Source organism: Girardinichthys multiradiatus, chromosome 2, assembly GCF_021462225.1.
Source record: "Girardinichthys multiradiatus isolate DD_20200921_A chromosome 2, DD_fGirMul_XY1, whole genome shotgun sequence".
NCBI lineage: Eukaryota > Metazoa > Chordata > Actinopteri > Cyprinodontiformes > Goodeidae > Girardinichthys > Girardinichthys multiradiatus.
In genome coordinates this window covers 33,795,833-33,940,011 of record NC_061795.1, presented here as the reverse complement: position 1 = coordinate 33,940,011, position 144,179 = coordinate 33,795,833, and the positions used below count along the sequence as shown (strand labels likewise).

At 40.0% G+C, this 144,179-nt stretch overlaps 1 protein-coding gene and 2 long non-coding RNA genes across 4 annotated transcripts; 2 read left to right on the top strand and 1 right to left on the bottom strand.

Annotated features, from left to right (window-relative positions):
- Positions 1–37,712: 37,712 nt before the first annotated feature.
- On the top strand, positions 37,713–96,871 carry LOC124856479 (zinc finger protein 469). The gene is made up of 2 exons (XM_047346925.1): positions 37,713–37,891; positions 84,333–96,871. The coding sequence occupies exon 2, from the start codon at positions 84,522–84,524 to the stop codon at positions 95,835–95,837; it is 11,316 nt and encodes a 3,771-aa protein (XP_047202881.1). The 5' UTR covers positions 37,713–37,891; positions 84,333–84,521; the 3' UTR covers positions 95,838–96,871.
- LOC124856482 lies at positions 96,599–104,246 on the bottom strand. 2 transcript variants are annotated; one of them, XR_007035349.1, is made up of 3 exons: positions 104,113–104,246; positions 100,427–100,507; positions 96,599–97,383 (listed from the first exon to the last, which is right to left on the bottom strand). It is a non-coding gene; the product is annotated as an uncharacterized LOC124856482 (long non-coding RNA). The 2 variants fall into 2 exon arrangements; XR_007035350.1 differs by having other exon boundaries at positions 100,438–100,507.
- Positions 104,247–139,779: 35,533 nt separating this feature from the next.
- On the top strand, positions 139,780–140,476 carry LOC124879141. Its single transcript, XR_007040961.1, has 3 exons — positions 139,780–139,902; positions 139,987–140,224; positions 140,298–140,476. It is a non-coding gene; the product is annotated as an uncharacterized LOC124879141 (long non-coding RNA).
- Positions 140,477–144,179: the final 3,703 nt, after the last annotated feature.

Below are 144,179 nucleotides of genomic sequence, written 5' to 3'. Positions count from 1 at the left end.
ACTATTGTAATTCGTTACTATCAGGATGTCCACAAAATGCAGTTAAAAGCCTTCAGCTGATTCAAAATGCTGCCGCAAGAGTTCTGATGAAAATTAAAAAGAGAGATCATATTTCTCCTATTTTAGCTTCCCTTCATTGGCTCCCTGTTAAATCCAGAATACAATTTAAAATTCTCCTCCTCACATATAAAGTCCTTAATGATCTAGCTCCATCATACATCAGAGATCTGATTGTTCCATATGTTCCTAACAGAGCACTTCGTTCTCAGACTGCAGGTTTACTGGTGGTTCTTAGAGTTTCTAGAAGTAGAATGGGAGGCAGATCCTTTAGTTATCAGGCTCTTCTCCTGTAGAACCAGCTCCCAGTTTTAGTCCGTGAGGCAGACACCCTGTCTACTTTTAAGGCTAGGCTTAAAACTTTACTTTTTGATAAAGCTTATAGTGAGAGTGGCTTAGTTTATCCTGAGCTATCTTCCTTATTTTTTACCTCCGTCTTCTTCCCTCCCTGTTGGTTGGAGTAAGGGGGAGTCAGGTTTAGCCTAAATCGGCTCAGTTATGGTTGAGGTGCAAACACACCCTCCATTTCTGCTACCTGTATGACCCCTTCTCTTTTCCAGTGGTTATAATCAGTCTGACAGAGGGAGGTATCCCAATCCTTGTGGTTTTTAGTATAACAATGACCATCAGTGGGACCCTTTGTGGGGTTCCTTGAGGCGACATTGCTGTAAATAAGCGCCGTTTAACTAAATAATCTGAACTGAAACTATCTGTGTAGTTATGCTGTCATAGGCTTAGGCTGCTGGAGGACATAACGACCACTTTCACCCTCTTCGCTACATTCTCACACTACTCCCCAATTTTGCATTGTTTGCTGTTATTTCAGCTTTTAACCTTGTTCTCTCTATTCTCTTCCTAGAAGCTACACCTGGCCTGGCTCTGTGTCTGCCTGTGACACCTTTCTGGAGAGGGGAATTGTCCGAGCTTCTGCTGGCAACAACTTAATGCTCACCCTCTACCGATGATCCACATAGCCCTGTCTTTTAGTGTTTAACCCTTTCTCTCTCCTAGACATGGAAATTGACTGAGCTTTTAGTGTAACTAATTATATGTGCTCTCTTTCAGACTCTAACCTTGAAAACTGGCTCAGAGTTTATCTGTTCTTTCTTTCTAGGTGAAATGACTAAAGGAGCTACATCCATTAACATTTACTTTTCCTTCCCATAGAAAGTACTTCCGGATCAGTGCTTCTGTGTTCTTTTTGTGTCTGCTCTGTTCTCTCAAACCCCCAGTCAGTCGTGGCAGATGGCCGCTCACACTGAGCCTGGTTCTGCTGGAGGTTTCTTCCTGTTAAAAGGGAGTTTTTCCTCTCCACTGTCGCTACATGCATGCTCAGTATGAGGGATTGCTGCAAAGTCAATGCCAGTGACTGTCCACTGTTTCTACATGCTCATCCAGGAGGAGGGAATGCTGCAAGTCACTGACTGGATGCAATCTGCTGGGTTTCCTTAGATAGAAAAACTTTTTTTCCAATTTGAATAAAAAGCTAACTCTGACTGCACTGTTCAATTGTTAGGATTAATTGGAATGTATGTACCTGACTGTTGTGAAGTGCCTTGAGACAACATGTGTTGTGAATTGGTGCTATATAAATAAAACTGAATGTAATTTAATTGAATTGAAATTACCATTATAATTGCTGTGATACAGAAATAGGAGTCATATTTGAAAGTAAGTACGCAGGTCATTTCTGGATTTGCAGTGGATTTCATTGCCTATATCAGGGGTGCTCAGTTCCAGTCCTTTGGAGCTGCTACCCTGCAACTTTTAGATGCACCCATTCCCCAACACATCTGAATCAATGCAGTGTCTTGTTACCAGGCCTCTGCAGAGCTGAATGACAGCTGACAAGGAATTTTCAACCACTTTTACTCCTGTTATTCAGCACTGTTTCATCAAATACTGTAACACCCCCAATAAATAATACATCCCCTGCCCTCTGCTCAACTCACTTGCTGTCTGCCACTGCCCAAGTAGGGAGATTGAGCACCATGTATCTCGCAGATATTTCATCGCTGCATTCAATTGCAATTGGATGTCTGATATTTACTCATTTAAACTCTAGTTCACATGGCATATGGATTTACATTCCACAGTGCAATTACTGGGTAATGTTTTCTGTATTTTATTAATATAAATTACCTCATTAAATGAGCTAATTAATATTGACATTAAATTGCACCCATTTATTTATAATGTCAATTCTACTTGCATCAGATTTAATTTTGGAGTATCAGAGTAGAGGCGACTAAAAACAAATGCAAAATACATTTTCAGGTTTTTCTTTGTAAAATCCTCTGAAGAAAAGATTTTTTCCACTTTACAAGTATGTACTTTGTACTGGCCTGTTACATCAAATAGATAAAGTATGTTGAAGTTTTGGGTTGTTAAAGAACTGCTGAAGACTCTTAAATTTTGATAGTGTTTCTCCCCTCAGGCTAAGCTAGTCTGACTTACTCAAGGAACGTGACAAAGACCAATATGTTGATCCAATCTATGATTTCTTAACCGTTGCCCCACCACCATAGGACTGTTGGGCAGAATCTTCTGGCAAATGATAAAGAGCATTTCATGTTCTTTTCCGGACTCCCTAACATTCATTTTTAATTTTAGGGGAGTTTCACCTCGTAGACAAGTGGATTCATTGGGTGTAACTAAGAACTGTTAAACAGATGACATTGAAGTCATTTTTGACTGAGGACAGTCTTCCAATTTCAGGAATGTCCAACACTTGTCCCTTCAAGTATCACCAAATACATAGACTGACACATACATTCATAGAACAGCCCTAATAAAATAATATTTACAACAGAAGAAATCTTTCTTTTGAAAAACCAAAGCCGAGACTATTTTAAATAGACTAGCAGAAATGAAAGAAGACAGAGATTGCCATCCAGCAAATAAAGGAAGCTGTGTTAAATTCTCAGTGACTCATAGGTCAGGCCCCCATAGCTGTAAACAGGATTTTTCTCATCATTTTAGTGCTGAGTTACTTTCTGCTCTCATCAGCTTTACTTTGGTTGAAGTACTACTCCCTGGGAATATGGGGGAGAATGATACAAGGGATCGTATAGCAGTTATCCTCCTCTGAAGAGGAAAGTGCATGTGAACAAAGATAAGAACATAGAAGATGTGCCTGAATGTCATTATGGCAATATACCAAATGAGTTGATTATACTGGTGAAGATGATTGTCAAGTTGTTCTTGATGACCCAGAATTTATCTGGCCTGGGATATTTAATAAAACCTGATGTGAGTTAACATGATCGGTAAGATGTCAGCAGTGCTCTGGTTTATCTCTATATCAGGTTGTGAGATGATTAAACTGTTGGACTGGAAACTTGGTCTTGTTCCTGTCACATTTTTCTCCAAACCTTTCATTTAAATTGAATATTATAAAGTTGGGACAGGTTCTAGATCATATTTTCTGGACTTTAATGCACAATTTGAAACATAGATCTTTTTTTGTTTTTTTTGCTCAAGTTGCCTTCAATTCAATGGGGTTATGGCCGACTTGAAAACTCCCAATACGTTTGCTGTTAAACATACAGAATTTCCTCCCAACAAACAAGCTGAATTCCTGGCATTCTGGAAAGAAAGTGTCAAGGCTGTTAAATCGTAAAGGGTAAAGTGTAAGTATGTGCATGAGGTGTATGTGTGTGTGTAACTTAGTTATCCAATATTCATGCACTGCTGTGTCCATTTTTCTCTTTTTTGGGATAATAAGATTTAGTTGATGACAAGCTGAAATTAAGTTTAGGAACAGCCAGAGAAATTATAGACCGCAAAATGTAGGCAGAAGTATACGCCTATTACTGCTAAACTTTTTTTTACAATCACTTTTACACTCATCGGCCACTCTATTGGGTACAGATGTTCAGTTACATGCTCATACAAATAGCAAATCAGCCAATCACATGGGGAAGTGGAATGAAACTGAATCTGATTGTGGCATGGTTTTTGGTTTGGTGCCAGATGGGTTGGTCTGAGTATTTCAGAAACTGTTGAAGTCCTTGGATATCGCATCACTTGTATAATATAAAACATTTTGGATCTACCACAGACCCTTGTAGTACCCACATATGACTTACAGTAAAACACAGTCAACTATATCTATCTTAACATAATATATTTTATTATAGCAACTTTTTTTCCACGAAAGTTCTATTCCCTTGATACCATATGTCTAATGCTTTTTTCATCAGTAATCCATGATTTATCAAGTCGGTTATCATTCTGTCACAATCTGGTTTATTATACTTTTATGATTTCTATATCATGCATCACAATACGTTTATATTTGATTTGCCTTTAAGTAAATATGACAAATCGTCTTGCCCTATGATTTGTTGTTCATTTGATTATGTCATGCCATTTCCTTAAAACTGTCAGTTTCCTTTGAGCGTTCTTAAAAGCTAATCAAAAATTTTAATTTTGTGGTATCATCTAAAAAAATTTATTTATGGGATATTTGATACATTACCTTTATTATTTTATGCATAATGATTTGGACTAAGCACAGGCCCTTGTGGTACACCATATGTAATCTTTTGTAAATTACAGTTAGCACTGTTAAATCAAAAACCTTTCCAGAGTAAATTCCCCATAATCCTTTGCATTTTCTATTTTCAACTTATGACTGCCAAGGATATGGATCTGCTTGCTCTAAATCCATCCTGGCAGGCAGTCAATAAACTGTGATTTTCCATAAAATTACCAAGCCTTAGCAAACAAAGTTAAAATAAATGACAGGCTTCGTAGTGTTAGTTTACACGTTCTGTTTGCCAGACAACAGCTAAACAGTATGGATGGTTAACTCAAAAATATTTGCACCTACATGCATAGTTGTACACAAAGGTGGACCTCTTATTATACAGCTGCACACCAGATTGTGAGAGGAGTGATGTAAAGTCACATGGACAGAAAATCGCATAGAGTATGCCCCCCCCAATCAAAATTGCAGGAAAACAATGTAGACATAGTAAACATAAATTACAAAATAAAAAAGTCATTATCACATTGGTTCACTCATAAAATGGGCGTGATTGAATGTCACTCATATGGATGCAAATGGAAGAGTCAGATGACGTCAATGAAAAGACATGGGAAAATGGTGACTATTCAGTTATTTATTTACAAAATATTAATTTCACAAAGCTTCCGGGGTAGGAAAAAAGTGAAGAAAGGAGTTTGGACCAGACCAACCAAACTTAGCAGCAGGCAGGTGACCGTGGACCGGGACCCCCCAAAATGCATGTATGCGCAAAAGGACAGCCAGGGGGAGAAAGAGATAAGACTAAAGACTAAATTAACTCCTTATTTAAGACTAAATAAGACAAATTTAAAATCAAAACAAGAAAGACTGCAGAAGGAAGAGATTTGTTGGGTTGAAGAGGCAGAAAACCAGGCAGTCAGAAATTGTGGTTAAAGGATTGGCAGAACAACAGGAGGGCAAAATTGGTTTTAGGAAAACTTACTGGGACAAAAGAAGAGAAGAGAAATTAAATTAGTAAAAAAAAAAAGCAAGTGGAAACAGTGGAGAGATGAGAAAGTCAAACTTCAAGCAAAGCAAAGTGTTCTAATCTTTTCTCTCCTGAGGGCGTTTTTTTGGAAGCCTATATCATCAGTCTGGGCAGGACTCATTTGTCCTTCTTTCCCTCCCATCCCTCCTCCTTTCCCCCCTCTCTTAGTTCACTACACTCCACAGCTGAGTGCAACTAGTGCCACACTATAACTACAGGTTGAGAAGTGAGTGCGGGAAGGGAAGGCAGAGGAAGGAGAGGGCTGACTGCTGCACACCTGACGTACTGGAGTTTGAAGAAGTTACCGTGCAGCATAAAAGGGTGAGCTGAAGGTAAAATAACTTCTCAATTTCTGACAGATTTCTCTATGCTTGTATGTGCATGGGTATCTGTGAGGCCAGATGTGTGAATTTTCCTTGGATCTAACCTACTGAAGGCTGCTATTCATATTCGTGCAAACCATCCTTGCATCATTGATCCGAATGTTGAAGTGTGTTTGACAGCTTTGGTTTTCCGAGGTCACAATTTGGTGTCTGCATGAATCATCTTGTGAAGTCAGTGCATATGGATGGAGACAGTTATGCACATGAATTTGATTAATTTTAATTTCGCTCTGATTTCAACTTCTGAGAAAGCACCAGCTGTAGAAAATGTTCGGCCGTATTAGCAGTGGACACACTGAAGGACAGACAAACCACACAGAGTCAGGACATCATCTGGACACAATATGGGCTGCCTGCAGGTTTTGCTGTCACATCCAGATTGGTGGTTTCCACCTAGAAAAGATTTGTATTTGCAGGAGGAATTAGATGTTATGATGCAGACAAGAAGCAGAAATCAGTTGTAGGATATTGACATCTTTTTTCTGTCTTAGATGTTGTAAGCATGCTGACTTTAAAATCTGTGTCCAAATATGATAAGGTAGCTACAGCACTCATTCTGTTCATACCAGTTATGATGCTGTTAACACTTGGCTTCTACATGCACTTTGTTATGTTTTTTTCCCTTATATTTATCTGACAATTGCAGCTTTCAGCCCACTGCCGACACTTTACGCTTTATAGAGAAAAGCCCTTCCAGGGTGTGGCACATGACCATATGTCGGGGCTGAGGTAGAGCAGACAGGCAGGTTCACTGCTTCTGCAGAGAAAATGCCCCCCCACCCCCCTCAATTTCAATTCCCCATCAAGCAACCTGTCCTGCTCACATCTCCTCACCTCCCTCCTCAGAAACCGGAGCCTGCCCTGTCATGCCAGTCTGCCTTGTGCCACCCTAACTGCAGCACTCATTTAAAAGGTGGAAAATCATGCCTACTCCTGCCAGGTGTGACATTCCCCCTGCGTAAGAGCAGTGCTGTATTTTGCCAGGTGTGCCATCAGCTTGTCTGAGTGCAAGAGACAAGAATGCTGTGCTGTGTGTGTTGGTCCTGGCCTGCGGAGGGCTTTTTTACAATGATGCACAATATAAACTGAGTAGCTGCACGTGCTGATGTGATCTTTTTATTGGCATAACTTGCACACATCACAAACTGTTCTGCCAAATACTTGTAGTGTTCAATATAATTAGCTCAGATTACCACGTTTCACATCCAAGTGGAAAAGGAAGTCTGTGGGTTTGCTGTGAATCAGACTGAGCAGTAGTGAACTGAAAAAGACGATGGAACTACAATTGCATAATCGACAGTGGAGGAGTCAGCTATTAAATTCTTGTTTCCAGTACCAACAGACTAACTTGGTGTTCCTTTAAAATCTTTTATAAGCGAATTGATTGATTTATGAGATTGGATGCAACAGGACATCAGGGATGCCAATGTACAGATGCAGATCCACAGAGTCTGCCGAGAACAAGTAAAATATGCATGTGGATTTGACAGAAACTGAAAGCACTAGCTGTCTAAAACAGAAAAGCTAACGAGTGTCATTTACAGCCAACGGTATTGAAAGTTAGTCAAATAAGGGATGTGTCAGTGGTGCAAAGAAGTGAAAGAAATCCTTTGTCCTGGTTTCTGACAGCTATTTTGGCCTGGTGTCGTTCAGTCATCTTGTAGACACTGCAGCAATGAAAACCATATCAGCCCCACATTACTTCCCTCCTTTCCACTTCCCTCCTTTTATCCAATACATCTCTGCATTATGCCATTGATTGGGACTAACTGCTGGTGGAATGATTTCATTGGTCAATTAAGACTTTTAACTTTTTATTTTGGCCACATTTCTGAAGACAATGCTCTTTCCAGTTTTTATACTAAAGTAATTTTACTAAATGTGCTCAGTCTTTGAGTTAAGTTTTCCCTTTGCTTCACTTCATGATAGAAATCTATCATCAATGTCCCGATGTACTATGTGAAGACCATTTTCCTTGAATGTTTGAGGAGTCACTGGCAAACTACACATCTGAATGTGAGGTGTTTTTAACTTGAAAGGCAAGTTGTTTTTTGAAAAAACGTTGGCACGTACCCACTTTATGAATCTATGTGTTTATGCAGAGATGCACAGAGCCAGATACATTCTCATATTCTGAAAAAACGCGTGCAAGCCCTCACCTGCTCCTCAGTACATGTACAAGTACAGACATTAGGATATTCCAGTGAGTTGCTTTTAATTAAGGTTAAGGCAAAGTGGAAATATGTGGTTTTGTTTTTGTACTGCAAACAGATATCATTTACCTTCGGAGAAAAATATTTTGTAATGTCTGAAGCGTGTAAGGTGCCTGGTTGCAGGTAAGTATAAATTTATGAAAGGGATTTTGTTAAAACCTAACAGTCAAAATCAGTACTTTGGAACTTATGAATATAAATCTAATTTGCTGGAACAGGCAGGTTGCATCTTGAAAATTTGTATGTGGAAACAAATTTCCCCATGATGAATAAAGGAAATAAAATATGCTCACAAAATCACTGTAATCTTCAGCATACCTGTCGTAAATCTTTTACAAAAACATTTGCTAAAAGCACTCTCTGGTGCAGTAATAATAAAACAATAACGAAAATGACCACAATTCCTGGGGACACCCACCTGTTGAACATCATGAGAATGGCTGAGAGGAAGGGGTACTATAAGGTATTTTGTGGTCCTTTAAATAAAAAAATCACCTTCATGACAACATCATGGGGTGTCCTCCATTAGAGGACATCTCATGTTTGGTCCATAGGCCAAATATGTGTCAAATTTCGTCAGCAATAGTGGCACTTACAGTACAGACCAAAAGTTTGGACACACCTTCTCATTCAAAGAGTTTTCTTTATTTTCATGACTATGAATATTGTAGCTTCACACTGAAGGCATCACAACTATGAATTAACACATGTGGAATTATATACTGAACAAAAAAGGTGTGAAACAACGGAAAATATGTCTTATATTCTAGGTTCTTCAAAGTAGCCACCTTTTGCTTTGATTACTGCTACGCACACTCTTGGTATTCTGTTGCTGAGCTTCAAGAAGTAGTCACCTGAAATGGTTTTCCAACAGTCTTGAAGGAGTTCCCAGAGATGCTTAGCACTTGTTGGCCCTTTTGCCTTCACTCTGCGGTCCAGCTCACCCCAAACCATCTCGATTGGGTTCAGGTCCTGTGGAGGCCAGGTCATCTGGCGCAGCACCCATCACTCTCCTTCTTGGTCAAATAGCCAAGGAGGTCTTACACAGCCTGGAGGTGTGTTTGGGGTCATTGTCCTGTTGAAAAATAAATGATGGTCGAACTAAACCCAAACCGGATGGAATAGCATGCCGCTGCAAGATGCTGTGGTAGCCATGCTGGTTCAGTATGCCTTCAATTTTGAATAAATCCCCAACAGTGTCACCAGCAAAGCACCCCCACACCATCACACCTCCTCCTCCATGCTTCACGGTGGGAACCAGGCATGTAGAGTCCATCCGTTCACCTCTTCTGTGCCGCACAAAGACACGGTGGTTGGAACCAAAGATCTCAAACCTGGACTCATCAGACCAAAGCACAGATTTCCACTGGTCTAATGTCCATTCCTTGTGTTCTTTAGCCCAAACAAGTCTTTTCTGCTTGTTGCCTGTCCTTAGCAGTGGTTTCCTAGCAGCTATTTTACCATGAATGCCTGATTCACACAGTCTCCTCTTAACAGTTGTTCTAGAGATGTGTCTGCTGCTAGAACTCTGTGTGGCATTGACCTGTTCTCTAATCTGAGCTGTTGTTAACCTGCGATTTCTGAGGCTGGTGACTCGGATGAACTTATTGTCCGCAGCAGAGGTGACTCTTGGTCTTCCTTTCCTGGGGCGGTCCTCATGTGAGCCAGTTTCTTTGTAGCGCTTGATGGTTTTTATGACTGCACTTGGGGACACTTTCAAAGTTTTCCCAATTGTTTGGACTGACTGACCTTCATTTCTTAAAGTAATGATGGCCACTCGTTTTTCTTTACTTAGTTGCTTTTTTCTTGCCATAATACAAATTCTAACAGTCTATTCAGTAGGACTATCAGCTGTGTACTGTATCCACCTCCTGCACAACACAACTGTTGGTCCCAACCCAATTTATAAGGCTTGAAATCCCACTTATTAAACCTGACAGGGCACACCTGTGAAGTGAAAACCATTTCAGGTGACTACCTCTTGAAGCTCATCAACACAATGCCAAGAGTGTGCGGAGCAGTAATCAAAGCAAAAGGTGGCTACTTTGAAGAACCTAGAATATAAGACATATTTTCAGTTGTTTCACACCTTTTTTGTTCAGTATATAATTCCACATGTGTTAATTCATAGTTTTGATGCCTTCAGTGTGAAGCTACAATATTCATAGTCATGAAAATAAAGAAAACTCTTTGAATGAGAAGGTGTGTCCAAACTTTTGGTCTGTACTGTACATCACTGTCTCCATAATGCAACTGAAAAGAAATCAGTCCACAGATGCTCTATTTCTGTTTGAAAAAGTGCCTTAGCATTGTTATTTAGTTATGTTGAGTGAGACAATAGATTTGCCTCTTGCCCACATTGTACTCAGCTCCTTCGTTGCTCTTCAAGACTGAGCCTCTTCTTCACGATTAGCTTCTTTGCTGATGTTGCACAAGGCAGCGGAAAGGAACAACATTCTTGAACACGGGAGACACAGAACACATGCATCAGCAACAAGTGGAGCACGGTGGTAACAAAGCCAGGATTGCTAGAGTTGCACAGAAAGTTGGCTTACACCATTCTCCTCATTTGTGTTTAGAATGTTTGTGTTTAGTACCATTGTGTTGTGTACCTTTAAGATTTAGAATACGTCCTATTTAGATGTATTGTTATTTAGAAGCTACATGTTAAACTACTTTTTATTGTTCAGATTAATATGAACACTTAAAGAAAAATTGCAATAGAGGTAAGGCTGTATTTTTTTACCTTGTAAGAAGATATTTTAGATTTTTTGCTGTAAAGATCAGTTATTAATAATAATTCCCTTACCCATAGTTAAATGATTTCCAATCACATAGAGTTAGTAGAAAAGTGGGTGAAAGGCAGACAGATTGTCAGAATTGCCCCACATTTTAGTAATTTAAAACAGCTCAAACTTAAAAATTTAATGCACCTCTATGTTGGTGGATATTGTTTTTCTAAACTTTCGCAACAGACCATTGTTATGTTTTGGAATGTTTTCTCCGGAGAACAATGTTGTTGTTTGGTTTTTTTTTTGCCGGAGGTTACCAGCTGTATTAGTTCCCCCACCAGCTGATCAGTCCACTGGGATCAGTTTTGGCTGATTTAAAGCAAACTAATGAGTCACAGCTAATGAAGCAGATTGATTATGGCAGCAGTTTAGCCAACATTACTTTAGTGTAAGACAGACACTGTTCAGCTGAAAAAACAGCTACAAACCTAATGACAAAAGTGTAAACAGCTCGTATCAAATAATACAGGGCTGAACCACAGCTGGAAAAATTTGGCTTGCACTCTGCAGGTCAGAGGTCAGTTACTTAAAGCAAAGGGGTTCAAGTACATATTGCTAAGCCAAAGGACAAAGCTCTTGATTTATCAGCCCGTCTATGTTTCAACCTTGACAGCTAAGGTTGCTAGATATGAATCATTACTAAAAGAACGGGATCATAGATGCAAGTGGCTGCAATGAGCTTTGTCTGTAAAGTGGCTGGGTAAGCTTCAGAGATTGGATGACAAGCTCAGTCATCCAGGTTAAACTTTGCTCTTCTGTACTAAAAGGAGTCAGTTGAGGTGGATAAGGCATCTGATCAGTAGGCGTCCTGATTGACCTCTGTTGAAGGCTTTACCCTGGGTCAGCCCCGAAACACCCTTTCAAGTTTAGGAACACCTTGGAATGAGCTGCAGAGTGTTACCATCAGGAGGGAAGTCTGGGTTTCCTGCTGTACATGTCATCCCCACAACCAGAGAATATCCCAATAACTGGAGGTTCTTTTTTCTACTTTACTGAACCTCACGGTATTAGAGTTCAGCCAATTAAAGTGGTGTTCTAGTTAGTCATAGCAAACAAGCACCAAATGAGAGTACAAATGAGTGGTCATTGCTAAAGTTATTACTTGGCTTAATTAATGTTTACACAAATAGTGTCTAAACGTTTCCTTCCAGATAATTGCCTAAACTGCTCATCTAAAGCAAAGTATCTGAAGCTCTTCACTTCGGTCCATGCAACAAGGATTTCTAAACCCAGTCTGAGATGTCTGTTTTGGGTAAATTACACTAATAACTTTAAAGTATGCTGATGTTTTTCTTATTGGTCTCAATTATTTTTATATTGTCTCACAGGCCCTAACACACCTTGTCAAAAATTTCCCCGAACTAAATCTGGTTAAAGGTTGTTTAACAAATTTTTGCTTTGTTTCTGATGAAATGTCACCGGCAGTACTGTGGAAAGAGTGAAAGAGAAAAGGACTTTCCAATTTTAAAATTGGCTTTAAGTGTTCATCAAATATCAGTTTAATGCAAATCAGTTAGTAATCAGCTTTTCAATCATAACAATTTTCAGTAATATACATTTTTGGATAAGTAGGAATATTAAAAATATGCTGTGAATATAGCCAGTACCACACTGTATGTTACAAAACCCTTTTTATACAGTGTCTTGCAAACATTCTATGTCTGTTTGAATTTAATTTAGTTTAAACTCAGTCAGATAAGGTAGAATCTGTCTGTGAACGATATTTTGTCAGGTCTTGTCACAGATTCCTAATTGAACTTGGGTTCACTTGTAAGACCAATGAATTTGCTTTGATCTAAACCATTCCTTTGTATGTCTAACTCTGTCTTTAGGGTCATTGTCCTTGAGGCTCAACTCTGACCCGCTTTACTGTCCCTGCTGAAAATAAGGAATCCCATACCATCATGCTCTTACCACCATGTGTCACCTTAACGATGATGTTTTCAGGGTGCATTTGTGCCATAGTCTTTCTTTTTTGGATGAGGACCTAAAAGATGCTCTGTGAAATATTCAAATTTAATCTAACCCTGCACAAAGGTTCTTCAACATTATCCATTGACCAGTCTGGTGTGCTTCAGGGTCGACTAATCTTCTCTTACAAACCTCTGAAGCCTTCACAGAACCCCTGTATTTGTGCTGAGATTGGATTATACACAGGTAGGCTATACTTTTTTTAGGTGACTTCTACGGTAAAAGCTATACTGGAATTTGTTTGGGGGTATCAATTTGATTTGTATTTATAAAAATCTCCTTAAACTGTGCATCATTTTCGTACTTTATGTCGGTCTATCACATTAGGCTCTAAAAGTACATCGAAGTTTATAAGCTATAGTGTGAAATGTGGAAAAGATATGAATACTTTTGCAAGGGACTGTATGTATTCAGATATCTCAGCCTTTAATTTCAGGATACAAAACTATTCTAGCCTCAGAACACGTTACATGACTGTCTTGCAAACCTTAGAGGCATAGTTGTTGGAATAATAATCCATAGTACTGAGGAAAAAATCTTGCCAGGACCTTAAACCAATTCACCCCTACTGGACTGTACTTGCCATTGCATCAACAAACTTACCTTATTCAGATGCCGTTTAGATCATAAACACTTGCAATTGGGAGGTTATGCAGTGATGCCAAGAGGATGTTTAACTGGTGTGAATACACACAAAACTGACATAGCACGGATCAATAAACACATTTCTAAATCAAGAAAATATTTACTAGAAGACACAAACTTCTACAACTTAATTCAGCAGCAGCTGTGTCCTCAGATGTAGTAGGGACTTATTCTCACAGGGGGTTGGGCAGAAGATAAAACATAAACACAGTTTTTGATTTTATAAATTTAATATTTTGTTATGCATCAGAAATAGAAGTAGCTGCACCCCCAGTGAACTTGACAGATGTTTTGCGAAAACTTAGCAACATTTTTTCCTAGACAGATATGTCAGAGAGAATTTATGATATGGTATTTTTGCTTTAGGACACCCTGAATAGTGAACGGGAGCAGTATGAGCTCACACTTACAGTCTCCTGTTCCTCAAGAGTTACACCTGCACTATTAAAACTGGTTCAGATGACAAACACTGTCAGAACATCTGCCAAGCTTACTAAAATTGCACCTACTTCTATTTCTGATTCATTGCCAAGTACTAAATGTATAAAATCCAAAACTATGTTAATGCTTTTTTTTTGTTTTCTGGCAGAATGTTCTGTAACTGGAGTACTCTTCTCAAACTTTTTACCATTCCATTTGCCTTTTTCTATTAGTGGTGTTTATATGAATGAAAACAAAAAAAAAACGTTTTTGTGTATAAAGTGAGGTTAAAATTATTGCAAGCACTCTAGTCCAGCTGGAAATATGCTTATTAAGCAGAAACACAGGATGATAAATGAAAGGAAAACAGCATAATTTCATTCCCTTACCATATTCTGAGTGTCTCCTGATTAATTAAGTGAAAGAAGAAGAGCATGCAGTGATATGCCAACCCTATCTGCAGCAACAAATATCGCTTTTGTTTCAAGTTGTGTGTGAAATTGCACAGGGGTGCCTACATGTGTGGATTTGTGGTTGCACATGTGTGTCTGCACACATGCATTTTGTCACAGCATCTAGAGTCCTTAACTTCTTGTGGTCTGAGTCCTGTGGTCTTATTAACTTGGTGCATTCAGACATGGTTTACACGAGCACATACAACAACATACACACCCACACAAACAAAGATGAACCAGAGCACCTCAAGGTGATTCCCAAAGTTGCTGCCAAGGTGTGACACAAAACCACTCTGGTGTACATTCCCAGACTCTGAGAGTGGGATTTGATTTGCAAAGTGGAACACTTGCAAAAACTAGGCGAAAGGTAGAGAAGTTTTGTGCTTGTCTGATTGCATCTGTGTGTATATCAGTGTCTCCACACACATGCAATCCATGCACTTCATGCCATTTCAAGGTGTGTGGGAAGCAACATTCAGCTCTGACTGGGTTTTTATGAGATTGTGTGAATGTTCTCTTCTAAGCTCCTATGCATCAGCACTTGAAGCTGTTTAAATGACTTTGTGCCACATGCTAATTCTAATTCTGGCTGGTCTTAATGACTGGCTCTTCAGTCAAGGGTTAAAGGAGGATTTCCTTTAAACTTGGCAGCCAGCTAATAAGACTATGACTGGTCCACCATGGCTTTATGCACTACCCATTTAACTTTTTCATCTCAGAATCATGGTATATTTATAATCCAATGATGGTACCAGCACACAGCTTATACAGCTGGTGTTCAAATACAATGCCTGACTTGACAGAACGGGGAACAACTAAACAGAACTTTGTCAACTTGTGACGTTGAATTTAAATGACCGAGCGGTGGCAGTAGAGGGGTTGATGCTGGTGTTCGAGGAAACTCACAAACCCAGAGATGAACACTTGGTTTGAGAAGACTTCTCAAGCTGAGTCCTACAAAGTTTGGATGAGATGCAAGACTTTGGAGAAACCAAACAAATAACATTAGCACAAGCAACAACTTGTTGGTGTTGGACAAGCTTACAAGAATCATCTTCTGATCTCATGGTGACATGGAGTTTGGAATATATGAGATTCTCTCTAACTTCCTCAAGATCTTTGATCTTGTAAACCTGCCTTATTTTCCTAATGCGTAAATAAACAAGGAAACTGTTCAGTTACATTGGGATTATACTTCTCAGCTTTCTAGCATGACTTTCATTTTGGACAAATGACCCAGCTCTTAAATCTTGCAAAGATGGTTTTTTGGAAGCTTCCCAGGCACCTTTATCTGGATTCATGAACTCAGAGTGGCATATGATCCTGTTTCTCATGTTTTCTTGCAAAACCTGATTGTGAATTTTGAAGAATTAGTTCCTTTGAAATAAGATCAGTGAGACCGTTTCTGCATGATCCTCAGATGGTAAAGCTTATTCTTTACCATCGAGTTTTGTATTGAAAAGCATTATCATGCAAAAATGTGAATGTTAAAAATTGTTAGCGTTTGCTAAATTTATATCATTGATTGATTTAGGAGGATGGCCAAAAAACATTCCCATGTTTTTGTATTGGTATTATCATTGTGTGGTATTATGTTTTAATTTATATATCAATCTAGTTCCATTCATTATTTTAATAAAATACGTTTCAATTTACTTTAACTTTACTCAGTTCAGTTCAATTTAATTCACTGTAGTTGAATTCAGTTTAATCAAATAGTCCAGTTCCATATATCTTTAATCCAGTTCAGTTATTCAATTACAGTTCAGTCCAGTTCAGCTGAATTCAGTGCAGTTTATTTTAGTTCACTTCGGTCACACAACACAATCTTATTCAGTTTTACTTCACTAAATTCAGATGGACAGATTTTGATTAATCAGGTTCAATTCAGTTTAGTCTAATTCAATCCGTTTTTATGGATGGTTTATCGGTGCAGGTCTACCTGTCCGAGTCAGCCAGCCTGGACAAGTCAACAGTATGTCACAGGACAACACAGAGACAGCCAGGACAAACAGCCATAGATGCACACACTCATACCTAAACATACTAGTTTTTGTACTCTGGAAGGAAACCAAAGTAACTGCTGCTCATGCATAAGAACATGCAAACTCGAGGCAGAAACACAGGACCTTCTTACTACAAAGCTATGAGGCTAACAACCTGCCACTGTGCAGCTGTTAGTTCAGTTACGTTCAGTTCAGTTTCACTCTTTTTTGAGTAAATGGTGTTTTAAATCCTGACTAAAGCTCTTCAAACAAATCATTACAACTCTGATATCAATATTTATTTCCATGTCTCTGTTCCTCTTTATTTTAAAAACTGTATAAAATGTTGTTACCAGTTTTTGATAAAGCTCTCATTAAAACAATGTAATTTTGTAAGATTCAATATTGTACTCCTAAATAAAGGGAGATAAACTCCATGCACAGTTTGGAAATACAAAATCAAGCTAATCCTGTCTGCACATAGATTTTAACCGGACAGTACCTGTCAAAACAAAAATCAAATTCTTTAGCTTTTGTATTGAAACTTACAGGTAACAAACTGTCAATACGTGACAAAACATTTGATGAATTCATAACTGCAGAACCTAGATCTTAGGCCCTAGTGGGAGAATCTTGTGGTAAACCACATCTTCACACTCTCTGCATTCTCAAAACACATTTATGCAGAAATCTTCTATTTCTTTTTATACTGGCATATAAATCACGTAGGCATTCAACTGATTCTGTCATCTAGGTATGAGAATGGGTTTTATGTGTCAGAAATTATTTTAATAGGTATTCGCGACAGTGGGATGAATGGAAGTATTAACACTGATTTAGATAATGACCGTCCTGAAAAAATTTCAAGTGATGAAGCATTTAAAAACTCCCATTTATTTTATTGTGCTTCAAGTTTGAAGATCCTGCTGGGATTGGTGGGAGGACTGCGTAAGCATTTATGAGCTGATGCAGGAAAGACATGCAGGTTGTCGCCATCTGTTAGCCACATGCACACCCTACAGCACTAACATAAATCTGCACTGCACTCAGCAATGCAAAGCTACATTCCACTAGGCCAAACGTGCACTGGCTAGATACATCGACAAAAAATGTGCAACTCATGCCTCGTTCAGGCCCAGGTCACAGAAGCTTTAGGCTGGATCAAAGAGGGCAAAGATAAAACAGTGATATGCATTGACACAATATGCAATTTGCTATGAATAGGAAATTTTATTATGTGCAGTTATAAACTGTGACACTTTGAATATATTTAACAACTTGCCTGCATAATAATGCTTGATTTCGTGGAAGGGATTGCACATTATTTAAAGCTCTTTCACCGTAGATCAATGAATACCAGCTCCACAATACTGGCTGGAAATCTGTTGGAAAAAAACACTGCTCCTCCACAGTGTCGGATTTGAATGTTGTTTATAATAGAAGAACTCCTCTGTTCTTCTGGTGTGGTCTCTTTGGCCTTCCACTACATAAGGAGCAGTAGATATGCAAACACACAGAGCACACTCACACAAACACACACAGTTACAGGTCACCAGGGTTAATGGCAAGCTCAAGCATGGGAATGTGAAGATGGGTAGGGTGGTAACTTTGCTGTTTGAATGCGTTGAACACTTGCAAAGTTGATTCTTCCCACCGTCCTTGTAAGGCGACGGTTGCTATGCTGTCATTTTGAGAGGACTCTGCAACGTCTGCATGACATTAGGAAGACAAAAAGTAGTTGATTGCAGATGTTTCAAAAGTATTTCAAGTTGAAATGGAAAAAAAAGGAAACTAGAAGTTTAAAAGGTCAGGTTTTTCTTTTTGTGTGTTGCTGTGATAAATCTACATCTTTCCCTTTTCACTTCTTACTTCTGCAAGTCAGCACTGCAGATTTGTGGCCAAAATCACACCTCCAATGTGACTTGAAAAGATTCCCCATTCAAAAGTATTTGATTCCTCTCTACTGTAATAATAAAATTCAGATGTAAAACCACAATATTTCCACAATATTCTGCACTTTCTCAGTAACTATGACATTTCCTTGTCATGTCTCACATGGCACCTCATTATGACAGCTGATGTACAACACAAATTAGACTTGAGGAAAAAGCAGGTTTTCCATACAAAAAGGTTACTGACTTCAATGTTAAGTGATATGCTCTTGGCTTAATACCTTCTTTGTCTTTCTGTTGTGTTAGAAGAGCTACAGAATGTGAAAGAACATCTCTGTGGTCCTTGCACATTTTTGGGAACGTTTTTTTAGTATGATTTCATGGAATTTTAAATTGATTGAAATTGTTTCTGGTAAATAAATAATTTAATAGCATGGTGGGCAAAGATGAGTGACCACTAATATCATGTTTTCTTTAAAAGCCACTGTTCAGTGCTAATGTTCAGAAACTCTGGTTGATGAGAAGCTAGCCAATAAAATTGCCCAGTCCTGACATCATACACATACAAAGCAGCAGTTGGATGAGAAATGGGGAAAAGTTGCAGGAAAGGCAGATTTTGAAACAGTGTTGAAACAAACTAAGTTGAACTTTGATTTTATTGTAGACCAAGACATGCTCAGCAAAACTGATTTCAGCAAAGCATCCAGCCAAGAGGTCATGCTTATGAACCATAAACACAGTGTCACCTGACAATAAAACTAAACATTGTGTACATTATCAACACGCTTCTTCCATGATTCTATGAGGTCCTCAATGGATCTCATGTATAGTTCATGTAGCTTTTAGGGGAAAGATGAATGATCTCCTCTGAGTCTATTTACAAAATGGCCAATCGGTGAAATTATTCAACTCAAATTCAGTCAAATTAAATTCAGTATAAATTGAAATCAATTAATCTAACTTAAATTCAGTTCAGGGAAATCAGTGATATTCCCTTTAGTTCAGTTTAGTCATTTTCGTTCCAGTTAATTTCAGTTCAGTTCATTTTAGTTCCATTTAGTTCAGTTTAGAAGTTCATTTTAAACTTCTATTTATTCTTCTCCATTCAGTTAAGTTTCCTCGGATTCAGTTCAGTTCAGTTGACTTTATTTCAGTTCTGGTTGGTTTAATTTGGATTAACTGATTTCAGTTATGTTCAGTTCAATTCAGTTAGGTTCACTTAAGTTCAGTTCAACCCACAAATCTATTCAATTCGGTAAAACACAAATTCAGTTCAGTTCTATCAGGTTCAGTTCACTGGAATTCAAATAACCATTATTTCAGCTCCAATGTTTTTTGTAAAATTGAGGGCTTTAGATATTGAGTGAAACTCTTTGGACAGATAATTTTGGTACAAAAGTCATCAGAGTTTGCTTGTTTATTTGTTTTTCTATATTTTTAGAAATAGAGAAGGGAGTGCTTTGGTTACGCACAACTCTATAATTTCTGTAGAAACTGCTATTGCAGAAAAGGTATTATGTTTGATAAAGCTTTCTTGCAGTACTTTTAAAAAAACCGGCTTAACACAACCTATACACTGAGTAACTAATAAAGTGACCAAGCAACTCATATCTTTTCCACTCATCCAGATGATTCTGTACCAACACCAACAAACTGCTCAACTGCAAGTTAATCTGTGGGTTTAGCTTCCCACTGCCTTCTTAAACCATGTTTTATCTTTGTCAGAATAAGCTATCAAAACAGAGGCTGAACTGTCCTTCTTAACTCTATAAAGATTAATTGTGTTGGTTACGGTGATAGCAACAGTTTCCTGCATCACTATTTTTCTGAAAATCCCAAGCCAGATTATTAACATTACTGTCCCTCCAACACATCATCTCAGGGTATTATGGATATTCTCTTGCAATTATTAAAAGTTAAAAGCATGCAGTGAAAAGAAAACCAAAGACATAAAGTTTTACTGTTGCACAGGCAAATAGTAAAATTTTCCTAAAAGACATTTCAGTCTGCACGAGATTGAAAGAAAAAACATGAATTTGTTGAACATTTGGACTCCTCTGCATGTATAAAATGGCCTATCAACTACAGCTGCTTCTGAACAAATCTTAGAATAATATAAATAACCTGTTTGGAGCTCCTTTTGCTTCAATTACTGCACCAGTGCAGCATGACATGGAGCCAAAAAACCTATTGCACTGCTGCAGGGTCATGGAAGCCCTGGTTGCTTTAATAGTGGCTTTCAGCTCATCCACATTGTTGGTTCTGGTGTTCTCTTTCTTTTGATAATACCCCAAAGATTATTAGATTCTGTACCTCTCCACTCTTCAGTCTAGTTGTTTTTTCTCTTTAACCCAGGCAAGACACTTCTGATGTCTTTGGTTTAAGGGTGGCTAAACACAAGGAATGTGACAGTTGTTGCCCATGTCCTGGATACGTTTGTCTGTCGTGGCTCTTGAGTGGGCTTAATTTCACAATCCTCTCAAGGTTGCAGTTATCACTTTTACTTCTGCCATTTTGTTTAGCTAACTCTTTTCCTTTCACTAAACTTTTCAATAATATGCTTGAATGCAGCACTATATGTAGAGTCAACAATTTTAGCAAAGACCTTTGCCCTCCTTCTTGAGGACAAGTATGCAGTCATCTCCATGATGTAATATTTAAATTTTCTGAGGTGAATTTGGGGCTTTCTTTCGCTGTAAGCCATAATCATCATTAACAAAAAGGAACACTTGAAATATATCACTCTGTGTCTATGTAGTGTATGTTGTATGAGTTTCACTATCGACATTGAATTAGTGATATTTGATTTAATTTAGATGCATCTGTTTAATTAAATAAAAAGATGACCCCTAATACTTCTTATTTTCAACACAAATCAGGTGTAATCGATGAACTGTGTAGATTTACTGATCTATTATATAAAAACTTAAAATAGTAAATTTATTTTATAAATTGCATGAATACGTCTATTTTCTTACCTCAGTAGCAGTAAACGTGTTTCAGAAGGTGATCATAAAAAATACAAACAGAGACAGTGCCATACTGCAAATAGTTTTCCTCACTAAGCATAACACATTTTCTTTATCCCTTACTCTTTTTCTCTGTTCTACTTCTCTCTTTCATCCTCAGCCAGATGATTTGGATGTGTAAGATGTGAAAGAAGACAAAGAAGAAAGAAAGGATGGTTCTGAAGGAATATGGCTCATATTAATCTGGAAATATTACTTTAGATCATCTGAACTAAATTACTGGTTTGAACTCACTGTCCTCAGAGAGAAGGAAGAGCAACACCAGCACCCCAGATGGGCAAGGAGTGGTCGGCAGATCTGTCGCCATGACCACAGAAAGCACACGAACCCCTGGTCTGTCGAGCTCTGTAGCTGTCCTTTCATATAGTGGATCAAAAGTTCTTCTTTGTTTTTGTTGGGTCAGGATTTTATGTGCAGGGGACAGTGGAATAGAAGTTAGAATAGGCAGCTAGAATAGAAGTTTTAGGACTCTTTCTCTTTTTTGTGCTCTTTCCTTTAAAATTTGTGGATTGAATGCCTGCTTTTAAGAGACAGAAAGACTCTCAAAAAATAACCCAAAGGTAAAAAAGACAGGATATCATAAAACAATAGCAAAAAAAAAATTTTTTTAACAGTATTGAATGATTTTATGGATGATTAAAAGGTTGTGTAAAAGCCAACAACGCTGGAGGTCATGAAATCTATAGTTAGAGGAGGTTTTTGCTGAAGCTTGCCAAGACTTGTAGGAACAAGTGATCTGCAGCCTCTCGCTGCCATTGGAAAGAATTTAAAGGTGTGATTCCCATGTTATAAGGGAATACTATCCCGTTTACTCTTTTCCTCACTCACAAGGGGGACATAAATTTTTCATTACTCCCCAATGTAGGATTGATTGGACCCTGACAGATGTGAGCATTACAATTCACCTGCCAGCTACAAGGAATGAACCTGTGCATTTTTCTCATTACATCACCTGCTGTGCACGATGGCCAGCAGACGTTAATAGAGTTTTTTAATAGATATTTTTCTCTTTGTAACGTTGCTCTGCTGTCGTCATCCGTGTCCCAGTATTTGCCTGTTGAGATGCCAGAAGTCTTTAATTTTATGGAGTGCCTGCCTGACTGAAGAAGTCAACACAGGAAGACGTATGAGCTGTTTTTGTTCTTACATCAACTCGAGTTTTCACTTTTAAAGTATTTATAAGCCAGAGGAAAAAGTCTGATTCCTGTCCAGCTTAAAACATTCATGAAAGGGATCATAAATGATCTTCCAGTTGCATCTGACAAAAGTCCTTAAGAGAAACCATTAGGAGCATAGAATGCGAGCGACAACAGGTGAAAGCCTTTAAGCGCAGTGATGCTTCGGCATGCACTGACATGGGATGGAAGAAATAGATCTGTCTTTGTTGTGGACACAGTTAGTGCCAGTCACCTTTCATAGATCTACAGATGGGAAAATATGGACACAATTTGTAGTTGTATTTAATCCCATGATGAGGAAAATAATAATGAAAAGTATTTTACGATTCTTAGTAGTCTTTTTTGGCTATCCATTTGTCACTGTATATATTCAGAGCCTCACAAACAGATGTTGCCCTAAAGGTAAAACTATGATGATAAAGGTTATCTCAGTACACCGGTTACATTTAAGTAGTGGAATTGTACTGCTAAACTGCACATAATAATTGGTTTAAAACTAATTTACATAAAACCAAGTTTTAAAATTCAGCAAAAGTAACAATCCAAACCATAATGGCTTATTTGGTTAGGATTTTGGGGTGGCGATATGTTTTTGGGTTTAGCAAACATGATCAATTACAGTTTATTTTTTACACGATAAATCATAACTCCTAATAACTCATAATTATATTTTCCCAATAACCGTAAATGATAGGACACTTACCCATCCCTCATTGCTGGTGAAGATGAGAAAAAAGCCCTGAAAACAATACATTTTTATCAAAGCGCCATAATTTCACTGTGAAAAAAAGAACAAACTATAATTTTAACCATCTATTTATTTATAAGATGGGATTTTCACTGATGCGCGTCCTTTCAAAAAATATGCAAATGCATTGAAATCTTAAATCAAAAAATGTTGGGTACAGCACAAAGTACTAATCTTATATTCATATTTTTGTTTTAAATAAAATGGGACCACAAACATTCACTTTTGCTCGAAAGCAGACTTGGATTCACTCAACTGCCAACTAAAACTGTCTAGGCCAGAAAAATTGAAAATTAATAGGAAACAATTTGGGTATAAGATTGTTTTTTATGTTTGGGACCTACAATGACTTCTGTCAGTCAATCATTATCTACCACTTATTCCATAGTGGGTCACAGGGGAGCTGGTGCCTATCTCCAGCAATCTATGGGCAAAAGGCAGGGTACACCCTGGACAGGTTGCCAGTCCATCGCGGGGCAGCACACATACAACCATGCACACACTCAAGGGCAATTTAGAATTACCAATTAACCTAACAGGCATGTCTGTGGACTGTGGGAGGAAGCTGGAGTACCTGGTGAGAACCCACACATGCACAGGGAGAACATGCTAACTCCATGCAGAAAGACCCCTGGCTGGGAATTGAACCCATGACCTTCTTACTGCAAGGCAACAGTGCTACAAACCGCACCACTGTCCATTTTTTACATAAATCAAAGTGCTTTATCATAAAATGTTGCATGTTTAGTTTTATTGTGTTTTCAAACAAAAAAAAAAATGTGCTTTTATACAAACTTTTGTGTACTTTCAGGTTGCCATTTCTGGCTTAAGTGGCAAAATGTTTTAACACAGGACTCTAGATAAGGGGTACCCACCTCAAGTCCATGAAAGCTACTATCCTGCAACTGTTAGATGCATTTTGTTAGGATTATTAATCTGAAAATATTATTTAATATTAATATTTTAATATTTTATCAAATAACATTTCGGTCTGTTAAGGGTTGTCCTGTGAATACCAGCCCAGTAAGGCGATGGTATTCACAGGACAAAATAGAAAGGTGTGAGACGAGCTCTGACATTATTGAACAGCATAAACTCTGCACACATGGAATGAATTCACACAATTTCTTAAAATACAAGAATTTATTAACAAAAATAGGTCAACTCAAAGTCAAACATATTTCAATCAACAAACTCTTTACTATACTAAAACAATCCAACTAAACTACCAAGCAGAATTAAAGAATAGGGAAGACTAATTGGCTATGTACAATATAAACAAGTTGATTAAAGATGATTGGAAATCATGACCAAAAGAGTGATGCAACATTACCATGCAATGTTATTTGAGAACCAAGGATTATCTTGAAGAATCTGGAAATGAAGTTAAGTTAGTCTTGGAACCAACTTAGACAATAATCAGCAAATGTTTAGACAACCATTCACAATGCAAGATCAGATAAAATATTATTTTAATAAAATAATGTTTTAAATAATGATCTGCTGAATAAAACCAACCTTCTGGATGACCATTCCTCAACAGTGTCTAATTAGCTGCCTTTATTTATTAAAATAATATTTACAGAAATATTATTAAGGGAATATTTTGGAAAGAGCCAAATCTTTCTGGAGAAATGGGGCTTAATGGTGTTTACTTAGTTATCAAATTTACTAAAATGATGTTTTGGGACTATTATTCATTAGCTTGAAAACCAACAACCTTTCCGTTAAATACTCTGTAGTAGCAAGCACGTGTTCTGACCGTTTAGCAGTTGAGCTAACAAAAGAAGCTGATAGCTTAGCACCAGAATCAAACACATACCTTTAAAATACCAGGGTTAATAAAAATGTTAAAATGCATAAGCGCGGACGGCGCGTTATGATCAACCTTCTGTTTAAAATCACCCTTTAAATAAAGTTTGTCTTAACTTTAAATACACACAAACAAAGAACACAATCTGAACACGTGTGCTGCAGATATTCTGCTAGCACCAAGATAGCTGAGTTCAACACAAACAAAACCAAACTTCATAAAATGAAAAATGTTTAGATCATTTCAATCTAAACGTTTCTATTATTGTTCTGCCCAAACCTATCCTCTGACCATGCTGAGGAAAAGCTGTCCGGGGCGGCGAAGTTTGAAGAAAGCATCCTCAGTGAGCAATGGTTAGCTACAGCTAACCTCCTTAGCTGCGGAGGGGTTTGAAGGTGCGGCCGCTCTGTCGGGCCCACCACACTGCACATTGCCACGGTGATGCGGCCTCCGTTGTCCTTCCTTGGGAAACTGCTGCACTCGCCGTCATGCTGGGAACTCTCTGGAAACAGTTTGCTTCTGCAGATCTCAGTGAGAACACTCAAGCAATGCTTGTACCTTGATTACCCCGTTCATGAATGAAAATCACCGGATACGCAGACAGTGATTCATTTCTACTTATCTTGTGCATATGATCGCATGATCTTATGACACCCTTGGATCCAATTGAAGAGTTTATGTCTGTTTGCCAGCAAAGAGACATTAGCGCGCTGTTTCTCTCCGGCCAATCTCTCAGCGGAGTCCCGGGTGGTAGAGAGTGGACTATTGGAAAGGGGGTGCTTTTATACAGCCATTGGCATCATGGGAAATCTGCTGCTACTCCCCTTTCCTCAGTTGCTGGAAGTCAATTAAATGCAATTTATTTTGAAAGTTCCAGAAAAGTTTGTACCGGAGTTTTAATGTTGTTTCCATGGCTGTGGGTCCCAACATTTCTTTCTTCAAAACACCTGCAGAGCTAAATGACATGCTGATGAGGAAATGTAACCACATTATTCAGCTGGGTTGGAGAAGGAATGCATCTAAATGTTTCAGGGCAGTAGATCTAGAGCGCCCTGCTCTATCATCCAGAGTTCTGGGTCTGTTCTTGTATTTTATTGTCAGCTCACCTTACAAGTTTTCTGTAGGATTCAGCTGTGGAAACTGGGATAGCCATGGAAAGAGGTTGCCTGGATATCTGGCGAACCACTTTTATCCTTATGTGTCCCTATATTTTTAGATCATTAACCTAGTCAAATACATACAAACTAGAAATGTTCAGGTTACAGGTAAACTTCATTGAAGAACTCTTGATGCCATACACTATAACCAGATTGCTGAAGGCCTTTAAAAGAGAAACAGACCCATAGAATTACAGATCCTCCACCATACGTAACAGAAGACATGAGTTGCTTTTCTGTTTTTTTGCACATTAAACCCACATTGAGTGTTTGTTGCTTTAAACTTGATCATCTGACCAAACCACACGGTTCGAGTAGAGTTTAACATACTACACATGTTTATGTTTGTGATGGTAGGATTGAAATAGGTGTTCGATGAGGTTGAGGTCAGGCCTCTGTACAGGCCAATTGAGTTTCTCCACACCAAACTTTATACACCTACAGTCATGGAAGTGATTGGAACACCAGAATTCATTGATCTAGTTATGGTGACCTTGTGACGCCAAGATGCCACTCTTAGAGTTACAGTTCTCTGACAGGGAAGTTTTGATTTTTTTTTTTGTTTTTACCTCTTTTACCATCCTGCTCACTGTGTGCTGTAGAAAGATAAATATGGGTCCTCATCCAGCGTAGATGCCGGTCGCTAAGAGCAATGGGCCTTTGTTTCATGTCATGTTTATGCCATAGGGAAACAGACACATAGGTTACTGAAAATATGTTCCTAGAACCTCTGATCAACTTAAAAAGGTAGAGTAAAAGTATAAAAAAAAGCTTCACTTACATTAGTTTTAAAGAGATTGTTAGGGATGCCAACATTTCTACCACTGGTAATTAAAGTCTTGAATTGGGATTTCTATCCTTACTGATTTACTGTTCCCATGTTAAAGGTTGTTTTTCTCAGTATTTTAGTGTGAGGTTATGCTGCTGCAGTAAAGGATTAATTTATTTGGGCTTTTTATGGCAAATGTCAGCAAGTATAGAATGACATATTTCTGTCTATTGTCTGGTCTCTTTTACAGCTTGCCATTTAGCGTGTGTTAATGTCTCCTGCACTTCACCTTTCATGTAATTAACCTGTGACCCCAGGAAACATGTCCCCGTGGGAGCGAGAAATGTTGCTGTCAGAGGCACACTCGTGGGCGGTGGAGTGGTTTTATATGCAGACTGGCATTATCTACATCTCCTGCACCTCTCAAAAGGACAGGGCCACTAAATATACCCTGTGAGGCCTTCCCAGGCTCCTTCTGGGCTGAGGAGATGCGGCCGCTGCTTGGGCCGAAGGCCAATGACATGACTGGCGACCTCCACGGAAAGTATTTTTAAGGTCAATTACAGGGTTTAGTGCTTTTAGATGGCCGACTGGTTCAGAGGAGGCCTCATATTAAAAAGTTTATGCGGGGGAAGGACCAGAGATCTTTGCCCTAGCTCACCCCAGCTCCAATTGTTACCACAGATCCATTCAGGCTCTCTGTCCTGGAGGATTCCTGGAGTGATACAGTATTCACAGCATGTGTCTGTGTGAAAGAAAACAAAGTCCTTTCCTTTCCAAAGTCTTTCCTTCTAATATGTTTTTTTATTAGGTCACCAGGAATATTTACGTTCTCAGGAGAGTATTTTCATAAGAAAATATGGATTTATTTTACATTAAATACAACTTTAACATTGTATAAAGTGTACATTTCCTATATATAAGGGATATATTTACTTTATTTCAAATAGATCGTTTAATTGAACATTTTTGAGCAAACTTTAAAATACGCAATATCCTTAACTTCTCTACTAATCTCTCCTAAAAGTCATACTTTAACACAATTTTGTTTATAATTAGTTAAAATATAGATATATATATACAGTACAGTATTCCTTCAAAGGTGGCTGAGAAATGAAGATATGATGAATTCATCAACACAGACAGACAAATAACAAACACAGACAAAATAGCACACTTTGTCATAAATGGGCTTGTCTTAAACTTCTCAGACTCAGAAACACACACACACACACACACACACACAAGCACACCCTCACACACATACACACAAGCATCATTCTCTCTGCTTGGGCCACACAAGCAGACCCGCTCAGCTGACCCGCATTCATTATAAATGAACATCCTCCAGGATGATTTTGGTCCTTTTCATGATTCATTCCAACACACATCCAGCTGGTCATAAATACAGGTCTGTCAAGATGTGTTTTACCCCACAGAGAGGGGAGTGGCACAAGGTACAGTAGACACCATTCACTCCTCTGTGTGTTTGGAAATGGGCAAAGGGAACGTTGGAGTTGGTGGCTTTGGTCTCACTGAAGAGTGAGGTATTGATGGGACAAAAGTGAGGGGAAGGATTGAAAGGTCCATCTGTATGGATGAGGGCCGGACATCTCTGTGTTTACAGTGCTGTGGCTGTGCAGCAGGTGAATGTGAGCTCTATACACCCTCCCCTATTTTCATACAGACACTTCAGTTTGGCATTAGAAAGACAGCAGAACTCAAAATTCCACTGCAGATATGTATTTAAAAACTGAACCGAGCCTCAATCATGTCATTTTCGATAGTAATGATTTTATTTATCAGCAGCCCTAGGCATAGTTTATGCTGTCCGGCAGTTAGGGCACAAATTATACTGTGATTGTTGAACTTTTGTTTTGCAGAATGTCACAACCAGGCCATCCAATACATACATCTCTTAGAATACTTTTTGAGTTGATATACATACATGCATACATGTATGAATACATAGATGCATACATGCATACATACATACATACATACATACATACATACATACCCTTTCAACCTCTTGTTTTCATTGAAATGCAAAAAAACAGATAAATCTTTTTTTTCAATTTGACATGCTTTATATTGTTTCATTAGCATCAAAAAACAAAAAACAAACTTCTTGGTTCCATAAAAAACTTTTAAACATAAATCCCATGATGTTGGAAGTACAATATGTTGATCAATTATCAATATAAATATACATAAGGATGCTTAAATCCCATATGTTGTTCCATATCATTTTAGTTTCATAGTTAATGAAACCAATACTTGCATAGACCAGTCTACTCTTGAAAATATAAGAACTTATGACCCATGATCAAAACAAAATATTTATTCACAATTTCTTGCTGGTAGATCTTAATCATTAGATTCACGTCACTGCTTTTTGGAATTGTATGAGTTGAGTTTTAGTTGTCAAGGCAAGTACAGAAATACCTCAAAATCCGTACAAATTGAGGCATGGTTGGTACAGAACATCCCATGGCAGTCTGCTGCTGTTTGCACCTAAAAAACTTGAGTATGAAACAACCAAAGCTGCTGCAGTACCAAGTGGTGAGGGGAGAAAATAACAAGCACCCCTAGCAAGGTCAACAGGATGAAAATTGTATTTATGGTGATGACTTTAGAGGAATATCACAATCTATAGATGCCTATTCACCACTTAAATATGAATTACAGCCACCAAACAGTGTCTAAATGAATAATTGCCTGCCTGAAATGTCAACAGTTGTTCATGTGTGTCTCTCTTACTAAGAAATATTGGGCTTGAGTTCCACGTTGCCCCTGTATAGATTACTTAAACTTAAAACAGGTCTTTTCTCTCCTTTTTAGTTCTTTATTCACCCAAAATATCCCAATTACAAACTTATACACCCCAGACGTTGTCACCATGGGAACATTGTCGCTCCTGGTCAACATGACATGGCATGTACACATCGCCAAGCTGCTAAGTCTACACTGGCTGAGGTGTCCCCTGTTTGCCCTGGAGAAGGGGATGTTTTCTGGGTCAGAAATGGAACACCAGGGTGTGACAGTTTCTACCAATGTGGTAGACTGGTAACCAGGTTGGGGTCATGGAAGGTGTGAAATTCCCTGTGCTCAGGTAGTCCGCTGAGCCCGACAATTCCAGAACCCGGCAGCTGTGCAGACAGAGGAAAGAAATGGATGTGTTTGGTTTGCCACCATCACCTGTGTTTGGGTTAAAACCCACAGTCTCGTTTGCTTTTTCTTGTCCTGTCGCCCTCATTGAACTAGTCCTTGTGTGAGTAAAACATTGTCTATTCCTGCTGTCGAGTCTTAATGTAACTGTTTTTATTGGCCTTTTCAGGTGTTTAACAGTCAATGAGTCATGGCATAGAGTGACCACATATAGTCAGTGCCTTCACTCAGTGGTCTTAATTGACAGTTACAGGAGCGCTTGTGTTGGTTGTGATGGAGAAGCCTTTCATTGGGGTATTGGGTGTGTCACCAACTTGACCTGAAACAACCCTGGTACTCTGAAGGCACACCACAACTGTGGCAAAATTAGGTTGAAGATATCATTTTACAACTTGAAAGGAAGGCAGAGCTGAGACTATAATTTACTGAAAGGCTGCGTGCATGTCAGCCTGCAGTAACTGGGATAAAACACAAAGCAGAAACGTAATCTCTTTATTAGCAGCAGAGGCACTCAGTTATCCACCATTGTCTATGAAACACCTTAAGCTACAATTTTACTGTGTTGTCAAAGTGCACCATAGAAAGTGGTTTAAGATACTTGACTTGAATTTAATGTGTTGCCATGGTTGCTTGTTTTTTATAAAAGCACATGAATGTGACACTAAATATCTGAAATATCCTAAAGAAATATTCAGTAAGTCAGTAAATACCAGACTGTATATTCCTCCGAGAATGTCACAATTTAATTAGTTTATTTTTACCAGGTTATTGGTCCCTAAGGAAAGATTAGGAAACTCTAGAGCCAATAAAAGATTTTATGAATAATGCAATGATGTTTTAGTTCATTTTTTCAGCAAATTAGAGAGATAGAATGACAACCCTTGTCACTGTTAATGGGAGAAACCTACAAGCTGTACTTGCAATCTACATATTCTTCAAGTATGAATTTCAACAGTCAATTGTCAGCCTCACACTGATACCTCATAGAAGGCTTTTCTGTGTGCTGAACACTGAAAGTTTCCTTTATCCTTATCTAGATAGAATCAGTTTCCACGCTAGGAAATCAGGGAGGAAATTTATTTTACAAAATTCAAAACTCTTATTTTGAAATCAAATATATTTAAAACACCACCTATGTTCAATCTACATGACCCACTACATAGGTTCTCCATTGTGTTTTATTTGTACTCCATTGTCCAACAATTAGTTGATTTGGAAGTAAACTTGTCACAAATATTTAAGCAATTAACAAGATTGCATGATGCTGAATGTGATCCATTCTGGTTGTCTGTTTTTTTTTATTATCTCATCCTGTCAATCTTCTCTGTGCCAGCTCTCTCCATTTATGTTTTATTTTTGTTTTTCCTTTTTTGGGCTCCCTTCACATTGGATTAAGTATAGCCTAGCGTCCTTTGGACCCCCAAGACCATTTAAACAGAGATTACACAGTTGGATTGTGGCAAATATGGAAAACCTGAAGCATGATGCTACCACACTCCTGGTGCATACCAAATTGCCTGCTACTTTCTGGACAATCCTTCCAAAATGCTGTTGTCACAGGAATCATATCTGGACTAGTATGTTTCAAAAAAGCATACAGAATTTCCCTTTTATACAGTATAAATAAGGTGGTTCTGAACCTCCACTAATAGTTTCATCCTCACAGTAGAGAAAATACCCTCAGCAGCATGAAAGGATGCAGGTGAGCAGGTTTCCTGACTTTTGTCCTATGCAACACTGAGTGTGTTATCTGACACAATTATGATTCTTTCTATGTGTACTCATCAGTTAGATTTTCCAGGTTTCACACTTGAATATAGAACATAAATGCTCAATGAAGACAGAATTCAAACTGCAAGTCAGAGGTTCCTGTGCAGCCCAAATTTCAGTGTCCAATATGGCTGCCGCATATATATAATGTTGTTAATGTTGTAGATATAAACATTTATTTATTCTGAGGGTTTGTATCTCATTAAACAAGCAGAAGACATTTTGCTGTACAACATCTATGTAAGTTAGAAATTTGGTATTGTGTTGTATTTTAGGCAGTAGCTATCACCACTATCACCACTATGGTATGCTCTCTACTCAGGTTTGAAGTTCCAGATTCAAACTCTGACTTTCAAGACAAATTAAATAAAATTAAACACAGTGCTCCGCACCCATATTTCTGCGATTACAGTTACAAGGAATAATGCACACACAATCTGAAATCTGTTTTTGTTGATTACTGGGAGTCGTTCACTTGGAAGCCATGAGAACTGAAATTTTTTTTCATGAGAAACGCTGGAACTTCAAAAACAATTATTAGATTTTTTTTAGCCACTGTTTTCCTCCTAGCCCCTCTCCTCATTGCTTAATGTGATGCCAGAGATTATCTTCAACAGTGTTTCAAATACATTTTGCATTTGGACTGTAGCCTGAAAAATGCAAAACTTTGGTTGCTCTCCAAGCAACCAATCTATGCACAATTTTAAAATATGTGCAGTTTGCCCTATTTTACAGGTAACCCAACCCATCTTGATTTCTGTGAGCAAGGGGTCTGATTACAACACTGTATTTACTGACAGGGAGGATTTAGATTTTATTTATTTTTTTTCATTTCATAACTCTTTGGGTTAAAACCAGAAAAGCTATGGGACGCAATGCACACAGGACCCTCACTACCAACGTTTACATTAAATTACTTGAAGGAAATGTACTTTTACATGCTAGATACACATTATGCATAAGCTACTACTGCTGCTGTCAGGCTCCTTCATGCTCCACCAAATATGTGAGATATAATCCACCATCATCTCAGCATTGAAGTTATGTTTATGCTCAAGACAGTCAGGAAATTCTCATCCACCATCATACCAAATGAGAAAGATATTGTATTCGTGATGCATCTCAGAGAACTCTTTTCTTTTTATTTCTGTCATGCATGTTTTACATGTTTAATATGTTGCATTTTAAGTTGAGATAAATAAATCTAGGTTTTAGGTGAATTTTTCAAGAAAAAAGATAAAACTTACAAAGCCTACCTTTTGTTTCTGAAATAGTAATACTAAGCATGGCTGGATGATACCAAAGATTTCAAAATATTTAAAATTGGCACATTAAAGCAACTAGTTGTCAACTCAAACAGCTCAAATGGCTCCTTAGGTAGACCATAGAGGAGCGTATTACAGTGCTAAAGTTTCCCTCATTGGTGTTTGTAAATGCATTGTGTTTTATATTTTTCAGCCCCTAGTGGCTGGTTGTGATATTGACTCATTTCAGTAAACTCCACCATAGATCTAAACCCCCATTTAGATGCTGAAACGCCACCAATTTTTTTTTTTTGTAGCAAAGTGTGATTCGCAGTCTCTCATCATGTTTCTAATTGTCCTCATTAAATTCCAATTTCTGCTATTTTTATTAATTTACTATAGTTACAGCAATTAACATAATGGATTATGTTGTAAACTGTATAAAAAGAATAGCTCTCAGATGTTGGAATAATAGATGTTTCTCTGTCACTAAAATCCCTTGTAATAAAAGACACAAGACACCACATGAGGGCTGTGTGTGTTTTTGGAAAATTTGTGGTAATGTTAGCAGTAAAGCACACTAAAATTAGTTAATCTCTCCTTTCTCTATCATTCCTCCACTAAGCCCGGTCCAGCGGTCTGTCTCAAACCCCATCCCCAGCCTACAGAGAAGGCAGTCCATAACCTTAAGTACTATTTAGTGGACCTGTGTAAATTTGACACCATTATACCACAGAGAGGGTCTGTGTAGGTGTTAATGTTAGTGTGGGAGGCTGCCAGAGATCTGTATAATCCCTGCTTACTTCATTATGGGCTGCCCTGAAAAATGATGCTGTTTTATTACTTCATGCTAACATTCCTATCCCTGTGCTTTTCTGGAAATCTGGACTTTTTCCTAGCTTCTTTGTAAACATTTTAAATGTTTTTTCCCAACTACTATTCTGCTTGTTTCTATGAAGCAACCAAGAAACTACAACTGTGTCAGATTTGTGTTCTTCAGTTAGCAGTCGTGGTGGATTTAGTGATTTGGTGATGTCTCTTAATATGTCCTGTCAGGATCAAGGTTTAGCTTACATGCTGTAAACTGGGGTTTGATCTGCACCATATAACAGATTTTTGGGTAAAGTCCTACTTTCAACTTTATTGCCTGTTCGAGTCATTAAGCTGCAGTGCACTTTAAAACGATGACTGTAAATTACTGAAAACATCAGGGCTTTTATTTTTTAAGCATTATTTTTTTGTCAATATATTTTTAAAATTTGAATAAAAGTTGATTAAAAACTTTAAGCAATCCTGTCTTCCATTACATACAACTACCACTTTCTGGCAGAGATTGCCTGACTGTACCAGGCTCCTCATAATTACAGACAGTAAACAGCTAATGCTTTAAGGCCTATTTTTCCCCATCCAGTGGGGAGAGGGTTCAATTTTTATACTTTATAATGGGATAAAGGGTATATAATTTTGTGTTATATAGCACAGGGTATTTTACTTTTACTCAGACGTCAGTATGTACTTTTTTTTACTTTTAAGGATCGACCGACCATCTGGAGATGAAAGTTTACAACTCTAGAAGTTCTCTCAAGTTGTGAAATAATTGTTAGCTGGATTATTCAGAAAGTAGATTGGGCTGCTCTCAGTTGGAGTCACTCCAAGAATTTAGCATGTGGAGATACTGTGCCATGAAAAAACGTTTATTCTGTTTTTGCTTATTTGTCACACTTAAAAGTTCCAGATCCTCAAACTATTTTATCACCAAACTAATACAACTTGAGTAAATACAAAAGGGTTTTCAAATGATGATTTATTAAGGGATTAAAGCTATCCAAACTAAGCTTTTCCTATTTGAAAATGTATTGGACAGTGACATCACCCTCAACTCCATTAAAGTATGCATTAACTGTGACTACCAACTTTTTTGTTCAATTTTAATGGACACACCCAGGTCTGATTAGAGCCTGCCCTACATATTGAAGACATATCTTAAATAGAAACTATCTCACAGCATTGAATTTGCTAAAATATCTCAAAAACCAACACATCATGTCTTGATCGAAAAAATTAAAGAACAGTTTAAAGTAACTGCAATCTATCAGACTGGGACTCCAGTGAACCACAGTGGGAACCATCATCCGCACATGGATAAAATGTGGAATAGTGGTGAACCTTTCCAACAATGACAGGTATACCAAAATTACTTTAAGTGTACATTGACTTCTCCAGGAGATCACAAATAATCCAGAAAGCCCTATTAGCTCACTTGCAACAGTTAGGATCAGTGTTGTTGATTCAACTATAAGAAATAGACCTGTCAAAAAAGGCCTGAATCAATTCTGACCAAATGAACAAAAAACCCCATTTCAAATTTGAGAAAATTGATACAAAAGGCTTTTGTGAAAATATTTTGTGGACTGATGAGACTTAATAGAACTTTTTAAAAGGGTTGAAAGGGTCTAACACAGCATCTCAAAAGAAGATCATCAACAGTTAAATATGGTGGTGGTAGTATGATGTTTTGGGGCTGCTTTGCTGATTCAGGATTTGGACAACTTGCCGTAACTGATGGAACCACAAAATCTAATCTGTATCAAAATTTTATATTGTTTTTATTTTGTGACACTAGTGACCTTTATTTTGTAAGTTGGCCAACAGGAAATGGGGTGAAGAGAGAGAGGGGAAGACATGCAGCAAAGGTCTTGAACCTGTAACTGCAGCCTCTGTACATGGGTCGCGCTTTACCCCTGCGCCACTGCCACGCCGTACCAAGAGTCTACTTCTGAATGGCACAAAAATAAAAAAATAAAAAATGGTTTTAGTGTGGCCACACAAAGTCTGGAATTAAATCTGATCCAAATACTGTGCATTACCTTAAACAGGCAGATCATACTCAAAAAAACCTCCATTGGGCAAGGCACGTGGCTTAGTAGAAGAGTGCGCGACCCTTTTATATAGGCTTCAGTCCTCAACACAGCTGTCCCGGGTTCAAGTCCAAACCCCGGAGACCTGTGCTTTATGTGTCCCCCCTCTTTCCACCCATCCTTCTGTCTTTATACTTAAGAAAAATAACAAAAAGAAGTGCCACAAAAAAAATCTTTAAAATTCCCTCCATTGGAGCTGAATTCAAACAAAGAATGCTTCATTGCAGTTGTTGCCTACAGGTCAAGTTATTAGGGGCGATATAGCTTTTCACATAGGGCCAGGTTACTTTGGATAGTTTAAATCATCATTCAAAATCAAAAAATTTTTTATTCATACCTAAGCGGTTTAATCATTGTTTGCTGAATTAATCAGCAAGTGGGTAGGGCTGATGTCAGTTAGAGTCCATTCCTTATATGGAAGTAAGACAATCTTCATTGGTGCTGACAGAGAATCTGCACAGTGTCACATATTATTGAGTCAGTACTGCAACATAGGAGCAAATGTTATGTCAGTCCTGTCAATGTGTGATATATAAGGTGTCTCAGAGTTGTGCATGCTAGAGTATTCAATGTGTAAAGAGGCAATGTTGGAACGACTGGGCTGACTCTACCCAGACCATCATAATTACAGACAGTAAAAGGCTAATGTTTTTATTTCTATTTTCCCCATCTAATGTTGAGGGACTTCACTTGCATTGCGGATAAGGACAAGGAGGGGACAGAGAATGGACAATGATTCTGAAACTTTATTCTGGGTGTTGTCCATGGAAGCAGCTCACAAAGAGCTGATGTAAAGTTAGGTTTATAGATGCACAAGTGCATAGAGACAGACATTATCCCCACCCGTGAACCCAAAACAGACACAAGTACACTCATGTGTATCATTATTTTTATGTGATTTCACAGAAACTCTTAATTAGAATTTACAACCCAGGTTGTATTTGTTGGTTTTTCCCTTTATGCTCTGAAACTTCATAATTGATCTTATGTCTCAGTCTGAGTGTGACTGTGTTTCTCTTTCTGTCTGCCTATGTCATACGTCACTTTTTTCCTTAAAGTTGGTTACTTCTCTCCATTCTGTTTTTTTCTCTATCTTGCTTTATATTTTAATCTGCAGCTTCTCTTTCTTTCTTAAACCTGGTTCTACCAATTTCGTATTCACTAACAAAACGAAACCTGGGACTGTACAATTGATTTAAAACGTTAAAAATTATAATTTATAGATGCAGTGATAAATGCAACCTCTCTGTTTCTCCACCATCCTGATCCTTCTGTGTCCCTATCTGGCTTTTCGGCATTTCTCACTGGCAGGCTTTGGGATGGGAGGCTTTCTTTCTTTTTTGGCAGTCTGCTACCCCTCTATTTGGCTAGGGCATGCCCTTTAGCGTGCTACTGCCTGGGAGTGTGGAAGGGAAACCGGGAGGTAGTCGAGGAGGAGTAAAGGGATTGAAGGGGGAGGGTGGGTTGGGGTGGCTAGGGAGGAGGGAGACCAGAGGGGTGGAGGCGTGTCCTGTGTTGGTAATGAAGTCTTCTCTTTTCATCCTCAGACGGCAGAGTGAGAGCGGACAGGCCTGGGGTCTGCGCTGCTCCACAGCCCTCCCTGTCTGTGAAGTGCGCCGAAAGCGTCTCCACTCTGCAGCGTTTATGCGTCCCAGCTCCCGTCTGCCAAAGCTAAATGACACAAAGAGGCCGAGACTGAGATAAACCGCTACGATCATGAGCCCTTTGCTTCTGTCGGCTTTACAGAAACACCCTTGAGGTAAGACTTCCTTATTTGTTGCTCCTGCGATTCTTTATAACTTATGTTCTGCTAGGCTGTCTGTCCCGGCTGATTGTTGTGGTGAGGGGCATGGGCGGGGTGGGGGTATATTGTGGGCTGTACAGTAGAAGTCACTCCCACTTTTAATACACATGTGTCTGTGTGTATTTACTGTTTACATTCATCCGTGCATTCTCACGTGAACATGCACTTACGAACTTAGTTTAAGTTTGACAGTGATAGATTTAAGCTAATGATGATAAACTGTTTCTTTGAATAAAGGAAACTGTCACATTCTTGAAAAAGGATGTTAAGATGAGATAAGAAGCCCGAGAATTTTGGTACCGATTAAAGGTTGAGTAAGTCATTCCCCAGTACCAGACTTTATCTCATTTAGCAAATGCCTGCATATGATCCACTTGCTGTCTAGTCTAAGACTTTTTGTATCTTTTGTAGTAAATCAGGCTTCAACAATTTTCAACCAGCAAGATGTGGCACTTATTAATACTCTTGCCAAATAAATCCTTATTCTTTTCCAAGAGGAGACATTCACTGGATTCCTAAACACAGCTGCCTCATTGTTTTGTGGTGGATGAGGGACACCACAACTAAAAGAAGCAGTGTGAGTTTTAACTCCAACTGGACCTTTTCTCTCTGTGGTTATCCTGATCAGCGGTGACTACATGTGATGTTTCAATAGGGACATTTTGAAATTGGTTGTGACGCTAAATAAGGTTAGTGAGTTCACAGCAGACTGAAAGTAATATAACCAGAGAAAGATTTAGTGGACACAAACAAACTAACCTGTAACTCAAAGCAGATATACAAATTAAAATACATTAATTCAAGTGCATTATTTGCATGATCCAGAGTAGTATTTTTTTCAATCCTGTCAGTATTGTTGTTGTATGAAGAACTGAACTATAGGAAGCATACCTACTTCATGTACCGAATGCAGGGTAGTTAGAATTGACTAACTTTTAAACCCAACCTGAAGTGGTCATTTGAATAGTTACAGTTTTTGTCTCTTGGATTTAAATAAAAGAATTAGAACATAATTGCAACATCGTTGCAAATGTTGACAAATGTCACATTTGTAATGTTTTAGTTTGCCCCATATGATGGTACTTGTTAGTACAACTTTGTGGGAAGAGTTTGATTATTAGGCTACTATCACACAGTTGTCTATTGTGTCATGTATGCTGGCATATAGAAAAACAAGAATTATGTGGGTCTAAATCTTTAATGCATCTCAATTTAAATAGAGTATGTGTGTTATAATGAAGGGTGTCTCATTTACAGTTTAATTCTGTGTTAGGACTGAGTACACTACTTCTGCAGTAATGTTAAAAATTTTTTTTCACACTTACTGATCCATTGAATAGCTCTACATGGCAGTTCTATGCTGTATACACAATCTGAGTGTAACTATCAGCTGAATTAATCAGAAAATAGGTCAGGCTGCCATTAGCTGGAGCCACCTCAAGCCCTTTGAAGTGAGTGAATCTTCAGCAGTGCAGACTTAGTGTCTGTATATCATTGTCGAGTCATTGCTGTGAAATCATTGAGTTATTTTTGTCATGCTCCTGGAATTGTTCATATGTCCCAAAAAAAAAACTCTGTGACAGTTTGGCTTAGCTAGATATAAACCTTCTTGGACTGCAGTATAAGATGTGTTGGAAGCCAATGCTGGAATGTCTTTAACACTAGTGTATCTTCCTACACTATCAAAAAGCAAGGCAGATAGTGTAACAAGGGTATTGGTTAGCTAAAATTAAAAGCTAAAATCTCTTCAGGTTAAAATCCTGTCTTGGTCGTTGCTTGTCTTCTTTCTTTAATCAGGCTATGTTTATTATGTTGGTCACTATATATACGGATGCCCTGGTAAGATGCCTCCATAGAGTATGTGGCTGGAAGACCGAATTAAGGGCATGTTCGTTTAGGTCTTGTGTTCAAAAATCAGTTTTCTCCATGAGTAGCTCCACCTTCAGGCCATCATGAATATTGTCTGAGTTAATTTTGTTTAATGTAAAGTTAATAATGGTTGGTAAAAGTACCCATATCAAATACAACTACACTTTAAATTTGAATGAGCTGTTAAATTGTGTAAAGGGTGGTGATTTGTTTATGTGCACTACTGAAAGCTGCTAAAGACAGATAGATGAGACAGGCTACTGGTGCTCATCTCTGTAAATATAATTGACAAGAGGCATCTGCAACCCAGTGACACCAGGCTTTGAAGTGATTTCAGTGTATCTGTCCTCCTCCCAGCTGGGGAATCCAGATCCGGCCTGTGACTCACTTACTTTCATCCACATTCCCTGGGAAATCCATCCATATGCATTATCTCCCTCACCACTTTCCTGATCCCATTCACCCCACGGGTTGTTGCTCCCCAATGTCCTTTGGCGGGGCCCTTCATTTCTATCAACACCTCCTGTAAGGTTGTTGATGGTTTTCCTATGATTTTATTTTCTATCCTCTTTACTTTGACATGCTTCAAGGAAACGGGTCTTTCCAATACCTCTCCCAGAAAGAAAAACCTAAGTGACTTTCCACTGCTTTCTGCCGGACCCTGAGAATTATGGTTTCCCAAATGTACAGGAGCCGAGCTTAATTGAAAAAACACAAGCATGGTCTGCTATGAAGGACACAGTCCTTGTGTCATTCTGTTGAAATGAGTGAATGTACTTTCCAGGACTGGCGAGCGGAAGAGGAGGAGAAAAAAAAATACAAACAGAGCTTGAGATGGAGGACAGACAGAAAGCTAAGGCAAATAAAATTATGAAATGAAAGTGTGGAAAATCAAAAGGAATGCTTGAAAACAGTGTGGTACAAAGTGGATGTAGAGGCAAAGGAGATGAATCATCAGATTTCTTCCAATAGAATCACAGAGGAAAAGAAACAGTATGCAAGGACCTCCAGTTAAGCTTTGTGTGTTTTCTCAGGACAGTTAAAGTTTATAAAATAGGATTTAAGGGGGATATAATGGCTGAGAGGGGCCATCATGAGGCTGGTTGCCAGTCATAAAGGCCTAAAAAGAAACAATAGAGCCTACAGTAAAATCTGCCTGATTGCAGACTAGCTAACAAAAGCATCTCTCCCATGATTTTCACATCAGGGAGTCCTCATAACATTATCCCAAACTTAAGCAGTTTGTAGAGCTTATAGTGCAGACCCAACAGAGCAGCAGAAAGACCATAACCTACGTAGACAGTACTGAAAATGTCTTATCAGGTTTAGCCTTGTTATCTTTTACAGTGTCTGGTGCTCCTGCTGTGGCTCTCCCACACTCTCTGGTATGCTTGTGTGGCAACCCCATATGGTGATGATAGAGACTCTGTCATTGGTTCAAATGGCACGTTGGTCACACACATGCTTGCCAGCCGGCGCTGTTGCCAGGGCTTCATAGGAAAGCATCTTTTGTTGACTTCCTTGCTGGGTGGCTCATTTGTTTGTCATGGTACTGTGACCCCTGACCCCATCTCCACCTCTTACCTGTGACACTACTAGTAAATTTAACTGTAGACTTACTTCCCTTAAACACTTGTAAACAGTCATAATTTAACTTACCTGGAACAAACCAGGTTGTCATAATCTGTCAACCAGATTATAAAATCATGATGGTGCTTAGTTTAAAAAGAAGTTCTGTTTATGTACATTTGTGATGACACCTTTAAGGTGTGTTTATTGCCAGTTCAATAGGAGTTGTTCACATGGTGCTACATATCATTGTGGAGTTTATTCATCATTAAGTTCCCTTGCTTATTGCGTCAGGACTTCTGACTTCGCTCTGTTTCTGCTGTCTGAGCTGACTGTCATTAGAGTTTCCTAGCAAAAGGTGAACATCCATTGCAGTATCAGCAAATGAAAGTGTTTCATTCTGTCCATCAATATTATTTTTAAGAAATTATATAAATAATAAAGCATTACACCAGCTTTGTCTGAGGCTCGTCTGCAAAATCCACTGCTTGTTGGGGTTTTGTACAAACTGGAGGTAGGCAGGATTTATATTTAATTTTGCAGATCATTTCAAATTAGTCGTGGCAGGAGGACAACTTTTAAATGAATTATTCAACATGATTAGTTCGCATGATAAACATTTCCTTGTAAATGTTTTAATAGCCCTTTAATTTTTTTCACATTTTGTAATGTTATAACAACAAACTTTAATGTTTTTGCATTTGTATTCAGCCCCCTTTATTTTGATACCTTATCACAAAATTATTAAACTATCAGCATGTTTGTAACTGAATTTCATTAAAACTATAGCTGTTCTGTGAAAGCCTCAGAGGTTAGGCAAAAAAAATCCCGAAGACCAAAAAAACAGCAGGTCAGGGATAAAGTTGTGGGGAGGTTTGAAGCAAGGTAAGGTTGTAAAAAATATCCTATGTTTCCAGCATCTCATGTTGTTTAGTCTATCATCTGAAAATATAGTGTGGCACAACTGCAAACTTGCGAAGACATGGTTGTCCTCCAAGAGCTGCACAGATCAGGAGGAGCAATCTGTCATCAGATAAGGTGCTTTGTTCAGATTACCCAGATTACCAAAATTGGGCTGTCTGGTCTACATGCAAAACCTTGCCTGTGGAGGAAAACTAGCACTACCCTGCACATAACCCTGAACACGCTATGTACATGAAGAAATGTTGTGGTGGCAGCATCATGATTAGGGGATGCCTTTCCTCAGTAGAGACAGGGAATCTGGTCTGAATTAATGGTAAGATAGGGGGAGTTAAGTGCATGGCAATCATGGAAGAATGAAGGCTAGAGGCTAAAAAAGACTTGAGACTAAGACTTTGGTACACCTTTAAACATACATACATACAAACAAAGTTACAGTGGAATCTTTTAGATCAAAGCATAATCGTGTTTAAATTGCCCAGCCAAACTCCAAACCTAAACCTAGCTCAGAAATTGTGATATGTTTTGAAAACAGCTGTTAAAGGATAATCTTAATTTAATCTAAATGGACTTGAGCTATTTTGTGTGGAAGAATGGGCACATATTTCAGTCTCTCGTTGTGCAAAGCTGATAGAGACACACCCAAAAGACTTACTGCTGTAATTGCAGTCAAAGGTGGTTCTAAAAAGTATTGGCCCAGGAAGTTAAATACAAATACACACCAACAGCTTTCAAAAAAAGCTTTAAAACCGATTATCCTTTTACTTTTACTTCATAATAATGCACTAATGTGCTTGGATCTAAAACATGAATTCCAAATAAAATACATTGTAGTTTGTGGTTAGGGATAAAAAAGTGGAGACGGTTTAAGGTATATGTATGGTTTTGTGAAGCACTGTAATAAGATGCACATTTTATTTGTCTGCAGTAGTAACTGAAAGGAGCAAAGTATGAAAGATTTGGTTGCAAAAGCACATTGTTAACTGAATGCATGTACTCTGCAGCAGAATGGCCTAGCTAACCAACAGATTGGTTTGAACCATGGTAAAATTGCTTTATAGTTCATTTCCACCCACATGATGAGTAGAAATCCAGATCTGAAAACAGCAGAAATAGAAAAAAATGGATTGTACTGAGAGTCAGTTGGTATACTAAGCCTTTTCATTTCTCACTGTAGGGTTGGAGCACTCACCTTCTTTCTCAGTTTATTCACTGAAGCTAGAGCTCCATTGATTTTATATTTATTGATCAAAGCAGATATCTAAAACTCTTAACTTTTAAGAGAATTACGTTTAATTTATTAAACCGTTATGTTTTTGTTTTTTTTATCTGACTTTTCTTTTATGCCTTTCTTCTTTGGATTATTAGGCTCGCACAGAAACATGTTACCATTTTGAACTCACTGCTACTAGGCTAAAACTGATGGATTGCAACAAATGTATCAGAACACAGAGACTGGAGACTCTCTGGCCATCCTCTACAGTTGGTGTGTAGATGTTTAACTCATTTTCTATTTTCCAACATCATAAAGAGATCAAAGTCTTGTATGAGGATGTAAGATGGCACCATTGTTAGCACTGTTGACTTACAGCAAGAAGGTCTTTGGTGAAATGCCAGCAAGGGTTGGTGTGTGTGTGAAAGCTGTTTGCCCTGTGTGTCTCTGTGTTGCCCTTTGATAGACAGGTGGCCTGTGCCCACCTGCTCGTCATTGGAGATAGGTACCAGCTCCTTGCAAGGAGGTATAGACAATAGACAGATGGATGAATGATGTCTCAGTTTCTTAAGGTCTTATTAGAGCAGCCTCATTATAATTGTAGTAGAGTTTAATAATATTTGGAAAATATGACATTGCAATAGAATTGTAGAGAAATGTAATTAAGATTTTTGTAGTGGTTAATCAATATTTTCCCTCACTGCTGACTTTTTCTACCAACATCATGATGCCACTCTGTCTAAGCTTCAACATCTTGGTCACTAAGATCTAAATCCTGTAAATGTACATCCAATTGGTTAAATATAATATTGGCGAGTAGAGTTTGAATGCACAGCACATGAGACAGAATAGCCTTCCAAATATTGCATCCAGGCAGTTCTTTGCGATACAAAATATTGTGATGCTCTAAATTACAATAAGATCATGCTGACACATAGTAGAAGACTCAAAGTTCTCACATAAATCCTATAATCTTAATCTATGTACATTGATGCTGTCAGTGACTAAGACTTTGTGTTTCCTCAGAAGAAATTTGTAGATGTTTTCTTTCTTGGTTAAATATACATCACAGATTTGGCTTATTTTCAGTCTTACTATCAAATTATCCAATATATTTCTGTGACAACACTGCTGTAGCATGGAGTCCTTCCTCAAATCTTACTGACAACTGCCATAAAGCATTGCATGTAAATTTGGCACCACTATGATGAGAATATTCTGAATCATAAAATCTATGATGTGGCCTGTGGGAATAATTTCTCTCCATCCTCCTCTATCCACATTTTAATTAGGAAAAGACCAATTTAAACTCCTGCCTCCTAAATGTTAGTAGAAATGATATATACCAAAAACACAGCAACTACCAACTACAAAGGACTGTTGTGTTCTTACCTGGTTATACCTGTAGTGAATCATAAATTATTGGATTTAGATTTTAAATAACAGGCTGCTGGGATTTGCTCCTAGTCATTAAAACTTTGAGAACCTCCGAGTTTTTTTTTTCTTCAATCAACCCATTAGAAAGCCAAACCTCAATTTCAGAGCCCTTATAATTTTCTGCTAAATTTAAATACATAATTGAAGAGATCAAAATTCTGTGTTTGTCAACTAATTTATACTATAAGTATATTGGCCTGTGTTTTTATGTTATTTATAATATAAATACTACCTTTATATTTTTTAATACAGATCAGTAATAGTTAATCCTAGCTCTAAGTGCATAAATCAAGGCAGCTGGACTTCTTTTCTTGTTTTAACCATCATCCAAATTTTATCTTCAGTTCTGATGGGTCTGGAGTTTCAGGCTTATAACTCGTTAAGACAACCACAATAATAGGGAAATTAACTAAAAAGGTACGAAATAGCAGAGAGACAATTTAACCAATGCCTGAATATGATCAAAACGCCTCACAGGATGTACAGGAGGGACAGTGATTCATGTGGCCAAAATGGCACTACTAGTGCATTTTGTCCTTACAATGACTTATAAGCCTGGAGTCCCAATCTATGATGAAAACTGAAGAAGTTGTTTGGATGTTGGGGTGAAATGTCTGAAACAAGAAAAAAATACCATTGCCAGTAAAAGCATGAAGATATAAATTGAAGCCTGTCTCATAAAACACTGGCTGCTGTATCAGTCTAAGCAATTAATAGTATGGTCAATCCGTTTTGCTTGAGACTCTTAGGGTGTATTCACACTTGTCACTTTTGGTCCGCTTTAAACGGACCAGAGTTCGTTTCCCCCCTTGGTCCGGGCCTTCTGTACAGATGTGAATACACTCAAGCGAACCCTGGTCTGGACCAAACAACTGGACCGAGACCCACTTTTTGAGGTGGTTTTGTTCCGCTTCCAAACGGACTCTGGTGCGGTTCGCTTATGGTCTGAATACAAACCGGCCCCGATCCGAACCAACTACAAAAAGCGTACGTCTCTTTGGACCTAAAAAGCCACCGTAGCCGGTAGCAAAAGTGTGTGTTGTAAGGTAATCATACCTGATAAGCTGCATGTTGCTTAGCAACGCTACAGGCTTCTTGTGGGACAAGGCACGTAGAGAACGTCGGCATTCAGCACGCATTCTCCGACGGGGTTCCAACATTATAAATGGAACGTTTCAAAATCTGTGTTGAACGAGCTGCTTTTCACTCTCACAATAATATTGCAGCTTTAACAACAGCAGAAATATGCAGAACAGAGGTGCAGCACGTAGCACGTCTACAGCTGTTTTCCTAAATTTCCAGGTCTGTGCTCTGTCCGGCCCCCGTCATTTCTGTCCAATAGAAACAATGATGATCCCCTCCTTGAACCGCCACCTTAACGTGGTGGAGGGGTTTGAGTGCTCAAATGATCCTAGAGGCTATGTTGTCTGGGGCCTAAATGCCCCTGGTAGGGTCTCCCATGGCAAACAGGCTGTAGGTGATGGGTCAGACAAAGAGTGGTTCAAGAATCCCTCATGAAGAACAAAATATCGAGGCACGTGACGTCGCCCGGTACGGCGGAGCCGGGGTCCCACCCTGGAGCCAGGCCTGGGGTCGGGACTCGTCGGAGAGCGCCTGGTGGCCGGGTTGCTCCTCGCAGGACCGGGTTGGGGAGAGGTCTCTGACTATCATTTCAGCCTACGGGCCGAGTGGTAGTGCAGAGTACCCGGCCTTCTTGGCGTCCCTGTCGGGGGTGCTGGATAGTGCCCCTCCCGGGGACTCCATTATTCTGCTGGGGGACTTCAACGCCCACGTGGGGAACGACAGTGACACCTGGAGAGGCGTGATCGGGAGGAATGGCCTCCCCGATCTGAATCCGAGTGGTGTTTTGTTATTGGACTTCTGTGCTAGTCACGGATTGTCCATAATGAACACCATGTTCAAACATAAGGGTGTCCATCAGTGCACTTGGCACCCGGACACCCTAGGCAGGAGGTCGATGATCGACTTTGTTGTCGTATCATCAGACCTTCGGCCGCATGTTTTGGACAATCGGGTGAAGAAAGGGGCTGAGCTGTCCACTGATCACCACCTGGTGGTGAGTTGGATCCGCTGGAGGAGGAGAAAGCCGGACAGACTTGGCAGGCCCAAGCGCATAGTGAGGGTCTGCTGGGAACGCCTGGCGGAGCCCTCGGCCAGGGATGTATGCAACTCTCACCTCCGTGAGAGCTTCGACCAGATCCCGGGGGATGTTGGAGACATAGAGTCCGAGTGGACCATGTTCTCCGCATCTATTGTCGATGCTGCTGCCCGTAGCAGCGGCCGTAAGGTCTGCGGTGCCTGTCGCGGCGGCAATCCCAGAACCCGGTGGTGGACACCAGCAGTAAGGGATGCTGTCAAGCTGAAGAAGGAGTCCTATTGGCTGTGGTTGGCTTGTGGGACTCCTGAGGCGGCTGACGGGTACCGTGGGGCCAAGCGTGCTGCGGCCAGGGCTGTGGCAGAGGCAAAAACTCCGGCCTAGGAGGAGTTCGGTGAGGCCATGGAGAAGGACTACCGGTTGGCCTCAAAGCGATTCTGGCAAACCGTCCGGCGCCTCAGGAAGGGGAAGCAGTGCTTCGCCAACACTGTTTATAGTGGGGGCGGGAGACTGCTGACCTCGACTGAGGACATTATCGGGCGGTGGAAGGAGTACTTCGAGGATCTCCTCAATCCTGCCATCACGCATTCCCTGGTGGAAACAGAGGCTGGGGACTCGGGGTTGGACTCTTTCATCACCCAGGCTGAAGTCACCGAGGTGGTTAAAAAGTTCCGCGGTGGCAAGGCTTCGGGGGTGGATGAGATCCGCCCTGAGTACCTCAAGTCTCTGGATGTTGTAGGGCTGTCATGGTTGACACGCCTCTTCAACATTGCGTGGCGGTCGGGGACAGTGCCTCTGGACTGGCAGACTGGGGTGGTGGTCCGGAGGGTGTGTTCCAACTACAACTCCTGTGAAAACAAACTGCACCAAATGAAAAAAATAAAGTTTGCTTTTGGTCCGGACCAAACAAACGGACCAAAGGACTTTCCTGGTGTGAATACACCCTTATTTTGAAGTCAGAAAGGAAGTGAAGTTCTTGTCATATTAGAGTGACAGAGCTGACTAGTGATAAGGTCTTGCTGACACATAGTAAAAAATTCAAAGTTAGCTCAAATTGATCATTGTTTCAAATTTGAAAATTCTCACATTTCTTCTATTTGCATAAACACATAAAAGAGTAATTTAGGACCACAGGTTGAGATGAGCATGAATATGACATCTAGACTGATGTATCTATGCTGTTAAAAGATTATTTAAAACACAGTTTGTAATTCAGGAAATCTTTACACTCAATGTGAAAACAAAAGAATTCTCAGCATTTCCAATATTTTGAGTATATATCCCCAATATTCTGTATATTCTATTCTTGTGAACTAGATGCATTTTTACACACTATTTTTATTGTTTTCCTCTAAATGTGGTCTATGTACAGACAATTATTTCAGCTTACAGGAACAAAATGTGCAGTGACATTAAATGTTTGGTTTATTATTTCTTGTATTCCTGTCATTGTTGTGAAGAGCCTCACTTAGTGAATCTTCATTTCTGTATAAAAGCTAAAAGCACAGTTCATGTTTTATTGGATCTGCAGTCCTCTAACTGAACTGCTTCAACTAGCATCTCCTAATCTTTCTTAGCTCAGTAACTCTACTTTTCAGTTTGGTATTGCTCTTTAATTATCTTAACTGGCTCCAGTCTCAACACTTTTTATATTTAGGATGGAAATGTGCGCCATCTCCTACTTCATGTTTCTCTCCCTCTGCTGATACAGTCATGTTGGTTTTCTTTCAGCATCAAATCTTTCACTTTATGCTTAGGATCAGCCAGTAAATTGAATTTTGGGAATCTGACACTGAATCTGCTTCATTACAGTGCTTTTGTTAAAAATTACCTGTGTTGAGTCGCCCATCATTTCCTATCTTTCCCTACATCTGTATCCTTCTCCAATCCTTTCCTAACATCCTCATCTTAAATCTGAACACTACCTTGATATTTTCGATCCTACCATACAATTTGTTCAGCAGGTCACATTTTGACCCTCCAGTTCTCCCACATAAATCTTCTTGGAAACTAAAATATATATGGTACATGTATGCATGTGTGTGCATTAGATTGTATTTTCCTATTCAGTGTGTCCTCAACTGCAAGTTCAACTGTTGGGGTCAGACTGTGGGCGGTATACTATCAGATGTGTGTGTGTGTATTGAACACTTTATCCAACAGGGAGAAAATTGGCTCTGGTTATTACCTTGCATTTCTGCTCCTTCTGCTGAAGGAAGTTTCTGATTGCTTCTGACACTAACAACAAGAGCAGGCATCCTGAGAAAACCTTCTTACAAACTTCTCCACAACTGATGCTTTGCAGGAAATTTATATCAAATAAAGAGTAATCAAATAATCAAGTAATCAAATAAGAGTAATCTCTTATTTGACTTCTGCTGCAAATAAGACATTATACTTTAATGCAGTGGAAAAATGTCTGAGGAATAATTAGCAAATATTTGAGAGGGGCTGTTGCGCACAAGGTGACTCTCCTGGGTTTTTATTAAAAGTTGTAAAAGTAAAAAAGTTGTCTTTTTTAGAAGGTAGTGGAGGTGAACCTCAAATAATGTCTTGGTAAAACACATCTCCAGATGTTTTGGCCTGAATTTGAGAGCCAAATAGCTTTTTGACCCACTTTCACCAACAATCCTCCTCTCCCCTTTTTCATTCCAACACTTTGCTCCAGATGTGGCATTGTTGTGGATGCATTTATTTTGGGCTTGGGCCGGTAGACCTGAGCAGGGTCTGACGACATGGTCTATTTAAAGGAAAGCCACAAGAACTGGGTGGAAAGGAGTTCAATGTGGCTTTGACTTCAAAGCTTATTGTCTAGGACTACTGATGACTGTCACCCGTGGCTCAGCAGTCTGTGCCGTGGACAGATGACCACACTCATTTCAAGTGCTGACAGGCAAGTAATTTTGTGAAGGTTCAGAGGCGAGGCCCAAGTTTAAAGGTTTGGGGTCTATGATAAGGCTTCACAAAAAGTAACCTGCCATTTTAACAAAGACAATGGTGGGTGTCATTTAAGGTTTATACAAGAACTGTTGGTGGTATGAAGGAGGGAAACCCGATACCATAAACAGAATCAGATAAGAAAACATCACCCTGAACTGAATCCAGAAGCATGGCAGCTTTTATATAGATAGGATAAGCTGCATGCTGCTTAATTTTCATTCATCTCTAGTAACATTGCCTTACAAATGTAATCACATCATTTGAAGATACAACCACAAACATTTCTATATGTTTTTAGAATATTGTGTAACCAGACTACACAAAGTAGTGTACAATTTTAAAGGAAAAGGCTACATGTTTTCTTTTTTCTCCCCATAAATCAAAATCTGAAAAGAGGGGTGTTCATTCGTAGTTGTACACCTGGTAATATTTTGGGGCATGTCTCTACCAGCTTTGAGACTGAAATGTCTTGCCTGCTGAACAGCTCAATCTCAGTCAGATGGGATGGAAAGCTTCTATATCAATATTCAATAAGTGAAATATATTTAAACTGAACTACAGACAAAGAACAAAAGAAGCTGGTAAAAAAAAAAAAACTCTGATTGCCAGATTGCACAGTTTTAACCCATTACCATGCACAGCTTCCAGGAAAGAGGATTTTTTACAGCTGGAATCCCTGTGATGACAGGAAGAGTTATAAAGACATAGAGTCATAAGTCATATACTTGTAATAATACTTTATTTAAACATTTGTTACGAAGTGCTTTACAAAACACATTAAAAAAGGTACAACAACAAAAAAAAACAAAGAAAACACACACAATGCAAGCCCAATCAATTAAAATGTTAAGGGCAAAATAAAATAAAAAGAGATTCATTGAAATATGAAATGTCTTATTATAAAAGTAAAACGAATGATTTAAAAGCAGAAAATGAAGAGGCCTGTCTAATATTTAGTGGAAGAGCATTCCACAAACTGGGAACCCTGACCATACAAGCCCTTCTGCCTCCACTCGAGCTCTGGAAGTGGAAAGTAAAAGCTGATTTAGAGGATCTGAGACTGCAATCTGAGAAGGGGTGTAGCGGGAAAGAAGCTCAGAAGACATGATGCAGCAAGACCATTCAGGGATTTAAAAACAAACCATACAATTTTAAAATCGATTCTAGAAACCACAGGTAGCCAGTACAATAATGACAGAACAGGAGTGACGTGCTGATATTTATGGGTTCTAGTGAGAACTCTAGCTGGAGTGTTTACTATTAGTTGAAGACGATTGTCCAAAAGGTTATTCAGCAAATAAATTAGCTTAATATTAGCTTATTAGTGTCCTTTTACTTTTTACTTTGTAGTTTAGGTGAATGTCACTAGCCTAGTTAAAGAGTTTCATGACTAAAATATTTTAACTGGATTAATAAATTCTTGCATTTGGAGAGAATTTGTTTGTATTTATTCTGTGTAGGTGTGCAGTGCTTGCTGTTTGAGAACCCCATTACGTGAATTCAGTCCTTCATCTATTGCTTTATAATACCACAACTCAACAGGCAGGTATTCATAAAACAATAACTGACAAAGACTGAGAGCTGTTTGGCTATTAATCCTGATAATCAGGCAGTACCCCGACTTGGTAATCTGATCAAAATTACTAACTTTGTTAATAATTGCCTTTAACACCTAATAATAGTTATTCATAGCCAAACCAAACCTATTGTTGCACAACAATGGACAATTCTAATACCTGACTCCACAATGATCTGAACTGATCTATTGTAGGTCAGTCTGCATGTTTATAGATGCTGACCGGCTGGAAGGTAAAGCTTTGCCCCAGTCTTAAGCCTTTTGCTGCCTCTAACAGGTTTTCTTCCAGTATTATCATATTTAATTTCATACATCTCATTACCAACTCTGTTCAGCATCCCCGTCACTGCTGAAAAATGAGCTTGGATGTAAGGAAATCAATGCATCTTTTAAACCTGAATGGACAATCTCTTCTTTGATAATGGAGATACTGTGGCTTCTAATTTAAACTGCCAGCATTGTGGACAGTAAGCTGCAACTGATTATCAGGCTCTACTGTCAGATTCCCCATGGGAGCTCTGCCTTCATCACTGTTTGGTCTTCTAACACATATATTTGCCATGTCCTCTCTAGTGTCAAATTGTTCAAAGTTCTAACTGTGCTGAATATTTCCGGGTCAAACAGGCATGTTTGTCAGTTTTTTATCCCTCAATGTTCCCTCTACTTGGTCCTAAGTGTTTGCCAAAGGAGTTCACAGTGGCTTCTTGGTGCTACAGCAGTTAAAAGCTGTAATGAATGACATGCAGTGCATGCAGATGATATGATGGTATCTTTTCATTTAGTCACTCGCAGGTGCTCACACACATACAGAAAAAGTTGAATTTAGTCCACACATTCTATCTCTGATCCCCACTTTTGCTTCTTAGACACTTTCCTGCCCAAGAGGTATGGATTTGTTGGGTTAAAAGGTAAAACTGTCATCCAATCAAAACAATGACTGAATGTTTTTAAAAGCATTGCTTGCTTTACTGCATAGTATGACAGGTTTCACATTTCAGGCAGGCTGTGCACTATCCTGAACATCATGGACAGTATGCATTTGCACCAACTGCCAAACGTAAGCAGGAGCCTGGAGCTTTTAATGTTATTTCTGTGTCATTCCAGAAATACTGAAGGAGCTCCTGTGGAACACTTTTTCAGTCTTCCCACTTTTTGAGCACTCATTTATTTCCATTCTTGTATTTTTTTTCCAGAGGAGTTATAAATAAGGCCAGATGTTTTTGACACACTAAATGTGTCTGTGGGTCTCTCCCCCACCATGCCCAAAAGTTCACTGCAGCGGCATGCCACTGTGGTCAACTTCAAAGACTTGGACGCTGACATGTTTATGCATTTTCATGCACAGACACACAAACAGACTTTTGGATAATTTATATTTACTTTTATACAAGAAGATAAACAATAAAGATGAAATCAGGAAAGCTTTGGTACTCACAAGCGCTGCACGCTCTTTTACAGTCATCGCGTTGTACAGAGCAGCACCCAGTGTTTCCTGCAGCCTTGGGGGCTAAATATTACAGACAAAGCAGGGATAACAGTTCACCCCTGGGGTCATAAGGTCAAGTACATCTAGATGATCAGTGCTTCCGCTCCAGATACTGTTTATGACTGTGTGTATACACATCATGCAGTCTGTCAGACTGGTATATACACCCCACACCCTGCCTCAAGCTCACACAGCTGGCACAGCCAAACATTCACAGAGTCTGTTTCATGGGGAAAAAAAAGGGAGTACTGAGTAATCTGTATGTTTGCATGCTTGTGTGTGTGTGTGTCTGTATCTATGCAGATGCTGAGCTATATGGACATCAGTTTATTCACACACTTCTTTTGTGGGAACTCACCTCCCTTTTGTGGACAGAAAGTCCCCATAACATATATTATGGCATTTCAGAGTAAAGATTTGAGTCAACTTTAAGGTTAACGCTGGAGTTAGGCAGGCAGTGATTATGGTTAGGGTGAAGGTTAAGTCTCCAACATATGAATCAATGTGATATATCTAGCGTAAAGGTAACACAAACAGCAAACTGTGTGTACACATGTGTGAGTGTGTGGTCTAGGTGTTGCTTGTCTGTGTATGTGTCTTGTTGAACTTGATGAACTTGACTAATATTCCACTGGCACTTAACACACACACAGGTGCACGCACATACACACACACACAAACACTTATGCAGAGGCTGACATGGAAGCTGACACAAGTTTGAATCAAAGTTTTGCATCTTTTCTTTAAATCCATCAAAGGTAGCCCCATTTATCCTAAATAGCTCTTCTATATTTAAATAATAATCAATACTGATGTATTTGAAGGTGCTGCATCTGAAAATATGTTTTTGAAGTATACAGGTTGTGCAGTGTGTTGACCTAAATTCGAATCACTTTCTTTTTGATGGTAAAACAGGTGGTACAGCTGTGGAGTCTGAAGGTAGGGATAGAAGAAGTGACAGGGTGGAGTAATAACTAACTTCGAAAAGAATTGCGTCAAACATTGTCATTTTGGGGTGGTAGTTTTCCACTTTCAGAAAGTACCTCTACTTGCCTGCTGCTTTCTAAAATATTTTTTGTTTTGTTTCTATGCCAATGTTATAACCCTAGTTTATTGCCACCATACTTCCCTATACTTTCCTGACTCAGCTTTCTCTTTGCCTTTAAAGTAGTCTTTAGGCTGTTTGACACCCACCTGCTGTTGCTGATTGGATTGCTATTCTATTAGCACCGCCTTAAGCTCACCTGGCTCCCCTGCTTAAATCTTCAAGCAAACTCTCACTCTGTCTCTTGCTTTATGTGTTAAAAGTACTTTTTGCACATAATAACTTGCAGAAACGCATGATTAACCTGTGTTGTACACACGTTGTTCAGGAGTTACTTAGATATCATGTTTTGAGGTTTAGGTTGTACTTATTGTTTATTTCAAGCAGCTTTACGGACGCTACTATTTAAATATTTATACTTGATTAGATAAAGTCAGACGGTCACTCGAGTTGCCCTCATGTCGTGAAACAGAATACAGACTTGCCTCAGACTTATGCTCTAATGACTCAGATCTGAGTTATGCTTGTGGTCTTGGACTTGACATGTAACTTTAAGAGTAATGAGCTGGGACTCAAGTTTTCACTTAGGCTTTGTTCACACCGCAGTAGCTTCAACACTTTCTTTCTGACTGTTAAGCTACTGTCATTCCAAACAAAAACACTTCTGGGCTTTTCAAAATAAAAGCACTTTGTTCTGTTTGCTCAGAAATTTGAAACACTCTCATTCACTTACTGCAGTATGCCTTGCTCTTAATTTTGCTATTCATAATGTACCTTTGAGCATGTTTAGTGTTTAGACTTGACAACTAAAGTTTTTAATAGAGATTCAAACCATGGATAGGTAATATAGTAAATTCTCTGCCCGTGACTGGGCAGAAGAAAAGCCTTCATACCTTATCTGGTGCACTATATAGTAACACAGATATTAGGTCATTACAAAGATGCTTGTGATTTTATAGCAGAATATTTTTTTTGTTAGATGTTAATATTTGAAATCAGGCATAAGAATAAGACAGTATGTTATTTTAAGTGCATAATCTTGTAGTGAACTGTTAAAAGTAGGGTAGACATTCGGCAAAGGTCGCCGGCTCCAGGACTCGAACCTGGGACAGGCACACCAAGGACTATAGCCTCTGCACATGGTCGCACGCTTAACCCCTACACCACCAACGCCGCGCCCCAGCTTCCTACTTTTAAATAAAGTTGCCTTTGGAAAACAATAACGTTACCCATTAAAAATGTTTAGATTAGAAACCTTGCTAAAACTATCAAGTCGATCTGATCAGTTTTATTACCTTGCTGTTTCTTATGTTGCCTCCTTTTATTGCCAGACAAGATGGGTTATAACACACTGGGGGATCATCCGGAATCTGGATCCAAGACCTCCTGCACCACAAGTTAGAATCCTACCCCTAAATGATTGCCATTTCATTTATTATTTAAGAAAGTTCCCCCTCTGTCTGTCTCCATATACTGTATGTATGCAGCTATGTTCATGCCTACTTCCATGTGCTTTTATTTAAATGATTCTTTGGCATTTCTCATGGCTATCGCTTGGTTATATTTTTGCAACATGAAGCCAAGGCCAACCCTCTTGAACGAGTCACAGCTCAGTAGTGTATATCCAATTTCCGTGTTTGCATGTTGCTTTTAACTACCAAAGAGAAAAAAGAAAAGGATTCTCTACGTGAACCATATGTGATTGCTGATGCAGATGGGAAATGTTAAAGCAGCAAGCAGGTCAAAGAGTGTGCCTTCATCTGCCAATCTTTTTCACCCTCTGTTGAATGTTAGGCATTAGACTGACAGTCTGCTAGATGTTAACGGCTCCTTGACAGCTGTAGAGGCAAAAAATGACTTCTGATGCTTGAGATAGTGGTCTTTTCATGTTCTATATGCTTTGTAGGTTACAGGTTAGATGTTTTTTGGATTTCGCAATAATTAATTCTCTCTTGAGTAAAGCTTGATGGAAACCTAGGTTTCATTAAAGATAAAATTGCAAAGCTGTCATATGTATTCTTAAATTCTTATCTCCTTCTCAAGTTACCTATTTACCTATATATTTTGTTTCTTGCTCTTGAGAATGATGGGATTTGAGCTGATGTGCTTTGGTTAAATCTGTGTGAATTCTGAAATTTCCTTTAGTTTTCACCAACAACCAGAAACCATATTCCCAAGATGCAAGGAATCAACATAGACTCTGCTCTAACCTCGGCAAAAGCCTTGTGTCAAAGCAATAAGAATGGGAGAGCTATTGAAGCATAACATCAAGACTAGACACAAATTAGGTTTTCTCATCTTTAAGTTTCAAATACACAAACCGATTAAGAACCCCTGTTCAGTTGTAAACAGGATAGGGCTAATATTAAAGCCACAAATTTTCTCTTCAAAATTAAGTCTTTCTCATAAAGTACTATCCAGTTATTGTCAGTGTGTGACTGGTGTTATTAGTATTAAATAATATTATGTGACTTGGATATAATTGTGAGGGCTTTGAGCTTGAAACCCTGTTGTGGCTACATTTGAGACTTTTATTTTGAAGTGAGAAAGGAAGTGGTTCTTGAATTGCTACATTATGCTGAAGGTTATTATAAATTATTTTCTTACAATATCACTGAAGAAGCTTTCGTCCCCTTTAAATGTTTTTGTAGTTGCATTTCCGAAACAGGAAATGATTTGTAAGTACCATGAAAATATCGCAACTGGCTAGGAGTTAGCTGCTAACAATGCTAAGGATAGCATCTGCTTTTTAGCTTCCAATAAATGGCTATTTCAAAGTTTTTTAATGGGTTTTCATTATCCCTGGTTCAGAATCTAAAATACTTGCCAAGACTTATCAACCCTGAACTGGATGATTCTACATCGAACTGGTATTCTTTAAAACACAGTTTGGGATTCATAAAACCTTTATGGCACTGGTGAGAACACAAAAAAGAGCACTTTAAAGTTTTTGTTTTTTGACAAGAGAAGCAGCTTGGAATTAGTAATAGGTTGCGATGGACCGTGAGTTTTAATTAAAGATTTCCTGCTAGACTAGTCAAATCTGGACTGCATTCTTCTGTACTAATTATTGTGGTTTATGAAACCATTAATCTTTGTGAAAACAAAACAATTTGCATGCTTGGTTTTCCAAAAGAATATTGTGCTAAGAATTACAGCACTGTGTCTGCCTGGATGAATAAAATATAAACCATCAGAAATGGAAATAAAATATTTTGTCCTGCAACTTTGATGGTGTTTTATACGTACAGCAGTAATGTGGATGTTGAACTTGGAATAACTCTTGGACCTACGACTTTCAAAGTCAGAATTCCGACTTTGTGGGTGTTGTATTTGATTTTCCGGCATGGAGCTCTGAAATTTGCAAATCGAACAGACCACGATATTGAGTATAAGAGACCAATTATGCTGTGGGACCATCTGTAATAAGACTTAAGTAGTTATCCACTAGTGCTAAGCCAGAAAATACCATAGGTTGATTTACATTAGATTAGTGCCACTGTACCTAAAGAAGGACCTTCAACTTGTCAAACATGTGCATTTGTATTATTTGGTCATTATGTAACATATTAAGAAATGAGCAAATTTCAGGAACATTTCAGAAATATGCAGTGCACATTTTGTACAGAGTAGATTGACTAACAAAATGCATAAAAATCAGATATGAAAGTGACATTTTTGGAGAATTCCACTGTTTCTATCAACCTTTTCTAATGCCATATTGTTCAGAATAAAGAATGTAAACTCATAAATATACGAAGACAAATCCTCAGGCTGATTTTTGCATTGACTGTGAGCTGCATAAGAAATTTCCCACAGAACGCCAAGTTGTTAACATAAATGCTCCAAAGCCTAAGGTGGAAACATTTTTCTGCTGTAGATCGGAAAAAAGGAAACATATCAGATTTCTTTGTATAGTACAAAGCTTAATGAGCTTAACCAACACCAAGAAAGGCTCTTTTTCTCACTTCTATATTAGAAGATTAAACACAAGATGTACACCTGAGTGGATGTAAGGGAATCCCCTACGCTCACTATCAGCAAGGAGCACTAATGTTACCTCCTTCTCTGTCCCTATTTTCTGGACAAATCTTCTTTGTTTGCAATATCAGATTCTCCTTTCCTCTTGTCCCAAATGTAAACACAGACCCCTGGTCTTTGCTGCCCTGCATGTAGGGGAACGTTACCTGTCAATTCACCCCATTTTGCGCCTTTTAAATCTTCATGACTCTATGAAACTCTACACTGTCACTGCGCTCTAATCACCTCAGTACAAGAATGGCACACTCAGGAGAACTGCAGAACAGCCAGCTATGGCAAAAGCTTGGTCACCCTGCTCTGGCATTGAGTTTTTCATCCAGCAAAGTTCTTTTTTGAGCTCAGCTGCTCAGTTGCATCGAAGAAAATAACTATTATTGCGGTCAGTTAGGTTTCTATAGCTTTTCTGACTGAGTGAGATGAAGAAAGAGCAAGACAGTCAGAGAAGATGGATTTTCTGCTTCTCTCATTTATAGCACATGGTTTGGGTAAAGTAACATATCCTGCATAGATATTTTTTTACACGTAATTGTTAATTAGCCCAAATGTGTTTCTTATTTTTTGACTACAACTCCCAATGCTTCAATAAAACAGTCTTGAGAAGGAACAACTTAAATTGGTTTGATGTACTTTAACTTACCAGAGTGTTCTGTTATTAGGCTTTATATTCTCCTTTGGTTTATCTTTATCACCTTCCCCTCTCAATTTTCTTTTTTTTTTTTCTTTTACAACAGCTATCTCTTTGCCTTTGCGTTTTGTGGAGACTTTATTGTGAGCATATCTTAAAAGTTAATTAGAAAAGAAAGTCTTTGATCATGCACACAAACACAGCTGTTTGTCAAAAACTTCAAATCCCAAAGCTTGATACATGACTTTACAATAGCGGTTGTTTTTACACAAAGGCTGTGATCCAGTAGTAACTCTAATCCTGCAGCCAATGACAGTTTTTGAAATGGGTACTGTGGCTCACTGCCCAGATCACCATCTTTTCAGGGGGAAGCACAAGCACCCCTAAGAGAAAAAAAGGAACACATTTTGTGTTGTTTATTTGCTCAGCACTAAAGAGGCTATTTCACAGTTTGTAAAGTAACTTGAGCTACATTTTTTTAATCTCTAGTTACCATTCTAAAATACTTAGGCAGAAATCTGGATTGGATTGTTCTGCACTGAACCCAGATTGTTGAAAACACAAAACCTGTCTGATCTTGCTTTTTGACATATTAAAAACACAATTGACCCAACAGGATTATTAAACATTAAATGCAGATTCTTTGATTCTTTGAACCAAGGACCAGGGACCCAGGACGGCATTTATGCAAGTACCACCACTGCCTTCAGCTGATCTGTTCTGGGTCTCTTATAGTCAAAATGTAACACAGCTTTAGGTTGTGATGGACCGTGAGTGAGTTTTAATGAAAGATTTCCTGCTCGGTTCCTGCCAGGCTGACTACCACGCAATATCTCAAGCTGCTTAAAAAGTCGCTCCTTCAAATTAAGCATAAAGGAAAAGCTTTGAGTCTAAAAACAGAATGTTTTTAAAGAAACGGAACCATTTGCAAGGAAACTAACAGGAGCTATATCCGACTATAGACCCTCGGCATGGGTCATGGAGAGTAAGACTTGTAAAATCCATAGGACCGTGTCTCCCCCCTTTTTTTAACTTCACCATTTCAGGCCAGAGATGATGTGATCCACATGGTGGGGGAGGTTTGTGTATGTGTGTTTGTATTTGCAGACAGGAGGAAAAAGTCCGCCACGGGTTTGGGTTTAAGACAGGAAAACAGTTAAGTAAGCTCACCCGTCACCTGCTAGACTCCCAGATACAGCACTGGCCTAATTACTGTGTGATTCATACTATCATCCTTTTCACAGTATGTGTTTATGTGTACCTGCATATATACAAAAGTTAGTAAAGGCAAGCTATAAGTGTACTGCAGCTGTGTCGCTGAGGAAAAAGGTCATGTGAGGAGAACTGTACTAAGTATTGGGCTTGTTTTTCTGCAGCAGATGTGTGTTTTCTGACAGCTTGTTTTGTTCTTCCATTGCTTGATTTGTGTCAAGAGTTTATCCTCACCCATTTCATGGTGTGCAGACGGAACAGAGCAGCCCCCACAGGCAGAGGAAAGAGTATAGTCTGTCAAATGATGTCAGTGTTTGGAGAGGATGAGTGTGATGGGTGGGTGGTGGTGGTGGTGGGGGTTAGACGAGTCTGGGAAGGGAAGAGTTTGCATGGGGGAGGTAACAAGAGATCCCCAGCAGAGAAGCTAAACTCTATCATAAAGGGGAGGAAGAGAACTTTTTTACGAGGATGATTAAAAAAACGTTCCGCTTTTAATCTGTGGGTGATCTAAAAATAACCTCTCCTCTCTGTCTACTGCCCACTGGGGCAGGCTTGTTAAAGAGTTTGTCTCCAAAGAGGGAGCGTCAAAAGAGCTGCCAAAGACCAAACAAAAAGAAGAGTCAAGGCTAGAGGGAGGGATTGAAATGGAAAATAGAATGGGAGGGCACAACCTGAGTAAATGCAACTCATGCAAAGGAGGGAGAGTGACGGGAACAGAAGATTCCTTAAGAAATTGATAGTGAGTTTGTGAAGCCCAAGAGAATACTGAGTGGGTGTGTCAAGTGCTGTGCCAAATATTTCCTTTCACCCAGCCAGACAGCCTGGACAAGTTTGGTGCTAATATGCATAGCCAGAATTTGGCCCTGGGCTTTTTTGAGTGCTGGTACAGCAATAAAACCACATAGTGCCTGGAAATGTGGAATAACTCAGCAACCTTTAAAGGGCTGCTGGCATGGCCCTTTTCCAACAAGGTCACCACACATGCACTGATTCATTCACATACCATACAGTCATTCATTCCTCAGATGCCTCACTGCTCTCTAGTCTCAGTGTACGTACCTCACAGGTTGCCTTTGTGTCAGTGCAGCCTGCCACCCACCCTGGTGTCTCATCCTCATCTGTTACTGTTCTGTTTCTCCTTTTCCAATAACAGGAATATTAACAGAACAAGAAAGTGATTGTTTTTGGGAGGAATTTTGTGATTTGCTCCAAAGACTAAAAAGCATTTAACAAAGACTGAGAACAGTTTCAGAAATAGCTGACATCGTACAAGCATGGGATTATCAAACATTTCCTCACAAACTAAAACACTCTCTGACTCTGTTCACTAACATTCATCTCAACTCATCAGTGTAGACGTGTCTTCCTTGTATACTTTATCTGGTTTTCTGTTCCCACAACTTAGGATCCTTTTTCAAAGTACAGGATACACATAGAGCCTTTTTTGTGGACCACACATCACATTAGAATACGACTGTGGCACAAAACCACCCATGTTTGGTAATAGATGACATCAAACTGCAACCAAATGTTGTTTGCACATGATATTACTCTATTAGGTACAGGTCCTTATGGTAATCAAGAAAATAAAAGAGAACTTTGTTACACAAGAAATAATAACGCCATGACTTTTCATTTGAAGACAACTAATGATGTCTCCTTCACAATTTGGTGTTTTTTAATATAAGCCTGAACAGAAAGCTATGAGGGAATTGAAAGATGGCATCCTCCTCACCTTTTCTTAAAGAGTAAATTGTCTTGCAAACCTGGAAAACATTATCCACAACTATGTTGTTGGACCTTCTCAAAAGCACAAACTTAATAGCAGTTTCAACACATCCAAATTTCCCTGCATCTGAAAATCCATAATAACCTACTACATTTGGACTTTTTTTGTGGCATTGCGTCCACATAGGAACTCTGTGGCTGGAGCCCCGAAACAATATAGTTCTTTCAGAAACATGCTTCAAAGTGAAAAAATCTTGAAATGGCACCCTAGCATCAACTTTATGCACACGCTCCTACATTTTTCTATGCTCTTAGTGTATTGTTGGTTTATGGAAAACCAGTCGCACTGCATGGATTTTGATCAAAAACATTGTAATGCATTCGTTGTGCCAGTAGGTGGGGACAATGTTGACAATAAGGACATCAAAATACAAAACAAGATCTTGAGAATTGCTAAAGCAGCACCAGGTTAGGGATTGTCCCAAAACAATTGCGGCTTGTGGGTTTTTTGTTTTTTTGTTTGGGTTTTTCTTTGTTTTGCCTTCTTTACAATTTCCTTGTAGTCATTACCCACTTAACATTTGAGCTGTGTGGAAAATCTCTAAAATCTCTCAAAGTATCCATTCTAGAGAGGATAGAGGCACATGGCTGGCTTAGTTAATTTAGTGTTTTCGCTTGTGTTTGGCATTTTATTAAGATTCTTTTTAATAATGCCATGTTTTCAATGTTTTAGAAATGACATATAGAAAGATACTGGGATGAAACTGAGCTCCTCTGAGTCTGAGACCATGGTAAATTGCTGCTTTTGGGGTGGAGGTCAAGTCTTTGCCTCAAGTGGAGGAGGGTAAGTAGCTTGGCTTCTTGTTCATGAGAAATGATAGGATAGAGCAGGAGACTGGGGCCTCGTCTGCAATAATGTGGCCATTGCTCATAAAGAAAGAGAATCAATAAACAAACCTCTCAATTAATTGATCCATCTACATTCCCATCCGCAGCTATGGTCATGCAATATGGATCATGATGGAAAGAACAACATCCTGAACACAAGCAGGTCAAATTATCTTCTCTGTAGATTGTTTGGACTCGGCCTTGGACGGGTTGAACAGCTCTGTCATCGGGGGGTGCATACATCCACCCCCCCCCCGATAAAATTTTTAATATCTCTCCGAAAGCATTTTCAAGATGGCAACCAACAACAAGAATTAGTTTTGAAGTGGGCTGCTTATTTATTCCTCTTGTTCTTGTTGTCATTTGTAGCTGTTGCTTTGCCAAATGTTACCTAATGTGTTAATATATGGCTCTCCAATTATAAGTTGTTTGAAGTGACAATGTGTTTCCACTGGACTCTCACTCTGATAAAATCATGACTCTACCACATGTTATATTTCCTTCCTTCTGACCCTCAGCGAGGAGCAGACTCTTATCTCGGTTGATTTCAACATTCCAGCTTTAACGTTGACTTGTAAAGACATTCTGTCATTTTTTTTTCCAGCTTCAGTTTCCTCCAGATATTCAGATGTTGTAAGGTTACCTGCTTTAGTTGATAAATAACATACGGATTCCTCAGAAAAAGATCATATAAGGAACCTATAGTTAAATGTCTTATCAGCTGTGCCTATTTAACGCTGTGATGTAATTTTCCTACTTACATCAGGGAAACAACTCACCCCCTTAACCAACATGTTTAGTTTTTTTGCTTTCAACATCTGTGGACAGATTGCTTCACTAAGGTTATTCAAGTGTTGGAGCAGCAGCATTCTGAGGGAAATTAAATGGTAGAAAAAACACTGAATCCAATGACCAGACAAACCAAAAGCCATTCATAAATTCCTCCTAGATTGCTGCCAAGCATATGAAACCCGGTGACTTGCTTGACTCTGTAATTGCTCTCATTGCTGCCTCGAAGGAATGGCGGCTGACTTCCTCACCATAGAAAGAAAGGTATGCCAGCATGAGACAAAAGTATGTGTTTAGACAGATTTCCTGCAACAGCAGATCTAAAAATGTAATTTTTATTTATCTCTTTAAATACCACAACAATAATTTGCTTCTAAAGGTTCTTTGGGCCTATTTCAAATCACCTCTAAACTGCGTCTTAGATTACATTTTAATGGCTTTCTGTTCCTTTGACTTTTTAGAGGAATGCTTGCTGGATACTTTCTCTGGAACATGGGCTTATCAGACAATATTATGTTCATTTTTAATCTGTCTTAGAACTGTTGCAAGAGATACTCCCCCACATAGTTTTCACTACGTGAACTTTAAATATTTATTTTTGCAAACATGAAAAGTCATGTTATTCTTACTTTTTCGAATTCATGCCACGTCACATGATAAGGAAAACTTTGCTGTTATGTACGGTGAATATATAAATTGTGGACAACCCTCAGTGTGTTTTGTGTTGTGAAAAATAAGACCATAATAAGTCATTTTACAACTTTTGCACTTATTGGGACGTATAACCTGTTAAATTGTACTGACTTGAGTTTGCTTGACTTAGCACTTGGCATCAGTTGTAGTAAATTAGGTGAGCCAAGATGAAATTCAGCTGTCCGAATACAATTTGCCTCCTTTAGGTAAGCCCATAGTTTGAAGAGAGGTTACTAAAGATCAAATCACTACAAAGGAACCAGTTAGTAGAGGTGACAAAACAAATTCAACATTATATGTTTATAGCATGGCACTTTGAAGACAGACATTTCAAAGTAAGGAAAATATGTTACAGTGGCAACAACAACAAAAATCTGAACTGCAGGAATTTCCAGCAGGTTTTTGTGACAACACCTTCCTGTATTTTCCATATGTCTGGACTAATTAGCAAGACAGACACATTATAGTCCAAAGAAAACATCCTGGCTTGGCTAATATTCTCCAAAACTAAACTCTAGCTTTTGGACCACAAAGGTATGTTTGGCACACACATCAGCGAAAGAAAAACCATACTCACAGTGAGAAATTGGCGACATCATGCTCTGGGTTCAAGGTGGATGAAACTATAAACAGTCTGAAATGAGTGAGTTTTGACCCAAACGCTTCAGGTAACAACAAGGACAGCTGAAGATAAAATAGATTTTTCATCATCACAATAACAAAGATGCATTCATGCAAATGAACTATACATTGGCATCACCAGACAATATTTCAAGTTAATGAGAGGCCGAGCCTGAGTCCAGACATTACAGTCTCAAAGTTCTGCACAACCTTTGCAAGGTAGAGTAGGTTAATACTGCCAAGTAAAGATGTGGCACTCTTACAGATTAATAACAAAGAAGACTGAACTCTATAATTAAATCGAAATGTGCTTCAATAGAGGTGTAGTTTAAGGTTTTGTGTAACCAGGTTACTGCTTTTTGGATTTTTCTATTTTTTCAACACCATTTTTTTGAGGATTTACACATGAGAATAAAAGTGAAAAAAGTTTTAAAATGATTTATCATGGTCTACTTTTTCTTAAGAATATGGCATTTAATAGCCTGAACAGTTTAAAAAAACCACTGTAAGTAGGTTTCTTTTAATATCCGTAGAGATGTTTCTAAATACTTGCTATTTAATTGGTTCTACCTCTGACTACACTTGAGCAGATAGACATGGGTTTAAGTGACCAGTGGTCCTCATATGACCTCTGAAGTCCAATTTGCCCCAGATTAACGGATTTCCTGGCCCAGAGATGCAGGCTGTGCCAACACAAATGGTTGGCACACGATGCTCGTATGACAAACAGAGAATGTGACAGAAGAGCAGAGGGCAGTTTAAAGCCCAAACCAATCGTTTTTCTGGTGCAGCTTTAGAAGGACAGTATTGGGATCACAGCACTGAGCTGAGAGGTCAACAGTGCAGTTTTACAGATGCTAACTTCTTAATCTGCCTCAGCCTTTTAATGGACTGTGACAGGTCTTCCGATCCCGATAGCCCTGCCAAATGGTTTATTCATCAGAGCAGCTCAGGATGCAACACTAGCACATTTCAGGCATATGGTTTGACACATAAATTACAGTGTGCTATCCTAGATTTGGTTTGTGCAAGTGGAAACGTTTCCATCTGATAGGTCTTGTAAGCCGAAAAGAAAAAGTTGCCAGCAGGGCTACAATGCTTCATTTGAGTTATTGATTGTAGCTTGCAAAACAAAGACTAAAGTTATAATATGTCGTTTTAACTGTTTAAATGAGCTTTAAACGCTGAAAAAATAAACATAATCATTACCACTGCTGGTCTCAAACAGTATGTTGTCTTTGTTGAGACAGTCTGATGTGTCACAGTAGCTTCCTGTCCTCTGCTCTAAATTAACATAGGCTTATCAGAGGTTTTGTGCGAAAATAGCCATTTCTTATCCTCACATAGAATGTTTACAGAGTGCCCCATGGTAACACACACATACAGTACATCACATGTACATGAATATTTATGTGTATTTAGGGTCAAGAGGGAATCATTGATTGGTTGAGTGACTGTGAGAAACTGAGCTTCTGGATGTCTTGCCTCCCCTCCAGTCAACAAGGATTAAAGCATTTGAGCAGATCTAGTTTTTCACAGCTGTAAAAATATGAAGGGGAAGGAAAGTATGATTCATGAGACGGGAACAATGTTGCTCCTGGTTGAAAATAAATGATGTAGCATCTTTCCATCTTGTTCCTTAATCCCTATGTGTGCAGTGCAAAGGGGTCTACATCCAGTCACCTTTTGGACAGAGCCTGAAACGTCCTGGACTGGCTGACAATAATTTTTTTCAGGGAGGACATAGAAAGCAGACGACCAAGATTACTCAAACTCAGAACTGTGGTAAGAAAGTTATTCTTTTTGACTATTGCAAGATGCAGAAAAATATAGAGAACAGAACATGACATAAAAAAATAAAACAGGTGGAAAACTTTGCGTTACCTTGAAATATTGTATAGTAGATAAGTGAAATGTGCAATTTTAGAGCCCTGCAGCTAAACATAGTAACTAAACAAAACAAACAAATAAAAGCATGATGAATAGTTGATATATTAGGGACATATACTTTGATACATTCATGGTGATAATGTTGGAATACCTTCCGTTCCTATTGGACTCATAACTATCATAAACTAACCAGTAGCACATTTTTCTAGTGTTGATGTTTTTTTTTCCTTTTTTTTTTATTACAATAAAGTTTACTCAATATGTCTGTTTGAGTGCGTTACATTTCTTAGAAAGAAATTAATGTAATCTGGAAAAAAAAAGATATATGGTTTTCAAAATCTTTTACAGTTAAATGTGGCATCTGTATTCAGCCACGAAACGTTTGTAGAACCACTTTTCACTGCACTTACAGCTACAGGTTTTTGACGTATATCTCTACCAGCTTTGCACATGTAGAGACAGAAAATGCTGCCCATTTTTATTTGCGAAAAAATAGCTCAAGCTCAGTCAGATTGGCTGGAGAGTGTCCGTAAACAGTCATTTTCACACTATGCTAAAGATTCCTGGTTGGATTAAGATTTGGACTTTGACTGGGCCATTGTAACACATAGATATGATTTGATCTAATCCATTTCCTTGTAGCTCTAGCTGTATATTTTAGTGAATCTTGGCTTGGCCCAGCTGCCAGCTTCTCACACAGGCATGTGAAGGCAGACAGGCTGGGGCATAGCAGATGCACAGAAGCATATTTATCTCTGTTCCAGCCTTCAGCACTGGTCTCCAGCAAGCCTGAGATGACCTGAGGGGAACAACATGAGCTCTGCCAGGGACTCTGGCTAGTTCCAAAATGTCCAGTTAGTCACCAGCAAATAATCAGAGCCCCTGCTCGGCAACAGGGAGGGCTCAAGAGAATGGACAGAAGTCTAGGTGGACTGAGTTTGTTGATTAGTCATGATTAGCCATGTAAACACAGGGTTTCAACGCCATGCTACGCCTCAGTTGGTGCTCTGTCAGTGACTGTATTGTCTCCGAGCTGCATGATGAGAGTTGGGCATCTTCACGTTTCTACTAATCCATGCAGTTCTTCAGAAAACTGAGCTTGATCCCCATCTTTCTGGTTAATCAGAGGTGATATTGTCCACCTAGCTGAAACCCAGCAGTGATCCTGTTCAATCTCTGAACATGAAGTCTGACTAGAGCCATGCTTGTTCAGAATGGACTAGATCAATACCAATGTTGTATGATGCTGGGACAGCAGGGGGAACAGATCAGTACTAGTTCTGTTTCAGCTACGATGCGTAAGTTCTGCGCACTCCGCCGTTCAAGCTGCTGCTGCATGAATGGCTTCATGGAGTGGCCTTACAGAGCGTCATTCTTCTCACACCTCATCTGAGGCTGACACTCGAGGGGGAAGCCCAGGGAGTCTGCAAACTAAATGTTTATCTATCCCCCTAGTAGGAATGGACATATCAGGTGCTGTTTTAATGTATTTAAAGTAGAAAAACAAGTCAGTGTCCAGCGGCTAAGGTGAGATGACAAGGACAGTAGTGAATTTACATTCGCTGAGGCTTTCCTGTTGGGAAACGGGGGTGAAGCAAAACCATCCACTACAGTGACACACTCATCATTAATGCCTCGGTTTTGTTTATGTTTGGAGTTATTTGCCTACTTTACCATTTCCCCAAGAATCTTAAATACCCCTGCCCCCTTGGCCCTCGTAGGGTTCTGGTGAATATATTCCAACTCAGGTGGAGCCTACTATCCTTCCCCCGTGCTGCCTGATCTAGATTGGATTAAGAGAGCATTCCAGGAATAGCAGCATGAATCTAGCTTCCACCTGCATCATCCCACTTCAACAAAGATACAAAATGTTTCTATCCCGTTTCATTTTAATATTTTAAATGCCGCATGTTTTAATGTATTTTATTGGGAGTTTATGTGATAGACCATGGGTCTGCAACTCCAGCCACTGTAATGCAGATTTTGGATGGATCCTTGCTTCATCACACCTAAATCAAAAGGCTGAATTACCTACTTGGAGGTCAGCAAGTTTTGCAGAAGCCTGGTTATTACTATTAATTTGATTCAGGTGTGTTGGAACAGGGATGCGTTCAAAATACAGGACAGTGACCCTCGAGGACTGGAGTTGCAGATGCCTCTAATAGACCAACACAAAGTAGTGCATTGTTGTGTGTGGAAGGAAAACAAACATGGTTTTTTGAACAAAGAATCTGTAAGTGTGACAGTAATTTAATCATGTATTCTGCAAATGTGGTGTTAATGAAAGAGTGGCAAAAAAACAGTCTTTATTGAAAAAAAGCCACTGTCGCTGCACATTACCCTACAAACACCACCCCCTCTGTGAAACATGGTGGTAGCAGCATCATGGTATGGGTTACTTTTTATTAGCAAGGAAATCTGGTCAGAGATGATGGAAGGATGGGTAGAATTAAATACAGGGCAATCCTGGAAGAAAATGTGTTAGAAGCTGCAAAAGACTGGGCAGAGGTTCATCTTTCAACAGCCAAGGTAACATATTCATGTGTTAGAATGGCCTAGTCAAAGCCCAGGAGTTAATTTTGATTGTTGTTCACAGGCACTCTCCGTCCAATCTGACTGAGCATAAATGATTTTGCAAATAGAATATTTCAGTATGTGCAAAGATGGTAAAGACAGAGTACCTCAGAAGAATGCAGCTGTAATTGCAGCAAGGAATTAACTGAGGTGGCTTGAATACAAAACGTTTTTTTCCATAGAATATTTTGAAAACCATGCATAATGTTTCCTTCCACTTCACAATGTGTTGGTTCATCACATAAAAACCTAGTAAAATATATTGATGTTATCATAATGTGACCAAATGTGGAAAAGTTTAAAGGATATGAATACATTTGTGCCATGGAGCATCTTTTGTAACTGTTTCTCTGTTAAGAGTGGCATCTTAACTTTGATATGGTGACCCCTTTCACTTCTTGTATAGCCAGACATAACCCAGCCAAACAAAGGTTGTACAATACGGGACAATGGTTTGTTTTCGATTGCCAATTTTATGGAAGAGCTGGCATGTTTTGTCTCCAACGTTCACATGAAAAGAGAACACTAGGCAGATGGTTAATCTGAGTGCCTCAGGGAGAGGAATGTTTAGGAAATTGTTGAAATAAAGTTTTTCTGAGACTTGTCAGAAAGTAACTGGGAGGAGCTTCAGGAAGAGGATGAATAGGGTCCTATGCTCAGCCCCCGGGTCCACTGAAACCCTCTGTGTGAGCTTTTTTCAGCACTGGCATACAGGGCTGGCCTGTGAGGAGCACGGTCGGAAGCAGGAAGTGGTCGTGTAATGTGATCCTGTAGATGCAGAATAGAGCCCCTTTTCAACATCAGACCCCTTGGTCACATTCAGCACAGCGACACACCAGATAGTCCTCCTGCTGCAGCCACATCATACTGTGGTTTACATCCATACAAGACAGATGCTGAAAGAATGCTGTGAGTGGAATGAGAGCAAAATATTAAAAATGGGGTGAAGAAATTAGGAAAATATTTGGCAATTATGCTGAAACCCTTGAGATTCCAGTCAGATCACACAGACGTTCTCAATCTCAGACAGTGGAAGCTGTTTACCAGAGTCCTAGTGAGATTTTGCCAGACCGGATTATTTTTCAAGCTTTTGCCTAATAAATGTCTATTGCAATGAAAGGAATGCTTATGTAGTTAATGTTAAAAATATAGTTCAACCCTAACAAGGAGAACATATTTATTTTCCATACTCCTCTTCGAGGGATCCTGTTGAGCCACATCTGTCTGGTGAAAAAAAGCTACTGTATCATCTCATCCTGGATTTCAGGAGATTGGCAGTCTGCATTTAGAGCTCTGGGACCGGGAATCTGTCTCCTCTCTGCTTGACTTCCTCTCCTCTTCCTCATATCCTCTCTCTACCCCTTCCTATTGTGATTACTGGTTTTTCCAGACTGTATAATTATGACAGGTGAATTACAGAAATCTGTTTCAAAGTTTTCTATTAGGAAACAAATGGACTGCTCCCTGCAGGTTGAGGGTCCGACTCTGACTCAAGGAGAGGATTCAGGTATCTCGCTGTTTTCTCAATTAGGGATGGTTAAACAGATTGAAGCCTTGTCTGCAGTAATGAGGGTGTTGCTGTGGTCTGTCATGGTGAAGACACAACTGAGTATAATGGCAAAGCTTTCAATTTTCTGGTCCATCTTTGTTCTGACTCTCACCTTTGTTCATGAGATATGTACTGATCATGACCTGAAGAATTGGCTTCAGCTCTGTTGATAATGTGAGTAGCTCAGTAATCCAAAGGGTGCGTGAAGTAGAGCAGCTGCTCCTCTTTAACAAAAGGAATCTGCTGAGTTTGATCAGGCTTCTGATCAGGATGTCTCCTGGCTAGAAAGAGACAAAAAAGCATATTCAGAACTGACTAGAGAGATTATAAATATCCCTTCTAATCTAAAAGCACATTTGGATGCTCCAAGAATGAACTGGAGAGTCTTTCTGGGGAGAGGGATGTTTTGGTTTTCCCTTTGGACTCATAACCTCCACGATCTTATATCAAATCTGGAAGACAATGAATGGATGGACAGAAACACGGATGATGGAATGACGAATGAACAGAATGACAATGACGGCATGGACACCTTGACTGGTTTATGCAGATTAAACTGCAATGCACTATGTATTCTGACATCTTTCTAGCAAAACCAATATTTTCTTCACCAATTTCAGCTACAGTAACTCATCTGTTGGGCCAGGATTTTTTTCCCCTTAATGACCCTGTCTCGGGTTCACCTCTCGTTCTTCTTTGGGCTACTTTTGACAGATACTGACCCCTTCAGACTTGAAAAACCCCTCAGCAGCTGCAGCTTTGGAGATGCTCTGACCCCATGGTCTAGCCATCACACCTTTGGCCATGTTTAGACTTGGCCCATTTTCCCTGTTTCTAAAATGTCAATTTTGTGAACTAAATATTTTTCTTCCAAATACACAAAATGGTGTGACTGATTAATAAAAATATTTTAAATGTTTTTCAAGACGCTCTTCATCATGCCCAGCACTCAGCTTTGTTTTGATATTAACTCTCAAATTTCACTAAATAACAACTCAGCTCTGATTTAGCTTGCTCTGAATAAGGTCTTTGTTTAACCAAGTTTCATTGCTGTTGCTTCCAAATGCTGTTTTTTTATGTGCAACAAAGTGCAACTAAAGTATCTGAATGCCAAAATAGAAAGACCTTTTCAATGGTGTTTGTTCAAACAACGCAAATTTTTAGTGCAAGTGCCAATCAGTGTCACAGTTGAGTAGTGTTCTGAGTGCTCTTTGGAGATTCACTCAAACAGAGCTTGTGAAGCATTGCAACATGCAACGATGAAGTGGTCTGTTCAAATCGACCACAGCATATGTTTCTGGAAGATCGTTTAAGTCCAGCGACTCTTTGAAGGTCTGCCCCCAAACATGGACGGCCTTGAGAGTTATGAGACAAAAGAAAGAAGCATAAAAAGCTGACATAATCCAGCTCACTGTCCCACCAATAAAACATAGCAGAAAAAGAGTGATCCACCACCAGGATTCTGCTCTTTTTCAACCGTGTGTATTTTTGAAAATCGTGTCATGAGTCAACGCAGGCTGCTTAGGAAAGTCATAATTAGGTCATTTGGACATTTCCTTGGGCTATTTAAAGAGAGGCAGGCAGAGTGAATTTGAAAAATGCTTCTGACTCAGACAAACTGCCTGGAATTCCCTCTTTACCATTGGACTATGAGTTATTGTTTTTGGCATAGAGGCAAAGTGCACTTAAATTTAAAAAAATATCAGAAATGTATTAATGTTTGTTGTTTTTTCTTTCCAGCCCTTTCCACCCATATCTTATTATAAGATCCAGAATTAAGCTTTAGAGAAAAACGTCTCAGGTTCGCCCCCACAGTACTTAACTCCAAATAGCATCAGCTCATGGCCTTATTCTTTGCGTTAGCTCTGTTGCCTCTAGCATTAAGCCATGACTGCCAGTCATTTGCCTGCTCCACTAACTTCATCCTAAATCTTCTATAAATGTTTTTGTTTCCACCCAGCGCCAACCCCCACCTGCCCTTGAGTTCCCGTGGCCTAAGCTCAAGAAACGTTCTTTCATGTGTACGTAGGTTGAAGAAAGAAGGAAGGCTAAAGACAGACAGCAAGGAATACAAAAGGAAGAGCAGAAGGGTGGCAATGTTTTGGTGGAAGTTTACCCATGTTACTTTTTAAGCCATTTTTGGATCTGTGTCCTTTTCTCATTTTTCTTAGAATCATTCATAATTACCTGGAGCCAAGTCTTAAAGAAATAATTGACCAATTTTAGTCATTTTTTATTCAGAGGTCTAAAGTGCCTTGGAAAATTATCTAAACCCCTTGAACTTTATTAACACTCTGTATACAATTGATTGGGATTTTATGTGATAGACCAACACATTGTAGCTTATGATTGTGAAGTGCAAGACAGAGTAGTGGTTTTCTTAACAAAAAAAATCTGAAAGGCTTTTTGTGCTTTTGTAAGCAGCCAATTTACTTTGATAAATAAAATCCATATCAGCCGATGGAACAAATTTTTAGAAATTACCTAATTAGTAAATAGCGACCACCTGTGAGTAATGTAATTTGGGTATAAGTTTGTGAAATTGTTTGAAGAAGTTCAATGCAGGGTTAGGTTGTGAAACAATATCCCACCCTTTGAACATCTTATAAGCTCTGTTCAAGCCATCATCTGAAACTAGAAAGAGTATGGCACAACTGCAGACCTACTAAGACATGACTGGCTGTGCACTTAAACTGACAGACAGGACATGGAGATCATGCAGAGATCCACGGCTCACGTGAAAGAATCTGTTGGCAGGTACAAACCATTTTTGAATGAAAACTGTGAGAATGTCTTGTGTAATGTTTGCCAGAAGACGAGTGAATGAGGGGAAGAAGGACCTCCAATTAGATCAGAGCAAAATAAACTTTTTGGCCTGCATGCAAAACACTGTGTGGTGAAAAACTAACACAGCAGATCACTCCGAACAGACTTTCCCCCAGTGAAACATGCGGGTGGCAGAATCATACTGTGGGGATGCTTTTCTTCCAAAGGGACAGGGAAGAGGCTGTTAGAGCCTGTAAAAGGCATGGGTGAAGGTTCCTTATCCAGCAGGACAAATACTATAACCATACAATTAAATCCAATTAAGAATCTGTGGCAAGATGTTAACATTGATGCTTACTGATGCTCTCCTTCCCTTCAAAATTAGCCATCTTGCAAAGAAGAATGCCCAAACATTTCCCATCTCTAGATGTGCAAAACTGGTAGAGATGAACCACAAAACATTTGTAGCTGTAAATGCAATGAAAAGTGATTCTACAATGTATTAGCTTGGGGAGACTGAATACACATGCACAGGACATTTATGCAATTTTTATTTGTAGAAGATTTTTCCTTTTACTTCATATTTATTAACTACTTTTTGTTTGTCTATCAGGGGAAATTCTCTTAAAGTACAATGAACTTTGTGGTTGTATTGTAACAAATTTTTTAAATGTTCAAGGGGTGTGTGTAGATATACAAGACTTTGCATGTGCCAATCTGCTACCCCAGCTTCACATGTAAACACTTGACTTCGACTTCGTAATAAAGGTAGATGAAACAACTCTTTGAAAAAACCCTCCCGAAGCAAAATGCATGTCAGTCACAGAATGAATAGTAAGATTATACATGAAAGCAATTGCATATTTCACATTATTACATAGCGGGGGAGTGGTGGCCTAGTGGTTGGAACAGGAGGTTTGTGTTCCAGAGGGTACACAAGGGGCCAGGTTCGTATCCCACAGATTGCCACTCTGGGTCCCTGAGCAAGACCCTTAGCCCCAGAATGCTCCTCGGGCACCGCACAATGGCAGCCCACTGCTCCCTGTAAGGGATGGGTTAAATGCAGAGGACACCAAGCAGCTTGGTGAGAAGACAACTGTTGGAGAAATTCATTCTGCGATGGACTGGCGACCTGTCCAGGGTGTACCCCGCCTCTCGCCCATAGACTGCTGGAGATAGGCACCAGCTCCCCTGCGACCCACTATGAAATAAGCGGTAGAAAATGACTGACTGACTGACTGACTGACATTATTACATATTTTTATGGCATATAGCAGTCACATGCACTGTGAAGTTACATAAAGTCCAATGCCTTCTATTTTCCTAATTGCTCTCCTGAAATTAGACCAAAGATTCCTTTACAAATGGCTGTTGTGTACATCTGTTGGGGTTGTAGTCTCACAGAAAAACCATATTTTACATAATTTTGCTTATTTTGTTTGGCATTGGTACATTTATATAGTCTAGTCTCTCAAGGTTTAAGTGAAATTCCCTTTCTCAGTCACATGTTAGGACTTGATCATCTATCCTCTCTTTAAATGCAAAGAAAGCTCTGTCTTGCAAGCAAAAGTCTTAGCTAAAGGTGATAGGTTACAAGTGCTGCCCGAAGGGACAATCCTTTCTAATAAACTTTCTCCTGATATCCCTTATTGAATATCCACCACTCCCAAACCTGCTGAAGTGTCACTTTTTAATAAAACTCAGTTTGAAAGTGATGTAGTAAAGGAGACACTGCTAAGTTGATTTGGTTTAAAAAGATGGTATACAATAAATATTTATTTCATTTAACCACAGGGCATCCTTTAAATTCCAGTTGGGTTTCTGTTCAGTTTTATTTTTTTGTGGTAGAACTTATACCTTCCAACCTGCTCGAAACATCAGACCCCTACTGTGAAGCACCAACCATACAGCATCTGTGAAAATCATTATTGAACCATTTGTAACGCTTTACAAATAAAACGTCCAGCACAGAAGGATTGTCTTGCAGTGCATGCACTGTGCATCAGGACGAAATGCAGTGGCACGAGGACACACGATCCTGCCTGTCTGTGCATGCTTTCCCTGTGTGTGATTGTCCAGTGATTCATGGGCAGCAGGGTGACGGGTCAGCGAGAGAAGGCTGGGTCCCCAGAGGCCACTGACACTCTGCCTCTGCAGGCCCAGTCCCACCTCTGGACTTTCACCAATGCAATGGTGGTCCCACACACCACTCACAGACTCTGGCTTTCTTGAAATAATGGAGTAAAAACATGCTGTTCCTTCATAAATAAAAAGCTTCCCCCTCGATGCATTTTTAAGCAGCAATGATCAATAGGAGACTGTTAAAATGTGCCTGCAGGAATTACTGACTGACCATGGAACTGCAAAAATGTTTGCATTAGATAATAGATAAGCACTAAGTTCTTAATACTGTACATAAAGATGGAGCTCTTTACGATGTATACTAATGTTTGTAGAGCTGGAAAACTGATATGATACGGGGAGATTAAATGTTCCAATATTTGTCTCATCTTCAGATGGAAAATCCACTATGTAAACACTGCAGCTAAAAAAAAAACAGTTTACCATCTTCTGTTGTAACTCAATATCACAAAAAAGCTGCTGAGAATGTGAAATAGAGTTTTACCATCTTTGTTGTTATTTGCTGGTTCAGTTCTCTTCAGCAATTTGAAGGACAGTTTAAACGAGTGATTTATTATTTCCTTGTGTGAGCCTGAAGATGAGGTTGCCACATTTCATCCCTTCAGCCCTTGTTTACATCAGGGGGGGTCCATCCATGGCAACGCTGTTGCTATCATGATGAGCGCTTTAAAATAACACTGTGCTTGCAAATCATTGTTTTAAAGAGAGCATGCATACTACTTCTCAGTTGTTTTGACTCAACTCTAGTATAGTCCAAATTACAGGAAAAAACATAAATTCGGCCAAACACATCCAGTCTATATCTACCTAAGTCTAAATTTAATTCAAGTCAACCTATTTTATTCTTACATGGTCCAATCATATAGTGACTTTCAGATTAAAGTACATATAAAGTATAAATACTCCATCATAATCCCAATTGTAGTAGACTCCAGTCAAAGCTTTTCGTTATTTGGTGTCCTGAGATATTTTAAAGGGACACCTTAGAATTGTTGGACTGAGATTAGCTAGTCGCAGAGACTTAATCTAATGGCTAGTTCAAGACGGCCTGAAGCCAAAGTAGACTTGTAATGTCTTAAAACATCTCTGGTCTTAAATACGCCATACTAGTTCATGTGAACGTTTTTAATGAACCTTTAAGTTTTTTTTCATTTGGATGTCATTTACACATAAGCTCATAATTATTTGCACAGATAATAGAGGTAGTAGGTGGTGTGCCAACCTTGAATTTTTTGTCTGAACTGAGCGTGTTAAGGGTTACAGAGTGTCTGTATAGAAAAGGAAGGCAACGTAAAAATCAATAAAATAACCTTCACGTAAACTGCTATGGTGTTGGAGATTGGAGTTGATTTAAGACAGTGTAAGTCCACTTTGGTCTTGGCCCCTCTCAGACTAGCTGTTAGATTTAGCCTTTGGAAGCAACTAATCAAGATTTTTACTAAATAGAGGCCAAGAGAGTTGTCTACAGATATTAACTGTTTATAATCTTTTAACAGACCCTCACTTCAGACATATTGCACACTCCTCTTAATATGCAAATGACCATCTTTTGCCTGTTTTGAGCACTTGATTGTGGATCTTCATGGCACTGAGGGTAAAAAGAAGTCTGCTGTAGAAATATAGACTCACTAATGTGTATAAAAATTAGGAAATTTTAACCAGATGATCTTTAGCTCATGATATTGACAATGTCTGCATAAAATATTGATTTAGTCTCCCTTTACTAATATGTATTTTTGCAGACTTTGCAAGTAAGATATTTTTCTTCTACAACTTAGTGTGTGGTATGATATTAACTGTACCCTGCAACCCCAGACATCAGTGCGGTAATTACTTTGGAGGTTGCATAGCTCATGTTAATGAATTTTTGTTTCATTTTCTCTCAGTTTCTTTCCATCTAATAAAACTGTAACAATTTAGAAAGGCAACAGAATACTTCAGCCCAAGCACAAGAAAGGACAAGCAAATATTGACACATTAAAGAAGGATAACACCTAAAAGCAGGATTTTGTCCATTAAGGATAAAATTACTGTGGCTATAAGTTGGAGCCAGGACACTTTGTCTGGGCCACCATCTACTAATATCCTTATCTACTCTGTCATGTTCTTCAGTCTATCACAGACAACCTATTTCTTTTCCTGCCACGCACATAATATTCCATACAGAAGCAACAAATCCGGAAAATTGGTTAAAAAAAATGAGGGAAAAAATAACCTTTAACTCTCTAAAACAAAGATTCCATCATGTTTGTGGAATGTTGTGGTTAGCAATATGGAAACGGACTCAGTCCAGAATCCAGTGGTTAGAAAAGAAAAGAAAAAGGTTGTCTGAGAAGGAGGAAAATCTTGGGTGGTGGGGGGGCGGGGGGGGGGGGTGCCTCTGGAATTACACGCCAAAACCCATAAGACACACACTCCAATGTGCACAAACACACATTCACACTGCCTGTATCTTCCCCACTGAGCAGTTAACCGCATTGTGCGAAGGGTGGGGTTTGGGTTGGTGGTGGTATGAAGGCACAAGGATAACTGCGCTGTTTCATTTGAAGTGCAGAGACATTGCCATCTCTTAAATGCTCCGAAAGGTTCTGACGTAACGTCACCAGCGCTCTGGCAGATGACTCATTAACTATGCTGTCCTATTTAGAAACTAAGAAATTAAAGTTGCAAACTTCTCAAATGAAGCCTCTGTTAGTGCATCCACATCAAGAGCTTCTGTTTTAATAAGTGTGTGGTCGCTGACAGCCGGTCGGACTCTCTGGCGTATCTCCCCTCCTCCCTCCTTATTTCAAACAGACAGTAATGCAGAGATCTTAAAGCTGAAATGCTTGCATAATAGATGTTTCCAAAAATACAGAGGAGTAGGCAGGCGAGCTGACCAAGAATTGGCGGCGCGCCCTGGCACGGGCCCTGGGCCAGCCGTTCTTACTGTGCATTCCCTCTGCTGTCAGACACTTTTCATTCTGCCACCTGATCAAGCCCCCTCTCCACCGCTTCCATTACACATCCTACCAGACTATGCACGCAGAAAGCCCATCACCCTCCTTCTCCGTTTGCTTTCTGAAACTCACTACTTTGTACCATTTTCTCATTCTTTAATGATATTCCCTGCAATCCTGATAATACATTACCTTTACTCTCCATTGGCTCAGACCTCATCATCTCTCATCTTGATCTGGCTACGCATTCTTTCTGATCTCTGAGACCACTTTGTGATGATATTTCAGTGTGCAAGCATCTGGAAAAGATGAACACGCTGAGAAATTCCTGCTAGTGCCAGTTATTGGTTTACATTATTATAAAAGAAGTCATTGTTTGTAGGAGTGGATTGCTCACCCTGCTGCTGCCTCTCTGCTGACTCTATAAGAGCTTTGTGTCTTTGGGGTATCACTGTCACCATGACTCTTTCTGTCATATATGCAGCTTTGTAGAAAAAGGCTTAAGTGGTCCCTCAGTTCTTTATTTTGTGCCACAGTGAGTCGGATTGTTGTGTTATCTTTTAAAGTTGCCTTGACAAATATTTATTTAGGGCTTTCTGAAGGCCATCCAGAAGTTTGTTTTAGACACTGGCTGCTTTCTCAATTATTTTCAGTCCAGGAACTGACCATTTGCAGAAGAGTGCTGTTGTGTTTGTTTGTTGAGCACCATTTAAAACCAACCGGTTAATTCCCTAAAATACAATAGTTGATCAACTGAAGGATGACGCATCTCTCAAGTCTTGTGTCCAGTAGAGGTTTTTGATGTGGATGAAATGGCTTCCACCCAGGATACTATTCTGTCAAGGGGCAGCATGGGCAAGAAAAAAAAAAGTTATCAATTTGGGCCCAAATTATGCTGATGCTGAAGGTCTGAGGTAATCTTTACTTCAGGCCATAACCTTAGACATGCTGTAGCTGAAGTAACTTAGGAAGTAGTATGACCCTAAGAAGACTCTTGGGTCCTATGTTCTTGGACTACTTTAGCTGATATATGTATTGGTTGTCGCACATGAGTATAGTAATATATTTTCCCATAAGTAAGGTTAATATATAAGAGCTGAAACTAGAACAGCTTATTGGACTTTTGGCTGGTATGTTCAACCTGAGTTTGACTAAAACACTTCCTCAATCAACACCTGGTGTCTTTTGGTATTCTTTAAGGTGTCTCAGAGAATCAACATTACAGTCAGAGAGATGGAGCGTCCATGGATAAGACTTGCTTCTCCACACATCCCCCAGTTGCTCGATTGGATTTTAGTCTGGGAAATTTGAAGACAGACTCAAAACCTCGAACTTGTTTGTGTAGTGCTCCTCAAAGCATTCCTGAACCATTTTTGTTTTGTGGCAAAACTGACAGAAGGTACAACAACTATACAGCCCTGTGTAACAGTTCATGATCCACTGTGTATTCTGGCACCTTTCAATCAGAAACAGTATTAACCTCTTTAGCAAGCTGAGCTACAGTGGTTCATCTGTTGGATTGAACCACATAGTCTAGCCTTCATGTCATGGTTAGGAAGTCTACAGTGAGCCTTAGCAATATCGCTGATTCACCACCGGTTCCTTCCTTGGACCACTTTTCTAGATTCAGACTTTTTTACACTGGGAACACCTTATAAAAGCTGCAGGTTTGGAACTGTTCTGACCCAGTCGTCTAGCCATTACATTCTAATACTTACTCTGTTTCTTCTCATAACAGACCAACGTTTAGGACAAAATGTTCCCTTGCTGCCTACTATATCCAGTCTTCTAACAGCTACCTTATGTATGCATGTATGTTTGTTACTTCATTGATGTATCAGTATGTTTATGTATAGAAAATTTGAGATTTGAAATATAAGGCGTCATGCAGGAGGGGTTATTCCAGGTTGCCATTCATGCAAGAACATCCACTGTCTGTTTTAGCTCTTTGCTATATAGTTTCTTAACAAAATGACTTTCAGATAATGTAGACATATTACTTAGAACTGACAGTCTGTCTCCAATCAGTCAGTTGTGAAAAATAAGGGCAAAAGCAGCCAGAGTCCCAAGAAAAAGACTGTTTATTTGGACCTTCTACCTCTTAGAAACTGCAGAAGTCATTATGTAAGGCACTGATGTGATGAATGGTCAGAGATTTTCACAGTGCTACTGCCATTTATTCACTCAAGCCAACACCACATACATCCTCCACAAAAATGACAGGACAAAGACTTTCAGGAAATTGACTTTTCATTTAAGCACCTTTTACCCATTCCCTCATTCCTGTGAGAAATCAACACATGCCCCTGTGAGAGTAATGAAGAAAAGAAAAAAGAGAAGTTTATCCACTTTTGGTCTGGTTAGTGACTTGCCCACACACAAAAACACAGATGGGCCCATACCACAAATACACCAGTTCTTAAGCACTCAGCAGTCTCATGCATCGGGGTGGTGTTGTGGTCAATCCATATGGGGTGCCATAGTTGGGAACTGTTGGGATTTGATAGGAGGCCTAAAGAACACACATACACACATGCATCTTAACTGACTTGTAAAAACTCCACTAAAGCACAATTTTATGGAACAAATTTTAGACTACTCGCTGAGGATTTGACATCAGGTTGTGCCCAGCTTGCAATTCTGTCACAATTTCTTTATACACAGTCCAAGAGCAATTTATGCTTTTCAAGATAAAACAGAATAAGCCATACCAAAGATGCCATAAAAGCGGCAGATTAATAAGCTTAGACTGTGTGTATGAAGTCATTCTGGCTTATATGGAGGAGACTGGTGCAAGGAAAGATTTATCAAGCCAGCACGGGGCTGTAAGGGAAGTCGACAGGGCATCTGAAAGGAAATAAATTACCTCTCACTCTTTACAAACTGACAGCTCAGGCTTCAGTGATACTTCTCTAAAGTCTTTGTGATATTCATACTGCTCTTTTTGTTGTTGGAGGCATTCATTCGAAGGCCAAAACCGCAACAGCCAGTCTAGGCAAACATAATTGGAGCTGTGATTTATGAGCACTGTTGACTTTGCGGTGCTGGATCAAGCATTACCTGCTGGAAATGCTGGCAGGGTCATTAACCCCAGTTTCCCTAACCTGTGGCAGAGATAGTAGTAGACACTGGCTTTCAGATTCTGTAGAGCTGGAAAGGGGATGTGATTTTTCACAACCAGGCCAAAACCCGACTAGGTCTCAGTCTAAAGGTTCCCTTATAACCCGTTAAAAACCTCCAGTAAGTTTACCAAAAGATGAGACAGGGGAACACATGCCGGAGAAAGATCCTTAAAGTAAAAATGAAAAGAATCATATATAGTTATTCAATGGTTAAGGGAAGATCTGAGCACTTGGTTTCGGCTTATCTTGTCTGATTCAATTAACACAGCAAAATGGTCAGGGATAAAGTGGTGGAGAAATTTAGAGCACAGTCAGTTTATAAACCAATATCCCAAGCTTTGAACACTTCACTGTTCAATCTATAATCTGAAATAATGGAAGGAGTACCTCCCAATTTCAAATCCACCATGCTATGGTATAACACCTAAACCAAGCAAGGAGAGTATTACTCCGAGAAGCAGATTGAAGGCCCATGATAACTCTAGATGGAGCTGCAGATATCCGCAGCTCAGGTGGAAGAATCTATTAACTTGTGCTCCCCACAAGTGGCCATTATGGAGGAGTGGTTAGCAGAATGCCATTGTTGAAAGAAAGCCACAAGAGATCCTGTTTGCAGTTTGCCTCACACCATGTAGGAGACACTTTAAACATCTGAAAACTGATCGGATGAGACAAAATTGAATTTTTGGCGCAGATGTGAATTTGCCAGCAGGATAGCCAGAGCTATAGTGGAATGGTTTTACAAAGGAGAGTTGGTTAAAAGCTGGTAGAAACATATAGAAACTTGCAACTGTCACTGCACTGATAGGGGATTTTCAAAGTATTGACCCAGATGGGCTGACTAAAAAATGTACACTACACTTTTGATATTCGTATTGATGAAATAGATAATTTTCTTTCTGCTTCACAATTATGCATTACTTTGTGTAGGTATGTACCACAAAAACGTCTTTGAACCACATAAATTCAGGCTATAAGAATACTTTTTTCAAAGCACTGTGTGGATTGAGGTTTATATAGAGCTAACTGCACACTGTTGTCTTCTGTTTGTAGCTAAAGTGACAAAATTCTGTCTAACAAATATTTTAACTACATTTAGTGTTGTTGCTTTAAAAGGGAAAATGCTGAAGGACTCACAGCATAAGATAGCTGCTGAGCCTCCAGACTGATAAAGAGGCTTTCAGACAGGAAACAAAATCAGGTGCTGAGCCCAAAATGACCCTGAGAGCTTTGAAACACGATCTCTGGAGAGATTTATGAGGATGGATATATTTATGCTATCTTTTCATCTTTGCAGATTTGACCAGTCTTCAGATGGTCGAAAGATTTATGGTGTAGACTTGAGAAAATGCATCTTGCAGTAGGTGTGTTTGACAGTCTTCTGAGTAGTTATTGCCCAAGGGAGAGGCCCCATGCAATAGATGCCACAGGTTTCATAAAGTAGAACTGGGATTTCATTATAAAATTAGTCCTTACTTCTATAGATGAAGACAATTTATTCCAATAAATATACAGGAGTCCTCGAGGGCCCTTCAGTATAGTGGACAGTCTCTGAAACAGAGATAAAATGTAGCCTTTCCAACCGCAGGCCTCCCCGGGCATCGCTGATGGCCAGGGGACACAGACAAGAACTTTGGATGGCAGTTACCAGGCCTAGAAATCTCATTTAGATGCTAAGTCCAAGCTTCATTTGGTCAGACCTCAAAAGAAGCAAATGGCCAAAGTAAACCCAGACCTGAGAAGTTGTGTCTGGGATGCCTCAGGAAAGGCAACAACCACCAGCATGCCTACAGTTCTCACTTTCTGAGGCCTGGATGACTTATCCCTGATATTCCTCCATGATCTAAACCTGAAGCCCTCTTTAGCAACAGAACACTGTGGCATTGTGTCCCTGCTCTTAAGGAGCCTGTGATTCATTTACTGGCAGAAACCTATTGGATCTGCACGCTGTATTTTCTTATGTTCGGTACTTTAGTGCATTTCGTATTTTTAGAACTGAACTGGTTCTTCTGTGACTGTTTGCGATGAGAATCCAAACTCTCATGTGCCATCCAGTCACTGCTGTTTAAAGTAGCAGTAACGTAACTCTCAAAAAAAAATCTATGTTTATGTTTTTATAAACATCTCCTTTTTCTCAGAAGTGGGTAATTTAATAATAGGTTCTATAGGAATAGTATGGGTAGAAATAGGAGTGTGGTGATTATTTAAAATCCCCAGTAATTACACTGAGTCTTGTGCATCAACAACACTGCCGTGTAATGATGCAGTAGTGCTCTCTGCTGGCAGGAAGAGAAAACAGTATCAGTGTAGAATCTTTCTGTAGAAAGTGAAGGAAATAATATTAATAACAATAAATATGTTTTGGTTTTATTGTTTCAGCCTACTGGCCCTCATCAGAACCTGAATGATGAAGCATTGTTCAATTCCTCCGTAAAGCCCACATCTTAAATGTGTCATTGTTTTATCAAGAAATTCACAGCATTGTTTTCAGTATAAATACCTAGATGAAAAAAGTTATTCTCGAGGTGCATATTCTTTTTATAAGAGCACGTTGAGAAATATATTGCCAGTTTTTAAAAAAACACACAAAACAGACATTATGAAGTAAAAGATTCCAATCTTCTCTTGTTTTCTTTTTCTGCCAGGTCTGCTTTACTTCACTGCCAGAGCTGTGGTCCACCATGAGGGTAAAGAGATGAGCTTGCATCAAGCAGCCCTGTCCCTGCAGTTCCTGCCACTGGACATTTGCTGAATCCCATTACCCAGAAGATGATGTCCTTGTCTCCCAGATACCGATTCTGAGGACCAGGCCTTCACAGCACTGACTGTGCACCATGGCAGGAGAGACTCAGCAAATGCATTCAGTCAAAGAGCTGGATGCTGAGTCCAAGCAGCAGGATGAGGGGACAGCGGTGGAACAGCAGAGCGATAAAACCACAAAGGCATCTTCTGAGCACTTTTCAAGCAGAGGGACTGAGGCCAGGCTTAGCACCGGAGGAGCCAAGGCGGAAAAACTAGAGAAAGACAGAGACTGTCCACAGCAGCGTGAAGCTGTCATAAGGCCACAGCAGACAGGGAAGATTGACTTTAGTTCACTGCAGAACAGAACGAAATTTGTCACTGACAGGACTTGGTCGAGTGGGAAAGGCAGTCCTCAGTCACCGAGTGGAAAGGGCCGCAGCCGAGAGAAGGGGAAGCGGTCAGGAAAGACAGAGCGTGGCAACCCGCAGCAGCTGTACAGACTAAGCATTACAAATCCACGCACCATTGGCATAGCCTACCCACAACAGAAAGTTCTGCCACCCAAGAAGTTGGAACCTAGCCGTGGCCCAGTCTCGGGTAGCTACAGACTGAACGTTCCCACCATGCCAGAGAGAGAGGTCGAGCTGCAGCAACAAGAGTTCAGCTACAGCCGCTACTTCCAGGAGAATCCCTCTACCATTATCTCCTCAAGCTATACCTCCCAGGCACTGGGTTCCTCAAGTGGGCCATCATCACACTCACACCCATCCCTGTCACAGCAACAGCAGCAGGCATCGATGGATACTAACAGCACACAGCCTGGAAGTCAGCTGATGATGGCTGAGTGTCCACTTAGTGGCTCAAATGTATGGCAGTCACCTGAACGGACCTATAATGGTTCTAATTATGGGATTTCATCACAAAAATCCACTGCTCTCTCTGAAACCGGAAAGACGAGTGCCTTTGTGCCTGCTAAATTTCAGTACGGATATCATTTACTGGAGCAATCAACCCCTGAATCTTTTGCCTCTGATCAGAATCCCCAACCACAAATCACCCATAATGCATTTTCCTTCTCGCCTGGAAATGGGCAAAACACTTCTCAAAACAGCTCTCAGTTCAGTGCCGACCATCAGCCAGATAGAAGCTCTTATCCCAACCCGCAACAGGCCCAGTTTATTCAGGGGGTGGCATCATCCATCCAGTGTTCCAGAACTCTGAGTGAAGACTCACCCAGCAGTGACAGCTCGGGTTCCAGCTCACAGCAGTCAGAACAGGGGAAGACTGCTCTACCCGAGAGCTCAGACACGAGTTCTCAGGCAGATTGTCAGGATACAGCCATCACATCAGGGAGTAATAGAAACTGTCACCCCAAAGATGCAGCTGCCAGCCAGAGAACACTCATTCAGGTTGGTGTGCAAGCAAGAAATATTTCACAGAGCCCAGGCTCCCCGATGCACTTTCCCAACAGAACATTCAGGAATCCTCCAGCCAACAGCATCTGCACGGGTTCAACAGCTTTTGATAAATACATCAACAGTAAGGTGGTGAGCAGACTGGTGCACTCATGGGAGGGGCCTGATAAGACATATTCAGCTGCCGATCAAAACACTAATCAATACTCTGTTATGAACGAGAAGTTTCAGTTCCAGAACCAGACAGCTATAGACCACAGGCCAAATTCATCTAAAAGCAACAGAATGCCTTGGCAGCAGATACGGCCTAACTCTGCCATGCCAAATCAGAAACTAGCCTACATGGTCTCTCCATCTGACTGGCAAGATGAGAGTAAAGGGCACAAGCATAACTCATTCCAGAGCAGCAGAAGTGGTGATGTGCTTTCAAACCAAAGACATGAAACTACAAAACATAATAGCACCACCAGCACCATCTCAGCTTTCAAATTAGATATGAACCATGCACAGCTATGTGAGGCCAAGAATAAGTCAGTGTACTTTGGACTCAATCAGACCATTCCAACAGCTCCTTCAAGAAACTACAGCTATCCACCACTCCAGATCCCTCCCTTGGGGCTTTCAAAGGTGTCGCCATATGAGTCTCCTTTGCCTTCTCCAATCCAAAACCCAGCATCCAGTGGCACCTGCTCCTCCCTCTCTCCAGCATCAACCAGCCCCATTAATATCAGCTCAGAAGACAGTCAGGTGTCAAAGTCAGCCCCACCTCACCTGTTCTATCAGCCGCCACAAGTCAAAACTCAGTTACAATTAGATCACATGAACATGCACTCCCACCAGGTTCATTCTAACGCTCCACAAAGCCTTCCCTACACGCCAGACAGAGCCAAAGATGAAGCAATGAGCTACCTGCAAAACAGCACACACTCAAAGGCAGCCATGGACAGCAATAAAGGCTATGTGGATAGTTTTGGTGTAGAGCACCACCAGCCCCCTCCTCCATATTCTGCACACCCTCTCTTTGCCAGCTCGCTAGCCACTGCAAATCTGGATCAGTTGGATGTGCTCCTGACGTGCAAACAGTGTGATCAGAATTTCAGCAACCTGGCTTCATTTTTAGGCCACAAGCAATACTGTCCTCAGAACACACTTGCACAGAATGAACTCAAAGATTTATCAAAGATGGAGGGCAACAGGAAGTTCCATGCAGAACCGGTTAAAGCAGCATTACCTGTGTCGAATACTTCATTCTCAAGGTGTCCATCTGACCTTCACCTGTCGTTGTTGGGCCTCAACAAAAACGGAGAACTGATATCTGACAGTGAAGCAAAAGGAGACAGTAAAGATGACCCACTGAAACTGGGTTTGTTCTCTGGTCCCAGTAACCTTCCCGTCCCGCTGCCGGAGCTGGAGATGGAGGATGCAAAGTTAGACAGCCTAATAACAGAAGCTCTAAATGGACTCGTATATCAGTCAGACAATGTGGAGATAGACAGCAGCTTTATTGATGCATTTGTTGATGATGACCTCACCACAGTCAAAACATCATCAAACAAACTATGTCTGAAAACAAAAGAATCTGCACTTCCCGAGAGCAAAGATAAACAAGGGGTCGAAACATCCTTTGCACAGGAAAAGTGTTATAACTCTGATGCTGAGAGCAAAGAGAAAATGGCTACCAGTTTACAGGAAGATGAAAAAATTTACATTAAAAAAGATGAATCTCATAAAAATTCAAAAATTGCCTCCAGGGAGAAGGCGTGGGAACAAGAGAGCAAAGTGAAAGAGACGAGAAAGCTGTGTAAAAGTGAGGACAAAAACACGAGCCCCCAAAGGTTTCTCCTATCTGGCAAGTTTTCCGAGCATTGTGGTTTAAAAAGCTTTCAGGACAGGCCTACTCTTCGGGGGTCAGCAGCCTCGCAGGCCTCCACGTCTCCAACCTCAAGAGCTGCAGCTAAAGAAAGCAAGAGGAAAAGCACTGGAGGGGGCACCTGGAGCAAAGAACTAATTCACAAAATAGTACAACAAAAAAATAAACTCCACAAGCTTCACGTTAAAGGTTCCAAAAACCTCCAGTTTTCTCTAGTGATGGAGCGACTCACTCCAACTGCGCAGAATCCAGCTTTTGGAGAATATGATTATGTATCTGACTCGGATGATGAGTGCGAGCCCGTGAAGATAGCGAGCCAAGGCCGGCTGAATCAAAGCAGCCGCTGTAAATACACCTACACCAAGCAGTGTAAATGGCGAGCGAGGAGTGAGAGAGAGCAGGCGGCATGGAGGCACGAGTCCAAAGAGTGTTTTGAGATGAAGAAAAGCGAGAAGCTGTCTCTCACACCAGAGAAACACCAAAGACTCAGGAGGCGAGGCAGCAGGTCGTCTACCAGCAGCGACCTCAGCACATCCGTGAGCCCCAAAAGCACTGACCGCACTGACTCGGACAGCGAGAGAAAGAAAGACTCTCCAGAACAGAAAAGCCATGACAGATCCACCTCGCAGAAGCTTTTTAAAGAGTCAAGCACCCTTGCACTGACATTCACTAAATCTGTCAAGAAATATAACATCGACAAAACAAAATATTCTGAGAACAAAGAAATTGCAGAGGACCCAGAGAAGTATTCAAATCAAGAAGTTCCTGATCTGCTGGCATCCCCACAAAAAGTAAGAGAGGCAGTGAAAAACTCAGAAAAAAGAGGAAGCTCTCAGGCCAAATCAAGAGACAAACTTGTGCCTCAGAAAACAGAAAGCAGCTCAGGTGTCAACACGCTGCAGAGAATAGACAAACCGAACAGTGAAGAGGGGCCATCACGATACAGCAGCACAGATAACAAAACTCTAGAGGTTGAGTCACACCCTCCTGCTATCACAGGAGAAGCTGATCTTAATGTGGACAGAAACACAAAGGACAAAACAGGCAGGGAGCCAAAAGCTGCTCAGCTCCGGCTATCAGGCAGTGCCACATTGGAGAAACAGAGTGAGAGTGTTTGCATGGTGAAAGAGGCTATTATTTTGGTCAATGACCTAGACGGACACAGGCCCACATCTTTTTGCACATCTTTGATAGATGAGGTGTGCCTGACCCCGACTGAAAGCCAGAACCCACTGATACAGAAAGATGCACTTGACCTCATGCCCTACCCCATGGATCAGGAACAAGGTCTCATCAAATCCCCACTTTCATTTGACACCTCCTCTATGTTTGGGGACCTTGCAGGGTTTGACAGTGGCCTTTACTCGGAGATACCCATTCAGAAAGACAGCTTCCATTCAGTGGAGAGCACAGCTGACAAAAAGGAGGCGTTTGTCTCATCTTTTTCTCCTTTTATGGAACCAAGAGACTGGAACCTCATGGTTAACCCCATCCTACGGGATGAGATATCCCAGTACAAAGAAATTTCTGAGAAATCAAACGAGAAGAAGTCAGATTACAGTCACATCTCATCGTCTCTACCGGAGAAAATAATTGACTACAGTGCAAATCTCAGCAGCTGTGCATCGGAGGATGAGCTAGAGATAAAGAGAATAGTGAATGAGCTTGAAAATCAGCTTCAGACGACTAAGCTGGAAAGCCCTCCTCTCTTGATCCAGGAGGCCTCAAAGCAGCTGCAAATGAGCAAATTTTCACCTTTAAGAGGTGCTGATAACTCTGAGCGTGAAGGCAACAGGTTGAATATTAAATGCTCAGCTCAAACAATCGATTGCTCAGAGCCTTTCACCGATCCAGAGCTCCCATGGTCCAGTAGGTTCCAGTTTGACCTGATTGGTCAAAAGCACAGGCCCCACACTCAGATTCATAGTGAAGCAGCAGCACTTAAACCTGAGCACCTCCATCATGACAAAACATTAGGGCAGAGCACGGATGAAAATGAGGCTCCCACAGAAACAAAAGAAGACATTTTAGAGCAAAGAAGATACACCGAAAATCTCATGAAAAGCTTGGAGGTGATTTCAGACTCAATCTTCCAAAAAGAACCTATTATATCAGAACATAAGGAGCCAAATATCAACTCTCCCACCAGTCAACAACACGAAGAAGCTGAATGTCAGGCCCCTGATGGAGCTGGGAGGGAAGATTGCTGCGAAAAGGAAGCAATTACCGCAAAAGAGAGTATTTCTTCGCTTCCAAATATCAGTGAGCAGAAGGATGAAATTGAAATCATTCTCGACAAGTCGCAGTCATCTGTCCCCAACGACGCTGACCCTTCATTTGGAGGCAAGCAGCCAGTTTCCTTGCAGAAACGTGAAACCACAGAGATTGAGTATCATGACGTAGACACCAGAGTTGCATCAGATGTCAAGTCTGCTCGCTGCTCAGCCAGCAGTGAGGGAGATGATTCAAATCAGCTGATTAAAAGAAACAGTGATTGCAGAGAAAACTGTGAGGAACCAGCAGCAGCAGAGGAGATCACTCATCAACCTGAGGGTCATTTTTCATCACCAGCTCCAGCTGACCCCACTCAGGAGATTGGCAAGAAAATGGCAGATGTCATTAAAGCAGCACTGGAACAACAATACGCTAATGACAGCAACAATCCTGAAGGCATTAGTTCATCACAGGCAGCTGAGTCAAAAGTGGGCGAAATAATGGAGACATCAACACAAGGTAATTTGATTGCAATCTCTGCCTCAGAAAGCTCCTGCCCTTCAAATGCATACACTAAATTGAATATGTCATTGGAGATTGTTAACAAAGATAAACCCTGCAGTCCTGAGCTGGTTAAAACCAATCCAGAAAAATGCTGCTCACCCTTCCATGACACCCAATCTGCAGAGGGACAAAGCAATCAGTTGATCCTGTCACAGTCTGACGGCATTATTGACGGCAATGCCTGCAAAGTGACTCTGTTTAATGAGCCGTTAAAAACTGACATGGGCCTCATCTTTGCCAACCAAGAGGAGATTCTGAATGTTCAGGACATCAAAGAGCATTTTCCTGTTGATTTCATGGCAAGCCAGCAGAACTCCCCATGCAGAGAGGCAGCAGAAGAAAGCTGTTGTGTCTTTTTGGACTCTGTCTCGCCAGCCAGTCCTCTTTTATTAATTTCTCATCAAACACCCACAGAGAAATTTGACTTGAAAGGAGATTTAAATTCAAAAAGGAAATTCAGCAATGAATGTATTGTCCAACGCTGTCAAAATCCAAAATCTCCTATAATCAAGGACCACGAAGTGGCAGTAAACGGTGATTCATCAAAGACAGCGGCTGAGATGGACTGTTCTCTGATAAGCACACCTCAGATGGACTGCAGAATGATCCCAACATCTGAAACAGTCAGCTCCTCTCCAGTTCCTGCAAGCCGTACAGCAGAACCACCAGAGGTGAAAGAAGATGAAAAAGGTGATCTAATGTATGATTTAAAGCTCAGCCCCCTGAACTACAACGACCTCTCAGATGAACCTTCCCAGCTGAATCAGTACGACTACATACCGATATCACCTGCCAGTAAGCCTGAGGAAGATCTTGACACCAAGCACAGACCAACAGAGAGCTGTGAGTCATGTGACCTCAGTGTTAACCCTGCACTGATTTTTAATCAAACTGAGACAGAAGCAACGATGCCACTTGGCTCGGATCCTGAAGCTAAACTACAGCCATCTGATGAGCCCCTGGTCCTACAGCAGAGTATAAAATTCGCCTGTTTTTCCTTGGGTCTCAAACCAGACATACCAAAGACTGATTCCTCAGGTGATAATCCCAAGATAAGCCTGCAGGTATTCCATGATCCAGTTCAGCCTGTTGAGGATGTGCGCATCCAAGCGGACCTGCTGACAGAAGCTGCATCAGTCAATTTAGATTCTCACAAGGCATCTTTTGAAGACTGTGCTCTTCCCAAAAAAGCTGAACCACTTATTGTCTGTGAAAATGAGAAAGTTCCCCTCCCACCAGAGAAGCAGCTAACAATAGAGAGGAGCCCGTGTTCAGCCGGTCAGCAAACACACAAAGAGACAACACACAAGAAGTCGCAGAGCAGTGATCCACTGGGCAAAGTGCTCTGTGAGATTTGTTTCATGTGTTTCAGAAGTGTGCCGGGGCTGAAGAGACACAAGGCCATGAAGCACGTGGTCAGAGCTGAGAAATGCTCACAGAGCACAACATCGAGCCATCAGGGGACTGTGCTTATTTATGAAGCGCCGGTGAATAAGCAAAAAGATGATTCACAGAGGTGTTTCCCAGCAACTAAAATAGATGGGCTGCCTGAGATAAGCGGCTCTCTCACCTCTAAAACAGCAGAGATGGAATCAATCCTAGAGGAAAAAGATACTGAGATTAGCAGCATGGCAGCAGATGAGATAAACCATCAAAACCCTCCACTCCAGGCAAAGGCAAAGAAGAACAACAAAGGAAGAAAGAACAAGAACAGTGAGCCGAATCCTGACCCTTTCTCTGATGAGCTCTTGAAAATATTAAAATCAGACATACTCCAAGCTATAACTCCAGAATTTAAAAGCAGCGCCCTACAGGAGCAAAGTAAATCCCCTGAGGGGAAAATCTGTGACAGACCTGTTGCTCGAACAGAAGAGTTCCTTCACCGTGCCACTGCCGACCCTGCTTTTAACAGCGAAACCCAAACTCCAGAGCCAAACACGCTGAGTGAAACTGTGGAGCACAATCAGTTTGGAGAGACGAAGGTGACAGAGATGGTATATTTAGAGACGTGTACAGAAAAAAATGTTGAACGTGCGTCTGTAGAGAATGAGATTATGGGAGATTATGATGAGACCGAACAGAAAGGATCTGAAGACAGCCTTGCCCTGGAGATTCTTAGAAATATTTCAACAGACATGAAATGCCCTTCTGACAATCTAAAGCCCCTCTCCTGTCTGAATTCCTCCTCTCCCAGTCCGCCCGGTATGAGCTCAGACTTGAAGGCCATACTCGACGATGACACCACATTCTCGCAGCTGTTCCCTCGAGATGAGGAAGCTAAGAGAAAAAAGTGCCCTAGGGTGTATAGCAAGAGACACAAAAGACAGAAGTTATCAATCACTTCAGAGGTGGCTGCAGATTACCTCCCCGCTGATACTTTCATGCAAAATAAAAACCAATGTGGGGAACCCCAAAGTGTGCAGACCATCTCTGACCAGCAAAGTAATCGCTGTGAATATGAGACCATTTCCATTGATGACACCATTATGCTAAACATGTGTCACAACAGCACTTTAAAGGCTGATGGCAAGCCAATGCCAGATTTTAAACAAAACAATCAGCAGGATGTTTGTGAGCTTGGCAACAACCTGTTGAATCCACTTGAAAGCACTGTCAATAAATCTACAGTTGAATGGAGCTTGTCCCGTGATTTCACTGGCTTTAAATCATGCCCAATAGTGACTTCTGAATCCAGCGATAGCAAACATGAGGAGCCTCTGCCAGCTGCTCCCTGCACGGTAGAGCCACATGTTGCAGAGGGTGCCCAGTCCTTCCAAACCATCGACATACAAAACATCAACACAACATTTCAGACTCCTGAGATGCAGTTGTTTGACTCAGAAAAAGACGTCCAAGTGGCTCCTCTTCCTGAGGCTGCAGATACGGATGGCAAAGAGGATGAAAAATCAAAGAAAGAGACAGAGCGGCGAGGGAGGAAGCGGCAAGATGGAGGGATGAAGGTCAAAGATAAGCAGTACAAATGCAAAGTGTGTTTCACCTGGTTCCTCACCCTTGGAGAGCTGAACTTTCACAAACTCTCCCATAACCCCTCTCCACCACCCACCTGTTACATGTGTGTGCAGCGAAAATTCAGCTCCAGGGAGCAGCTGAGAGACCACCTGAGGGAGAAGCATGCCAAGAACAAGACGGGCATCTGGACTTGTGGGATGTGCCTAAAGGAGATATCAGATGTCTGGATGTACAACGAGCACTTGCGAGAGCACGCCACTCAGTTTGCCAGGAAAGGTCAGACTCAAGGATCCATGTTAGGCATTCCAGGCTGTTTCATGCAGGAAACGGCTGTGAAGAACTTTATATCCTCGATCATGCAGCAGCGGCCCAGCAAAGCTAATAGAGAGTCCAGCAAAGCTACTAAAGAACAGGAAAAAGCAGCTACAGGATTTGTGAAATTCTCAGAGGGGGCTGAAACTAAAGCGAACAAAACTAAAAGCAGCACTGGAGGAGGTGGGAAACAGAGCACTTTAACCCCAATTGAGGTCCTCCACAAAACAGAAACGCCAAAGAGTGTGGAGATGCATCCCAACTGCAAAGACCCTTCAAGAGACTGTCACCACTGTGGGAAACAGTTCCCCAAACCCTTCAAACTCCAGAGGCATTTAGTGGTGCACAACCTGGAGAGGATTTTCCTGTGCCACAAGTGCCCCATTTCTTATCAGGAGGCCCAGGAGCTCAAAGAGCATCTGCGGAGAGCTCACGAGGAAGTAGATGATCTGGATTCGAAGCACACAACTCTTTACACATGTGAGCTCTGTGCCGATGTCATGCATGTGATTAAAAAGTCCTTCATCTGTAGCACCTGCAACTACACATTCTCAAAGAAAGAGCAGTTTGACCGTCACATGGAAAAGCACCTTTCTGGGGGGAACAAAATTTTCAAATTCAGGGGCGTCCTCAGACCTGTCAAAGCATCTGCCTCCAAAGAAAATGAATGTGATTCACCTGTGAGTAAGAGGATCAGGCTTCTCTCTGACAGCCTGCCAGAAAACAGCTCGGACAGTGGCATCGCTAGTTTTAGCTCACTACACTTAAATCAGAATGCCGACACACAGTCTTTAAAGCCGTGTGTGTCCACAGCCGATGACTCCACGCAGACAATCCCGAATGAACACCAGGGCGACTCAAGCAATGCAAATGTGAAAACAGAGGATTTTACTGCAGACTGCTGTCAGCTGATTGAAGACTTGGAGAACTGTATTCATCTGAGCTCATCTGGATCTACAACACCCAAGAAAGAGAAATCTGATGTGACTGTGTTACCTCACCTTGACAAAGAGGCCAATGGGAAATCGATTCCTGAATCATGTGATGTAAAAGAAGAGAATGAGTCAGTCTGCATAAGAACAGAAGCAACTTCATGCAGTGTATCTAAAGAAAGTAGCATGGCAGGGGAGGAGGAGGTAGTTAAAGATAAAACAGATTTGCCTCCAGCAGTTCTCGAGAACTCTTCTGTCTGCTCAACAGAAAATCAAATTTTTCTGCAGACACCTGAGTCTGCAGAATTAGCCGTTGATGAGGTGAACCAGCAGGGGGATGATGAGCAGAGGCGTTGCACATTGTCTTGTAATGACACTAAACAGCAGGCATTATCTCATGGTGCTGAGCAAAAAAGCAGCAGTCAGATGAAAAATAATGCTGCCCCAGCTACAATGCCAGAAAACACTAAAACCAGCGCTGGAGCTGGCTGTGCAAAGGCAATGGAAGCAACAGCCACCCCCCAACACAAGGTTTCCCTTTTAGCATCGGCTACAACCGACGACAAGGACTTGGTGAAGCCGCAGAAGAGAAGGAAGGACGTGAAATCCACAAACATTATGCAGAGGGTTTCCTCATCGGTCACACAAGAGAACTACGTGGTTGATCCTAAGCCCAAAAAGAAATTTCGTCCGAGTAAGTGTGCAAATCCCTCCCTGCAGAGAAAGTCGAATTTATCCAACGAGTATCCCGTGCTCTCCTCTGTACGGGATGACGTTGTTAGCAATAAAATAATTTCTAAATGCAAGAATGTAAACTTGAGCTTACAGGCAAGAAGAGGTTTGCTTGAAAGCTGCGCACCAAAGAAACCCGACACCATTACACCTCAAAACAGGGAGCTTAAAGCCAAAAGAGGACCTCTTGGAAGATCTGTGCATGTGTCTAAAGTGCCTTCAGTTTCAATGAACAATTCTTTAAACAAGCCAAGGCCAAAGACAGGGGTCAGGACAGTGGATAGTAACTCCTTCCGGACAGCGGAGTCCCAGAACCACATTCTGAGTCAGCTGTTCGGTCAAAAACTCACCAGCTTTAAGATTCCTTTGAGGAAGGACACATCAGAATCTATAAACTGAGGGTGGAGGGATGGGGATCTGTGAATAAGAGTCTGTATATTTTCACAGTTATAAATGTTTAAGACAAGTAATTATGGTGAATGAGATTGCACAGCTGTTTTCTGTGAAATGCTAGCGTTAATTACTTCCGTAGTCACTTTATATCTTCTTATGTACATGTTTTTTTATTACACAAATGTGAGGACAAATGGCAGATATGAACTGAATATTCTAGTTGGGTCTTAAACATCACTTAAGGAGATTTTCTTTTTAAAGTATACTTGAAAACAAAGTCAAAATATGTTCTTTTAAAAAATACATTTCCATTTTTACAGAACCTACATAATTACTTCAGCCTTTTCTGCTAAAGTACCAAATTTTACTTGGACATTTGTGCACCTTGAGTACATGCTTCCAACCCATTCATTTTGTATTGTTTTACACTTTACTGTACTGCGTTGACATTCATTATTATAAGGCTTTTGTACAAACACCTTGGTGCTACATGTCGTTTAAATGTAATGTGAATGCCGATGTCCTCAGAGGGGAAGAGGAGATCTGTAGCAGTTACAGCATATACATCCAACTCTTTTTGTACTTTATTGAACATACTGTTTAAACCAAGTCACTCGAATGTAGGCTGATAAAACTCACAACTTACAACAGCTTCTGGTGTATACATAAACTCAGGTGCTAATGAGGACATCACAGTTCCAGGACCTGTATTTGGAGTACTTTCCATGCACTGATAATACCACACACAAATGACAAACTCATTCATCTGTGTCTGTAACTCCAAATGTTTAATTATTAATAGTATTTACTAGGACAACAAAGGTGCTTCATCTTGTTTATACTGTATGTACCTTCATTGTATAGTATTGTAGGTAGGATATTGTTTGATGTAATGCTTCATGACAAAGTTTTATTTTATTAATGTGCAAAATGAATGACATTGAAAAGAAAGGGAAACTGCGTGCCTCTTGCAGGTTGTAATGTGGTTCACTAAGTGGCTGTTTTACAGTTTGTTATTAAAGATCTGTATTGGTCTCTCATTGCTCTTTTCCTCCTTTGTTCTTGGGATGTTTTGCAAATGTTTCTGGCTTCCCCGTGGACGGCATCTGTCACCAAATACATCAAACAGCCGAAGCAGTGATAGCTGCTTGTGCCTGGAGGAAAGAAACAGGTGCACAGACAACAAAGTCTCACTTCATTTTTTTCTGTCTTCCTTCCTTTTTTTCTCTCTCTCAAATATGTATGTCAGTGAGCTCACTCATCATTTGAAAGATGAGCATAAATGTACCTTCTTACTACAGGAAAGCATTTAACAGAAGACTGATACATTTATCCAGTCGTGCATCTGTCTCCATTGGCAGCCAGCAACTATTTTCTTGTGTCGTGCTGCTCTCTCACCACATGTAAAATAGCTTCTATTCCTACATGAATATTTTTCATCATCACATAGGAATAAAAAGCCATATTACACATTGGCTTGCATGTGGAACACAGAGGCTGCAAATCAATAGGAGTGATCTCACATCTTCCTCTTCCTGAGTTGCCATGAGCCCTGAAGATAGGAGAACGAAGAAACAATACAGAAAAATATGTCATTTGATGTATTTATGCTTATACAAAATATCAAAAAGTATTTTTTTAAACAAAAAATGCTTTTTTGTTGAGTCAGTATTTTTCTGTAACAAAAAACTTTTTATAACTGTATTGATTGATTGGAAAATAGGTTTTTCCTTTCTATTTATTTTCTTTTCTTAAAAAATAAATTTACTAATTAGAAATTAGTAGTGGTAGAGTGTACGACGACCATAAACGAAGGCTTCAGTCCTTGATGCAGCTGTCCTTGGTTCTAGTCGCAACCTGTTCTGCATGTATTCCCCCTCTCTTCCCCCCACTTCCTGTCTGCCTACTTTCAAATAACAACAATAAAGGGCACTAGTGCCGCAAATGAATCGTTTGAACTTTCACCTCTGGAAAATAAAATCTGAACCATTACGTGTTTCATATTTCTAACGAGAAATTAAGAACTGTATTACATGACACACGCAGTGCAAGAATCATCATCAGACTCACCAAAACACATTCATGCAAAAAAAATTATGTGGTTGCTATCTTTTCCAATTGGTGCTCTCATTTGCGTTATTACCGCTCTGCTGTTTTCTGTAAACACAGCCATCCGTCTGATTGTTGATTCAAAGTCAGTGTGGTGAAAACACAGTGCTGCTGAAATAATTCTTTAATTAATTTAGTGGGAATAGCTGTTTGGCAGCGGTCACAAACACCATATTTCTGGACTCTGTGACAGCAGGAAATAAAACAAGCCTAACATTTCTGGGGGGAATTATAGACCCTGGTTCCTGCCTGCTCCTCTACAGAGCTGTGCATGCTATCAAAGTCTCTCCAAGATAGTTAAATTAAAATTCTCAACAAAATGTTGGCAGGTGTGTTACATCTTGACCTTTTGTTACGGTCCAGTGAAAACCATGAACAGCATGATAAAGATATAAATGAACTCTCAGTTTCCTCAGGCAGCTGTCAGGATGGCTTTCTGCAGTGATAATGAATCTCACACAAATCATCTACTTTTAACAGCTCTTCTAAATGTTCCTTTAGTTAAACTCTGACATCTTACACTTATCCTTCTTTTTAAGATCAATGTCTATTAGAAATGCATCTATCAGAATTTTGTCCACAATTTTGGATTTTCGTTAATTGTAAAGCTATGACCTACTAATACTGATTTTAGAGGATTTCTGCTGAGAGGGGTATTTTATTATTCCCACTGGAAGCAAAGGTGACATCATAAAGGGTGAGCAGCAATCGCTGTAAAACAGGTTCTTAATCATTTAAAGAAAATAGATCATTATTGCAAATTTTTTATCTTATATTAGCAATGAATGTGGCTAGCTTTAATAGGCGTACAGTTTCCCTGTGTAATGCCAAGAGAGCATAAAGCCTTTACCTTAACTGAGGTTTCCAAAGGGCTCCCAACGTTGCCAGATCCAGTGTGTTTCATGACAGACAGAGGTTTAAAGCTCAAAAGTATAAAACAGAGCCTTCCTGTTAAATCTGCTGTAAGTTTTGTTCTCTCACAGTCTGTATTAGCTTCATACAGTTTCTTTTTGAATTGCTTCCTACATTTCGGTGCTTTCTCTAGCTTCAGAACACCTCACTGATACTGAAAATAACTAACTTTTAGGCTCATTTACTCAGTAGCAGGGTCTACAATCAAGAATCAATTTCACTGATCTGGAAAAGGTCAGATTTTTCAGTTCCCTACAAGCCAGTCACTGATCAGAGTTGATGAAATTAAAAATCAGTCACTTACGGCCACATGCTCATTTCATGATAAAACTAAAGTACTAGTGATAAAAGAACTAAATATATTTTTTTCTTCAGCAAATATTGCCAGCAATAAAGGTTTGATTACTTGTCTGTTATTTAATCAGTTTTTGCCAAAACTCACCACAAATCGCAATAAATCTGGAAAGAAAGGGATAATTGCTTAGTTTTTGTTTGCGGCCAAATCTGTATAATTTTAAACTCACACAGAAATCTAAAAATAGGGTTTCTCTTTTCGACTTTAATGAGGATTTTTCCTCATTAATGCCTGTTTACATTTTTCGCAGCCTAAAAATAATGTAATCTGTAATTAATCTGCCTTTTCACAGACAAAACTAGCTGCCTGCAGGCATCTAACTGGGTGAACAGGCTTTGATTGACAGTGTAATAATTGCAAATAATAATAATAATAATAATAATTGCATATTTTATATACGGAGCCCCTCCTGATTGCTTTGACATACCTTGGTGATTTTCAGTTGACTTTAGCCGACATGTTGCCGTAAATCCGCTGATCTATTGAGAGACAACTGCTGAGCTTTACAACAAGATAATCAAATGTTCGGTTGTGTAGTTGTCATTCCCATTTTCAGAGTAACCAGTTGTTGAATTCCTGGCAGCAGGAATGGAAGGGTCAGAGGCGAGGTATGGATAGCCATTTGTTAGTACTGTTGCTGTAAATGGACGTTGCTATTTCACTTGCAGTTTTGTAAACTATAATTAGAAAATAAATGACTAGTTGTGGATTACATTGAGGCTTATCGTAATTACACAAATGAGGCATTTGAATATACACAACACTGAAAGGTGCTTGATCTCCTTCTGATCAATATGTGCGTATACTGAACAGCTTGATCAACATGTTCTGTTGTTAATAATGTGGCCAAAAAAAGGACACCATGTTGCCAGAGTTTCTGTGTGAAGTTTAGTAAGTTAAGTTTAACTGCTTCTTCAAAGGATGCATGGTTCATTTTTCATGCAAGCTGGGATTAAAATATATCACACCACAGGAATCTTGGCAAGTCAAGGACTCATTCATGAGCACGGTGCCCTGAAGGCTGCATGATTGATGACTTCAGTGACGTCAGAGTCATCAGGAGTACAAGCAGAATGACTGTGATTAACATGTCACAGCGTGAAGCTGTAAGAAAAGGGAAGTTTTACCTTTTACATTTGTCTTCCCATGATCAAACTGTATTATTAATTTAAAGGATGAAAGTCATTTTGCTTTTCATACATTTTTGTTTCATATGCACCTGTTTTTTACCTGAACCTCGTCCCGTGCTTCTTCTTTCTATACCAGTGAAAATCTCCCCCTGGGGCCCTCTGGTCAGGAGCTGTGGTTGATTAATAAGAAAGAATTAAAGCAGAGACTTCAATGTGTTTTGTCAAAGTTTAGCCCAGAATGTGTCACACAGAGTGAGTGGGAGCCCCACACACCCCACTGTCAGGCATCTTTTTTTATCATCTGATCTATGAGGGAAATTCTCCAGAGGCACAGTTATGCAGGAGCATGACAGGAACGCTTTGCACTTTGAAGTAGAGTGACATTATCAGTAAGTATGGTCTTGAAATAGCATCTCATCTCTCTCTCCCTCCCTGCTTCTCTACCGTTTCTTTCCCGTATCTATTTTTCTTAGCCACCACCATCATTTTCCTGCTCTGCTCTTCCCTTCTTCATTGCTTTTCTTGCCTCCTTACCATCAATTTCCATTTCTGTATCTAAGCCCCTGTTTCTGTTTTTTCCCGTGCCTCTCCCCATTATCTTCGGCCTCCCTTCATCTCAGTGAAACTGCTTTATTTCAACCTTTTTCCCCTCCTTTTCCAGACATCCACCTATTTCTCTGCATCTATCTCCATTCCCTCACTTTGTATCCTCCTGTCTCGCTCTGGATCCTGCTGCCGACTGCCTCTCAGGGAGGTCATGAGATCAGGGGCAGATAGAGATGGGCTGTTGGTCAGCGGTAATGACACACAAGCTGAGAGGCCACTCAGGTCACCTGTCTTGGGAATTTCAGGCTTTAGCTGTCGCAGAGAGATAACCAGATAGAAAGATAGGGGGAAAATATGTTGCACAAAACAGGAGGGACGAGTGCGCATCCCGTTTTCCGCACACATGGGGGGATGGGATCATGATAAATTTACTTTGGGATGATGCCTAAATCATTTATATTCAGTATGAGAATGTTTGCCCAGAATTTTCAAAATTAACAGGTGCATGAATGAAAAATAATACCCTGATCGATCTTTAGCCATTCTGTTAAATTACTCTTTCATCCCCTGGATGTAAATTGTAAGTCAAATCAACAAGCAGGGATTGTATGAACAAAATTAACTGCTAGGCATGGGACCAAAGACCCCCAATACCCTCTCCACAACCAGACAGTCCTTTATCTGTACAGTTTTTTATGCATAAATTTACGATGAAAGGATAAGCTTCAATAAGTTGCAGCATTTATCTAGGTATTTATATTAATATGCTTTGTTTTTGTCGTTTATAGTACCCTTGGTACTAAGCTCACATATTAAGATTAAAAATGAGGAGAGTTACAGTATTTACATTTATGGATGCAGAGTAAACTGACTAAAAGCATGTTCAAGTACATCAAATCTTTGATTTTTGGTATAAAGGTACTTGAAAACATGAACTTATAAACTTTATTCTGACCTAAATGTCAAGATGAAGCAATATACCTAATTAAACCTCCTGAAATTCTATTGCAGCTATTGGTTTTAGTGTGGCGCCCCAACCCCCTGATCTGGGAACCACTTACAAACCTTTCTGGGGCACCACTGCCAGTATGCAAAACTAATAAATAAAAAAGAATAATGCTAAGCCAAGCTCTGGATTCTCAAATAAATGGCCTCTCTCCAGGAAGTCGTGGTATCTTCCTGCCAACAGTGCCTTTATCAACTCGTCCATTTGTCATAACAGTCAGCACCAGGGGACGGAACAGGCTGTAGACAATGGCTAAAAGTACTTGTGTCGATGTTCCAGGTTTACAGAAATAAATGGTGTGGCATTGCAAGGAGCTACGCAAACAACTGAAAGGCTTTTAGTGTGAGTGCAACACAGTAAACAGCAGCAGGTGTGTAGAGAGCTGCTGGTTTTACAGACACGCTACTGTTAAGTTTGCACCACGCAAATATCTTTTTTCTCCACAAGCTGTGTTTGCACACATTTTTGTCTCTTTTTATAGAAAGCTTGTACTCCTTCATATTTCCGATTTTAAGATTTTATTTCTGTGAAGACAAACAAAGACATTAACTGGTCTGGAGCCGACACACATTGGAGACATAACCCTACACCCCACATAAAAACACTGTTGATTATTAAGCTGAAATAATTTTCTTTAACACATTTCTCTGTTTTTTGTGGTTTGACAATGATGGAACATTTGGAACTAATTGATCAATAAAATTGTAAGAAATGTATCCATCAAATTTAGAAAATTACAATTTTCAATCTAAGGTTGCCAAAAAATTAGTTTTGACCATATTTTTGAAAAAGTGTCTTAATTGTTTTCACATACAGAAAAAGGTTTAGCAGATTTCAAATTGTGTTTAAAAGAACAACCTGTCAAAGTCCTTCAGATATTTACCAAGAGATAATCAAATGCAATTAAGATTTCTTTAAAACTGTGACATACCCCCTTGGTTTAATGCCAGCCAAGGTGCAATAGCACAACACAGGGGTCCCAACTCCTCTCTCTCAGATTGACAAGCAAATAAGCAATACAAAATTCGATGGGACAGCTGACGTAATGTTTTTGGGTTTTTTTTTGAGTGCTTGCACCGCCCCTTGAGAGGATGGCGCCCAGGATTGCGAGCCACATTCCCCATATTCAAAACCCTCTACAGCAAAACCCTCACTTCACCCCACCTAACCCCAACCTGATTGTTTTCCCACTACAACCTTCATCTCCCGCGAGACGCTCTCCCTCATCTTCTCCTACAACCGTCTGTATTCATCAGAGAGAATCTGAGGTGACTAACCTGACATTTGATGGGGCACAAAATTGGATTTCCACTGATTTTCTCCTCGAGCCCCTCGTGAAGTGTAATCCACACTGTGACTAATTGAGTGACGTGCCAACAGCCCGACTGTGTACCTAGATGGCTTCTTGAACCTGCTATTTTGTCTGATGGCCGAAAAGGCATTCTTCATATGGAGAGAAGAAGTAATGTGCACCTTTTATCAATGTCATCTTTTGCTGTTGTTTTGCTTATTGAATGTGACCCTCCACACATTGTTGTCTGGCTTGCTGGTGACATTTATAACTAATCCTAGCAACAGGAAATCATTTTTCTTGTTGCAATAAACAACCTGCTTTTGACTGCCTGAGTGTGTGTGATTAGATACTTTAATTACCAGATTACACTATAATATTATCTCATAAGCAAATTGGGAGGCAGAGGTGTCAGTGACAGATGTTACAGGATGACTCACCACAGCTATGTCACCTGTCAGACCACCACTATCCCATAAGGCACTGTTTGAACCAAACAAATCCTTGTTACAAACAGAGGAAGAGCTCTCTAACAAACATGCATTGGACAAATTTGTTGCTTTGTCCCTTCACAGTAAATCATCATCTTTTAATTTAATTGGGTTTGAATTTTTGGCAATGTTTTCCTCTCTAGAGTTTTTCCTCTCAATAAAAAAAGAAACTTTCCCCTAATCAGTGCATGTTCATCTCTCATTCTTACCCACACCCCTGATGAAATACACGCACACACATAAACCTTCACAGATTCTCACTGAGACGCAGAAGTCTACACTAAACGCACCCCTGTTTGGAGGTTTGCTGTGACACATTGTAAAAACAGTGATAGCACATTAAAAAGGTGAGCTCCTCACGGCAGTTAAAAGCATAACAGGAGGCAACAAAATAACAGTGAAGATCGCACTAACTGATGGGTGATAATGTGGCATACGTACCTGCGGGGGGTGTCAGCTGCCAGGTTCTCCCCCTCGAAGTTTGCCCGTCCTCCCCTCTTTGTGGATCAGTCTGCCAGTGTGTTTTCAGAAGGCAGAGAGAGTTAGGAACTGGGGCTCAGCTGCAGAGACTGACATCATCCCTTTCAGAGAGGAGGTTTTCCCCTCCCGCTATCTGCACCCTCTCTGTGTGTTTGTGTATGTGCATGTGTGTGTGTTTCACTCTCCCCGTCTCTCTCAGCCTCACACTCCGTACAGTAGTATACTCCTCCCATTTCTCCCTCCCATACTCCTCTATTTTATCTCTTTTTTTTTTGTTCCTATTATTGCTGCTATTTTTCAAAGCCACCACAGGTGAATGGCCCTACATTAAACTGTGGCTATACGCAGAGTAACAAGTGCCTAACAGGGGCAACACTATTAATTTCAGTTGAATATTTTATTGCACATAATAAAGCATTAGAGAACAAACCAACCTGCCAGGAGATTTACATTGAGCTTTTTTTTTTTTACAACTGCTCCCCCACTTTCTGTCTTTGTCTGCTATCAGAGCCTAATAGGCAGCCCACCTTCACCTACCCAATTTTTTTTGATCAGCAGATATAGAAAAAAAGAAAAATAGGAACCACTTTTAAGTGTATTGAGATGGATGCCTGCTGTGGTGCCTGCATCGGTGGAGATTGGTGGTGCTGTCCCTGGTGCTGATTACAGCTGAAGGAGACATCACCGAGGACAGCGGTGACCCTGCAGCCCCACAGAAAATAGCTTTCAACGGGAGGGGGGGCAGAAAACACAACTTCACACACGACAAAAACCACACACACACATATAGAAACCAAAATCTACCTCCCAACCTCCTCCTCTGGCTCCCACGGGCATTTCTCTGCGTCTCAACTCATTTAGGCTTACATTCATCATTGTAAGGCAACTGTGGCAGGTGGGATTAAAATGGATTAGCCCTATTAAAGAAATGTGTGGTGCATATTACACTCTACCCAACCCAAGCCACACACACATATAGTCCCCCACAGAGCGACACGCATTTACCTGCAGGGGCATAAATAAAACTCCAATGTAATGCAGGAGAATACGTTCAGTCTGTTAAAGGCTAAAACCAGCTGGATTGGAGATAAAATGACCAACAAGGCAGCCAGATGATGGTGCACCCAGCATCAGAACAGGAGGGAGAAGTATAGATGCTCTGTGTGTATTGCCGCTTTTCTGCCATTCACACAGTGGACTCCTTTTGTTGTCTTAACTCTCGTCTCAAGAGGTAGCTTTTAGATTCTCGCCTCCTTGTTTCCATAGTGACACTTTTCCTTCTTTGTGCAAGAGAGTCTGTGTGTATTTCAGAGACACACAGAGAGGAAAAAAGACAGGCGTAGGGAAGAAAAGAGAAGGGGGGGGTGACAGCAAGATAACTTGGTTCACTTACATTTATTCACTAAAAATGAGAAAAAGGGAAAATAAGTCCACATAAGTCAGTTTTCTACTCCGGGAGAAGTCTTTAACTGTCTCTTTTTCTGTGAAAATCAGCATGAAGTTGCTTAACTTTTGTTGGGTGGCTTTGCAACAGCTCGCATTACCAAAAATAGCAGGTGCTAATTTCTCCAAATATATATTTTAAATCTTTTATAGATTCTGTTATGTGTCAACTGTGGGGGCGGGTAGTTTTCTTTCTGCTCTCATTTTTTTCTTTTTATTTTGAGAACAAAGAGTCAGCTGGAGCTCATTTATATCTGTTCTCTTCGTGAAGAAAGACTGCACCTTTTAACACCTTTCAAATAGATTTTTGCTCCTCTGTGAGTTGGATTTTCACCAACCGTGGGAACATATTGCGTTAGAAACCATATGGCAGTCCTCACACATGACATAATTAGACAAAAAACGTAGTAAACAAGCATCACAGAGCTTTGCTCAGGAGGTTATATCTTATTCTCTGCCCAACGTCGTCATTTAATCTAATGAGAGGGTAGTCAGTGAGCAGCTGCATTGAGATTTGATAATGAAATGCATTCGGAATGACCTTGGAGAGTTCAACTATCAACTAGATAAAATACTACCTAACCTGCTCTGCACTGCGTGTAATAAATTATTAATTATGGACATTAAATAGCTGAATTTATCACTTTCAAAACAACCTGGGTGGAGTTGGGAGATTGATGGCAGGGAAACAGATGTGTGTGTGTGCTTCTACACCTTTTTGTTGTGTTATTGGGACCTTTTCTGCTTTTGAAACCAACTTTGTAGGGGATTGCTCTCGTGGGCACCAAAGCTCTTTTTCGTTTGGCAAAACTTTGATTCTTGGATGCTTGATAGAGTCTGTAAGGTGTGAATAAATTCAAATTTACATTAGGGCTGGTTGTGCCAGTGTGTGTGTTTCTGGTGTTGTCACATTAGAGCTTTTGCTAGTATATTTACTAGGGGATAATGACATGTTGCTACATTACTTGTCAAAGTCAAGTGTGTCTCGTAAAGCACTGTCCAGCTGCTGTGATCATGTGTTTTGTGAAGAAACTGTTAGCTTTTATTATGGGCCCCAGATATCAAGGTGAGTGCTTTAAGCTTTACAAGCTGTATCTATGTTTGAGACTCTTATTTTGCAGTTAAAAAAGGAAATACCTGAACTAGAAGGCTACTTCACATTTTTAATGAGTCTGGGCTGCATTAACTAATTGTAGTTAAAAATATAAAACACAGTGGATGATCAAACTTGAACTTGATTATGCTACAATTAGAGATTCTTTAAAATGCAAGTTAGGATTTGCTAAGCCTTTATATGTGAAATCAAAGAATTGGGGTTCTTAGTTTTGCCAAAACTTTTAAAATCTTACCCATTCTTGCAAACCCAAAATCATCTATCATCTCATGAACTGAGTGTACTGTTAGACTCTAAAAATCAACTATCTTGTCCAGACCTGTAGTTCATATGGGGTACAAGCCCTGAACGAATTAGGTTTAATGGAATTTTGGAGGTTTTTGGTCAGGTTTAGGGCTTAAGTGCTAATTGAGAATAAGCTTGGTGTAAGATCTGTAGTGGTTGGGATTAGGGTTAGTTTTCAGGTAAGACTAGACTCAATTAGGGATGTCAATGCAATTTCCTAATAAGTAGATCTGTACAAGCTTGTGTGCGTGCATGCATGCGTGCGTGCGTGCGTGCGTGCGTGCGTGCGTGTGTTGATGATGGTTTCTGCCTTTATGGACTGGATCTGTTCCCAAAGATTTGCTTTCTATGCTAGGGGTAGTAGATAAGTGGTGTCCTAATTCCTAGTCCTTGTAAGAAAAATTTCCAAATATACAGGTCCTTCTCAAAATATTAGCATATTGTGATAAAGTTCATTATTTTCCATAATGTCATGATGAAAATTTAACATTCATATATTTTAGATTCATTGCACACAAACTGAAATATTTCAGGTCTTTTATTGTCTTAATACGGATGATTTTGGCATACAGCTCATGAAAACCCAAAATTCCTATCTCACAAAATTAGCATATTTCATCTGACCAATAAAAGAAAAGTGTTTTTAATACAAAAAACGTCAACCTTCAAATAATCATGTACAGTTATGCACTCAATACTTGGTCGGGAATCCTTTGGCAGAAATGACTGCTTCAATGCGGCGTGGCATGGAGGCAATCAGCCTGTGGCACTGCTGAGGTCTTATGGAGGCCCAGGATGCTTCGATAGCGGCCTTTAGCTCATCCAGAGTGTTGGGTCTTGAGTCTCTCAACGTTCTCTTCACAATATCCCACAGATTCTCTATGGGGTTCAGGTCAGGAGAGTTGGCAGGCCAATTGAGCACAGTGATACCATGGTCAGTAAACCATTTACCAGTGGTTTTGGCACTGTGAGCAGGTGCCAGGTCGTGCTGAAAAATGAAATCTTCATCTCCATAAAGCTTTTCAGCAGATGGAAGCATGAAGTGCTCCAAAATCTCCTGATAGCTAGCTGCATTGACCCTGCCCTTGATAAAACACAGTGGACCAACACCAGCAGCTGACACGGCACCCCAGACCATCACTGACTGTGGGTACTTGACACTGGACTTCTGGCATTTTGGCATTTCCTTCTCCCCAGTCTTCCTCCAGACTGGCACCTTGATTTCCGAATGACATGCAGAATTTGCTTTTCCGAAAAAAGTACTTTGGACCACTGAGCAACAGTCCAGTGCTGCTTCTATGTAGCCCAGCTCAGGCGCTTCTGCTGCTGTTTCTGGTTTCTGACCTGGGGAATGCGGCACCTGTAGCCCATTTTCTGCACCCGCCTGTGCACGATGGCTCTGGATGTTTCTACTCCAGACTCAGTCCACTGCTTCCGCAGGTCTCCCAAGGTCTGGAATCGGCCCTTCTCCACAATCTTCTTCAGGGTCCGGTCACCTCTTCTCGTTGTGCAGCGTTTTCTGCCACACTTTTTCCTTCCCACAGACTTCCCACTGAGGTGCCTTGATACAGCACTCTGGGAACAGCCTATTTGTTCAGAAATTTCTTTCTGTGTCTTACCCTCTTGCTTGAGGGTGTCAATAGTGGCCTTCTGGGCAGCAGTCAGGTCGGCAGTCTTACCCATGATTGGGGTTTTGAGTGATGAACCAGGCTGGGAGTTTTAAAGGCCTCAGGAATCTTTTGCAGGTGTTTAGAGTTAACTCGTTGATTCAGATGATTAGGTTCATAGCTCGTTTAGAGACCCTTTTAATGATATGCTAATTTTGTGAGATAGGAATTTTGGGTTTTCATGAGCTGTATGCCAAAATCATCCGTATTAAGACAATAAAAGACCTGAAATATTTCAGTTAGTGTGCAATAAATCTAAAATATATGAATGTTAAATTTTCATCATGACATTATGGAAAATAATGAACTTTATCACAATATGCTAATATTTTGAGAAGGACCTGTAGATGGGAGTTCAACATAATGACTGAAATGTTATAATCTCAGAAATCTTAGAGAAACTTATGTACATAAATTGAATATCTTATAGTTTTGTTATCCCGTTCTGCAAAAATATATAATTACATTTTCTTTCTTGAGTTATTTCATAGATTCATATGTTTCCTTTCATTCAAGTCATTTTGCCTGGTTTGCCCCTGAGAAGATATGAATTAAGGCAGAAACTGAAGATTCTTCAAAGACATAATGGCAATACATGTACGCACAGTGTCTTGTGAACTTGGATTTTAAAATGGTCAGATTGTTAAATATCCTAAGCTTCAGAAATCTCATCAAGGGCTGCTGAATCCATTGTCTAAAAAATTGAAAGATCTGGCTTGTAGTTTGCCACAAGTCATAGCAAAGGTGTGCAAGTAGGTGCTCTTTGGCCTACTTGTGAAAAATCCATGTGTGAGAAAAAAAATAAGGCTGCATGTAACTCTGAACACGTTATCCCCACATTGAAAAATGGTGGGAGAAGCATCACACTGTGGGGATGTTTGTCTTCAATACATAGTTGGATACTGGTCAGAGCTCTTGAGAACTTGGATAAGGCTAAATACAGGGCAAACTTTTCAGTCTAGAAATCTGGAACGCTGCTACTGACATACAACAAAAAGGCTTGCAGCTGTTATTGCTGTGGTTCTACAAAATATTGATTCAGGAGACTAAATACCAATGAATGCCACACTTTCTGACTTTAATTGGTGAAAGAATTTAAAGCCTTGGAGCATTTTTCTTTTATTCCAAAATTAGGCCTTTGTTTGCTAGGTCTCTCACATAAAATAAAATAATAAAAAAATACCTTCAAGTGTGTGCTAATAATGTTAAGAATAGGAAAAAAGGCAATTTCAGGTAGGAAAATTGCATTTACTTTGTCAAGCTAATATCAATATGCTCCTCTCCTTCATTTTAAAATGTATTGAGGTACATAGTAAATTTTGTTTTTACTTTGGATGGCAAGTAAGAGAGGAGGACTCGGAGGTGAAGAAAGAATTGCTTCACTGTAAATCTCCCAAAAGAAAAAAATAACCGTGTGTGAGGCTATGTCTGCACGCCCCCATTTGAAAGTGTATATAAGTTTAAATCTCTTCTCTTTGCCCAGTAGGAATCTACAGAGAAACGACTAAGCCAAGGAGCAAATCCCTTCTCCCCATGCCCTCCAGCATCTCAGCCAGCTGAGTTCCACATCAGTGAATCTGATTCACGAGCGAGGACACTGAAGGCTCTGCTGAGACGCAGGGTTGACTACACATAAGGGGATTGTCTAAACTGAGACGTCTGCCATCTTGAGCTGTCACAATTCTTGCGTATCAACAAAGATATGCCTGACAAACCTTAATTATTATAATGGAAAAGGAGAAACTGTCTTTCAGGCTCACTAATTGTTGAATTTCATGGAAATTTACGATGCCTTGCAAAACTATTCACACTCCTTGAAGTTATTCACACAGTTTTGTCAAGTTACCATCACAAACTATGATGTAGTTTTTTGGATGTTATGTAACAGACCAACACAAATTAGTGCATTGCTGTAAAATGGAAGAAAAATGACAGATGGTTTTCAAGAATCTTTTACAAATATCTGAAAAGTTGGACATACATATGTATTAACCCCCTCTTTAATATAATAGCATTGAATCAAACTGATTGCAACCGATTATTTTCAGACGTCACATAATTAATAGTTTACACTTTTGTGTAATTTAGACTTTGTATATATACAGGTGCAGGGTGTAGGGCTCACATAAATCATGAAAACCAAGGAAAACACTTGGGGTCAGGGATAAAGTTATAGAGTTTAATGCAGGTTTAGGTTATAAAACAATATCCGAAGCTTTGATTATTTCACAGAGCGCTATTCAATCCATGATCTGAAAATAGAAAGAGTATGGCACAGCAGCAAACCCACCAAGTCACGGCCATCTACCTAAACTGACAGCCGGCCAACATGAGCATCAATCCAATAAGCAGCCAAGAGGCCCATAGTAACTCTGGAAGTACTGCAGAGATCTCCAGCTCGGGTGGGCAACTATTTTCTTTTGGACTCTACAAATTAGTTTTTTCCGCAAAAGTGGCAAGAAAGTAAGCCATAAAAGTCAAATTTGCAGTTTGACACATGCCATGAAGGTGACATAGCATGTTGAGGAAAGTGACAAGGTCAGATGACAACAAAATTGTTCTTTTTGGCCTTCTAACAAAACATTGAACTTACAGTAAAACTAACACTGCAAATCACAACACGCCACCTTCTGTTTGAAACATGGTAGTGGTAGCATCATGCAGGATGCTTTTCTTCAGCAGAAACATGAAAGCCGGTCTGAATTGATGACAAGGTGGATGGAGGTAAATACATGTCAATCCTGGAAGAAAACCTGTGAGAAACTACAAAAGACTTGTAAATGGGGTGGAGGTTCCCCTTCCAGCAGGCAAATAACCATAAACATATAGGCAGAACTACAATGGAATAATTTAGATCAAAGCATATTCTTGTGTAACAATGACCCAGTCCAGACCTAAATTCAAATGAGAATATGTGACAAGAATTGAAGGCTGAGGGTCTGCACTCGATCCAATCTAACTGAGCTCTAGTTCTTTTGCTGACAGGAATGGGTGAAAACATCTGTCTTTAGATGTACAAAGCTGGTATAGACACCCCAAAAAACTTGCAGCAAAATGTGAATCTAGAAAGTAAAGACTCAGAGGGACTGTATACAAATATAAGAAAATTGAAAGGTGTGAAACATTTTCCTTCCACTGCATCGTTGGGCAGTTATTTGTGTTTGCTATCATATGAAATCCCAACAAACTACATTGAAGTTTGTACTTGTAACATGAAAACAACTAAAAGGTTGAAGGAGTGTGAACAAATTTTGCAGTTAAACAATTCTGTTGGTGCAGCAAAAGGAAGGCAAACAAGAGTACCTGAGAAGGGTAAGAACCAGTTTTAACACAGCTACTTATCTTCTCCCCACACTTTCTGAATCTTCAATAATGATTAACAGGGCAGCACAGCATCCTGCGAGTGTGAAGCCAGGAATGGTATTAGATACACTGGAACTGTTCCCCATGAGCGGCTGGAGGTAAGTGGCGATCCTTGACACCCGTTCTGGATTTAGTGTGAGAGGGATTTGGAGACTCAAACAAGCAGAAAGGAGAAGGCACTAAGTGTTGAAGAAGAAAGACTGTTGGCGTCAGCGGCATTGACTGATTCTCGAGTGGCTCTGAGCCGCTCTCGACAGCAGCTTGAAGTCATCGTTAAGCCCGGCATTGCTCAGCTGCTCCATCAACCCACAGTTATCTCCATAAAAAGAAGTTCTATCACCCCGATGGGGAGGCTGAGGCACAGGTGCCGCGCTCCATCCTTCACCATTTCAAATTACTGTAACCCACCTGCCAGACACCTTCCACTGCAGGCACAAGTGGGGCCGCGTTACCTTGTAAGGATTTGTTATCTCGGAGATATTGAAGTTGCTCGTCCATGTGATTTCTGAAGCTATGGTGCGTGTGTGCACGTGTGTGTGCATGTGTGTGTGTGCAACTTCGAGCGAGTAGCGCATAACTGCAGACGGTTCTGTAGTCTTCTCTCCACTTTTCTATTTTGTGTTGAATCAATCCCCAGAGTGTAACAATACCTATTTCTCTCTGTATAATTGGACTGGATGACGGGCACATCTGAAGTCAGCCGATGAAAGCCTCTCCTGACAATGAAGTGTCTGGCCTGTGACATGACTTGAATAAGAAAGAAGATAGCACTACCACACATACACACACACACACTGTAAGAGTGACACAGATAACCAAAAGCTGCAGAAAAATTATGCACCCTCCCTCAGTTTCTGTGACAAATGAGTGAGTAAATGCAATCCCTAGAACAGGTACAGATCTCAACAACAAAACAGATGCCAGATAAAATTTGATGATTTGTGTCATGATCCACAATGAGTTTCACAATAAATCTCCTCTGTATGAGCAAATGGTGCGCTGAAGATGTGATTTATTGCACCGCAAACCACTCATTTGCCCCGAGATTGCGTGTTCTGCTTGCTCTGCATAACACTAGTTTGACAGACTGTAAGTTTGAATAGCTGCCAGCGAAACAAATTATTTTCCAGTTTTTCCCGTTATTCCGGCGTGCCTATTTATATCCGCCTGTGAGGGTGCGAATTTAATATCCTACATCCTGGTGCACATAAACCCACACACAGTCACATGGGGGGGATCTAATGCACATTTTCAGGATCACACACAAACGCACACGTACACACACGCACAAACACACACACAGACACACACGTGTGTATGCTAAAAGACTGAACAAAACAATGTGGATGTTTCTATATAAAATGTTCAAAGTGATATTTGTTGTGCCAGATTCTTGTGCCCCAAAAAGCATAAAACGTCTCTGTTTCTTGCTGTATTTGCCATTCGCTTTGTCACCAAGGAAACCACCATTGCCCAAACATCCTCACGCTGATGGACACTTACATTAAGTGTCTTCCCTTCTCTTCCTCCGTTAAGCCCCCCACTTTTCCCGTCGCTTTCATCTCCCTTCCCTGTCATCACTTATCATCCTGTGGTCAAGCAGGTAAACATCTCTGAGATGGTCTGTTTCTCCCACAGTCAGTGTTTTTTTTTTTCTTCCTTTTTCCTAAGTATTGTGTGGCTCTGTTGAACCATATCAATATATAATAATTAATCTCATATTCAGTCTCACAGACTATGAAAATTTAGTCTGAAAGAGAAATTACTTATCCAATTAACCAATCTTTCTCACAATTTAAAGAAGCACAGAGATCTCACCATGTTTCTCAAGATCAAGATGTATTTACAACAATAAACAGTAATATGATTATGATTCAAAAGCAACACCCAAACAAATCTGAAAAACAAAGATGCAAACTGTTCTTTCCAACCACTACTACAGGTTTATTGGGGAAGTCACAGTGCGGAGAAAAACATTAATCTAAACTGAATCTAGACATGGGCATCAAGCCTGGCTCTATCTCTATTGGGCAAAGGCTTCTTGGCGGGTTAGTGTGTTCTGTGTTTCTATCTGAGGCGGGATCCCAGCTCAGCTCTTGGCACTTTTGGGTCTTTTGGGAGCTGATCAACCAATCAGAAGCTGACTTTGGGAAACATAAGGGTTATGTCATGTTTCATAGTCAAGGGAAATGGATTCTATAATTTGTTCCTAAACCACATTCTTTAGAAGCGAGAGTGGGTTTAGAGCGAGACAGAAAACATTAAAAAAACTACCTTTGCTTCATGACTGAGGCGGTTTTTACATTACATTTACATTTGTGGTTCAAACAATAAATTATTATACTGAATTTAAAGACAGGTTCACAGTCAGGGTTTAACATATGAATCAATATTTAAAGTGCCTGTAACATTACATTTTTATGATAAATCCAATTACATTTATGGAAAGGAAACATTGATCAAATGTTTATATTTGTATATTCATGCTGCGGAACTGAACAGTTGTCAAGATATATGGTCATAATTTTCACAAACAATGCATTTCCAGACCCGTTGCGGTTTTGTGGCGCTCCTTCATGACATAAAAAGGGAACTCCGGCATGTAAACTGACCGCGGCTGCAATGGCTGACAACACAGACAGTAACGATGAATCTGATGTTTCTTTAGATATATTTCAGTCACTATCATAGAGACGAAGAAGTTGAAAGTCAGCTGTCATCAGATGGCAGAGAATATATTTTGGGCCCCTCTCCTTATATGTTGGAGCTGCTAGTAGAGCCGACAGCGCCATACGGCAGTGAAACAACAGGAGGCAAAGCTGAGCAGCATGGAGCAGTAGCTGCAGACACAACAGATGTTTCAAGATTTGAAGACACTAACTGGTGTGTAATTTTTTAAAACTTTATATTAGAATCTTTAGAGAAACATTTATTTAAATATATCGTATAGATCTGATCCAGATGGCTTTTATCCTCTGCGCTTCAGGAAAATAGTGCAGACTAATGGCTGCTGTCATAGTATTGCTGCAACCACCAACAATGCACCATTTCACCATATTAACGCAGTTTTTACACAACTTGGTTTCTACCTGAATAGTTTATCATTGACTCTCACACAGTGAACGAGTAGAGACTTCCCCTTTCACGTCACAAATTCTTTAATCCTAATATAATGTCCATTACTGCCCAATTTCTTCAATAATAAGGTGTTTTCTTTCAATTTCTACATTTGTGGGAAAAGCATGTCACAGTCACATCGAGTGAAGCAGCTTCCTTCCTCCCTGCCAGAGAGAAGACGACAGGAATTGCAGTATCGCACGTCTTACAACATACCAGTCCAAGTGGGAGCTAACCCTCCTGAACGACCACTGAGAGCTGCTGCCCCGGTTCTTTGTTTGTTCATGCCCACCACGTGGCTGCACCAGGCCAACTTTGCTGCCCAAACCAGCGCCCTTTGGATCTCCCATTGTCTTTCTTCAGCATGATTAACATAAGAGGAGGTGTTTGGGCAGAGAAAATTGGTTTAGGATGCACCACTCTAAATATTGATAATTTCATATTGTTTTGCTTTGTGTGTGGTCCAAAAGGTTGAACTATTTTGAGTGCAAGCCGGCTATCTGCTCAGTTAATGTGAACAGACCTCTAAGCATTGAGGCTAGTAGTATTTGCTCTATGTTGTGTTCTAAAATTACGACAAACTTTATTTTAATGGGTGGTTTTAAACACAGATTGGCCATTACATGCCGCCAGCGCTCATGCATACATTAATATGTTAATATATATGAATGTATGCATAATATTATTATATTACAATATTATATTATATTAATGGTAGCTAAATGTACATGTTTGCCTTTAAAGAAGTGGTGAACAAGCTATAAGCTTTCCTTTTATTGGTTGTACATAGTTTTTTTTATTCTTTCATTTTGCTTGGTAGTTGAATTTTTCTAGAATAGTAAAGAGTTTGTTAACTGAAATATGTTTAACTGGGAGTTGAATTGTTTCTGTTAACAAATTCTTACATTTTGGAAAGAAGTTGTTGTGAATTTATTCGATATGTGTGCAGAGTTTGCTGTTTAATAATGCCAGTGCTCCAGTCAGTCTTTCATCTTTTGTCCTAATACTACCACCATATTGGGCTGATATTCACAAGACAATACCTGACAGCCAAGAAAGTAAATTCTGGGGTGTTCTGCAAACTACAGTACAACTGCATCTTGTGAAAGAGAATATGGCTGTCACGGTTTACTTGATATTGGACCCCAGAATGCAGACGAGTAGGCAGCGTGATGGTAAGTGAAGAAAATGTTTAATTACGAAACCTCACACTCAGCAGGAGGCAGGAACAAAACAAACGGTCAGGCAAGACAGGCATGGCATGATCAAAAAAAGACAAGACTTGGTTTGAGAACTAGACATGAGCATGAGAGAGGTTTCCGTGACGACTAACAGAACAGGTGTGAATACATGGCGTGAAAACCAGGCGGAGCAAGGAGACAGATTAACTTGAAGCAGGTGAACCGAATAAACTTAATTAACAGAACAAAACGTGACTGGAGCAAAACAGAAACTCTAGAACACAAACTAGAAAAACATGAAGCAAAAGCATAACCAGATCCGAAAACCAAACTTGACAAGACATGAACAAGACGACAAAACAAAAGCATGACCAGGAAAATAAACAGAAACATGATTCAAAACTTGAACAGTGAAAAACATAAGGAAAAAACCCGAAACCAAAAACCAAACAACCCCAAATCATGACAAAGGCACACTTTATTTAAAGAAAAGCTACTGGTGGAACACTGTGTGCGGCATAAATCCATAACTCAACAAGGTTGAGAGTGAAATGTTTCCCTGTGAACATTTATTTATCTCTCCCAAGTCAGCCATATTCATACTCTCCAATGATGCCCTCTGTGTCATACAGTATGACAAAGGTCTGTGCATGGAAGTGTATGGAGCAGGCATAGGAGTGTATAATAGCAACCATAAATCATTATGACACAATGTCCAGAAGTGATTGTCCTTTACATCCCCTTCTCAACCTAAAATTGGCTTCAAGAAGTATGTTTTTTATCATCCAAAGTTTTTAATCCTCATTAATTCAGAGATGATTGCTTAGCTGAGAATGCCTAAGGACATACCAGGAAGATATCTGGAAATAAACATGATTTTATTTTGTGCAAAAGATTTCGATAATATAAGCAGGAGAGTGCTTAGCCAATAGTCCTGAGCAGAGCAACAAATTACACTGTAATTTGTGAGCTATTCCATAAAAACATAATCTGTATTATCATCACAGAAATCGTGTGTGTGTGTGTGTGTGTGTGTGTGTGTGTGTGTGTGTGTGTGTGTGTGTGTGTGTGTGTGTGTGTGTGTGTGTTTCTTTCCTAATGATGTTTTACAGATCTGAAACACTTGACCCTGCTGGTCTGTCTCTGGCTTTTAAGTTTTCCACAGCTAATTTTTTTTTTTGTCCAATCTTAAATGAACTGAAATGAATTTCTATGTGTACTAATAATTTTGCTTTCACTTACAGTGCTTTGTCCCTTTTTGCAATTTCAACTAATCTTTCATTTAAATGTTTTTATCTCTTTGTTTTACTCTATATACGGCCGTGATTTTCAGACATCTATAGTGTTATGAATAAAAAGTTTATTCAATAAATTAACATTTATTGAGGGATCCTCCTATATCCATCCATCCATCCATCCATCCATCCATCCATCTATAGTCCATACCCACCAATCCTTCCAGATTAGGTCCTGGATAATTTACCAGGTCATCAAAGAGACACACGGGACTCTCTAAATCTGATCTAAAGTCTATTTACCGTGGCATTTCTGAGTTATTCTAACACATAAGCATGTTAAAACACCTATTTTCTGTTACTCGTCCTCTCCCTGATTTGGCCGGTGGTGACCTGTTTAGCAACATGCTGTCTTGAGCTCCATTGGTGAATATTTTCGTGCAAACCTAGTCTGATCTGGCGAGAAGGCATCCATCCCACTTTGGACGGAGCAGCTCTTCTTTCTAGAAATCTGGCCAAACTTTAGTTCTCCAAACCCTGACAACCCAGGGTCCAAACCAGGTTGCAGACTTGTAGTTTAACACACCTCTCTGTTTGAGACAGTGTCTTGCCCATGGCCAAAATCAAATAGATTAAAAACTAATCTAAAAGAAGCAAATCATGACAATCTCATAAAATTAAATATGACTCCGACTGAATAGAAAATAAACCAATTAAATGTGGTTTATTGAACATAAGATATCTGTCTTCAAAGACTGTTAGTCAATGATTTGATTTGTGATAATCAGATTGATTTATTTTGCCTCACAGTAACCTGGCTGCAGCAAGAGTTATTATGTTAGTATTAATGAGTCAACTCCTAATTATTCAAATGTTCACATTCCTGAAAATACTGTGCATGTGTCATTAGACAATGTACCCCCTTGCAAAAAGAAGACAGTTATTCAAAGGAGTCAGGCTTCCTGGTTTAATTCAGATGGTTTAACTGCACAACATTAGGAAATGGAGAGAATGCGCTCTACAAATCAAGAGGAGACATACTTAATCTGAAAAAATTTTTACTGTTGTACATAAAGACCGTTCGCCAGGATAGAACAGCATAGAGAATAAGAATAATCCTAGATTTCCTTATACTACAACTGCCAAACTTACACAGTCATAGCTCTGTTGAGCCATCCATTTCCTCAGTCCTCAGCAGTGATGACTTTATAGGAGTCTTTATAAATAAAAAAGATTATATTATATTAAAAGATTATATTATCCTCCCAAACATGATCACTTTGTCCTCAATAAGTGAGGCAGCACTGCAGGTAACTGTAGAACCTGATCCATGTTTGAACTGCTTAAATCCAGTTGAGCTTTCTAAGTTATCAAAAAATATTAGCTTCGTCTAAACCTTCATCTTGTATGTTAGACCCAATCCCAACCAAATTTTCCTTTGATCACCATCCTCATTTTAGATATGATTAATCTATCCTTAGTAAACAGATATGTACCACAGGCTTTTAAGATAGCTGTAATTAAACCTTTACTTAAGAAAACTTCTCTTGATCAAGATGACTTAATAAATTACAGACCTTTGCCTAATCCTTCTTTCTTATCTAAAATGTTGGTGAAAATAGTTGCTAATCAAGTATGTGAGCATTAAAACATTAATTACACGTTTGAAGAGTTTCAGTCAGGTTTCAGAGCTCATTATAGCAGTGGTGAAAGTCACTAATGATATTCTCATGGCCCCACATAATGAACTTGTGTCTGTACTTGTCTTGTTACGTCTTAGAGCTGCATATGATACAGTTAATCACAATATTCTCTTAGAAGGGGTAGGTATCAAGGAATCAGCACTAGACTGGTTTAAATCTTACTTGACAGATTCCAGTTTGTTCATGTAAATGATAAATCTTGACACTCCAGGGTTACTTGTGGAGTACCACAAGGTTCAGTGCTTGGGCCAATTCTCTTCACTATGTATGCTTCTAGTTGGTCAAATTATTAGGCAGCATGAGATTAACTTTACACTGTTATTATGTAAACATGTAAGCTTTTTTATCCATAAATCCTGATGAATCCAATCAATTAGATAGACCACAGACATCTCTTGGAAGCATAAAAACATGGATGAGTTTAAATTTTCAGCTTCAAAATTCAGAAAAGTCAGAAGTTGTCGTCTTTGGACCAGAGTCTTTGAAAAATTAACTGCATAGTCAGTCAGTTAATGTGGATGGCATTAAATTCACCTCTCCTAATAAAGTACAGTAAGTGGTGTTATGTTTTACCAGGACATGTCATTTAAATCCCATATTAAATGATTAGGCTTAAAACCTTCCTTTTTCATAAAGCTTATAGTTAGATATCTTAGGTTATCCTGAGCTATCTCTGCAGTTATGCTGCTATGGGTTCAGGCTGCTGGATGATATAATGACCACTTTTCCTCACTTTGCTACATTCTCCTATTACTCTCCAATTTTGCATTATTTGCCACTACTTAAGGTTTTAATTTAATGTTCTCTCTCTGTTTTTTGTCTTCATAAAACTTGGCCTGGCACTCTGTTTACCTGTGACACCTTCCTGGAGTGGGGCATCGGCTGGACTACTGTTGCTAACAACTTAATGTTCTCCTTCAATAGATGATGAACTCACCCTGTCTTTCAGCATTTAACCCTGCCGCTATCCTAGACACTGAAGGAGCTACTACTGCCATGGAACTTTTTTTTTCTTTAACATAGAAAGTACTCCTGGGTCAGTGCTTCTATGTTATTTTGTATGCTCTGTCTTCTCAAACTCCAGTCGGTTGTGGCAGATGGCCGCTTACTCTGAACCAGGTTTTGCTGCAGGGTTCTTCCTGTTAAAGGGGAGTTTTTCTTTCCACCGTTACAACGTGCATGGGCAGTAAGAGGGATTGCGGCAAAGTCAACCAGACAATGCAAGAAACTATCCACTGTCACTACATGCTCGTGCAGGAGGGGTAATTGCTGCAAGTCAATGCTCAAAGCAATCTGGTGGGTTTCCTTAGATAGAAACCTTTAAACAAATTTGAATAACACACTGAAATTGACAGCATTTTTTGTTAGTTAAGATTCATTGGAATATCAGTACTTGATTTGGAATCTGTATGATTTGAATGAATTAACTTTTTTTACTGTGCCTTGGAATGACATGATTTGTGAATTGGAGCTATATAAATAAACTGAACTGAATTGAATGGACAACCATGCATGTACACACTCCCTCTTAAGCATAATTTAGGCAGACCAATTAACCTAATAAGCATGTTTTCATGTTTTGGGACTGTGGAAGGAAGCTAAAGTACCTGGTGAGAGTCCACACATGCACAGAGAGAACATGAAAATTCCATGCTGAAAGACCCCGGCAGGGCTTGGAGTCAAACTCTAGACATTCCTGCTGCAAGGCAACAGTGCTAACAACCGCGCACTATGCAGCCAGATCTTTCTATAATTGCAGCATATTTCAGCACTCAGAAATGTAAAGTTTTGGCCTAGACTCTGATATGGTTACTTTCCTATGATCAAAGGGGGTTTCCGAAGTCACTCCTGTTTTTTGAGAGTTCAGTTCAAGGTGCCTGTTGCTAAATTCCAGGTTAGTAGAAATTCCCTTTAAACCTCTGTTGGATTATATTACCAAAAAGATCTTCACAAATGGAGTACAGCGTCAACAGTTGTCTCTTTGTAAAACTATCTAGTCTTTTTGTTAGAACTTGGTGCAAATTAACATAGAACTATGGCTAATTTCTAACCCTACCCTTGTGTGTTGCTCGGCATCAAGACATAGAAACTCTATCGTATCAAACTGTTTTACATTTTAGAGGTAGTGGTGGCTTTTGTACCTGATCATTATAGCTGGAAGTGAGAGGCTGCCTGGGCTGCAGTCTTTCCTTCTGGTGGTTGAAGGATATAGCAGTTTTACTGAACAGAAACAAAAACCAGCAGCAAGAATATTTTGTAATTATCAAAGATGCTAACAAAGACGTATTAAGCTGTAGCACTTATAAATGTGAAAAGAAACAAATAAAAGAAAGCTGAAGCTGAATCTTTGCTTGTTCCTGTTCCCCTACAGGCCAAACATAACATTGCAGCACAGCTGACTGCTGCAGGTAGTTAGCAAATGAACAGTAAAAACATTTAAATGATTTTTGTGCTACCAGCTGCATGGTGGCGCAGTTGGTAGACCTGTGATGGATTGGTGACCCGTCCAGGGTGTACCCTGCTTCTCGCCCGTAGATTGCTGGAGATAACCACCAGCTCCCCCGTAACCGAGTATGGAAAAAGCGGTATAGAGGATGAATGAATGAATCTACATTTCAATGAGCCACTGTTTTAAAGATAATGAACTATAAAGCCAGGGGTGTGAATACTTTTGAGCTTCTGTACATACCTAGGCCTAACTCACTTTACCTATGATGAGGAAAAGATGAGGTTGGAACCCTCCAAACTGCAAAGCAGATGAACCACCGTTGTGTTAGCTAGTTGTGTGCCTCAAGAGAATTAAAACATTTGAGTTTCTCACCTGTATAGTAAAAGCTTTTGTGATGTTACAGAGATCTCATTAAGCAAAAAGGACAACCATTTTTGGAGACTCTGGATTCTTGGGTTAAATCTCTATGAAGATATTGTATGACAATTTTTCCTACTGGAAACCAAACACTTTCAATCAAGGCTTGATTTTATCTTTTATTTAATTAATTCCTGTAAAACATCTGCTAGTTTCATGTCACTTTTCATCTAAGAGCAATATAAACAGATCAAGTATGTGAACATAATGCAGACTGTTTGGTTGTGTAAACATTCCTTCAAGACGATCTTCCTTTTTTATTGGTGTTTAGTGAGGAGTTCCGGATTTCCAAGTCTGCCTACAGCCTCAGCGGTAAATGTTTTTTTCCTTCACTTCAGATAAGTGCAGGAGGGGAAGTTAAGATTTTATATCTTTCCCTAATGATATCCTAAAGATTTAGTTTGGCAAAAGCTGGGTCTGGCAACGTTATACATGTATCTACCCTACCTTCAGATCCTCTGCCTGCACTAAAAATCTCAGAGGAAGATGTAAACAGGCTCTTTCAGCGCATGAAAACAAAGAAAGCTGGAGGACCTGATAATGTCTCCCCATCATGTCTGAAAGCCTGTGCAAACCAACTCAGTCCGATCTTCACCCGGATCTTCAACAAGTCACTGGAGACGTGTGAGGCCCCCTCCTGCTTCAAACGATCCACCATCATCCCGGTGCCCAAGAAACCCACCATCCTAGGATTAAATGACTATAGGCCTGTAGCCCTGACGTCTGTGGTCATGAAATCCTTTGAGTGGCTGGTGTTGAAGCACCTGAAAGACATCACAGGCCCCCTCCTGGACCCCCTTCAATTTGCTTACCGAGCTAACAGGTCGGCAGATGATGCTGTTAACTTAGGTCTACACTTCATCCTGCAACACCTTGACCACCCAGGGACGTTCGCCAGGATCCTGTTTGTAGACTTCAGCTCGGCCTTCAACACCATCATACCAGACATCCTCCACCAGAAGCTCACCCAGCTCAACGTCCCAGCCTCCACCTGTCAGTGGATCAACAGCTTCCTGACAGACCGACAGCAGCAGGTGAGACTGGGGAGCATCTTCTCCTGATCCAGATCAATAAGTACTGGTGCCTCCCAGGGGTGTGTTCTATCCCCACTCCTCTTCTCTCTGTACACAAATGACTGCACCTCATCGGACTCGTCCGTGAAACTCCTTAAGTTTGCAGATGACACCACTGTCATTGGACTGATCCAGGACGGTGATGAGTCTGCATACAGACAGCAGGTGGATCGGCTGGTACACTGGTGTTGTCAGAACTACCTTGAACTGAACCCACTCAAGACTGTGGAAATGGTGGTGGACCTTCAGAGAACACCACCCCCATACACCCCCCTCACCATCCTCAACAACACTATTGGCCGTGGACCACTTCAGGTTCTTAGGAACCACCATCTCTGAGGACCTAAGATGGTCTTCACACATAGACACTGTTCGAAAGAAGGCCCAGCAGAGACTGTACTTCCTGAGGCAACCCAAGAAGTTCAACCTTCCACAGGAGCTGCTGGTCATCTTCTACACTGCCATCATTCAGTCTGTCCTGTCTTCATCCATCTCAGTGTGGTTTGGCTCATCCACAAAACAGGACAGGTCCAGACTGCAACGAATAATCAGGAATGCAGAGAGAATAATCAGGGCTGACCTTCCCTCCATCCAGGACTTATAAGGTCTAGGGTCAAGGAAAGAGCTGCAAAAATCTCTGCAGACCCAACACACCCTGCACATAAACTATTTAGAGTTTTACCTTCAGGCTGTCGCTACAGAGCACTGTTTACAGAGACTGTTTCTTCCCCCAGGCTGTTTCTCTGTTGAACATTTAATAGAGTACCAAACAACTGCATACTGAAGTCGCAAATGCACCTTTTTATATGTGTATATTTGTATATATGTATATTTAAGGACAAAAAGATATATGCATAATATATCTTATTACGCATTAAAAAATTAAATTAAATTAAAACAAAAACCCAGAGAGCAAAGTGTACCGGAGTCAAATTCCTTGTTTGTATGTACAAACGTTGTAATACAACTGATTCTGATTCTGATCTTCTTGACAAAGGGTCAACCATTTATTTGAATGGGAAAAACTGTGTTTTAATGTATTGTTTTGCACCTGAAACAAGACCAAATGCAGGAAAGCCAAAAAGCTCTGAAATCTATCTCCTGAAAATGTAGGCTTACTCTAATGTAGAAATGTCCATGAATAGCACAATACTTTATTTCTTTCTCACGGTGAAAAAACTTAACTTGATCAAATTCGAGAACTGTTTGAAAATAAGCAATATGGCGCGGCACTGATGGTGTAGGGGTTAAGCGCGCGACCATGTACGGAGGCTACAGTCCTTGAGGCGGCTGTCCCGGGTTTGAGTCCCGGACCTGGCGACATTTACCGAATGTCTCCCCCTCTCTCTACCCCCTTTCCTGTCTACCTACTGTCAAAAATAAAGGCCACTAGTGCCGAAAAAATATCTAAAAAAAAGAAAATAAGCAATAAATACAACAGTATTAATAATCCTTGACCCTTTTAACATTTTTTATGTTACAACCACAGATTTCAGTTTTTTATTGGGAATTACCTGTAAGGTGGAAGGAAAAGGAAACATGGTTTTCACACCTTTTTTTTTACAATTAAAACTCTGAAAGGCATGAAGTTCTTTCATATTCTGCTCACTTTACTTTTATACTTCTAAATGAAATCCAGTGCAACCAACTGGCATCAGAAGTCAAACACAAATGTTATGGAAGAGTGGCTAGAATCAAGAAAAGCCAGATGACATCCGGTTGAAAGTTTGCCACAAGCCATCTAGATGACACAGCAAACTTGTAGAAGAAGGTACTGTGGCGTTATGACCCCTGCAGGACCCTTGTGGTCAGTCTGGGCATTTACCTTTCATATGCAACACTGGTTACTGATATACAACACCTGAGCACATGGTAAGGCCCTTAGATTTTAATCCCTGACTGCCAACTAACTTTTTATGTAGATTATTTTACTTGCACATTATAACACTTACACATACATCCTTCACTCACTGACCTTTACACTCCAAATTGGAAACTTTGACTTAAACCTTAGTTTGTGTTGACTTAACGCTAATACATATGTGTGTCCATTTTTGCTGGGGCCAGGAAGACAGGTCATAACAACTGGTCAGATGAGTCCAAACATGAACTTCTTGAACATGTAGAACATTAACACAGCACATCACACTAAAAACACCTACATGTACAGCTAGAATGACAATGGATTGGTAAAGATCCGAGCATACCCATGTGGCCCAGTCAAAGTCCAGACCTAACACCAATGAGAATGTGTGGCAAAGCTTAAAGTTTGATGTTAACAGACACTCTCCATCCAATGTGACTGAGATGAATTATTTTGCAAAACATAAAACAAATTGGACAAAAGATTCAGTCACTTGGGGTGCAAAGCTGGTAGAGACATAGACCAAAGGAGTTACAGCTCTAATTGGGCAGAGGGGCTGAATACAAAAGAACATCACGCTTTTCACATCACAATTACAACAGACACATCGAAGTTTTTTGGTTTAAACGTGATAATATGTAAATTAAGGGGTATCAGTACTTGTACTTTGTTTGAATTAATCTGTGTATTAGCTTGCGTTACCATGACTAAAAGGCCACTTATTAAATTTTTAAACCATTTAACATCTTTATAACTATTTAGACTATTGGGCCTTTAAATTGTCATGACAACGTGGGCATTAATGTATTACTCTTTAGAAACAATAAATGCAGAATGTGGTCGGTTTTGTCGTTTAACATATAAAGCACAGCGTTTTTCCCACAATGCCTTCCTGACAGCATCAAGCAAGCATTTATTGCAGGACTCCAGTATTGATCGCATTAGACAGTAAAAGTGTCCAGCTTAAAGGAAAATTAAGTCTTGTGTTATGCATGTGTGCTAGAGATTTTTTTTAATGGTGCAAGCAGTGGGAGTGATTTAATGAATTCTCCCACAGTTTAGTGTATCCATCATGATACGCCTCTCTGACACAGTGGTCAGCAGCGGCAGGTGGTGTGATGTGGCTGGAGTGTAAGTGGCTTTCACAATGCAGGATAGCCTGTCAGCTAGACGCCCTTAGGGGAGCAGCTTCACACCATGCAGAATGGCCTTTACACACACACAAACTCCTCTGTCTCACTCTGTGTGAGTGTGTGCATGTCCGAAGTTGACACATAAGCTCATCTCTCTTGTTTTGTGTGAGCTAAAGCGAGAGGCAGAGGCAGGGGATGTTAGTGGGTGGGTGTAAATCTCTGTCCAGCAGCATGTTTCGATGGGTGTTTGGGGACTGCTTGAGGAGCAAGCTCACAGGAGCTCAGATTGATGAAGTGATGGTGATGGATGGAGGTAATAAAGGTCTGGATGTCCTGTCTGTTGCCGGTGATGAAGCTGGTATGAATCACCCGTCTGGGGCCAGGGAACGTGACACTGCTCAATCCCCAGGTCGTCCACCCAGCCACCCAACTCATCCTCCGTCCCTGGTTCCTTTTATCTCCATGTCCTCTGACATACCATCATTATGAAGATAATTCTGCCCAATTGTACAGTTCTGACGAAAGTATTTAGAGCTTAATTTTTGAACATTTTCCCACATTACAACAAATGCTTATGTGCTTTAATAGGATTTTATGTGATAGAACAACACAGAAGATTCAAAGATTTTACTTGGTAAGTACAAATCTAAAGAGTGTTCAGCACCTTTACCCAAATACTCCACTTCACCTAATTGGTAAATAAAATCCACCTCTATGTACCCTTAATCTCAGTATAAATCTATCTGTTTTATGAAGGCTTCAGAGGCTTGTTAGAGATCATTAGTGAAAACAGCATCATGAAGACCAAGGAACACGGCAGACAGGTCAAGGAGAAAGTTGTGGAGCAGTCTGAAGTATAGTTAGGTCAACATTGAACATCTCACTGAACACTGTTACATCCATCATTGGAAAATGAAAGAAGAATAACACAACTGTAAACATTGCCATCCACCTCAACTGACAGGCCATGGAGAGTATTAATCAGGGAAGCAAACAAAAGGCCCCTGGTACCTCTGGAGAAACTGCAGATCCATAGCTCAGGTGGGATAATTTCACTCCACAAATCTGGCCTTCATTGAAGAGTGGCAACAAAAAAAAGCCCAAAGACTCGTGCTTGAAGTTTCCTACAAGCCATGCAGGGGGCACAGCAAACACCTTGAAGAAATAAAACAATTTCTCTTTATGTTCCAATAGGTGTGGAGGAAAACAAACACTATATGTCACTCTGAGCACACCATCCCTACAGTTGACACATGGTGGTGGTAGCACCATGCTCAGGGGCAGGGAAGCTTATCAACAGGACAACATGTGTAAACAAACAGCTAGAGCTATAATGGGATGGTTGAGATCAGAGCGTGTTCATGTGTTAGAATGGCCTAGTTGAAGTCCAGATCTAAACACAACTGATAATTTGTTAAAAGACTTGAATATTGCTGTTTAAACATGTTCACAATCCAATCTCACTGAGCTTGAGCAAAAACATTCAAGACTTGGATGTGCAAACTTGGTGGAAACGTATGACAAAAACTGCAGTGTCAGTTGCAGTGGTTGATATCAGCATATATGGACACTTGCAGGAACCTCACAAAACATACATGTATAACTTGTCAATTGTGCCTTGAACAAGTTTTCCGTTGCTTTTATGCATGTGCATTTAATGGAGAGTTGGCACCCCAATGTGTTGATTAAGCATCCCCTGTTCACAATAGTGAGAGTAGCCTTTGCTCTTTGTAAAGGACTGCACTGATTTTTGTCCCTCCTCAGAATCTCAGACAATTTCCTGCATTTTAATTAGTTTGGGGGAGCTTTCCCAAGGTGCTACTTGATATGTGAACCACCACTAGGCAGTTCCATGAAGCATGGAAGGTGAATACAATGCTGCACTTTTACGATTTTTATTTTGAAAATATTTGGAAAACCAGGAATCGTTTTTCCTTCACTTCACAATAACAAACTACTTTATACTTGCTGATCAAATAAAACTATAAGAAAATATGTTGAAGTTTGTCATGACGTGACAAAATGTGAAAAGGCTCCACTAGTATGAAGACTTAGAGCAGTGAAACACATTGATTATTGTGCCATTACTGTATCAATTTATGCTGATGCATCCTTTGAAAGATATTATGAGGCCTGTATAACCATCCCCAAACACAGCTTGCACACAGTTCTAAGTATTACACACGGTTCATTAATTTTGTGTCCAAACATTACTTGTTGAGTGATTGTGAGCCATGCAGAGGAAAAAAGATTAGAAAAAAAATCCAATCAACTCAACCAGCCACTCCTCATGACCAGGGTCGTTTGAATAAAGAGGGGCAACTGAAATTGCAGTGTTTGTGTCAACATAACAAGTTAATGATCTCGGATGATAATTGGTAGCTGGATGCTAAGGTGCTGCGTTGCGGCCTGCGAGGTTCAGCTCAGAGGACCTCCTGTGATAAAAGAAGCAGCGTGAGGTCTTTCAGTGCGGCACGATGCTGTAGCCAACTCAATTCATCACCACCCCATGAATATTCATCCGGCTCTCTATTTTCCTCCGGGGGCCGGCGAAAACAAGACTATATTAAGTCCCTTCAATGTGTTGCGGTTTTGAAGACACCTAAACCTTCTGGCCTCTCATTACCAGACTGTGCTCAAGCTGCCCCGCGCTCAGCTGCCTGCCAGGGAGGGAAGCCACACTTCATTAAAGTAAAAAGGAAATTTTCTTGCACAGTACACTAACAAGGCAGGGGTGGAGCAGTCTGATAATTGTGAACTGGCTCCTCTGCGCATGCTCAGAATTAGTGAAGGTGAATGAGCTCTTTTCACACAGTTTTGGACAGGGCTGGTTGTCAGATAAAAGTTTTTTGTCAACAGTTTTTGAACACTTGCTGCATGTTTTCCCTCCACCAACTTTCCATCAGCGGCAGTAATTCCGGCGGTTTCTTGGGCATCTTTTCGGTTGCTTTGTCAGACCTGCAGGCTTCTAAGTGCTGTCCCCAGATTACTGTTTAGGAAAAAGGTGCCTGACTGACAGGCCTTGGCCTTGACGGTCCCTTGGGGGAAGAGGAGGGGGATTTGAGATGGCTGCACTGACTCGTACTTCTCTTACAATTTTCTCCAGGCAGGTTTCAGACTGTCAGGCTGAGAGAAAGCTCTCTCTGCATAATTCATTAGATCTCCTCTCTTTTTCACTCTTGGCTGCTGTATGGCAGGCACCAGAGCTCCATTGTTTTGGAAGACAGAGTAATGGAGCTTGTCACAATACGTTTACGTAGTTTATTGTTCACAGCAACAGTTTGGAAACAAATTAACTGCCAGCGAAACAAGCTATGCAAATGGCCTATAGAAACATATCAGCTTAAACCACTTGTTTTTTTAATTTTAGGAAAAGGATTTATTAGGATGATTTCAGCTGCAAAGCCAACCTGGCTCAAATAAAGCAAAACATGTACAGACATTTACATGCACTCACCATGAGCATGTATGTCATGTACATTTTGGGCCTTTAATGATGCATTTCAGCTGTTCTTTTCACAGGGTAGGATGGGTAGGTAACAATCACTTTTAATGAATTTCCAAACCAAGGATTAGGCACACAAGTTTGAATCCACACAGATTTAACACTATAAATGCTGGCTGAAATATAGATATGATCCTTCAATAAAATGTGGACCAACCAGTTTATTTAAACTGGTTTAATACATTTTTAATAGACTTGACATCAAAGTCATCCCAGAAGCTTAATGTTAGCCTGTTTTTTTCTACAGATCTGATCCAAACTGTCACTCTCAGATGGAAAATAATTGGTCAACAACAAGCCAGGAATCACCAAGGCTCAAGCCTATTATAGACTGAAAGCTGCAGGAACCAGTGACACTGGGTATTGGTGCATTGCACAAAATATGTAGAACAGCGTTGATTTTAAGACCATACAGACAATATGTGAGATGGCAATAAATAAATTAAACTGGTTTAATTTCTTGCAGATAAATTCAACCAGAATGATGAGATGTTTGTTATCTGATCATTCCACCCTGGCAAACACATCGGTAAAGGCCCAAATTTAATTTGAGATTGGCGCCCAAGATGAGTGTATGTAAACTTTTCAGAGGCACTGTGGCAACAGAGGCTGCCTGCACAAAACACTGCTTTGCACCTAATTACAGCAGCAGTGCCTGCTGTCCTTTTGAAGCTTGTATACTGTCTATTGTCATGATCTGGCTGGCATTTTACTTCTCGGGAATCTGCTGTGAAAAACATCTCATCTTTGACGCCACATGACATCCGCCTTTACCAAATATGACTAAACAAGCACATCCCTCTGCACACAATCCTGCAGGTTGAAGCCAGAGGGCAAATTCTGTCACTGTGGACGAGACTCTTAAAGAAAATATGCCTGCACAAGGTTATGTTGACCTCTGTTACGCCCTGCATGGAAGGCTTTAGTTTGTCCAAAACTCTGGAAGCATGCAGTCAAGTTATGATGTTTTTCTTAGATATTTTCTCTTTTTATTGTTTGGATTTTCATTTTCTGGACACAAACACGATGACTGGAAAGGGCAAAAAAAAATTCTAATTCAAACATCAGTACCAACAGGTATGTTATTTTCTTTGCACTGCTCATTGAATTTTTGCAAACACTCCTTAAATATTACCTGTCAGTCTGTGAAAGGATTAACCTTGTTGCTCAGTCGTGTTTTCATTGACAGAAAGGTCATAATGCAAGCACAGAAAAAAAACTTATTTTATATGAGAGAGAGGAACTTGTGATATGAACCAAACGGGCCATAGGGGAAGTCCTACAGATATGCAAAAAGCAGAAGCCAGGATTTACACATTAATCTGAGAGCCAACTGAATTTCTTTCAAGTTTACAGCCTTGTGTGAGCAGTCTGATCCAACAGGAAAGGAAACTAAAAATCCTTGGCTCCACCTTCAGAGTCACGAATTACCCGTACCAGCTGAATTAAACATCTTCGGAGTTGTTTATTACGTTGTTTAAAACTAAACAGGAATAAATGAGCTTGGGAAGTTCTGCATACTTGATTTAAAGCTGCTCCAGATTTAGACATTTTAATGATGATCCTGAGTCGCCCTTTGATGTCCCTGATAAAAATTAGAGTTTTTCCAAACAAATAGTCTTTTTAAAAGGTCCTTCAAACACTGTTGCTGCTGTCTTTGATGATTTCTTGGCCATCAGTGTATGAAAAATACTGATTTCTGCATAATTTAAAATCACAATTTTCTTTTAATAAGGACATTTGACAGTTAAACACGTCCACCTAAGTGTGGACGTTTTTTCCTCTTATCAGAGGTTAAGGCAAGAACTCGCTGTTTGATGTAACAAAAAGAACCCAAATTAAAAAAGAAGCCAAATTTGCTAAAGTTTTCATACCCCTTGAAACTTTCTCATTTTGGTCCATTACAACCACAATCTTCAATGTGTTTTACAGGGATTGGACACAGAGTAGGATTTCTGTAAGGTGAAAAGGACGTCCTGCTGGTAGGTTAGCCTCGGCCACAGTCTGAAGTCTTCAGTAGTCTCTAACAGGTTTTCCTCCAAGGACTGCCCTGTATTTAGCTCCATGCAACTTCCCATTCTTCTAGCCAGCTTGCTTTTCTCTGATGAAGAAAAGCATTGCCACAGCATGATGCTCCCAACAACCCTGTTTCGCCATGAGGTTAGTGTGTTTATGGTGATGTGCATCTGCAATACACATACTAGCATGTTGCACATAAACTAAACAATGTTCAGTGTTCGTCTCTTCTGAACAGAGCACCTTCATTCACATGTTTGCTGTGTCTCCTTTATTCAAATTCAATTCAAATTCAAAAATACTTTATTAATCCCAAAGGGAAATTAAATGTTGTTATAGTTCATATTATGAAGGTTTCTTCAAAGAGCCGTTGTAGATGCTGATGGTTGTGGGCAGGAAGGATCTCCTGTAGCGCTCCGTTTTACAGCAGATCTGAAGAAGCATCTGACTGAAGACACTCTGTTGTTGTAGGACAGTCTCATGAAGAGGATGCTCAGGGTTCTCCATAATGTTCTTCATTTTATGAAGAATCCGTCTTTCCACAATGATCTCCAGAGGTTCCAGAGGAGTCCCCAGAACAGAGCCAGCCGTCTTTATCAGCTTGTTGAGCTTTTTTAAGTCCCTGGCTCTGATGCTGCTACCCCAGCAGATGATGGCAGAAGAGATCACACTTTCCACAACAGACTTATAGAAGATATGCAGCATCTTGCTGCAAACACCAAAGGACCTAAGCTTCCTCAAGAAGTACAGTCTGCTCTGTCCCTTCTTGTAGATGGCTTCACAGTTGCATCTCCACTCTAGTCTGTTGTCCAGGTGAACACCGAGGTATTTATATTCCTCCACCACCTCCACTTCTTCTCCCATGATAGAAATAGTTTTCGACTTATTCCTGTTTCTCTTAAAATCTACAATCATCCCCTTTGTTTTGGTCACGTTCAAAATGAGATGATTGTTTCCACACCATGCCACAAAGCGGTCCACCACCTTCCTGTACTCAGCTTCTTGTCCATCTCTGATCCACCCCACGACTGCAGAATCATCCGAGTATTTCTGCAGATGACAAGAGTCTGTCTTGTACTGGAAGTCTGAGGTGTACAGAGTGAAAAGAAATGGTGAGAGTACAGTCCCCTGTGGTGCTCCTGTGCTGCTGACTACCTGGTTAGACTCATAACCCTTCAGTCTCACAAACTGTGGTCTGTTTGTCAGGTAGTCTTTGATCCAGGAGATTGTTGAGGCCTCCACCTGAGTCTTCTGGAGTTTCTGACAAAGCAAATCAGGTTGGATTGTATTAAATGCACTGGAGAAATCAAAGAACATGATCCTCACAGTGCTGCTGGCTTTGTCCAGATGACAGTGGGTTTGTTGAAGCAGGTGTATGATGGCATCTTCAACTCCAACTCCACAGCAATAAGCAAATTGAAGGGGGTCCTGATGGTTTACTGTTTTCGTACTCAGGTGGGCCAACAGGAGTCTCTCTAGGACCTTCATAATGTGGGATGTCAGGGCAACAGGTCTATAGTCATTGAGGACTGATGGGTGAGTTTTCTTTGGTACCGGAACAAGACAGGAGGTCTTCCACAACACCGGAACCTTCTTCTGGGCCAGGCTAAGGTTGAAGAGGTGCTGCAGAATCCCACAGAGCTGCTCTGCACAGGCCTTCAGGACTCTAGGGCTAACATGATCTGGACCTGCAGCCTTATTCCTATTCTGTCTCTCCAGTTGCATCTTCACCTGACTTCTTGAGACACACAGGTGGAAGGGGGAAGCAAAGGAAGTATCAGCATCTTCTGATATCGTTGAAGGCAAACATGTAGAAATAGAAGGGTCTAGGGCTGAGGTGGAAGATAAAAAAATGTGAGGTGTTACTGGACAGCTGTGGGTCCTGTGGGTCAAAGGAAGGTGGAATGTCTGTTTGGCTGTGAGCAGGAAAGGAGGATGCGAAGCTTGTTTCTGAACTGAACCTATTGAAGAATGTGTTCAGTTCATTGGCTCTGTCCAGACCTCCATCGGTCTGATTATCCTTCTGCTTGAAGCCTGTGATCTTCTTCATCCCTGTCCACACATCTCTGATATTGTTTTGCTGGAGCTTGCTCTCCAGCTTCTTCTTGTACACCTCCTTGCTGTCTCTTATCTTGACTTTAAGTTGCTTCTGTATTCTCCTCAATAATTCTCTGTCTCCCTCTCTGAAGGCTCTTTTTTTCTCGTTAAGCAGGTCCTTCAGGTCACTGGTGATCCAAGGTTTGTCATTGGGGAAGCATCTCACGGTTCTGGTGGGGATGATGTTATCCACACAGAAGTTTATATAGTCGGTTACACACTCAGTCATGGCATTGATGTCCTCTCCATGTGGCTGGCACAGTGCATCCCAGTCTGTAGCCTCAAAGCAACCTTGCAGAGCTTCTTCAGCTTCCTGTGACCATTTTCTCACAGTAATCTTTATTACAGGTTGCCTCTGAACAAGGGGCTTATATTTCGAGCAGAGAAGAACAAGATTGTGATCTGATTTGCCTAGATGAGGTCTTGCTGTAGAGATATATGAGTCCTTGACATTTGCATAAAACAAATCCAATGTTTTGTTTTCTCTGGTAGAGCAGCTGACAAACTGTTGAAACATTGGAAGTGTAGCAGAGAGTGAAGCATGGTTAAAATCACTAGAAATTGCCACAAAAGCATTGGGGTTTTATGTCTGTAGCTTAGCAACAACTGAGCTGATGGCATCACATGCAGTGTCGGCAACAGCGGAAGGTGGAACGTAAACTGTTGCCAAAATAACACTGGTGAACTCTCTGGGTAAATAATATGGACGAAAACTTACTGCCAACAGTTCAATATCTGGACTGCAGAGATGACACTTCACAGTAACATGTCCTGGATTACAACATCTGTTGTTCACAAGTACTGCCAGTCCACCTCCTTTACATTTGCTGCTCCTCCTTAAATCTCTGTCTGCTCGTATGGTTAAAAAGCCCGGCAGAGAGACACTGTAGTCGGGGATATGATCCTGCAGCCATGTCTCAGTAAAACACATGATACTGCATGCCCGGTACTCTGGCTGGGTCCTTTGTAGGCTTGGAGTTCATCCAACTTGTTTCCCAACGATCTCACATTGCCCATCATAATCAACGGAAGAGATGGTTTGAACTTCTTCCTTCTCTCTCTCCTCTTAACTCCTGCTCTGCATCCACGGCGTCTCCTTTTCAACTCATCAGGGATTTGGGGTTGTAGCTGTAGTATTATTTGAGCTTTTGAGATATTAATCAGCTGCTCCCGGTTGTAAGAAACAACCCCGTTGCCATGGCAATGCATCATAACAAATGTCCAAGAATAGAAAGTATTAAGAAAAATCCTCCAAGCTGCACAGCATCCGACACTGGAGTGGACAGTCATCCAAAAAAAAATCAACTGTATCCACCACAAGAGGAATAGTTCCCAAAAAAGAATAAATCAGAATCAAAAGTAACAGAGCTACTCCAACCTGCTGCCACCTTGAGCGGCGTAATTCTTGCTATAGCAAGCATTTTTTTTTTCAACAATAGGTTCTTTCTACTTTTCAATAAAAAACGTATTGGTTGCAATCGAGTCAACAGATACTCCCACCTGAGCTGAGGATCTATATAGGTCCTCCAAAGTTACCACATGCCACTTGGCTTTATTCACTAATGTTGTCTAACAAACATCTGAAGGCTTCACCAAAAAGATGGATTTATACTGAGATTAAATTACACGAAGGTGAACTCTATTCACTAGGTTTTCTTTCCCTGGCTTACAGTTATGTCATTCTTCTTTCCCTGGAGGTTTCAAATTTAAGGGGACTGAATACATATAAAAGCCACACTTTTCAGGCTATTTTGTGAAACATTTGGAAAACCATGTAACCTTTTCTTCTACTTCATGTAGGTCTGTCACATAAAATCCCAGTAAAATACAATATGCAACGGTATTGGTAACATGAAAAAGTCCTAAATAGTTCAAGGGGTATGAAAACTTTGGCAAGTAAAATCAGAACCATTGTTTACAATGCATTTACAAAGAGCTAAATAATTATTTACTGCATGTGATGCTTTAGTTGTTTCACATTGGTATTTTGAAGTGTTTGCCAATATGTTTTCACTACTTGTGGTGTAAAAACATGCGTGCTATTTGGACTATGGGAAGAGAACCAACAGAAGTTTCAGAAAGGCACAGAGAGAAAATGCAAACTGTAAATCAAAAGGGGATTCAGAAGAGTGTAGACAGAGGAGACAACAGGGCTAAGCACCACTCCACTGTGCTGCTGGGAAGAGTTCAGACGATGGGTCTGCAAGTCGTGGTTCTGCAGCCACCCCGCGATTCCTCTTACAAAAGCCAAAGACTATGTTTTATTGAATATCTGCACTGAATTCTCACAATAGAACAACATTAACGGTACAAGGGATACATTTTCTATCATTGTAAATCATTTGACTCAAGGTTCCTATGCAGTCTGGATAAGTACAGGGAAAAGAAAGTAGAAAAATGGAAAAATATTTTCTGACATTTCTTTCTGCCTCATTCCTTAAAGTTGTACCCATATATTCATTTATAAAAAATTGCTAGAAACTAGAAATTTGAGTTGGTAAAGTATGAAAATTTGTCATGACAAATGTGAAGGGACCCCTAAACATTCAGTTCCCTTGTTCTTTTTCCAAAAATCTAATTCTCTAAAGTCCATATTTATAAAAGTAAATATTATCTTATATAGTCTGTTATCTTTTTTGCTAAAGGTTGAGAATGTTTTGTAGCAGTAGACAATATTTATTCTGCAGGAACACGAGTGAAAAATGTTTTATGGACTGCAAAGGTTCATGACCTCTGCTCTGAAGTGACCCTAAAGAACTTTCTTTTGGTACAACAATAAATTAATCAAATAGTTTTGGTTAGTATTTGTAATTTAACATATTCTAAAGAAACAGTAGAAACTTTATAATTAGAGCAATAAATTATTGCTAGCAAAACCCATTCATCCACTTTTTATACATACTTGCAGAGCTGCAGGTGTGATGGTGCCTAGCTCCAGGGGTTAATGGGCAAGGCTGCTGGACAGGTCACCAATCTATCACAGGGTAACAGAGACCATGTTACCCTGTAATTCCCATGCATGAACACACTGATAAGCTGACCCCAGCTAAGGCAGTTTGAAAAGAACAAATCTAACGCATTTACATTATTTGGGACTGTGATATGCAGTGTGTAAAGGAAAATAAAGGCATACATGGGGAAAACATTCACAGAAAGGTCAGGATTTTAATCCAGGACTATCTTACTGCAACAGTGCTGCAACTACTGTGCAACTTCACATCAAAAACTTAGAAAGTGGGGAAAAAAACAGAAGCTTTAACATATTTCCGGTGCATTGACTCTGTTTTCACAAGCATTTCACCTAACAAATGTATCAAACATATTCAGCATAGGCTTGTTTGAGGAAAATGTAGAACCTCTGAGAGTGAACTTCTGCCTGACCAGACTGTAAAAAGTGTCTTACAGAAGTAGTTAAACAGCACCACCAGCTGGGCAACATAGATATGAGCCTAGAAAGAAACAAGTGCATACCTCTAGCTGTTGATATATATTTTTTGTGTTGTTTAATAGAGAAGGTGTCAGCTGCTGTTTGATGTACTCTGATGATATAACAGGGCATGTTTATGATAAGGCAACAATGACTAAGCCACTAAGCCTCCGACCTCTACGCTGGCCATATATGTCCACTTTACTGTTTACGAATTTAGCTGTTATATTAAATATGGAATGCAATTTCCAAGAGTCTGGATTTGTTCCAGATCCATGATGCATGTATATCTTTACCTTACATATAGACTTAGGTTACATCCCATTCTTAATTCGTACATGACGCTGATACCTCCTTCGCTGTTATAACAGCTTCAAGTCTGCTTGGAAGGCTGTCCACAAGAGCTAGGAGCGTGTTTATTAGAATTATACTGATGTTAGACAAGAACGCGTGGCCCTCAGTTTGCACTGAAATTCAACCCAAAGGTGTTCTGTCAGGTTGAGGTCGTGACTGTGCAGGCCAGTCAAGCTTATCCACACCAAACTCTCTTATCCATGTGTTTATGGACCCTGCTTTGCGCATTGGTGCACAGTCATGTTGGAAGAGGAAGGGTCCATCTCCAACTGTTCTCCAGATGTTGGGAGCTTGAAATTCAGATTTCCTTTCACTGGAACTAAGGGGCCAACCCCAGTGACCGAGAAACAACCCCACAGCATGATCCCCCCACCACCAAACTTTACACTTGGCACAATACAGTCAGACAGGTACCATTATCCTGGCAACCGGCAAACCCGATTCGTCCATCGGATTGCCAGATGGAGAAGCACAATTCATCACTCCAGAGAACTAAGGAGCTAAATCAGTGACAGCTTAGACTGACATCGAAAAATACATTTGGAATTGTAAAATCAAACACTAAAAAACAAAACACTGTCATTAACAAAAAAAAAAAAAACATTGTCAATGAAAACCTATTGTAACTGACAAAAGAAAAAGTAACATTGTAAAACTCGTGATGATACTCTAATGTTATGCTGCAGCGTTTTTTCCAGTGAAAAAGGTTTTCCGGTGAGAGAACTTTTCAATCTAACTGCAGCCTTCTTTCAGTTACGATGTCACTGCAAGCTGGCCCTGTTTTGACGACGGGAAGAGGGGTTAAAAAAAAGCATCTCCTTCACGGGCCTTCTGTTTGTCTGCTCCTCCTCTCCATCTACCAGCAGTCCACCAATGGAAAAAAGCTAATTGGCAACATAAATATAAAATAATAATAGACCTAAACATAGTCCAGGAAGGAGATGCTTCTTTTAACCCTACCAACCGCCACCAAAACAGTGCAAGCTTGCAGTGAAATGACTGAAAGAACTCTGCAGTCACAATAAAAACTTCTCTTATCAAAAAAAGCTGCAACATGAAACAAGAGTATCATAGGTTTTTCAATACTGCACCTGACGCTTTACATCGCACATGGTGATGTATTGCTTGAATACACCTGCTCGCTCATGAAAACCCATTCCATAAAGCTTTCTACAAACTGTTCTTGAGCTAATCTGAAGGCTACATGAAGTTTGGAGGTTTGTATCAATTAACTCTGCAGAAAGTCAGCGACCCCTGCACACTATGCGCAATAGCATCCGTTACCCCTGCTACGTCAGTTTAAATGGCCTACCACTTTGTGGCTGAGTTGCTGTCTTTTCAAACACCTTCCACTGTCTTGCAATACCACTGAAAATTGACAGTTGACTGAGAGGAGCGAGAAGATTTCACGACTGGTATTTTTGCACAGGCACCATCCTATCACAGTACCATGCTGGAAGTCAATGAGCTCCTGAGAATGACCCATTCTATCACAAATGTTTTGTAGAAACAGTCTGCATGTCAAGGTGCTTGATTTTATACACCTGTAGACATTGAAGTGATTGGAACATCTGATTTCAAATATTTCAACAATTTGAAAATGCCATACATATATATATATATATATATATATATATAGTTGATAGGGGGGTACATATACTAATAAAGGAAAATATCTTCCATCTCTAACCTGATATGTAGGAAGAATGCTTGCTCAGCTACTTACATAACCCAGATGCATCTCTCTCCGTCTCTCATATGCACACACTATTGTGATTATCAGTAAATAATTCATCTCTACACTAAAAGTAGGTTTCACAAAGTAAAAAAAAATGGCAACTAAAGCTGAAACATACAGTACACCAATAACTGAAATATATTAGGAACTTCCTTTAACATTTAAAATTTGTAAAATGTGAATCCTACAACTTTTGCCTAGCCATTTGAAAATATTTGCCACTTCAAAAAGCAAAATTATTTAGTTTGAACTTGGTGCAGATTTTAGTGTACCAGGGAAAGAAAAATGTTTGCAGCCAAAACAATAACTTCCATCTCGACTCTTCCAGCCATGGATTGAGCTTCTGAAGGCCCTCTTCCTGATCCCATGCTGCATTCTGGGGAAATTTTTCAAAGATGGCTGTGTCATATCCTGGTCATTTTTGCCTGCTACTAACCCTCTTCCACCAGTAGGGGGCGTTAGGAGCTGAGTTCCGGGTGGTCAGGTGTTTCGCATGAGTGTCATCAGCTGGAGGACTATAAGAAGGAGGCGAGCCAGTATTTCGACGCCTGAATGTTTTGCCTCTTCGTGGTATTTAACCTGGCCAATTCATGGAGTTGTTTCTCTGAGAAGATTCTGTTCTTGTACCTTGACTAATGTTTGTTTTTGTCTCAGGTTGACCAAGCCTCGTTCGTGAGAGATATCAGAAGGAATTTACCAACAGTTTTTAAGGACTCTGGATTCTTGTTTTGTTCCGCTGGCAGCCAGATCTGACGCTGTCCTCACAGCTTCAAGCGAACCCTGTCCACCCTCCACCATAACTCTCAGGACTCTCCTGCTACGGCAGTGTTGCATAGCCCGCCGTTCACCAGGATCACAACCTCTCTCCCTGGCGGACTTAACCCTACCCAATGTAAGCTTTCCCTATAGAGTATATTTGAGAATTCCAGCTGTGATCTCTTACCTGCGTCTGTTTTCCCTTGCAGTCTCTCTGCTACTTCTGTTTCCTGCACCTGAGCCTGAAAATATCTCTGTTTTAATCGTGTTTTTCTGCATGTGGGTCAAGTCGGCCATCAACAATATGACAGGCTGCACGTGATCTCTTGATTGTAAGATGTCTAAAATAAATTTGCTGAAGACGCACATAAAACAGGTTAATAATTAGTGCAAGAAATCTGTCTAGTTTTCTTGGACAATTTCTGAAACATGAAAAACGTCTGTTCAGTTCCAATGAAGCTGAATCTGGATTTTAGGCTCATTAATACAATTATTAATGCTTGTGTTTAAAACAAAAAAATACAATCAAAATAACAGCAGCTATAAAAATATCACACACAAAAAAAATCACCCCAGTAATACATAAATACAAAACTGCCAAAATTAGGCTTATTTGGTCGAAAGTGACTTTTTGTTCCAGCACAAAGCAGCAAAGCAATATTTTCTGCCTGAGCACATAAATCTATCAGTGTTGCCAAGTCCGCTTATTATAGGCGACTTTGGCCTTGTTTTTGTTTTAAGTCGCTTGCAAATCTCAAGAATTTTCGGGGGCTTATTTTTGAACGTGAAATGGCTTATTTGGGCTTGGCTTTCTTTCCGAGTGAAACCCCTTGATTATCTCCCAGCTTCCCACAATAAAGCAAAACACGAGCGTTGGGTAGTTTGTCCTTTCCACGCCCCCTTTCCTGGTTAGCGCGCACGCCCAAGTTTGTTTTTTTATTTTTAATTTTTTTTTTATTAAAGCTTTTGAACAAAATGTACAGAAACACGTGGCATGTAGAAACAAAGGATAAGTCAGGTTGTTACATTTTCAAGACACATACGAATATAAGATGAGAGAAAATAAATTGACAAATGTTTAACAAAGGAGATGACAAAAAACAAAAAAATTTAAATAAAACGCACAAAGGGGCACTAATTCTCATCAAATAAGTTCAGTTCTTCATAGGTGTTCTTCTTGCTTTTCATCACTTTTAAGGTTCTCAGGTGGTTGTCTATCAGCAGCCTTTTGAAAGTTGAAAAGTCTGGTTTTCTGTTTCCCCATTTACAGGAGTGGATGAAGTATTTGGCAAGGATCAGCAGGTTGAGTATAAGATCAGACCTTCTGTCTCTGAGGGTGGTTCCAAATATTATATCCTCTTTTTAATGGATGAGGAAGGAAGTTTTGTAAAGATCCAGGCCTGAAAGTTTTCCCAAAATGTTCTAGTGTGTACACAATAGAGAAAGAGATGGTCCATTGTTTCAATATCGTTGTCACAAAAGGTACAGCTGTTAATGTCAAAATTAAATCTTTGTCTTAACATTTCTCTGGATGGAAAAATGTTGAGAATTTTAAAATGTATTTCTTTAGCTTTAGGACTTAAGGGGTATTTAAGGTAAGCAGTCCTCCACTTGTTAACCTCTGAGTCAGAAAACAGATTTAAGATGGAGTTTTTATTTGGACGTACGGGAAATATACAGGGGTTGGGCAATGAAACTGAAACACCTGTCATTTTAGTGTGGGAGGTTTCATGGCTAAATTGGACCAGCCTGGTAGCCAGTCTTCATTGATTGCACATTGCACCAATAAGAGCAGAGTGTGAAGGTTCAATTAGCAGGGTAAGAGCACAGTTTTGCTCAAAATATTGAAATGCACACAACATTATGGGTGACATACCAGAGTTCAAAAGAGGACAAATTGTTGGTGCCCGTCTTGCTGGCGCATCTGTGACCAAGACAGCAAGTCTTTGTGATGTATCAAGAGCCACGGTATCCAGGGTAATGTCAGCATACCACCAAGAAGGACAAACCACATCCAACAGGATTAACTGGATGCGATAGGAAGCTGTCTGAAAAGGATGTTCGGGTGCTGACCCGGATTGTATCCAAAAAACATAAAATCACGGCTGCCCAAATCACGGCAGAATTAAATGTGCACCTCAACTCTCCTGTTTCCACCAGAGCTGTCCGTTGGGAGCTCCACAGGGTCAATATACATGGCCGGGCTGCTATAGCCAAACCTTTGGTCACTCATGCCAATGCCAAACGTTGGTTTCAATGGTGCAAGGAGTGCAAATCTTGGGCTGTGGACAATGTGAAACATGTATTGTTCTCTGATGAGTCCACCTTTACTGTTTGCCCCACATCCGGGAGAGTTACTGTGTGGAGAAGTCCCAAAGAAGCGTACCACCCAGACTGTTGCATGCCCAGAGTGAAGCATGGGGGTGGATCAGTGATGGTTTGGGCTGCCATATCTTGGCATTCCCTTGGCCCAATATTTGTGCTAGATGGACGTGTCACTGCCAAGGACTACCGAACCATTCTTGAGGACCATGTGCATCCAATGGTTCAAACATTGTATCCTGAAGGCGGTGCCGTGTATCAGGATGACAATGCACCAATACACACAGCAAGACTGGTGAAAAATTGGTTTGATGAACATGAAAGTGAAGTTGAACATCTCCCATGGCCTGCACAGTCACCAGATCTAAATATTATTGGGCCACTTTGGGATATTTTGGAGGAGCGAGTCAGGAAACGTTTTCCTCCACCAGTATCACGTAGTGACCTGGCCACTATCCTGCAAGAAGAATGGCTTAAAATCCCTCTGACCACTGTGCAGGACTTGTATATGTCATTCCCAAGACAAATTGATGCTTTATTGGCTGCAAAAGGAGGCCCTACACCATACTAATAAATTATTGTGGTCTAAAACCAGGTGTTTCAGTTTCATTGTCCAACCCCTGTAAGGTTATTTGGATGCTGATGCAATCGTTTGTTAGTTACTTTTATCCAAAAGGTTAACTCCATGTATTTGAAGTGTGGGTAAATGAAAGTTAGCTGTTTAAGTGCGTATATTTTTGAACCATATATTTGACTGGAGTAGGTATAGAGTTTATTACAGTGTTAAACTGAGTATAGGAGCAGTTTAAATTCTACAGTAAGCAAAAATCCTTATAGGACAGCCAACCTCCATTGTCGTTAAGAAAATGTCTTATGGATCAAATGCCCTTTTCCATCCAGCGATCCAAATATAGAGACTTATTTCTATGGAGCACATATCTATTATTCCAGATAGAAGTTTGGTGGGGAGTAAAATTGTGCGTGTACATAAGTTTCCAACATAACACTTGTTTGTGAAAGGAAGCTAGCTTTACAGGATTTTTTTCAACACCAAAGTCACATCTAAGAACAAAATCTATGCCCCCAATTTTTTTAAACAAACCTTTGGGAAGACAATACCATATACTATTTCCATTCATTAAAAAAGATTTCAGCCAGTTTATTTTTAAGACAGAATTTAAACATTCAGAGTCAATGGCTTGTAAACCACCATCTTTGAAGTCTTTTAGCATGTTTGCTTTCTTTAAGTAGTGGACTCGATTTTTCCAGATGAAGTTAAAGTTTAATTGATTTAGAGTTTTAATATCTTTGTTGGGTATGGCCATAGAATATGCAGGGTATATACATCAAGACAGTGATTCAATTTTAGTTAGGTTCTCCCGAAAGTTGTCGGATCTTTTTGAATCCATCTAGTTAACTGAGATTTGCAATTCTGGATTTTATTCTCTGTTAGCAGTTTCACTGAGTTTAGCATCTTTAGTTCTTAGAATTCCAAGATATTTCACTGAGGATTTAATGGGAATACCGAACGCTTCTATGAGATTAGTCGTGAATCGCCATCAGTCCACATTTCTGTGGGTTTAAAGTTAAACCTGATGCTTTGGAAAATTTATTAATTAACTCAAGAACTTTAGGAGTTTGGTCTAGACTCTTCAAAAAGATTGTGGTGTCGTCAGCTAGTTGGCTGATTATAATTTGGTCATCAAAAATGTTCAGTTTTGGTATATTAGAGTTTTTTATGAAGATAGCCATCACTTCAACAGCCAAGA

Excerpts from the sequence above, each read along its gene's own strand:
- LOC124856479 (XM_047346925.1), top strand. The coding sequence starts at position 84,522 with ATGGCAGGAGAGACTCAGCAAATGCATTCAGTCAAAGAGCTGGATGCT.